Source organism: Mesoplodon densirostris, chromosome 11, assembly GCF_025265405.1.
Source record: "Mesoplodon densirostris isolate mMesDen1 chromosome 11, mMesDen1 primary haplotype, whole genome shotgun sequence".
NCBI classification, from domain to species: domain Eukaryota; kingdom Metazoa; phylum Chordata; class Mammalia; order Artiodactyla; family Ziphiidae; genus Mesoplodon; species Mesoplodon densirostris.
In genome coordinates, this window is record NC_082671.1 from 79,525,580 (window position 1) to 79,669,758 (window position 144,179).

Here is a 144,179-nt window from a genome sequence, read left to right on the forward strand (position 1 = left end):
AAACTATATATGGGAATAATCAGAGTACAGGGCTGGAAGCCAGGACACTCGGGTTCAAATCCTGTCTCAGCCACAGTACTCATTCTACTTCTTAGTTTGCAAGTCACAGAGCTAACTTAAGTTAATAGGGGAACTTATCCTAGAGACATTGGTGTCTCATGGGTCCCAAATGCAGATCCAGGCCTCTGGAAAGACTATTCTTTCTCTATTATTCTTCTCTACCTTGCTAGACACATCTGTTCACCTTTCTTTGCTTTGCCAGAGTAGCTTTTTCTGCTGCTCTTTTTTTTTTTTTTTTTTTTTTTGCGGTACGCGGGCCTCTCACTGTGGTGGCCTCTCCCATTGTGGAGCACAGGCTCCGGACGCGCCGGCTCAGCGGCCATGGCTCACGGGCCCAGCCGCTCCGTGGCATGTGGGATCCTCCCGAACCGGGGCACGAACCCGTGTCCCCTGCATCGGCAGGCGGACTCTCAACCACTGCGCCACCAGGGAAGCCCATCTGCTGCCCTTTTACAGGAAGGAACATAGGTGCCCCTCTGCTCCCAGCAATAGCCAACAGTTAATGTTCACTTACTTGGATCAGACACTGTTCTAAGTTCTTTATAAGTATTATTTTATTTAATCATTACCACAATTCTTTATAGTAAGGAGGCCATGATTACTCCCTTTATACAGATGAAGCAATTGAGACACAGAGAAGTCAAGTAACTTTCTCAAGGACACACAGCTAGTTCAGTTATGGACTCCGGCAGCCTGAACTCAGAGCCAATCTATTCATGTCCTGCCTCGTGTTCTTTCATGTCACATATCAAGGTTTAATGGCTATCTCTCTGTCTCATTTCAGATTTCTGAGTAGAACCAGATTGTCCCAGTATGGCAGGGGGTCCAGGTCACACAGTACCATCACAAATGAGAGGGTTGTGCCCACCAACGTGAAGGCCTGGGGAATTCCCTGTGCCTCTCACAAAAGCGTCCTCCTTGGCTGCTAATCCAAACAAGAGATTTTCTACAAATCCCTACCCATCTTTGGGTTTTAAGATCTTCTACCATAAAATGAAGGTGCTGATTCTGGTCAGTGTTTCCCAGAACATTACATGAGGTGCCGTGCACATAAAAAGTTCTGTGGTCCAATGGGAAATGCTGTTTATTCTCCTCTGGGACACTCACAATGAAAATGGCTCTGAAAAGTCCACTGGTGAAGATAATTGCTTAACCTTCAGAGCATTTCTCCAATACATTTGACTACAGAAACTCTCCCCCATCCTTTGTACAGACCCTGAACTCCCTGCTTTATGGTAACTATAAAAGAGTTCAAACAGGAAGGCTATCAATTTCCTCCACAATGCCTCAAGTCACCTACACCTATGGCCGTCCTCCTACTCCTCTCTGGTTACAATAGCTGAGGTGCCCCTTCTCCTTTCTGAGGCTCATGGATCTGGGTTTCATTCCCTCTTGCCTTTTCAGTAACCTTACACTATCCATTTCTAATTTCTTTCTCTCTCTACCTCTACCTCGATCTCTCCTGTATTTCCAAACCTCTGCTCCCTGCCCCCCATAAACCAGTTAAACACAGTAAAGTGTCTTTCATCACAGAGGAAGACTCTCCCTGGTCCTCATTTCCCTCTCCAGCTATCCTCTCCTCCCTCTGTAGCCAAATTTGCCCAGGAAGAGCTACTCTGTCCCATGTCTTCTTCCGTATGCTCTTTAGGACTCTCCAACTTGACTTCTGACCCCAGTACAAACCACTTCCAAAATGGTTCTTGCTGGGACCACCAATGGCCTCCATATCACTAAATCCAAAGGACAATATCTGGGTCCTCATCTTCCATGTTCTCTCGACAGCACACGCCACTCCTGATCAAGCCCTCCCACTCAGTGGGCTAAGGAACAGGGCCCTCGCCTGGAATCCCTCCTACCCTGACTCACGGATTTCTATCCCACCTGTAAGTGTCAGAGACCCTCAAGGTGAGTTCTCATCACACCCATGACTCCAATTATTATCTCCACCCCACTATTCTCCTCTGAACACTATACTTGTACCTCTTTCTGCCGACTTGACATTTCAACTTGGATAACTCACACAGGCCTCCAACTCAACACATTGGAGCCTGATCTTCCCTCTACAGTCTGATCCATCTCCAGTGGTCCCCACCTCCCGAGAGGTAATGTCTTCCATAGAAGTGAACAAACCAGAAACCTATGAGTCATCCTAGTATCATCCTTTCCTCACCTCCATATCTACTCCAGCACCAGGTTCTATCTTGGTGTAGCTCCTAAATAAATCTCACATACATCCATTTCTTTCTGTTTCTACCCACACCACCCTAGCTGAAACGGCCATCGTTTATCACCTGTTCTACTGAAATAAGTGGTCTCACTGGTTTTCCTCTTAGGCTTCTCCTTTTCTTTCGGCAGATCCCAGCTGGAATTAACCTCTACTGAAAGCCCTGTTGTAGCTTCCTGGCGCTTTTAGGGTAAACATTGAAATCCTTAACATGTCCTACAAGATCCTACCTCAACTAGTCCCTGCCCTCCTCCCAGCCTCACCTCCCACACTGCCTCTTGCTCTTGACACTGTGTGGGTAGAGATGAGGAATGCTGATAAACATCCTACAACATGCAGGACAGCGCCCACAATGAAGAGTTAGCCCCAGATGTCAATGGAGCCAATGTTGAAAAACCCGGTGTAAGCTCATCATTTCAGCCCCCTTCCTCATGATTCGTTTAAAATTCCTGCAGCACATGGTGTCCTCCTGGCCACTATTATAGGTTCAGGAGTGAGTACCTACATCCTGAATTGGCTCAATCTGACTTCAGAGGTGGACTTTTCTTTCCAGGGCTGGAGGAGAGTGTTTCTCCCGCTTCCTGTTTCTCCCTTACCCCCTCCCTCACTGTTGGTTGGCAACAAGAAAGCATGGTGCCCCACATGCCACTGACAATGCCTATGACCACATGAAGAAAGCAGTCCAAGAACACAACTCATACACCAATGGTGGTAGAGCAGAGAGAGAGAGAATGAACCTGAACTTTATGACTGAGCTACTGGATCGACCAAACCTGAAACACATCTTACTGCTAAACTTACTACATGAGATAAATAAATGCCCTAGTTCTATGTTAGTTTGAATTGTGTTTTCTGTTACTTGAGACTTGAGACTTTCAAATTCATCTCTCTGGTCCCTTTCCGTCCTTTATGATTCTAGATGTGACTAAGATCCTTCTAGCCCTGGACATACTTAGAGGAAAGGTAAATAATTCTAAGGAGTGCTGGTAGGAGATGGTGGGGAAGAGTACCTTTTCACCACTTTAAAGAATACTTCTTTTCTTGTTTTCCACTTGGGCCTCTCCACAAATTCTATTCCCCTCAGACTTATCTCAGATATATTCAGGACATCATGAAAGGCAGACAATTTATTTTACTAAGATGATAGGTGTGTTTGTGACCCCATCAACCTTGCCTTCTGTCTGTTCCTATGGCTCCAATTCCAAACAGCTGCTTCTTCCCCCACTTCTGATGTGCTAGACATTCAGGAACCATCTGTCCCCCATCAGCACTATCATCATCATCATCATCATCATCATCATCATCACTATCATTGTCCATCACAGCCCCAGCTGCTGCAGTCACTTGCCATGACCATTAGGTACTTTCTTTAGGACGAACTAGCCTAGATTGCTGATAGAATTTGAACAATACCAGTGATAGCCGAGATGACTGAGTGCTTGTGATACTCAGGGCTTAGCACTTTACACACCTTCTAGCACCAAACCCATTATAGCCACTCTGCGATGCAGGCACTATTATTAACCCTATTTTCCAGATGAAGTAATGGGCCACAGAAAGGCTCAGTAAATTGCCCAAGTCAACACAGCTGGTAATTGAAACCCTTTTTCCTGGATCATAGAAAATCAAGGTAGGGTGGGCAAAACCCCTATAGTTTAGTTTGTTTTAATTCAATTATTCTTTTCTAAAATTTTTGGTTTAAAAGAAAAAAGGTAGGTACATAAGATAACATAACCAGGCAGTGTGGAGAATGATAAAATGAAAGGCCGAAGTCTCCCTCGCCTGGTTGTCCCTTTCTAGATGTCTGTCCAGCTCTGCAAGGCTAACAACTGCTAAAAGTTTCTGGAAATTTTTCTGCAGAAATTCCCTTTGCAACAGGAATGAAGACGCAGACGTGGAGAGTGGACTTTAGGACACGGGGGCGGGGGAAGGGTAAGCTGGGACGAAGTGAGAGAGTGGCATGGACATATATACACTACCAAATGTAAAATAGATAGCTAGTGGGAAGCAGCTGCATAGCACAGGGAAATCAGCTTGGTGCTTTGTGACCACCTAGAGGAGTGGAATAGGGAGGGTGGGAGGGAGCCGCAAGAGGGAGGAGATATGGGGATACATGTATACATATAGCTGATTCACTTTGTTATACAGCAGAAACTAACACACCATTGTAAAGCAATTATACTCCAATAAAGATGTTTAAAAAAAGAGAAAAGAACTAAAAAAAAAAAATTCCCTTTGCATATGCAAAGAAGCAGTTCTTCCCTTAAATCATCTTTTCCTACTTCCCCCCCTTTCAGGGCAGCACTCTCTTGACACAAACCATCCTGTGCCTTTTTCTGTGTCTTTCCCACCTCCCCCATCCCCCAGGCTTCTTTGCCCCTTCCCTGAGGGCAAGGAGTGCCCCTTGCCAACTTCAACACAGTCAAGTCATCTCAGGCACAGTCACGAATGAGGGGATGAGAGCTCGGAGAGAAGCACCTTGTGATGAGAGGAAGAAAAAAAGAAAGATCAAAAAAGAAAAATCCTAAAAAGCAGAAGTTTCCTGAAGAGTCTCCCTGCAGCCCTGTTGGGCATCTTTCTCTTTCTCCTGTCTGAGTGGTCACCCTAAATCCACACACTCTGCCTCCTTGCTGAAATGTCAGGGTGAACCTTCAGCTGAACAGTTAAATAAACACATGAGGTTACTGGTAAAGAAAGACACTGCCAAGGATCTAAGCTCTCCTGAAGATCGCTGGTGAAGGCAGTCCCAATTTGGGGGACTACTCTTTCTGCTTTCACACTGAGCTGTTTATATTTTTGTTGTTGTTGAAATTCAAGTGCAGCTCTCTCAGAAAAGCTCTAGGAAGTAACCTTTCCAACACGGCCCTCCAAATGCACTCACTTCCAAATGCTTGCTCTGGCTGGAAATGGCACATAACCCCACCCACTGCTAATCCCAGCTCACTCTCCATCTCTCCACAGCATTTCTCAGTAGCATCAGCCTAAGTGATCATACGTAACAGATATTTACTCCTTAGAAAATCAAATGGAACTTGGGCAGTGGATCTCTCTAGGGCCCAATCAATGATGCTCACGTTTGTGAAAAACGTGCAGCCATGGCTCAGATAAGTAGAGGAGAAGCTCCGAGCCCACACCTGGAACATTCCATGACTTTGGTGACTAGACAGTGACTAGGTGCTCTAGTCCATAAGGAAGAGACTCGACCAGCTGGTGCAACACAAATTAAGCTGCCTCATGATCATCTACATGCCCTGAGCCCAGAATCCACCCTTTCATTTTGGATTCAGTAACTAAAGCAGCTCCTTCAAAGACAAGGTATAAAATATTAAGATCTAATCTTGTTTTAGACACAGAAACTCTATGTCTCTTTCAGTGTCCATCACCCCCATCTTGGTACCATCTACTTCCTTAGTCATACTCAACCCCCAGGCACCCCCAGTACCACCAGACAAGGCATATTGTACTCTGCATTTATATCACACCTGGGCTGATATCCCAAGTTCCATCTTGTGTGTTTCTAATCTCTGGAACCCTTCCATTGATTGACAGTTCCTGACTGGTTGGTCTTGAACAGATTCAAGAGAAAGCACTGATGTCTCTGTCATGGGTACATAACTGGGGAGTTGGAGAGTTGGATTGTGTGGACTTGCACCACTGGCAAATCCTTCTTCTGCTATCAATTAACCTGATATTTAGCACCTCTCAGGAACTGTATTAGATTCATTCATTCATTCCACACATATTTGTTGAGCACACACTATGTGCTTGACACTATTATTGGCATCTGAGCTATTTTAGTGAATGATACAAAGACCTTTGCCTTATGCAGCTGACATTCTACTGGGGAGGGAAGAGGGGGCAAGAGTGAAGGTGGAGACAGAGAGTAAACAGTAAACATGGTAAATAAGTTAAATTACAGAGTATGAGAAGTTCTTCGTAAAAAGTGAAAAAAAGAATAAATCAGAATAAAGGAAATCAGAAGTGATGTCAGATTGCTATTAAAATAAAGTGTTTAGGGCTTCCCTGGTGGCGCAGTGGTTGAGAGTCCGCCTGCCGATGCAGGGGACACGGGTTCATTCCCCGGTCCGGGAAGATCCCACACGCCGCGGAGCGGCTGGGCCCGTGAGCCATGGCCACTGAGCCTGCGCGTCCGGAGCCTGTGCTCCGCAGCGGGAGAGGCCACAACAGTGAGAGGCCCGCGTACCGCAACAAAACAAAACAAAACAAAACAAATAAATTAAATAAAATAAAGTGTTTAGATTGCTAACCTAGGACCAGGCTGGCAGGCTTACCTCTGAGCCGAGGCTGCGCTGCAGCAGAACCCAGCCATGGGGCTGACAGCGTCTTGGTGCTCCGGCAGGGTGGCAGGTCTGTGCCTTTGAGGTGGGAGAGCTGAGTTCAGGATACTGGTCCACCAGAGACCTCACGGCTCCATGTAATATCAAACAGTAAAGCTCTCTCAGAGATCTCCATCTCAATGCTAAGATCCAGCTCCACTCAACGACCAGAAAGTTCCAGTGCTGGACACCCTAGGCCAAACAACTAGCAAGACAGGAACACAACCCCACCCATTAGCAGAGAGGCTGCCTAAAATCAAAATAAGGTCACAAACACCCTAAAACACACCACCGGACACGGTCCTGCCCACCAGAAAGACAAGATCCAGCCTCATCCACCAGAACACAGGCACGAGTCCCCTCCACCAGGAAGCCTACAAAACCCACTGAACCAACCTAACCAACTGGAGGAAGACACCAAAAACAACAGGAACTACGAACCTGCAGCCTGAGAAACAGAGACCCCAAACACAGTAAGTTAAGCAAAATGAGAAGACAGAAAAACACACAGCAGATGAAGGAGCAAGGTAAAAACTCACCAGACCAAACAAATGAAGAGGAAATAGGCAGTCTACCTGAAAAAGAATTCAGAGTAATGATAGTAAAGATGATCCAAAATCTTGGATATAGAATGAAGAAAATACAAGAAACACTTAATAAGGGCCTAGAAGAACTAAAAAGCAAACAAACAATGATGTGCAACACAATAAATGAAATTAAAAATACTCTAGAAGGAATCAGTAGCAGAATAACTGAAGCAGAAGAACAGATATGTGACCTGGAAGATAAAATAGTGGAAATAACTACTGCAGAGCAGAATAAAGAAAAAAGAATGAAAAGAATTGAGGACAGTCTCAGAGACCTCTTGGACAACATTAAATGCACCAACTTTCGAATTATAGGGGTCCCAGGAGAAGAAGAGAAAAAGAAATGGACTGAGAAAATATTTGAAGAGATTATAGTTGAAAACTTCCCTAATATGGGAAAGGAAATAATCAAGTCCAGGAAGCGCAGAGTCCCATACAGAATAAATCCAAGGAGAAACATGCCAAGACACATATTAATCAAACTATCAAAAATTAAATACAAAGAAAACATATTAAAAGCAGCAATGGAAAAGCAATAAATAACATACAAGGGAATCCGCATAAGGTTAACAGCTGATCTTTCAGCAGAAACTCTGCTAGCCAGAAGAGAGTAGCCGGACATATTTAAAGTCATGAAAGGGAAAAACCTACAACAGAGATTACTCTACCCAGCAAGGATCTCATTCAGATTTGACAGATAAATTAAAACATTTACAGACAAGCAAAAGCTAAGAGAATTCAGCACCACCAAACCAGCTTCACCACAAATGCTAAAGGAACTTCTGTAGGCAAGAAACACAAGAGAAGGAAAAGACCTACAAAAACAAACCCAAAACAATTAAGAAAGTGGTAATAGGAACATGCATATTGATAATTACCTTAACTGTAAATGGATTAAATGCTCCAACCAAAATACATAGACTGGCTGAATGGGTACAAAAACAAGACGAGTATATATGCTGTCTACAAGAGACCCACTTTAGACCTAGGGACACATACAGACTGAAAGTGAATGGATGCAAAAAGATATTCCATGCAAATGGAAATCAAAAGAAAGCTGGAGTAGCAATTCTCATATCAGACAAAACAGACTTTAAAATAAAGACTATTACAAGAGACAAAGAAGGACACTACATAATGATCAAGGGATCAATCCAAGAAGAAGATATAACAATTGTAAATATTTATGCACCCAACACAGGAGCACCTCAATACATAAGGCGAATGCTAACAGCCATAAAAGGGGAAATCAACAGTAACACAATCATAGTGGGGGACTTTAACACCTCACTTTCACCAATGGACAGATCATCCAAAATGAAAACAAATAAGGAAACACAAGCTTTAAATGATACATTAAGCAAGATGGACTTAATTGATATGTAAAGGTCATTCTATCCAAAAAGAGCAGATTACACTTTCTTCTCAAGTGCTCATGGAACATTCTCCAGGATAGATCATATCTTGGGTCACAAATCAAGCCTTGGTAAATTTAAGAAAATTGAAATCATATCAAGTATTTTTCTGATACAATGATTTGAGACTAGATATCAATCACAGGAAAAAGTCTAAAAAATACAAGCACGGGCTTCCCTGGTGGCGCAGTGGTTGAGAGTCCACCTGCCGATGCAGGGGACACGGGTTCGTGCCCCAGTCCGGGAGGATCCCACATGCTGCGGAGCGGCTGGGCCCGTGAGCCATGGCCGCTGAGCCTGCGTGTCCGGAGCCTGTGCTACACAACGGGAGAGGCCCATGTACCACAAAAAAAAAAAAAAAAAAAAAAAAAAATCAAATAGGCCTTGAGTCTGGGTCCCTCTGACTTTTGTAGCTCAGATCCCTAATAACTGACCTCTGCGTCCCCCTCTTATGTCTGAGTCCTTTTTGGCTCTGAAGGTGCCAGGGACTTCGCCTCTTTCTTCTAAACCTCAGTTTCTTTGTGCCTGCATGTAGTAGACAGAATTGTTAGCCTCAATTCTTCACTCCTCCTGCATTCACAGCCCTGCCATGGTTTCTTCATGGGTGTAATGTACTTCTCTATCTTTTGACCTTCAGTTTGGCCCTATGACTTTCATTGGCCAATGGCATGTGGGCAGAAATAACAGTGTGCTAGTTCCAAGCTTAGGCCTTTTACACTCTCGTGGCTTTGTTATAATCAGAAGTTATCCTACTGGTCCCCAGAGAAGGGTGAAAGACTTGTGACAGCCTCCCATCTGCAATAGCCCAAAGCTGAGCTAACCCAACCTAACCACAGACCTTCATTTAGAGACGGAGCTGCTCACCCAAGTCCAGCCTAGAAGCATAAATCAGAGCCAACCTGCAGAAGCATTAGCAATTATAAATGATTATTTTAAGCCACATAATTTTGGAGTGATTTGTTATGCAGCAATTGCTAACTGATACACTGACTTCCTTATACTGACTGACAATATCACCTTCCTGGCCCATATTCTTGGACATTCCCTGACTACCTGCACCTCCTAAACATCCTGGGCATCCTTGAATAAGATATTTAGACTCCATATCTCAGAAGACCTCTCTTTTCGTCTCTGAAAAGGTGTAGGATAAAATACAGGATGCCTAGTTTAATTTGCATTTCAAATTAAAAAAATTTTTAAGCTTAAGTATATTCCAAGCAATATTTTCAAATATTTATCCAAATTCAAATTTAAGTGGGCATTGTGCATTTTTATTTGCTGAATCTAGCAACCCTTCTCCTCTACTACTTACTCTGGTGGGCTTTGACAAAAGAAAAAGATGACCCCACCCCCAACACATACACACACTTAAGGCTTAAGATCACTTATTCCATCACTTCATGGAAGAATTACCTGCAATGAAAGTTTACAGCCAAGATTTTTTGGTATCTGTTTGAACTGATTGCCCTGTGAATATTCTCTCCAAATTCCAAGGTGCAGAGGTGAGGGAAGAAAGGAGTTGTTTATACTCCACAGGCAGTTAACCCAATCAGTGAAAGGACCCCATTTGTCTCTTACAGGAAACTCTCTAGTGAAAATGTGTCCATTCTCAACCCATCGGAGGTGAAACACAGAGTTAAATACCAGCAGCCATGTACTGAGATCGCAAATGACTGCTTATCATTCCTTGTTTCATAGAAGGACCCTATCTTTAATGTCAATTTGATTAAAGGCTTCAGCTTCAAAATAAAATTTGTGTCCAAAGGGCTTTCATTTTCCCTTTGATAAATGGGCAGAATTCACTTTTCTTTAATGTTATTCCAAGGAGCGTTGTGTTACAATGGGGTTTTTGTGATGCCCCAAAAACATTTTTGAAACTCTTCTTATCTTTCCGGGCTCCTGCGAACAGCCACCACAATACTCTCTTGGGTATAAGTGTACCTACTCTAACAGACGCTCAAGAAATAAGTTTATAGCCTCTGGAAGTTGGATCTCCTGGGTGGGAGGGAGAAAAGGTTGCATGTAAATTCTTTTCCATAAAAGGCTTTTTCAAATGACGGAAATACAGCATACTAGGTAACTAGTTCCAGATTCATTTTCCATCAGCATTTTGGGAGCACCAGCTAGGTACCAGGTGGTTCACAGACCAGTGGTTCTTCATCTTGACTGCTCGCTAGAATCACCTAGGGAGCCTTTTTAAAAAGACTGCTCCCTGGGGCCCACCCTTGGAGAGTGTAGCTCAGTTGGTTTGGGATGGAGGCTGAGCATTAGTATTTTTAAAAGCTCCCTAAGGACACTAAGGTTGAAGCAGCAGTAAGCAACACTGTGACATCCAATGGTGTGTGTTCTTCCCAGCAGTCTGACCAGGGCAGCAGGAGTATCCTGCACAACACGAGGGGATTGCTCACTAGAAAGCAGCCGCCATCACTGCCTCCTCAAGCTTGGGCCGGTTTCATGCTCAATTTCACACCGTGACAGCTCAGGATACCAGGGGGCTGCAGAGGATTTGTTTTTGTTTTTGTTTTTGTTTGTTTGAGTTCTCTAAAATGTGTATAATGCTCAGAGCATCTCAGAAAATTAAACTCAACATCCCCAAATATGATAGATATATTTTAAACTTTGTATTAAGTATTTACGGTTCATAAAAGGAAAGGAACAGTACAATGAGCCCCCATTACCCATCACTCAACTTCAACAATTACATTCATTTCCTCAGTCCTGTTTCCTCTCTGTCTTCCAGGGTTTCTCTTTGTTTTGTTTGACTAGATTGTTTCAAAGCAAATCCCAGTCATCATATTATTCACCTGTAACTACTCCTGCATTTGTCCCTAACACCCGAGGACTTATTTTGTTGTAGTAAAACAAAAATAACTTAACACTGTCTATTTTAACCTTTCTTAAGTGTATAGTTCAGTGGCATTAAGTACATTCACATTGTTTTGCAACCATCACCACCATCCATTCTAGAACTTTTTTCATCGTCCTCAGTTGAAACTCTGTACCCATTAAACAATAACTCCTCAACTGCTCTTCCCCCAGCTTGTGGCAACCTCCATTCTACTTTCTGTCTCCAGGAATTTGACTATACTAGGTACCTAGAATAAGCAGAGTCATACAATATTTGTCCTTTTATGTGTCTGACTTCTTTCACTTAGCAGAATGTCTTCAAAGTTCATCCATGTTGCAGCATGGAATGCCTGAGTACTTTTTCCTGTAGCAAAATCCGATACTATTTTCATCCTTAACAAAATTAATACGATATTAATATGGTAAGTTTCCTTTCATCTAACAGTGCCGTTTCACCCAAAACCTAGCACTTTTTTTGCCTTTTACATTTCATCGTCCTGAACTTAGCAAGGGAGGCTGGGAAAAGTTGTGTTTTTACTGGGCAGCTAAAAGACCTAGCACTTTTTTTGTGCCATTCATTAGTGAGCTAAAGAAACCAGGTCATTTGTCCTGTAGAACTGCCCACATTCAATTTGACTGGTTGTATACTTGTTCCCTGGGGAGTATGTAACATGCTCCTCCATTCCATTATGAAAATGGGTAAGTAGATGGAGAAGTTTAACCAGACCAGTGTCCAGTTTTTTAGCAAGATGGCTTCATGGGGAGTATAACACACATCCCATTGTGCCATTCATGAGGCCAGTAATGTCTGACTGCTCTTCTATTGGTGATGTTAAGGTCGCTCAGCTGATGTCACCCGACCCTTCCATCCAACTGCGGTGTGATAGGATTTCAACACTGAATGAAGCCACTCTGAGTTTATGACCCCTATCCAGCTTTTCTCATCTGTTCAAAGGAAGAAACAGGACCAAGGAAGTTTAATGATTTGTTCAACATCATTTGTTTGTCAACAAATATTTATCAAGCTCCCACTCCTGGGAGAATCCAAGTCTCTTTGCATGTAAAATTTCGTCCCTCGTCCCCATGTTTCCACATGCCTCAGTTTTTCAAGAACTTGGTAGTTATGAAAGTTACCTAGAGCAGACCACAAGCCTCAGGAGGGCAGGGATCTCCTCTATTTTTTCTCCACTGAACTCCCTGGACAGAGCATAGTTCCTGGCACAGAACAGGCAGCTGATAAATATTTGTTATAGGAAAGAAAGAATGAGTGAATGAAATGAATGCTTAATTAGTCTAATCAAAAGATGCATGTACTTTTTGGGCACTTTTCCACACATATGTTTCTCCATCTCCTTTCCATATATACATCTTCATAAAAGAATGCCCAAATAGTTCTTTTTAGATTCTGTGCATGATTCCATCCCAATATGAATCTTAGATATTTGTAAAGAGCAGTGATATTTTGCCAAGTGCCTCTTCTGGGATATCTCACAAGGAGCTGAGGAATGGCTTTGATTTCCCCAAAAAGCTTTGAAGTCTCTTACCTGGATGCTCTGTTGCCTCTCTATAATTTCCAGACAGCAGCCAGGGTGAAATTTTTCAAGTGAAATTCTGATCATGCCATTCCACCACCAAAAACCCTCCAATGTTCTTCCATTGTGCTTAAAATACAGCCCAAACTCCTAGCAGGAACCCTCAAGTTCCTGCCCATCCCACCTCATGGCCGTCTTTCCAGCCTCATCTCTTAGCTTCTCTCCTTCCACGCTGGCCTCCTTTCATCCCACTGACCCCAGAACCTGCAGCCCAGTCCCACCCAAGGCCCTTGCACCTGCTTCTTCTTCTGCCTGGCCTGCTCCTTCACAGCTCTTCCTAAGGGTGGCATATCTTCACCCTTCAGCTCTCTGATCAACTGCCCTGGGACAACCCTATTTAAAAATGGGCCTCCTCTGGTTACAGTCCATTCCATCAACCTGGGTATTTGCTTCACATCACTGTCACCATCTGTAATTATCTTTTTTGTTTACTTGTTCCCTCATTTATTATCCCTGTTCTCCATTAGAGTAGAAGCTCCACGCAGACAAATACTTTACTTATCTTATTCAACAACTAGCACAGTGCTTGGAACAGAAAGTGAGCTCAATAACTATTTATTGGGTGAATGAATTAAGGTAAACCATTAAAAGCTTGTGAATGCAGAATGCCTGAATCCTTGATATGCCTTGCCTGCTCTGCTACCCTGGTCATCACAGCTAAGCCTTTTGACACGCTATAGCTCAACTTGGCCCCAGACTCTAGGAAAGGTTGAAAGAGCCCTGATTCACTTAGATCTCACATCAAATTCCTGTAATGTTAGGCCTGCCTCTGCCTTGGGCCCAAGGTCTAACTCCCAAGGTTGTGGTTTATTCTTGGACCTAAATATTCATATTATTTCTCAGGTCATACATAGACTCTGCCTTGTTCTCCTTGCTTCTCAGCCTGCCTTATTCTTTTTTTTTTTTTTTTTTTTTTTTTTGCGGTACACGGGCCTCTCACTGTTATGGCCTCTCCCGTTGCAGAGCACAGGCTCCAGACGCGCAGGCTCAGCGGCCATGGCTCACGGGCCCAGCCACTCCGCGGCATGTGGGATCCTCCCGGACCGGGGCATGAACCCGTGTCCCCTGCATTGGCAGGCGGACTCTCAACCACTGCGCCACCAGGGAAGCCCGGTCTGCCTTATTCTTACCCACTCTCCTGCCACCTTAGGAGTTAGGGTCCTGGTCCTCATCCCAGGCCCTATGCTGCAGCCGTGCTGCTGCTGCTGAGCTGGTGAGCAGGATCACTTCTGGATCTATCACAGTGTCTCCCATCAAAGCCTTTCCCAACCCTCTCCCCATGAACCTTGTCCAAAGCAGCCAACACTCAGATGACGGGTTGTGTTAAAGGTTGCTACAACAAGAGCAAAAGCAGAATGGGTCTGCCCCTCCTCCATGGAAGCAGGGCAGGGTATCCCCAAGACCTTGAAAAGGAAGGGAAGGTGGGTCTGTTGTTCACATAAACACTCCAGATGGAAAGAAATGTCAGCATTTTAGATCTGAACTATTAAGTTGAACCACATGAAATCGCCAGTTTGCTACCTACCAAAAATAGGTTTATGTCACTCAGCCACACACCTCCTGGCTTGCTTCTTCCATCCAGACATGACACACAAAGCTATTGTCAGCTGTCTTGAAGTAATCTGGAGTGAAGAAAATATGGACCATAATGAAAGGGTGAAGTCTGGGACCAAACTGTACGGAAGAGAAAGCCTTCCCTGTCCCTTTGCTATTGCTTAGGACACTTGAAACCAAAGATAAGAAGGAAATAATGGTCATTTGCTCACTCCCTCAGCACAAATGCATTCTACTCCTACTGTACACTTAGTTTTCTCATTGATAAAATGGGTCTAAAAAAACACCCACACCATACTTTCAGGATGAAATAATTTGATCCACAGGGCAAGTGCATTCACTATGGGCAAGTTCCCTTCAGTCCTGCTTTTCTCATAAATGCTTTGTTTATTGTCAAGTTTCCTCAGAGCAGCTATGGCCTCTGGTTTAAATTGGTTTGTTCAGGTTGGAGCAGACACATATTAAGTGGGATAAAAGTCTGGGGTAAGGTTCATAGACACCAGGTTAAGAATTCCTGATGTATGTTTAGATGCTTCAATACTCAGTGGATGACTCTGACCCCAAATGATCAATGTCTCTGTTTGCTTTCTTGTTCTATTTTCGGATGCTGTGTAAACACACCAATATCAAAGAGCAATGTCAGAGTTCTGCTGTCACACTGGACTTCGCCACTGCCCAAAGCCCTTGGCCAGTGTTATCACTGATCATCACTAATTGTTGGCAAAGCTGCAAGGAGTCCCTCTCATATCCTGCCTGGGGAAGTATAAATTGAGAAAACCTTTTGGAAGACAATTTGACAGTCCCATGAAAAACCCAGAAATGTATATAACTTGTATATTAGAAATTCATCATTAAGAATATCTGGTGAGAAAGTAATTCATTAGATGTTTGTTGATAAAAACTTGAGGGGGGACCCTCAATATCCAATCATAGTTTTAATGAAATCAAGTATGACTAAGAATGCAACTGGGACATCAGAAATCTCATGATAAAGTGAGAAAGCGTAATCCATTGCTAAGTGAATAAAGCTGATTATAAAACAACTCGGTACAGCGTTTATCTTTTTTTTACCAAATACACCAGAAGTTTAACAGTGGTTACGTCTATATGGAAGGATTATTGGTGATTTTTGTCATTCTCTGTGCTTTTCTATATTTTCCAAATTTCCTGCAATCTATGTAAGGTACTTACAATACTTTCAAAATTAGAGGGGTGTGGGAGGAATGCATCTTTTTGTTTCTAAGCAGTTAATTCAAACAAAAACTCTTTAAATAGCACTTTACCACAAGGGAACAGAGCAGAGGGCAGGGACTTCTGAGAATGATGGAGACACAAATGGCCATTGTTACATCGTGGTTATGAAAAATTTAAGAACCAGCCTTGGTGCGGTTTCCATGTTCTGTATTAGTACATGCGTAAAGGATGTTGTACTGAGTTTTCCAGGCTACACGAAAAAACTTGCCTTGACCAGTTGCATTCAACTCAGTACAATGGAATATCAGGGCAGAAAGCAATCTTAGAAATCAATTTGTTTTACTTCATTTCCTAGATGAGGCATCCAAGCTCAGAGGAGCCCAGTGACTTGCTTAGGCTGCAGAGCTAGTCATGTCCTTATATACGGCCCTGTGTAGCAAGTAGATTGGGGTTCATATGATGAAAGGGGAAAGATTATCACAGATTAGAAAGACCCTCCACAAAAGTATCCATTTGGAATAAGGTGGGGTATGAAAGACGGTAACAAGACAAGATGAAAACTGTGCTCGCCAGCGTTCCACTCACACAGTGTTTGTTTCAAGGAATGTTATGAAAAGCTTACTTGGACTAGAATCTGAGGCTTTGGGGCCATGAAATTGTTGGTGCCAAGTCTTCAGGAAGGGAGGCAGAACCCCTCTGCACAAAAAGAGAGAATTGTATTTGTTCCTTAGAAAGGGAAGGATGGGGAAAGAGACGAGAAATGTTGGTCATGAAATGGTGAGTAGATGGTTTTGTGAGGTCCGTGAAACAGCTGAGTTCTGTACCCAAGTTGGGGCAACCAGTAGGCTGACTTGTCCCAACTCATCCTAGTTTGCTTGAGGCTTTCTCAGTTTTAGCAGTGATGGTCCATTTTTCCAGGAACCCCTCAGTCTTGGGCAAACCAGGGTAGTTAATCACCTTAGGGCAACATGTGCAATTATGGGAGTTGGAGACCTCATCTGACTTCAGGTTACAAAATACATTTTTACAAATCCAAGAGACTGTCGAATTTTGTAAAACATTGTCAAGTTTTGTAACAGGGTAAATGAGCAAAATGGGAAAGAAAACATCTCTTCCCACACCCAAAGAATCTATAATTTTTCAAAAGCCACTTGCTAGGCTGTAACAGTGCTTTAAATTATTTATGAACATGAGAACCTTCATTAGAAAGCTTCTCTCTTGCCTGAAGACCAAGGATTAAATTCCTGCCCTGCCAATTGTGCAACTCACCAAACCTCTGTGATATATGTAGAAATCACATCTCTTGTAAATAAAACCCAACTTCCATATGTAAAAATGGAGATATGTTTGTTGTAATACTTCAAAGTACTGAAGTTTAAATGAGCACTTCTTTTCCATTTTTGGACCCTCTGCAAATGCGCTAATATTGAAGACAGAAGAAAGGTGAAGGTAAAGGCTCAACATCATAGTTTTGGGCTAGAAGCTGTCCCTAGCCCCATGGAAGCTGCCAAGGTCTCCCCCAAGTTTTCCCTTTTCCTGACCAGACTAAGACAAGTGTTTTATTTTTAGCAGGTACCTATACATTTAACTACTTCCTCAGGTAATTCTAATGTATAGCCAGGGTCAAGAACCTTGAGTATAGAATATGTGTGGTGCAATGGGTCCCAGACTGTGTGGTTCTGAGGCAAGTGGAATGCAGCCTGCACTTTGGGAAAAGTTGCTGTCATGGTTAAGAGCACAGGTCTGAAGCCAGGAGGACCTGCACTGGGATTCCAGCTCTGCCTGTATGTAATCATACAGATTCCTTAACCTGAGTTCTCACTGTCCTTGGGCATAAATTGGGAATGAAAATAGACCCTTCCTGTCAGATGAGAGGAGAGAATGTAACATGTTTAGAAGCATGGAACATGTTATACAGTGAATAGTAAAAGATGGTCATTACTTCTAATTAGTCACTTAATCCTCTGTGAGCCTCAGCATCCTCATCCATAGAATGGAGTGTGCCCAAGATCATCTCTAAGGTGCCTCTCAGTTCCAACTCTCTATGATTGAGTACGATGTAAAGCAGGCATTGGCAAACTTTTTCTCTAATGGACCAAAGAGTGAATATATTAGTCTTTACAGGCCATATGGTCTCTGTTGCATTAGACTCTTCCTTTATAATGTGAAAGCAGCCATAGTTAATACCTAAATGGATGAGTGTGGCTGTGGCCCAATAAAACTTTATCAACAAAAACAGGCGGTGGGCCAGATCGACCTTGGGCTGTAGTTTGCAGCATCCTGACGTAAGAGATAAAAGGAGCAGGTAAGTTCCTTGCACTCTGTGCTAGTCAGAACTGTAGTATTGTGTCTTCTCCAGGTACTACACTTTTAGAAAATACTAAGGCACAGAGCAGTTACAGAATACGCCTTAGGTAGGTTATATTTTTCAAATTGGCCATAACAGTGTCTCCCATTATACTCGCCCTTTGTACAATGAGACTTTGACACTCTTCTCATCAAGAGGTGGGGGCCACGTCTCCTAACTTTAACCCTGGGCAAAAGTTTGACTATGGCACAGTGACACTATGTGATTTTTGAGAAAAAAAAATTAATAAAATGATACAGCTTCCACCTGCTTCTCTTGGGACACTTGTCTTTGTAACCTAGACACTATGCTGTGAGGAAGTCCAAGTCACCCTGTGGAGAGGCCCACGTGGAGAGAAACTGGCAGTCAGCACTGAATTGCAAGTTGTGTGAATAAGCCATCCTGGAAGTGAATCATCAATACTAGATGAGCCACCCCAACTGGGAAGAGTAGAGATGAAACATTCCTGCTGAGCACTGACCAGGCTGAAGATTCATGAATCAAATAAATGATTGGTTTTACTTTAAGACATAAGTTTGTGATGGTATGTTATGGATCAATAGATCAAGAAAGTTTGGTACTGAGAATGGAAAAAAAATGTGTGCATGTGTATATATATATATATATATATATATATATATATATATATATACATATATATACATACACACACACATATATATATGTACATATATATATATACGTATATATAAAGTCAGTGCCCTATGTATATATGGCACTGATTTTAGGATTGGACAGTGGGCAGAAACCTAGAGGGTCTTGAAGGGAGTGTTAGTGAAAGCCTAAAGCGTCTCAGGAGGCATCAGAAAGAAAAGTGAATTAAATGTACTGAAGCTGGAGGAAAGAGTTTCCATGTTATGTAGTGGCAGAAAATCTGACAAGTCAGTCACCTGGGTTAGCATGGCCCATAGGAAATGTACCTAGTGAATCTGATGATTCAGCTAAGGAGATTTCCAGAAAGAATATTGGAAGAGTCCCCTTGCTTCTTCTCACTACCTATGATAAAATGTGGGAGGAGAGAGACAAGCCAAAGAATAAACTGTTGCATATAAGTGAGCCAGGGTTGGCAGAGTTTGAAAAATAAAACCATTTCTCACTCCTGGCCTTTCCAAGATTTTTAAATCTATAAATGGTTTCAAGGCAAAGATAGCTGAATAAAGGGTGTGACTATAAACCCCTTTGTCTTCAGAAATATTTAAGGTGGTACCTCAGAGACACTTTCAGATAAAAGAACTACCAAGGATATGAGCGGCGTATATCACAGATCCTCCCATTAAATGATAGGGCTTCCAAGAATCTTAAGGGCAATGTACTTCAGAAGACTTACAGGGGGCCAAAGATTAAGAGCCTGTCTAAAATAGGTCTGTAGGTATAACTTTTGTCTAATGGGTAAACATCAATATGATTCATGGAAAACCCACAATGTATTTATGATCTTTTTTTTCTGGCGGAAGTACTGCTGATTTGGGCTAAAAGGGACAGCAACTATACAAACTTAAAAGAGACCTTTGGACTGGGATATGAACTAAGAAAATTACTCAGTTACAAACACGGGCTACAGTTTATGGAAGATAAAGGATAATTTGGAAGATAGAACCAAGAGTCAGATGGTAGAACCAAGTGCTGTGGAAAACCATTCCAGGGAGTGTGAACCATAATCAAGGCACTAAGAATATGTGTCTGGCCGGATTCCAGAATTATTATGGCCCCAAACACTTTTGTGTTTCTTGTTTTTCTCTCTCTTTGAATAGAAATGTCTATGAGGTTATTCAATGCCTGTCCCAAATTATATATTGGGTATGAGGAGAGCAAATAACTTGCTTTGGTCATAGATCTTCTTGAGTACCATTCTATGGTACTCAAATGGCTATACCCAAATGCCATAATGGGATAAAACTAGGATTCTCGGAAAGGAGTAAGAGTATATTTTGCTTAAAAGATGAATATGAATCGTTGTGCCCAAAGCGTAGATTATGGAAGATTGTATTTTCTAAAAATAGCCATAAGAATAGCTCCAATCTCACATGCTTTTTTTTTTTACAATGTAGCACTGACATGCTCTATCAAAATGTGATGAGCTGTGACTTCTGAGGCTAGGTCATAAAGGTGATACAGCTTCTGCCTAGTTATCTTGAAATGCTTATCCTTGGAATCCAGGCACCATGCTGTAAGGAAGTCCAAGCTCACTGGTGGAGAGGTCATTGCTGAAATTGTCAGTCACGTAAGTGAGCCATCTTGGAAGTGGATCTTCCAACCTTAGATGAGGCATCCCAGCCAACGCCATATAGAACAGAAATGAGCTGTCCCCACTGAACCTTACTCACATTGCAGATTTGTGCTATAAACAAATGATTGTTGCTTTTGAAGCCATTAAGTTTGGGGTTGTTTGTCACATAGCAATAGATAATTGGAACACTTAGCAAATGGTGGAGCTCACATTTGAACACAAATATGGATTTGCAGTTGGTACAGAGTGCTGCACTGCCCAGATCCCCCTTCAGGACTAATAGGCATATTCACTCTAATGCTGGGAGTGTTTCCCACCAACAGCTCTCAGCTCTCAGGCTTCTACAGTAATTGGCCTTGGCTGAAAATAGCCATCTTCCCCAAGGTCATGACTCCATCCAGGGGCAGCCTGCATCCAACATCTTGTTGGTACAGGGATATAAAACCTCAGCCTCCTCACCCCAACTTGGGCCAACTCCAAAAACCCACCCCAGCTTCAGAACTCTCTATGGGGTCATCTAAGGCCCTGTTGCTGCTGCACCACAGCCCAACTTCTCTCTTTTCCCCATCCACTTCTTTCACTTCCTCCACAGGTGCTGATCCCGAGATACCTCCCCCAAAACTTCTTACACAAAAATCTCCATTTCAGAATCTTCTTGGGGAGCCCAACCTGCAACACTATTCTTAACTATCATTAAAATAGTAAGAGTAGAATGAGATGTCTGCAGAGGTGGTAAGCTCGAAGCATTTAAGTATAGGCAATTGAAGGGAATAGGGTAGAAGAAATTAGTCTATGTAAACAACTTTTACTGAATGCCTACTGCATGGAAGTATAAATTTAAGGGACTGTCTTTATCTAGAAACGTTTACCATCTAATAAAGGATATAGATAAGGAAATATGAAATTACAGTACAGTGTAATAATTACTATAATAGAGAAGAATTCTAACAGGGTCATGGGAACCCAAAGGGCTGGGAAAGGTGTCTTTGAGCTTGAAAATATAGAACAAGAGCAGCATATAAATATCCACAGGCACTGCCAAAAATACAAACAGATGAGAAACGATGGGTGATATAGCTAGAAAAGCTGGTAAGACCTGGACCATGAAAGACTAAGTACCCTGGTTAGTGGAATGCATTTTACCTTATAGGAAACACAGAAGGGTTTCAAGAAATGCATCATCAAGGTTATATCCACATTCTAGAAAGATCACTATGGTCACATCTTGGTAGATGGTATTAAAAGTTGCAAGACTGGAGACATGGAGAACATTTAGGATTTGCTGTTGCAATGATCCTGATAAGAAATTATGATCTTTCCTAGTATTATTCAATGGCACCAACTAAGAGAAATGGGAATTCTGTACCTCTCCCCCAACTGCCTGCCAAAGATTAAACCATCTAATCTGGGCAGTCTGTACTGATTACATTGAGCAATTAGATGATTAATCCTCTTCTCCATGGAGAAGCTGAGAAAGCAGAAGAAACATCAGCAGTTCACCAGTTTCATAAGGGCAAATTAGTTCCTCTATCCCCCAGCACTCCAGAAAAAGCACCAGTTCCTCAAAATGAAGATCTATGTTAATTATACATCTCTGTGACATGCCACTACCCAGCCAAATGTTGAGACATTCTGGGTGCCCCTACAGAGTGGCTTCCCTGCCCAAGAGTGTCATGACCACTTGAAAGACTTTCCCCAAGAATGACAACATTTCTGCTGGCAATGTATTATCAAGAACATCTAGTCTGGTTTGTGCCAGAACTTACTTTTTGTTTGTGTTTGTCTTAAAAAACATTCATCAGCCACCATTTCTTTGGTTCACAGGAAAGCAGAGACCTGTGGAAAATGCAACAGAAAAAGAAGCCTGGAGTAGTTCACTTTCCTGATTGTCTTGGAATGGAATCATCCCAACACTAGGGCATCTAAGAGTCCCAGAAAACTGCTGGACTCCTTTTAGATTCAATTCCCTTGGGATTAGAAGGTGGGAATGGAGGTAGGAGAAGAAGTTTCTATTCTGTTTTATTAACTATATCTACACTCACATACAAACACAACTACAATTCACTTAAATTTTAATTTCTTAAAATACATTCTACATGAACATATTTAAAAATTAGACAGTACAACAGATTATGGTAGAAAAAAAATGTATGTTTCCCTTTCACCTTGTCTGCCTTTTCTCTTATTCCCAATTTCCATGCCAGAGGAATCACTGGTTCCAATTTCTTCTGTATCCTCCCAGTGATACTCTATGCACATGTAACTATATATACTACATGGACGCACATCTCAAACTACTTGCCCTCAAATCTTTGTCTCGGGGTGACTTCTGAGGAAACTCAGTTGAAAGGTACCCTCCACAAAAGTTGGGATAATTGGCACTTCCACCAACAGTTCTGTTCTCTGTCCCCACCTCAATTCCATCTCCACCCCAACTCACCACCAGTTTTATGGTTTATTCATTCATTTACTCACCTGTTCATTCATTCAGTAGATACTTGTTGAGCATTTTCTATGTCAGGCCTGCCCTTAGATAAGAGATAGAGCCCTGGAGAGCAGACATACCGTCTCCATCACCTGCACACCTTCTCCTTTAAATTGACACCTAAACATCTTTTTTTTTTTTTAATGTAGGTCCAATATTCTTCCACAATTGGAGCAAAAGCATTTAAAATGCATAATCTTGACTAAAGCAACACATGAAATGAGAGCTTCCAACAAACTGTACTGGGCAACAGGAAGAGTGATGATCAAGTCCTTTCCAGGTTTGCTAGGGGATGGGGTTGAAGAGAACAGGAGATGTCAGACCCTTGAATTAGGTCAAGGGGACCTAGGACAGAAGATATTTTTCAGAGATTTCACATGTTGATCTAGACGAGGGTCTGGTCCAGGACAAAAAGAAGCTATGTACAGAGCAATTTTGTCATAAGGCTACAAATGTTCTGCTTTCATGATTTATGGACATGTTTTTGTTTTTCAGACTGCCTGTTTTCATAGTAAAGAGCTTTATTCCCAGAGCACAAATTAATGGAGGTATTATTGTTTTTAAAAGAACAACGAGGAAAGTCACCCCTATCCTGGATGAATGCCACAGTCTGCCTTGTCTGCTCCTAAACCAGGGCTGCCAAGCTTTGCTGGGAATTCCCTCTATTCTATAATCATGGACTCCAACTACAGCTGGGCCCTTGATGCTCTGAATAAAACTTGTACTTATCCATGGTCAACTTTTTCCCATTCTTCTCAGCAGCTCTTTCAAACTTTCTCCTTTCTTTTTAAAACCCCTGTTCTTCTACTTTTCCCCTTGCTTTAAGCACATTAACCTCTTTTCTAATTTAAGGGGAAAAGCAGGCAATCCAGGAGGCTCCTGCCTCCCCAAACCTCTCCACATCTGCTTCCATCTCCTTTTCTCAGTTACTGGCCTCTCCACCCGAGGACCTCAACTCTTTTCTCTGGTCCCCTCCAACTCATTGCTCTAGGGCTTAACTGCCTGTATCTTCAGCTTCTCCAGGCTTCATTACAACCTTTCGTCTTCAGCAAATAAACATGCCCAAATGTCTCCCATCTTTAAATAAAAAGGCTTCCCCTGTCACTCCCTCTAGCTGGCTCCTTCTCTCATTTCTTTGATAATTTAATGCCTTGAAAATATTATCTACCTCACTGCCTCCACTTCTCCCAATCATTTCTAATTCCCTGCATCTTCTTGTGCCCACCATAACACAGACACAGACACTGTTCTCCTTCCCCCCTTCAAATCTTGCCTTATTCAAAACCTCTATAGCAGTGTTTCTCAAAGGTGGTCTCTAGACCAGCCAAAAAAAAAAATTACCTGGAAACTTGTTAAAGACTTAAACTCTTGAGCTCCACCCAAACTTACTGAATTGAAACTCTGGGTTGGGGTTCAGCCATCTGTGCTTTAGCAAGCCCTCCAGGTGACTCTCGTGTACATGCTGAGGTTTGAGCTCAATACTGCTAACCTCTCCTCTTCCTTTTCAAAATTCTTTCTTTATTTGGTTTCTGTGAACTTGATATTGCTAGTTCTGCTTTTACATTTTAAGCTGTTTCTTTTTAGTCTCCTTCTCCTGGTCATCCATAAATATGGTATTCTCAGTGCTCTATTCTCACACTATCTCTTCTGTCCATGTGATGTCATCTATTTACAACACTTCAGTTACAACATGTATTCATCAGGACTTTTGGTTATAAATGGCAGAAAATGCAATTCAACTTAGGTGAAGTTGAACAAAATTAAACAAAAGATAGAATTTATTGGCTCAATGTTACATGCTTGTCTTGATCCAGGATCTTAAATAATGTCATCAGGATTTGGTCTCATTCTTTTTGTCTCTCAGCACTGCATTGAGACTGGAAACAAAACCTCTGAGCTGCTTTTGTTTCCAGTCCAGCTTCTTCTGTGAAGCCCCTTGAAGCTCCAAAAGTACATGCTCACAGTTCTAGGGCCATGGCGGTTTATGTGCCCATTCTAAACCAATCGTTGTCACCAATAAAGTAGAATATGATGGTTTTATTAAGCTTTAGTCACATCACCACCCCTAAAGAGAGAAGTCAGGCTAACCTTAACCAAATTGACACTGATTTGTTTAACATACATTGAACACCTACTACTTGCCAAGTGCTGTTCTTGGTTCTCGGAATGCAACAGTGAACAACAGAGTCAAAGTGCCTAGGCTCATGGAGTTTATATTCCAGAGGCGGATATAGGCAGTAAGCAAATAAAACAAACCAATAAACAAAGATAAGCATAGGAAGATAAAAGACATGAAGAGTGATGAGGCTGCTGGGGCAGGACAGGGGTAACTTCTCAGAGAATATCAGAATGTTGTTAACAGAAGGATTAACATATTCTAGGCAGGCAAAAACAATAGATACAATGCCTAGGTCTACATCTTTAACTGTTATATCCAATTGCCTGTTGACCCTGTCACTCAATAGGGAAATTGAAATGTCCCAAACTGAAATTAGCCTATTCCCTATTTTTAACTTCCTACTCAGTTTTATTTTAATTGATTTTTCTTTTTAAATAAATAATTTTTAAACTAATAGAGTTCAATATCTTCTCTCCATCCCCTTGTATTGGAGATAATAAATAGTAAAGGGTAGTAGGCTAGAAGCCACAAAAATAGGAGTAGAGAGAAGCTACAAAGACAATTTTTGAGAAATCTGAGGTAGGAAGCTTGTGGAAAGACAGTTAAGGTAGAAAGGTATGAATGACCTTCTTAAGAAGTCCCCTCCAATACCCCAATGAAGCATCTGAGTAAAATTCTTAAATTTAAAATGACTTCATTTGTCCATTGTTTCTAGCTTCTACCCAGTGGTTCATGATATAGGCAAAGCTGGTTATCCAATTGCCCAAGCTCAGTTTCACTCCCCAAATCATGCCAATTCTGCCTCCTAAATGTTTCTGGAGAGCATCCTCTGACCTACATGCCTGTGACCACTTCCTTAGCCCACAAGTCAATCATCTCTTTTCTGAATCTCTCATCCAAATTCTACCCAGTCTTCTTGCTTGTAGTCTTGTCCCATCCCCCAATATTCTCCACATTATTTCTGGAAATGTCATGGATTTCCAGGCAGCTCTGAAGGTTGACTTTATGTTTGTGGTCAAAAATCTAAGTGAGCCCTCTCACCTGATTATGTGTTTTCTTCAGCCACATTCAGCTGTCCAGGTGCAGGCATGGAGGTGACAGAGGTTCAGAGTTGGGGTTTGTCTGACAAGTACGATGGGAGGATAGATGAATGAGGTATATGAACACAAGAAGATGGATTAACGTGGTGCGTCATGGAATCTAAGTTGAGTAAAGAGGGAAGCAAAGGCATGAGGAGACAATAGACAGGAAAATATGGTAGAATCAAAGGACTGGAGATCCCAATGGGGCAAAGAATGGTTAGAGTAAAAGTACCAAAATAAGTGAGCTGGAAAGATAGAAGATGGTTTGCAGGGAGTGGGGTATGTGGAATGAAGATTTTGGAGATAATTCTTTTTTTTCTTCCCTGAGAAGATATTTATCTAGCGTATTCTGAAATCAGTGGAAAATGAACTGAACTTGGTTTAAGGTGTAAGCACACTTAGGCGCTGGGCTTTTCGTGTGATAATATTTAGTAACCTAAGTAAGTAAGGGGCAAAAACCACAAATGACTGCCAAACCAGGACTTGAACCCTGGATCCTCAGATTGAAAGTCTAATGTGCTATGGAGTGAGCTATCCAGGATAGAAGACATTCAGTTAACAGTGACTAAGGTATGAATGTGGGGAGTGATAGCTGGAGTGGAGGAACAGATGACTGGATGTAAGGAAGTCAAGGAGTTCAGAGGTCACGTTGTCAAATAGCCTGTCCGTATGGATGCTGACCTCAAGAATGGTGTGAGAACAATGGTGGAAAGAAAGTCAATAATATAGACAATAAACCTTCAGCAAATGAAAGGGAATGATCAGGAAGACAATGGGTAACAGCAAGAAGGTGGGAAAGAAGGTGGCATATTCTGATAGCTTGTACTTCAAAGGAGCTGGAAGTGCAGTAGCTTAGGGAAGAGAGAGCAAAAATAATAAAGTAGTCATAGGGACACCCATCCATCAACTCCAGACCCAGTTGTGCATGAAATACAAGAAGAAAAAAGAAAAAAGTCACAAGAGAAGGCTGGGAAAAATCACTGTTCTGGAGAGGTAGATGAGTTTCTGTTAGAGCAAAAAGGGGAAGCAAGGGCCTCCCTGGTGGCGCAAGTGGTTGAGAGTCCGCCTGCCGATGCAGGGGATACGGGTTCGTGCCCCGGTCTGGGAGGATCCCATATGCCGCGGAGCGGCTGGGCCCGTGAGCCATGGCCGCTGAGCCTGCGCGTCCGGAGCCTGCGCGTCCGGAGCCTGTGCTCCGCAACGGGGGAGGCCACAACAGTGAGAGGCCCGCATACCGCAGAAGAAAAAAAAAAAAAAAAAAAAGGGGAAGCAAAGAAGATGAAGAAATGGGGGATTTTGCTGATGACATGTCATGAGTTCCAGAGGACACAGCAGAAAAGTTTGCAGAAGGGGTACAGAGAGTAAGTCACATTGAGGGATGTGCAGAGCAGTATAAAGAGTCCCCATGGGGCTTCCCTGGTGGTGCAGTGGTTGAGAGTCCGCCTGCCGATGCAGGGGACACGGGTTCGTGCCCCGGTCTGGGAAGATCCCACATGCCGTGGAGCGGCTGGGCCCGTGAGCCATGGCTGCTGAGCCTGCACGTCCAGAGCCTGTGCTCCGCAATGGGAGAGGCCACAACAGTGAGAGGCCCACGTACCACAAAAAAAAAAAAAAAAAAAAAAGTCCCCATGGTGACATGTGACCTGTAAAGAGGGATCAAAAGCATAAAGAAGTTAGTCCATGTGGTCTTTTAGAAGAAAGTTAGGGACTTCCCTGGTGGCGCACTGGTTAAGAATCCGCTTGCCAATGCAGGGGACATGGGTTCGAGCCATGGTCCAGGAAGATCCCACATGCCTCGGAGCAACTAAGCCCGTGCACCACAGCTACCGAGCCTGCGCTCTAGAGCCCTCGAGCCACAACTACTGAGCCCGCATGCCACAACTACTGAAGCCCACGTGCCTAGAGCCCGTGCTCTGCAACAAGAGAAGCCACTGCAATGAGAAGCACATGCAGCGCAACAAAGAGTAGCCCCCGCTCACCACAACTAAAGAAAAGCCTGTGCACAGCAAGGAAGACCCAAGGCAGCCAAAAATAAATAAATAAATAAATATATATATATTTTTTTTAAAGAAGAAAGTTAGTAACCAGCCCTGACTGTAGCCTCTTTTCTAAGACTTGTCTCTGAAGCAGTTTTCAGGGATGACTTAGGAAGTGTTGGGAAGCAACATGTCCTTGATAAAAAGTATGAGAACCCCCGTTAGTCTTATATGGACCCCCAAAGCAATTCCTATTAAGCTCTGGGTAAACCGGAACCTCTCCAGGGGCTGTTTGTATCTTTAAGGGAAGCTGTTTTCCAGTCTAGCAGATGGAGAACAGGGGTTTTGAGCCCCTACACCTTGCCTCCTCTGACCCACCTCTATGTATGCTCCCCATTCACCTCAGCTAATTGTCTAGAGAGTTCATATGGCAGAACAAAGATTATAGCTGCACCTTTCCCATCATTAATCACTAAAATCAGATAAATACTAATATTTGATGTCATGTCTCTCGAAATCACAGCAGGTAAATATGTCAGGAAGATCAATGTGACCACTTGTAGTTTGAATAAAATTTTAAAATCAGAAATTCTTCTGGGTTGAACCTTTAGATTTGGTTTCCACTATGGATTGATGACAGGGGTGATAAATTTCATAGTAGGTGAAACTTCCTAAGGGTTTTGCAATCATTCATGTTAGTTGAATTATTTCTCAAGGCTTAAATAAATTTAGGACTACCTAAAATCAGTTTGAAAAAAGTCACCTTAATTTTGACCCAACTTTTCTACTAAGGAGAGGCCATCAGACAACTCTGTATGCAGATAACACACAATAGGTTCCAAATTGAAGAACTTTATAGGCCAGACGTTTATACTAAATATATACAAACATCCTTGTACTAATAACGTCTACTCTATTAGCACTTTCTGTGTGCTCAATCTGTGAGGTAGGTATTAATATCCCAATTTTATAGGTAAGTAGTTTCCTAGAGAATGAATAATTTGTCCAATGTCACACACAGTCAGTGATGCTGCTGGGATTTCCATTCCAGTCTGTCACATTCTAGGATTGTAGATAGAGACATTCAGGGAGAATGAGTAACTTGCCCAAGGTCATAGAACTATTTGGTGATACTCCTGGGATTTAAACTCAGGTCTTGTCTCAATTTCTGTGACACTTTGGGGACAGTTATTTACTCTTTCTCACATGATGCTTCTATTTCCCCATCTGGACCATCTTGAAGCTTGGCCTATCCATCCAAAAATCTGTTTCTAAACTTCCTTTCTGTTAGTGTTGCCCCTCTTTTCTGAGGCACACAAATCTAGAAGAAATGCTTTTCCCAAGCAGGTGCCCATCTATGTGTCCAAGAAGCCATTCTGTTTACCATTTGCCTTTTCTACAAAGTGCCACATTGGAGAACATATGTAGCAAAAATACACAGTTTTTCCTTCTTGTTCTCTTGCCCAGTTGGGATCACTGTACCCATTATTCTGTATACTATCCCTCATCAGATCTCCCATTCTCCATTTCAATAAGATATCAAATGAATAGGCAGTTGGACCTGAGATGGCCTCTAACGTCCCTTCCAATTCTAAAGTTCCATGAGTCTATCAATACTGTACTTCTGATTCTTGTCTTGAAACATGGTACTTTAAGCACTAGTAGAAGATACGTATTTTTGTTGGCACTCCCCTATCTCCCCCAGCAAAAATACGCACAGTGATTATTTTAAATGTTGGATTTGCATTTCTGTAGCTTCTTCTATGATGTCAAGTAACAAGGTTTGATCGTGAAGAGGGAAGATCATCATGGTTTTCTGTATTTGCCATCCAAAATTCCAGTACCCAGAATGGGAGAAGGGCCAGAATATTTATGTGCTGATGAGAACGATGCAGGAGAGAGAGAGCTGAGCATACAGGAGGGAGGAAGAATTTCTGGAGTGAGGTCCTTGATAGGCGAGAGGGGACGTAAGTGGTGGTTGGCCTCAACTAGGAGCATGGACCTTTATGTCTACTAATAGGAAAGAAAACAGTATGTGACAAAAAAAAAAATGAGTCAGTAGGTGAGTATTATGGGAAGATCTTGCAGAAAGTCTCTTATGGTTGTTTCTATCTCATTGATAAAACAAGAAGTAAGGCCTTCAACTAAGAGTGAGGATGGTGGTAAAGGTGGTAGAGAATTGGGGCAAGAAGAGAAGATCTGAAAGAGTTATCTACAAAAGGAGGTGAGTGAACAGACAAGGGAAATGGAGTATGATTGTCAGGCAAGGTCAAGGGCCCATTCTCTGCTCTCTGCCCACCATAGCAATACACATGTAACAATAATCATATAATTTGGAAATTGATCATGTGTTTAACACTTCATGACTATATCATCTTTGATTGTGTGTGTGTGTGTGTTTAGTGTCTCTAAAGCAAGATAGCGAATTTCTCAAGGTCACAGATCATGTCTTGTATTTCTCTGTGTCCTTATAGCGACTCCCAAGGGAGCTGGACACATAGCAGAGGTTCCGTGAATACTCACTGCATTCAGTTAGAACCGGATCTGCTACCTGTCTAGAATCAGAAACTGACATGGTGTAGTAGAGCTTACAAGTCTGATGCCAACACAGAAAGTGAATGAGCTTCAGGACTGTTGATTTGGAGCTCCTTGACTTTTTAACTTGGAGATTTTGACTTGGGGCGAGGGGGGTGGGCAGGGGGCGTGGGTCATAGGCTAGGAGGGCACCAACTGAGATACAAATATCCACACTGGAGAGTCGTCTGCTCTGTGTAGACTTAAGACCACAGAGGTCGCTTTGGAAGACTTGCTTGTGTTTATTATAATGTTGCCAGGCAGGCATGGTGAAACCTTATCTGGCCCAAGGCAACTATAGTAAAATCTTTATCTGTAGCATTTAGATGAGTTAACTGAGATTTATTCTTACTCCATTTGCTTCCTCATTTTTCAAGAACATTTGGATATTTGTTTCCTACCTCTGTGCTTTCAATTTATGGAAACTACAATTTCAATGTGGAGAAGATTTGATTCGGCTTATAACACTAAGCTTATTCTGCCAGCTAAGAGGTTTGAAGCAACTTGAGATTTTAGTTTTTATTATTGCTTCTTTAAACCATGATTGCTATCTCAGGTAATTTTTACATGCTCAATTTTTTTTAAAGAATGACCTCTAGATTCTTATATTTCTAGTCTTATTTCAACATTAAACTGACTACCATCTCTCAAGTCAACTTGCATTAAAAAAAATTACTTAGGGCTCATGTTATTTAGTTAAAGCCCACAGTTAGTACCCACAACACTCTTACCCTTTGTGTTTCTAGGAGGCCTTTTTTCAAAGTGGGTCAAGGCCACAATTAATTAATCCAGGTACTGGGTAGAAGAACACAGGTAGAAGAACATAGGTTGTATTTCTAGTTCTTAGCATGTTGCCTATTATGCTCAGCAGCTATTTTATGAATGAAGGAATAAATATATGAATAAAAATCTACATATGTACATAAGTGCCTACAAGAAGAGAAGGCACACGGGCCTCCCTGGTGGCGCAAGTGGTTGAGAGTCCGCCTGCCGATGCAGGGGATACGGGTTCGTGCCCCGGTCTGGGAGGATCCCATATGCCGCGGAGCGGCTGGGCCCGTGAGCCATGGCCGCTGAGCCTGCGCGTCCGGAGCCTGCGCGTCCGGAGCCTGTGCTCCGCAACGGGGGAGGCCACAACAGTGAGAGGCCCGCATACAGAAAAAAAAAAAAAAAAAAAAAAAAGAAGGCACGAACAAAGTGATATGTGAGTTGACAGGGATGACTCATCACTTCTAGCTGGTGCAGGAATGGAGGGGTGAAGAGAGAGCAGGAGGGCTGAGGAAGCGCAGGTGGAAAATGTGCTGAAATTTTCAACCCAAAGAGCTGGGGTTGAGGTGGGGAGCGAATATACTTCATCAGGAACTAAAGGGTCAAACGGGGCAAAGCATGTCGAGAGTGTAGTAAGTAGTCCCAATTTGGCCAGAGGAGCAGATTAAGTTATGCGACAAGGTACATTTGTTTGAAAAGATCAGTTCAAGCTGAATTATAAAGGGCTTGGGAATTGCACTGATTCCACAATAACTTCAACCAAAAAGTTGGTGTGATACAGTACACTACCCTCCAGGATAAAGAACACTGTGAAGCAGAAAGCTACAGTCTAAAAGTCTATAAACAGTTTTGTTTTTTTTTTTTTTTTTTGGCGGTACGTGGGCCTCTCACTGTTGTGGCCTCTCCCGTTGCAGAGCACAGGCTCCGGACACGCAGGCTCAGCGGCCATGGCTCACGGGCCCAGCTGCTCCACGGCATGTGGGATCTTCCCGGACCGGGGCACGAACCTGTGTCCCCTGCATCGGCAGGCGGACTCTCAACCACTGCGCCACCAGGGAAGCCCTAAACAGTTTTTAAGAGGGCTCAGTAGAGGTTGCTTGGAACTAATTCCTTTTGGAGGAGATATTGAAATGTAAGCAACTCAACAAATAAAAGCATCTTTTTCTGATTGTGCAGGACGTTGAACGGTCTGATTTTACAAAGGTCAGTTACTCAGTGATCCATTCGAGCTGATATACAGCTGCATTTACTGTCTGTGCCCCTAGACCTTTCCGGCAAAGGTTGTTTGACAGTAGAAATGAGCATAGCGCTGTGAGGTTTAAACAAGGGAAGAAAGACCTCAGAGGGGAAGGTCCTATAGTATTGCCTTGACTTTTGCTCTTTTTCTTTTTCTCTTTCTTTCTTTCTACTCGTTTTTACATGTTTGTTTTGTTTTGCACAATACACTTACCTAACTGGAACTGTAGGATTTAGCATTATAATTCCAAGTGTTTCAGATTTCAAGTGTGTCTCTGTCTCAATTACTAAAATCAGGCTTCCTGGGCAAGGAGAAAGCCTCCACTTTGCTCCCAGAGAATGATTGGGACATAATGAACATCTGGAATGTATACTCGGCTTCTTTACATGATTACTGATAGACCCAATCCCATCGCATTCTTCCAGGACTATAAAAACGTGTTAACATGGTTACATCACACACTTCAGCTGGTTTGTATAAGGCATGATTTTGCCACATGATATTTACTTAAGAAAATAAATAATAGTCCCATTCAAAGTGATGCTGTAGCTCAGGGCACCCATGTCAGCCCAGCCTTGGCATTTCCTGCCCATTTTCTGGACTTAACCAAATTGCTTGACACTGAGCTGTGTAAACTTACTCTCCAGTCAGCATAGTTTAGTAGTTCCAAGAGAATGATGTTTTTTCTAGTTCGGGGTGACCCCAGCTTTAGTGTGGGTACTTGGACTGCCCCAACTGATGAGTTGCATCTTTTGGTCATGTGTTTCGGAAATGGTTTCCCTCCACAAAGAAAACCCCTCTTGTGTAGGATAACACAGCCCTGGGTTTGGCATGCTCAGGACATGGTTGCTGCTGAAATTTTTCAAAAGGGCTCAATGAAGATCCTGTGGAATTGTTATTTATAAACCGTAAAAATGCAGATTTATCACCACTGATGCTAACTGCTGATGATTGCTATTGTCTGGTTATTCCTGACTGCACTTATTGTCTGTTCTTGGTTCTTCTCTCTCACTGAAAAGACTCCTTTCATTCCCCAGGGTTTCGGGGTTTATGTTTTGTCTCTTTTGTGTCTGGGTCCTGAGAGTTGGTTGGGTTTGGATCACAAGAGTCCCCTGTCCCATTGAGGCTGTCCATAGGGGCAACACCTGGTTAATTGTCTGTAGTTTGAAAACCTTTGCTTTATCTGCAAAATCCACGAAAGTTACTGGGTCAGAAAAGTCCAGATATTGGAAGACTTGACCTAGATAGCCCCTTGGGAAAAACAGATGTCCTTACTTAGCAGTCCCAAACTCTCTCCAAACTTCACAAATGCTACAACTACCTCTGGGTGTCTCTTGCTCTCCAAAGCAGTGGAGTGAGTTTAACAAACCTGCAGAGAAGCTAGCCAGTCCAGGATGTGGGATTGCTACCTTGATGGGAACCCAAGCTAGGAAGGAGCCTGCCAGTTGGATTGACAGTGCTCTAGCCCCAGCAAGATCCAAATTTTAAGTCACTGTTTTCCTTGTGAAGAATCAGGGATGTAAAGCCACAGAGCAGTTGATTAAAAGGAAATAGTTCAGCTAAGATTCAATAGCCAGGGAAAGAAGTGGGTACACACACACACACACACACACACACACACACACACACACACAAAGAATAACTGGGAGCAAAAGGCTAAAATACTAGTCAGTGTTAATACAATCTGGTCAAGCCATCCTATCTTGAATTGCAGGAAAGTCAGTAAGATTTTAGGAACTGTCCCTAATCCATCATAAGCTCCATTTGGGAATTGCCAGACAGGAAAAGCAATAGCTTTCTGACAACCCCCAAGTCGCACCAATTCTAAGGCAGGTTGAGAGGGATTTGCTATATGTCGTCTATTCCACAACAATCTGTAGACTCTTCCCTAATCTAAGGAAGTATAGACACCAAAGACTGAGTTTGCACTAGCCTCTAGGACGCTAAGAAGTACAGCATAAATTGTCATTGAGTGGGAAATGTTAAGGCCTTTATGTCTCAACAGAACAAAGTTTATTTATTTATTTTTAAAATTTTTTATTGGAATATAGTTGACTTAAAATGTTGTGTTAATTTCTGCTGTACAGCAAAGTGAATGAGCTATATATATACATATATCCACTCTTTTTAAAATCCTTTTCCCATATAGGTCATTACAGAGTACTGAGAAGAGTTCCCTGTGCTATACAGTAGGTCCTTATTAGTTATCTATTTTATATATAGTAGTGTGTATATGTCAATCCCAATCTCCCAATTTATCCTTCTCTTCCCCCCTGGTAACCATAAGTTTGTTTGCTACACCTATGATTCTATTTCTGTTTTGTAAATAAGTTAATTTGTACCATTTTTTTTGATTCCACATATAAGCGATATCATATGATATTGGTCTTTCTCTGTCTGACTTGCTTCACTCAGTATGATAATCTCTACGTCCATTCATTTTACTGCAAATGACATTATTTCATTCTTTTTTATGGCTGAGTAATATTCCATTGTATATATGTGCCACATCTTCTTTACCCATTCATCTGTCAATGGACACTTAGGTTGCTTCCATGTCTTGGCTATTGTAAATAGTGCTGCAATGAACATTGGGGTGCATGTATCTTTTTGAATTATGGTTTCCTCTGGATACATGCCCAGGAGTGGAACTGCAGGATCATATGGTAGTGCTATTTTTAGTTTTTTAAGGAACCTCCATACTGTTCTCCATAATGGATTCAGTTGACAAATGTTTGCCAGTGTGAGTTGCTTTACTGCAGTTGCCCACATGGAAAGCTCCAGGAGGACTACACCCCAGAAAATCTATCCTCTGTTCTTACTGTAATTAGAAGAGTATAAGTGGCTTTCAGTATGAAGCAGGCTTTGCCTGAGCTTCTGGCTTGTACATCTTGTTTCTGGAGAGTAATTGTCTCTGCCACTTTGGTTGCTTGTTTTGTTTTATTAGAAGCAACATGATATAGAGAAAAATCTGCAGGGACTTGATTTCCTCTCTGTGTATTCTGAGGCAGTAGCTAAGGCTAGAAGTGGTGGGAATGAGGACCAGTAAACATAATCTCTCATTGTTAGTTTCCCCTAAAATGCTGCAAACATGGCTGTAACCAGACTCCATCCTAAGTGTTCATCTCTGAACTTTTCAGCCTGGCTATTTTGGAAATGGCTATTAACAATTATTCTAAACTCATGTTTAGAATTAATTATCCCTTTACTGAGTACCAGTAAAAGTCCAACATTGTACTGTGGGGAATGCAGGGGTAGTACAACAAAATATTGCAAGAGATCATCCATCTACCAAAGATGCGTAAACCATGTAGTGGTATGTATTAGACCAACCTGAATTTGAATCCTGGCTCTGTAAGTTACTAGCCATCGGACATCATTTAACTTTTCCTAGCTCGATTTTCTCTTCATTCATCTAAAAAATATTTTTGAGAATCTGGTATGTTCCCAAAACAGCACCAGGCACTCTGAAACAAAAGTGGAAGTAAAGTATCTATTTCATTAAGGTATGTGAGAATTAAGTGAGATAATTAAAATAATATGAAATAAAGAATTGAATATAATATATACTCAATAATGTTAGTGGTTATTATCATTATTAATTAACAAATATTTATTGAGAACCTATTAAAAACCAAGCACTAGGCTGGGGCCAGGGATGGACAGGTGAACAGTAACAGGCTATGAAGAAGCCATGATGGACATTAGTAAGAGAGAAGACTGCTGAAGAAGGGAGTGTTTTGAATGACAGGAGAGGACTTAGATGTGACCAAGGAACTCTCAGGAGGTGTAACATGAACATGGCGTTTGAAGAAGATGATTCCAGCTACCAGAGTTGGCTAGATTGCCATGAGGGAAAACTGGTTAGAAGCCCATCCAATAATCCAGGAATTCATCAATCCAATCTAGAACAACACTGAGCAAATTGAGAGGAAGAGACTGAACTTCAAAGACCTGATAAAGGAAGGAGGTGATAATGAGGGTGAGGTTTGATGAGTGAGTGCATATAAATGTCACATAAACAAGCCAAGACTGAGACAGGAAGCATACAGGCTCAAGCTTTGAAGAATAAAAATACATATATGTATAAGCTACATTTTCAGTCAATACTGAGTACAGATAACAGTATTAAATGATGTTTTTTTTTGTTGTTGTTGTTGTTTTTTGCGGTATGCGGGCCTCTCACTGTTGTGGCCTCTCCCGTTGCAGAGCACAGGCTCCGGACGCGCAGGCTCAGCGGCCATGGCTCACGGGCCCAGCCGCTCCGCGGCACGTGGGATCTTCCCAGACCGGGACATGAACCCGTGTCCCCTGCATCAGCAGGCAGACTCTCAACCACTGCGCCACCAGGGAAGCCCTCAATGATGTTTTTAACAACTGTTAACTATAAAAGTAATACCTGCTAAAAGTAAATAATAATATCTAGAAAATGCAGAACAGTATTGAGAAGTAAGTTAAAATCACTTGTCATCCTGCTGCCCAAAGGGTCATAGGACCCCCATTAATCCAGGCATAGAGTCAGTCTCTGGGGACAGAAGCATATGGGAAATCTCTCTCTCCATTTTGCCAAAGGGCAGGACATCACCCTACCCCAAACACTACCTTATGCCTGAAACTTCTTCCCATTGATCAAAACTGCAATTTTTAAAATAAGGGAATGAACACACTTATTATCTGGAGAAATTAAGCACAGATGTTTACATGTGTGATTGTGTGCATGCATTTGAGTGATATGAGTGTGGCTGTGTGTGTGTGTGTCATATGTGCACTTGTTCTCCTTAGTGGAAGGGGAAAAAATGAAGCACTGTTTACCTGCTTGTCACCAATGAACAGAATTTTCATAAAATATTAATGATATTGTCAAGGCAAGTGCTGTGACTTCCTTTTGGCAACGACCAAGGAACAGTAAGTTCAGGAGCCAAAGTTTAATGTATGAGAGGAAAACTTAGAATTGGGAAACGTAATCCATTAACTTGAGTTTCTTTTCGGGAGGGAGGACCAGTGAGTGCACCTTTTGAGAACCACTAATGTGGTTATATGTGTCAACTTGGCTACGTCACAGTACCCAGATATGTGGTCAAACTTTCTAGATGTTTCTGAGAAGGTATTTTTTAGATGAGATTAACATTTAAATCAGTAGACTTTGAGTAAAGCAGATCTCTCTCCATAAAGAAGGTGGGCCTCATCCAGTCAGTCGAGTCACTTAATAGGAAAAGACTGGTCTCCCTGGAAGAAGAGGGAATTCTGCCAACATAGCATCTTTGGACTCAAATTGCAGTTCTTTCCTGAGTCTCCAGCCTACTGGCCTACTCCGCAGATTTTGGACTTGCTAAACCTCCACAAGTACATGAGCCAACTACTTAAAGTATATTGATCAAGAGAGGGATTAACATATACCCACTACTATATATAAAACAGATAATCAACAAGGACCTACTGCATAGCACAGGGAACTCTAATCAGTATTCTGCAGTAACCTATATGGGAAAAGAATCTGAAAAAGAATGGATATATGTATATGTATAACTGAATCACTTTGCTGTACACCTGAAACTAACACAACATTGTAAATCAACTATGCTCCAATATAAATTTTAAAAATTTATTTAATTTTTAAATAAAAATCAAATTCTAAAAAAAGAGAGAGAGGAGACAGATAGGCAATAGATCCTGTTTGTCCCATTGCTCTGGAGAACTCTGACTAATACAACTGAGTTTAAATATTTATTCTGAGCTCTGAAAAAAGCTGAGGCCTTTACCAAGGTGTTGTACAAAGGAGCAGAGTGTGTGTTTCCATGGTACACCTTCATTCCACCCTCAAGGGACTATGCTGGGCATAGGATGAGGTACAGTCTCCAAGGATATATGCTTCCCAAATGGATCATTCCCAAGGGTTCCCCTAGATTCTGTTTCTCCTCCTCAGTTGATTACTCAAACTTCTGTTTATGCAGGGAACCCTCACAGGAAGCAGTCTGAAATGTTTCTTAGCAGCCACCTTCAAGTAAAGAATCGAGGCTGGAGGCTATGTGCCCTGCTCTCAAAGAGCACAATAAAACTGCCTCAGTTGACCCACAGGAAGCATGGGACATTCTGATGAACCAGTTTTTCCAGAAAGTTCAGGGCTCACCAGAAATAAGACCTTTTTGCTTCAACCCTTATTGTGAAAATCTTTATCAAGTGTAATCATTTCGTTTTTCCATTAAAATTTACTTAACGAAGAATAAACACTACAATTAAATCTTTCAAAATGGAATCTCTGGCAAGATCATTGTGTGATCAATCTCCACCTTCGTTCTTACCCAGCACTACTCAGATTGGCCTAGGTTATAATGTAACCCAGGTCTGCTGCTGCATATTTACCTTGAGGCACTATGCCATTCCCAGAATTAATCACAGATTCAGTTACATACAAATCTTTGTTTACAAGAGAATCGTGAGGGAATTAGACTGTTCTCCAGTCTTACAGCTCTGTGAAGGCTACTGATGGGGAAAGGAGAGACTAAAGGGCCTCCACAGTGCAGGAGTCTGAGAGCATGGCTGCAGCATTATCTCCCACACCACAACACTGGGAACCTCTTCATTTCCATATAATTTTGTCCATGCTGCTCCCTCTGCCTGGAATAGCCTTTACTGGCTTTAAATAGAATTAAAAATGGAACCCCTTCCACTCTTACATGATTCTTTAATGCCATGTCTTTGACCATCAGTGTTAAAGCCCACATTTTGAACACTGATGTGGAAGAAAGAGTGTAGAACGGACAGGGGGACTGAATTTGAGCTTGGTTTGCAAGCACCTCAATTTGTTACATTAAAACAAGTCACTTTTCTATCCACCACTCCCCCACCCCTCATTTTTCTTATTTATAAAATGAAGAAGTTGGTCATCTCACTCTCAGAGAGTTTATTATCTTTTTTATGTGAAATAGTTTACCTTTATCATCATTTATTTTCCAGACTTTGATTCAACCAACAAAATGTTTGGAGCCCATACCAAGGTAAGCCCTGGGGATAGAGCCGTGGAGACGCCATCCCTGCTCTCGTAAAGTTTATCATCTTCCTTTCTCCCCTTAGTACTCTTCCTTTTTTTAAAACTAGAGTGAATTAAATACCTAGCTTATTTGTTTCAAAAGATAAGTGCAATTTAAAGTATATTTGAATCCCGAGCTTTGCAAAACTCCCCACGCCTCCCAAATTCCGCACATCAACGGTGAAGATTGCGGTGGCAGTTTCCCCGAAGCCCACTAGAGGGCGCGCACATTTTTCGATTCCGAAAGAAAGCGTTCTTTGGGTACTTGTCCCTGAAATTTGGAATTGGTGTCTCCTTTCCTCACTTTCTTTTCAAGTTGGGGCAATTGTGGTGAGCCCTTAGGCTCTCTCACTCCACCAAGCCATCCTCGCCCCATGCAGTGACTCCTCATCTGCCATTACGAAGAATTCTTTTGCTACCCAAACCACAAAAGTTTTGCTTCTGACTGTTCTCAGCATTTGCCCTTTTGACATTTTAGAAGAAATAAGATCCGAGTTTGATGTTGAAAAGAAAGCATTGATTTCTTTAGTGGGAGGATTTCTTCTCCCTATTACTGTTTTCCCTAGCTGTGGGGAAAAAGCGCCTCTAAGGATTTAAAGCAGTTCCTTTGAGCTAAAGATCTTTCTGAGGGCTAACAGAGCTGCTTCTGAGCAGATCTTTTGGAGCTGACATTGGTCCCCTTGTTAAGCAGCCTGTTGTATTTTTGAGGCCCAGCCTTTTCCTCTGAGTTTTACATTCTGAATTGACCAGATCTTGATCTCAGACATTGGAGAATACTCTCCCAGACCAACCCTCCTCACAGACTGCGAGCCAAGAGACAGGCCCAGTACTTTACCCCAAGTTCTTTGCCTCGTGGGTGGCCCCAAAGCCTTAAACCTCACCCGTTATTTGGTTCCAAAGTCCTCTTACCCCCAGATATCCATCCTAAGCTTTTCGTAGGAGTCAGCACTGACATTAATGAAATAAATTGTAAGTCTGCCCCACTGCACATGGATGGATATGAGATGACCTTTTGAATGAGCAACTCTGCCGTTGATATGGGGAGGATTGGGAACGTGGCTCGAGCAAAAAGAGTGGGGGGCAGGGTCTTGCCCACCCCTTTCTGTGAATCTCAATCAGCCTGCTCTTTAAGGAGATGAACGACTTTTTTTTTTTTTTTAAGAAAGGTGTCAGAAGTCTTCTGTGACTGCAGCTTTATGCAAATACGCTACTCAAGAAGAAGGCTTTAGGGGAGAGTTATTTATATCCCTCAGGCATTACACATGCAAAAGGTGAAACTGTGAATCTCTGCATTTCCAGGAGTGGATGTTCTCATGATGAGCACATCCTTGCTATTTTGGTGGCACACAATTCCCATATCTAACTGTCAGGTTGTTCCAGGCAGGAGACTACATAATCATTCAGTAATTTTAGAATGACCCTGTATGTTTCTCTCAAATGGGGCTTCTTGATCTGAACTTTTCCTAGGGATTAGATTTACTACCACCTTGGACCCTCTAGTAATAGGTGCATCCATCTCTTTTTCTCCTAAACAGGTGCAGGATTCAGTCATTAAAAAGTCATCATGTGGCACATTTATTGCCCTTTGGCTTTCATGTTGACTCCTGGAATTAGCCAAGAAAATGGCCATTTCCCTAGGAATTATTGCTCTGTTGCTGGCTCACCCTACCCAGAAATCTAGACCATTCTCCACATTGAAGTATACAATAATCACTTCAGGAAATTGCTTTCCCTGTTGGAAACTGAGAGCTCACATCGGAATGTTTCCACAGCACAGCTGATGATAATTACGACTCACTGAAATTTCAGTTTTCTTTGATTGTGACATAAAAACTGGGACATAAATTAAAACCCAATTATCCTTTAAGGGTAATTGGGGTTATAAAACCAAGAGACTGTGAATCAGTGTGTCGATAGTGCAGGAGCCCACTGTCGGATGGAACGGTATGCATTCTGTCTCCCGAAGCAGCCTTTTACATGAAATGGTTGGGGAGAAGGTGATCCGTTCACACAGCATGCCAAAAGAGCCCATCAAACTGGGGTACAGCCTTGGAGAGGGCAGTGAGCTCCTAGGACATCTTGGAACGATTAAAACAAAGGAAAACTGCAATGGAAAAGTCACGGCCTTTACCTGTGAAGGTGCCCAGCAGTGGACCCAGGCACCCAGCGCCGAGACTCAGCGGGTACCTGACTGTGCACACGTGGAAATGGCAGATCTTTCTACGTGTGAGACAATCTACATTATCAAAGTCCATGAGAGGAAGTTGGACTTTTTTTTTTTTTTTTTTTTTCCACGAAGGATGTGATCTGCCAAAGCTGCGGGGGAAAAAAAAACAGATCTTTTGTAAATCAGGTCCTAAGTTAAATGTGTGAAGGGGAGATAATTAAAGGAAGTCTTGGATTATTCTCGAAGTATAGGAATTACCCACACACCTACAGATGCCTCCCCGGCCACCTCTTGATGATGCATATTTGTAGACTCTTTAGGTCAAATCGCATCCCCTGAAACTTCCCAACTTTGCACCCCAAAGCCTTTCATGACACACCCCTCCTCCCCCATCCTGGATTCTCAACAGGGTTTCACTTCCCTGTCTTTCCAGAGAAAGTGTGCGCTTTTCGTATTTTTAAAAGAGCACATACCCTCCACATGACAGCAGTTTTCCTCTCTGTCTCTGCCACTTAGCTGAAAGCCCCTGTGGGGCCTTGACTGTGATGCATGTAATGCATAGTAGGCACTCACTAACTGATGCTGAATATACTGCACCATTAAAATGGCATCACTCCGAACGTCTAACTTGTCTTTCTCAAAGGTAAACACTGCCACAAGTTATGAATCACAGAGAAGCCCTGAGCAAACTCAACCCCCTTTCAAAACCAATCGGCTTTTCCTTCGAGGGCACTCACCTCTGCACACAACTTCCTGGCCACAGGACAACATAAGGACCCAGACAAGGGTTTCCAGCAGACCTCTGTTTTGAGTCAATGTGTCAATATCACTGGGTCTCCTGAGAATCACGAGAGAGAAAGGCAAGGTCCAGACTATTTCCACCGTCCCTGGGAAACCATGCCCCGAGAGACCTCTAGGGAAAGTGGGATGTCTGACCTGGGCTTTTGCAACCTTATTTCATAATCTACTTTCTTATCTCCTACTTCGCAAAACCAAAGAGAAATTGGTGCAAACTATATCGACAAAAGATCAGAACTTGATTCTCAATGGCAAAGGCAAGTATACATTATAAATAGCAAAACAGCTGGCTTGGACCATGTTGCCGGCCACTCATCCAGTTGAGAGATTTGAATGACATCATAACCCTTGAGAGGGTATTGCTAGCCAGCTGGTGTTATTTAGAATACACAAAAACTGGAGAAATAAAATGCACTCACGTGCGCACGCGCGCGCACACACACACGCACATGCACACACTCAGGTTCAAGTTATGCAGAAAAATACGAACGACAGGAAAATCATTTTCCCCTCAGGTGCCCTTCCCCTGGGGTGAGGGTGGGGGTGGTAAGCAGCAGAGTAGAGGAAGGAAGAAAAAGATTTTGTTTTATTATTTCAGTTGGCTTTACAGCTCAGCAAAATCTTTGCCCTGTCGTGGGCAGAAAGCATTAGACAGTGTCCTAAAGGGAGCCAACTGCAAAGCTGCCCGCCCCTTTCCAGGTTCTAGGAAATGAGATCATTCCCCTCACTTGGCAACCAGGACGAGGGGTCATCCCAGCGCTGTCTTCCAATCTAGTTTACCCCAGTCATTTGAGGGTTAAAATTGTAGGGTATGTTTGAGATGGTCTTTTTTTCATTTCTTTTTTTTTTTAATTTTGCGTTGGTTCTGGAATATAAAATTGCTTGCCCATCCTCCAAGTATATTCCTTTCATACTGGTAAGGTGTATCAGCAGATGTGTGTGTCTTCCTGCCCAGTAGAAAGTTAATCAGAGGACAGCATTGGTATTTTAATGTCTGCTCACCCTGTCACTAACACGCATTCTTTTAAGGGAAAAAATGCTTCTGTGCTCTAGTTTTAAAATGCAAAGGTATGATGTTATTTGTCACCATGCCCAAAAAAGTCCTTACTCGATAACTTTGCCAGAAGAGGGAGAGAGAGAGAAGGCAAGCGTTCCCCCAGCTGTTTCCTGTCTACAGTGTCTGTGTTTTGTAGATAAATGTGAGGATTTTCTCTAAATCCCTCTTCTGTTTGCTAAATCTCACTGTCACTGCTAAATTCAGAGCAGATAGAGCCTGCGCAATGGAATAAAGTCCTCAAAATTGAAATGTGACATTGCTCTCAACATCTCCCATCTCCCTGGATTTCTTTTTGCCTCATTTATTCCTGCTAACCAATTCATTTCCAGACTTTGCACTTCAGAAGCAATGGGAAAAATCAGCAGTCTTCCAACCCAATTATTTAAGTGCTGCTTTTGTGATTTCTTGAAGGTAAATATTTCTTACTCTTTGAAGTCATTGGGGAATTTTCTTTAAACTGTGTACTGTTTGCTTCTGCTTAGAGATGTTCTTCACTTTAGAATTTTCATTGTTTCGGCACTGGGAGTTATTTATAAATTGCTGAATATGCAATTCTGTGGGATCTGAAAAAATAGCTCCGGGAGATAAATGCCTTTGCACAGATATCTGTATGAGTAAAAACTATTGCAAGGTACTTATGCTAAATCCTCCACTTCTGCAGGGCTTGAGTGGTGTCATTATAGAAGATTCCTTTAAATCCTGTCTATGGTTAAGGGCTATCGAGCATGGATATGAACTTTTGGATTTTTTTTTGCAGGTGCAGATGTTTTATTTTTAAGATCATGTTCGTGTGTATGTAGGACTGTGTGTGTATGTATCTGTGTGTGTGTAACTTGTCAGGACTTTTATTACCAGGCATGCCACATATAAAGAGTTACATTTGAAATGATATTAAAGCTTTTAAATGTGATCTTTGGAGCGAAGGTCCCGGAACTCTCTGCACTTACGCCCAGAGAGTCAAAGTTAGAGTGAAGTTTACTTTGCTCTTCTGAAAAAGAACTCTTGCTGACCTTGCACATTCGTATAATTTAAACAAATGCATACTGTATATGGAAAGCGGAAACTTTCTAGCAACTGCTATTCCAAGTTTTTTCTTTTGAAGAGGATTCTCAGGGGCGAAGTTTGGACTAGGGGCTTTGTGTTGTAAAACTCTGATTTTGTACTCGGTGTTGTAAAGTCTCTTTAGGTAAATTTGGCTGGCGCTGTCAATGCACTGACTTCTCGTTTCCAATACTGGCCCTAGTTCAAGTTTCCATTCTCAGCAAAATTATATCTCTCAAGACTTGTGTTTTTCCAATTTGCAAGCGCTTTTAAGCCGCTGTCACTGGCTCCCCGATGCAATTGCCTGAGGGCTCAATTCATAAAACGTCCCTACCACTTAGTACGGTAATCATTTGCTGCTTTCAAATACTCCACCACTAGGACTTTTCTTAGTCAAGTAAGTGGCTTAGGAGTTAAGGATACATCCTTGTCAGGCACCTGATTCTGCTGCACTTGAGATGCCAAGATGCATGCCGGCTACCTTGCTTTTAAAAGAAATGAAGTCAATATACACATATGCTATGTGGTCTGATAGCTGGGGGCTTTGTCTCCCTGCTTAGATGATCTTAAAAGAAGCTGTGGAGTGTTATCTCTGTATTAATTACAAGTTTGGAAAACTCCAAATGAACTTTCCATGTTGTGTATGCTGAACTATTCAGAAGTAGAGCTAGCCGTAAGTTGTTGCTTTTTCCTGTACTTGGAGCAGGAAGTGGTTTGAGGGAGCTACGTGGTCTTTCAAACGTAATTCAATGAGTAAAGGTGTCTGCCAGGCAGAACTAGCAAGCTGATTGTATTCTGAGTCTCAAGATATTTCCAAGTGTTTGAATCAGAAGGAAGAGGGTACAGGAGAGGACTGAAGCTTGGGTCACTGTCCAGGGCGGCTACTATAGGCACACAGTGGAAATTGGTGGCTTGATCTGGAGGAAAAGATTGACTCGAGTCCCAGCCGTGCAATTTGTTCATTGTCGGAATGGACAAAAGGCAGTTTACCCAGGCTCATAGCATACCTGCCTGGGTGTCCAAATGTAACTAGATGCTTTCACAAACCCCACCCACAAAGCAGCACATGCTTTTAAGTCCTCAGTTTATTCACATCAGTCTCATAATACCCACCCTGACCTGCTGTAAAAGATCTGGAACAAACAAAAATGGTTACACCTACAGTGAGTATTTTCTTATGACTATTGCCCTCAAATTTTGCTGGGCATTTCTGTCGTAGCCCAAACATCTGGAATCAATTGATATTCCATTTATTTAAGATAAAAAGAAAGGTCTTAAAGTTTGGATTTGTGAATGATTTTTGAGAAAGACTGCTCTGCAATTTTTTTCTTTTTTCTCTTCTCTTTCTTGTTCTTCCTTCCTTTCTCTCTCTCAGATCTTTCCTTTCTCTCTCTTCATTTCTTTTGTGTTTGGAAAAATAAAAGGCCCAGGAAATGATGAACATATGGGGCCACTTGTTTCAAACTTTTAACTCCTAAGCAAGTTCCTTATTGTTTTCTTTCCGGGGAACATAATGTGATATATTCTCTGGTTCTCTGTGGGTGTACTGGACTGTTCTCTGAACTAAAGGTGAATGCACTAGAGGTTCTATCTTGTCCTAGAACTATAAGTGCTGATATTTATCTTAGAACATAACTCAGCAAAGAAAAAAAAAAGAAAGAAAGAAAAAGAAAGGAAAAATCTGTAAAAAAATAAATCTTAAATTCTTAAATGCTAGAGATTTATATGTATTGCTGGGTTTAAATGTGTCATATAAAATAAATAACTACTAAAATATAATTTTGACCTCTAATGAAGTTCTCAATTCACTAAGGCTCTAAGCTGAGTACCTTTTCCCCTGGATTTCACGAGAACTGAAGAACTTGAAGGCATCTACAGTTGCAGGTGCTTGGCCTTAAGCATCACTATTAAATCAACAGAGAAGGAGGGGTGGAGAAATAGGATTGGCAAAATAACATACATTCTAGAACTGGCCCATTGCCAGAGTGTGGGGTATGTTCAGTAAGATCAATTGAGTTTTCTCTTTTGAAAAGGACAAGGAAGTCCAGTTGGGTTGGACTGGCTGAGATTTCCACTGGAAATATTGAAAGGGAAAACTCCCACCAATTATTATTTTATAACTAAGGAAGATGAGGATTGGATGACTTGTTTCTAGCAGTCTCCGTGGCTTTGGCTACATAGGGGTGGAGGGTCTCTATGAACAGGTCCTATGGAGAAAATGGAAGAAATGTTCCATCAAGCTTTCACCTCCTCTTCTATTTTATGTCCATTATTTATGAGGATTTGCAAATAGAGGAGGCTTTTCATCTTCTACAGTTTTACAAGCATTAACTAAATATTTACATTGTGTTAACGAGAGTCAGGGGTTTAGGGGTTTTTTTCTCAATTGCTGAGCTGAAAGTCTGGCCACAAAAATGGAAATCTTAATTACAATGATGGAGCAAACTTTGCCACTGATGTAGAGAGCCATTAAGTTAAGAGTCCATGGAGGGCAAGGAAGGTGGTTGGAAAATAAATGACTGAGTCTGTTTCTCCAAAAGTGATGGGGTTAAATGGACCTGCCACCACTGGGAGGTCCAGAAAAGCCTCTTTTCATAATGATAGCTTCCAGCTTAACTACATGACCTTTTGATAGGGTCCCTCCCTTAACATTCTGTCACTGACTCTGCTGATGCTGCTGAGAGCGAATGCATCTGAGGGGGGTGAAGCTACTCACCTTGGGAGGCTTCCTAGAAGAAACCACATCTTGGTGCCACAAGTAGCAATATGGAAAAACTTAATGATCACCTTTGCATTGTTTCTACTGCTGAGAGTGAGGATGGAGACTTGAGCCACAGGAATCCTGCTTCTGGCAGGGCTGCCATTTGGATGTCATCATTTGCTAAGTCAAGCCAACCAGGGGTTCCTGCTATAAAATGGTTACAGTGACACATAAGTCCCTCCAAGAGATGAAGTCAGAATTCCTGTGACTTAAAAAAAAAAAAAAAAAAGGCTTTTGCAGGTTTTGAGCCCAGTGCCCTGTTCATGGAAGGCACAGTCCACATGTGTGTTGATCTGATACTGAGCTTACACGAGGGGCTTTAGAATGAAGAAGGCGTGGGGTCTACTTAGCATAAGCCAATTTCCTTCCTAAATCCTCACATTTTTCCCATTCCTGATTTTTAACTTCTACTTGTAGTTATTAACTGCTGATCTTCCCCAGGTAAGAAATCTCAGTCTCTCTTTCTCTGCCTGTGTTTCTCTCTGTCTCTGTCTTTCTCTCAAGTGAAAAAAAAAAAAACTGTAATGATATATAGTATTTTCACAAGTTCTTTTTCAGCTGCAGTAAATTCTCTTTAATCAGTAGCTGGGGAATGATGTTCTGGTTAATTTAATATTCTGGTCGATAATGAATGCACATGCTATCTGTGGATGGCCAATCTTGAGAGAACTTAAATTAATAAAACATATTTGGCTCCAAATCTGGACTGAGCACAATTTAACCTTTGATGATTCCAAAGGTTTACCAGGATCTCTGAGCGGTGTGGGATCCCACTGCAATAATAGCATCTTGCACGTTCACATAGTAAATGTTTCTAGGTATTTTATCTCACTGAATTGTAATAGGAACCCATAAAGAAGGGGTTCAGGAAGGACTTCCCCAAGGTTCCACAGTAGCAAGAGGATTAAACCCAGGTTGCTTGATGCCAAGACCTGCTCAGCCCTCGCTGCCCTGCGGTCACGCACACACCTTGTTGCACTTCGGAGCGGGTAGTTTTGATTAATGACAGGAATGGAGAGCTGAGGGTAAAGGCACCCCTGCCTCACCCCCGTCTCCTGGCAAGGACCCAGGAGGAAGCATGACCCTCCTTCTGCTTCTTCGGCAGGTAAAGATGCACATCACGTCCTCCTCGCATCTCTTCTACTTGGCCCTGTTCTTGCTCACCTTCACCAGCTCTGCCACGGCTGGACCCGAGACCCTCTGTGGGGCTGAGTTGGTGGACGCCCTTCAGTTCGTGTGCGGAGACAGGGGCTTTTATTTCAGTAAGTAGCCTCCTTCTCACTGCTCTGTGGATTTACAACCGCAGGGAGTGTGTGAAGAACTGAATGACTGCCCACGGCTGGCAGCCGTCCTCAGCCTCCGAGATTCCTCACCTTAAAGCGAGCCTAGTGTTTCAGTGGGGCTGTGGCACGTTTTGCAGATTTCAGATGGAATTTTCCTCCTTAGCAGTTTGTCTTTTAACGACTTCCCACTGAGCTTTCCTGCAACTATGCTGCTCTACCCTCACTCTTCCATTCCTTCCAGTGAAAAGGTGTGACAAAATGGCCCTGGAGGATTAAGGTTTCAGTTTTTGAGACCTGTGAGTGCACGTGGCAACAGACGTGAACATGTAGGGCTGTTTTAAGTGCTAGGTTATTTGGAGGAAACTAGGAAGTTGGACTTGGGCAAAGAATGGAGGGGCCCTTCCCAGACGTCTCCATGTGATATGAAATCACAAGGAACACACAGAAGGTGAACCTTGCTGAAAGGCACGTTTGCAAATACACAGGCTCTCACTCAGTGCAAACTGAAATGCTGAATTAATTTGCCCTCCATTCAAACTGACCTTGAGTCTTTGTTATTGCCTTCCTTTGACATCGCTCTTCTCTGGGGCTCTCCAGTGATGTCTCCATCTGGAAAAGGGTTTCTGACAAGTGCAAGGTCACTTATCCCATAAGTAGGTCTCAGGTGATTAAAAAGTCAACAGTCAATAAAAAGTAGACAGCCAAGTCCACACTTGCAAATAAATAATAAACACAAACAAGAGTCCATGCTACCTGAGGGAACAGATCATTTAAAGAACCTACCTCAGAGGCATCTGTCTCATTGTATACTACAGGACACTGATGGGAAGCCAGATGCTCATTCTGTATAATTCTTTGGAAGTTTAGAGAGTTTCAGGAAACTGACTCTCAGGTCCTCAGGACCATGAATCATTCTTAGAGGTTCATATCGCTTAAGTGTAGACAGCTTACCTCAGTTACCCACTAGGCTTTGAATAGCTCCTGTGATGACTCACAAACTTCAAGTCTCTCTCATCTCTTTCCCAGGAAGGGGTGTGTGCGTGTGTGTGTGTGTGTGTGTGTGTGAGAGAGAGACTGGAAGGAGGGGTCTGTGTGTAGCAGTCCGGGATGAGTACGGAGCATGGGAAGGAAGAGGCTGATAGGCGTGTTGATGGTCTGTACTCATTGTAGATCTGGTGACAAATAGCTTTTCAACAACTAGTGACAGAAAGTGAGAAGTGCTTTCTACTCTTTGAATGGGCAAATTCGCACTTTCTGTTTCCAGCCAATGCTTTGAGTGAATTCATTTATTTTTCTGGCAATAAAGCAATTCTATCCCATTCCCTGTTGCTATGCAGATGAAAGCCTTCATTGGGTGAGTGCTTTTCAAATAGCAGGCTTGTTTTACCTTCAGAATATCCTGAGGAAGGCAAATGTGTCACATCAACATCACCCAACGATGGGTTGTCACTATTCTTTACTTTGCTACTACTGATCCACATTTTAAAAGATGGATAAGTGTTTCTCACTTATTATGCCCAAGAGGACTTTTTTGTCTTGATAATCCATGTGTGCCATTTCCTTTTACCCAGTTCACTAAGTGATTGCCAAGCCCCCAAGTGTCTTGTGTTATGTGCCAGGTTGAATTGTGATGTTCAGTGTGACATGCTCCAGGATTTCCATGCACAGTGCATGGAAACTGGATCTTTCTATGACTGTGATGCTTGCATTACATGATTGAAAATGAGAATGGAAAGAAATAATTTGGTCCCAAGTAACCATATGATACTTATATATGTTCACACAGATAGTTAAGAGTATTGGACAACTGTGGTGGAAACTGATTTCAACACACTGAAAGGCATTCTGTTACTCCAAGGATCAAAGTTTAGCAAATGGGTTTTAATTCCATTTTAGTAACTTGAAAGGGGAAGGTTCTACATGGCAACTCTTAATGTTTAGAGTATGACTTTGGATAGAAAGTGGTTTCATAAATTGTGTTTTATTATTATTGAGAGTCTAGGTTTCATAAGTTCTGCCTTATAGAACTCCATGACTTAATGTAAATTATTTGTCTGACATAAACCCTCATGCACCAAAGTATTCTTATTAACTCTCTGGTCAACTGGACTAGCCTTTTTGCCCAAGAGAAGTTAACCCCTTTAAATTTTTTAATTCAAAACATTGATGGAGCATCTGCTATGTGTAAGACACAGTACGAGGCATGAGTGAGATACCTAGAAATGAATGAGAGATTAACTTTGCCTTCAAGGAACTCACAGTCTAGTTGGGAGATTAAAAAAAAAAAGTATCAATATTATCAAGTGTCACAGAGAAAACTAATCATGGAAGAATAGATTATAGTCCTTTATGCTTTTCCTGAATACTTTTTCCCAGTTTTTGAAATCACCTAACCCGGATCAGCCCTCTCAATGGGCTCCTTGATACCAAAGGCCATATTTATTTACCATTGAATCCCAGTATCTAGCTCAATGCCTGGCTGATATAGCTGCAGCTCTAATTTGATTGTTGAACTGGCAGGACTGAATTGAACGGAATCCAGCTGAATGGAATGGCATGACTTGTTTGGGATCTTAGTCTTCAGAATCATCAAGAATTAGGTTTGTCAGGTACTTTGGACAATTCTCACCTCATATTTACCCACCTATTTGATAAAACTTTTCTCAGCTGAATACAGTGTATACTAACAATGACTTAGAGGCGGCATTTTGGTCCTCCCCAAGCTACGCTGATGGTCTGTTTTGTGTCTGAGCCAATTATTCTTACAGGCATTAACTGTTGTCAACAAATTTTATTGAGTTTCCTTTTTGTCCCCTGAGATTTACTGTGTGTGGAGAAGTCAGCTCTAAGCATTTACAGCCTTTGAAATACTTTTTAGAGGAAAGCAGTCTTCCCTACCTCTATCCTCTGTCAATCGACTCTTATTATATTTTTTACCCTTATTTTCAAAGTTTTATTGCGGCTGTGTGTTTCATTTTAAGCCACTTCAAATCCATTTTGAATGTATGGATTTTTTCATAGTGGAAGGGGGTTTCTGATCTTAGTTTGAAACACAGACATCTAAAAGAAAATTGCCTCCATATCTATCTTTTTTATTGGGCTGGAACATTTAACAAGGAGAGTTTTTAACCCTATTAGAGACAGAACTGTTCTGAATAATTTTTTTTTGTAATGCTTATTTTGCATAGATTAACCCAGCGTCGTAAATGAGTTCCTATTTCTCTACAAGCCCAAGTTCCACTAGAGCACAGGGGAAGCCACCTTCTGGCTTATTTGCTTTGTGAACATCTTCCCAGCATAAGTGAAATAGTTCCTCTATAATAATGCAGGTTCCCCAGACATTTTATGCAATGAAATTTGCAAAGAAGAGCTAACTACTGATTCTTCCCTATGTATCATAGTAAGAGAGCATATCAACCAGTTTCATACTTTCATAGTCTTGGGAGAAAAATGGTGGCATAATGGAGCTGGCACACTGGGAAAGAGCTAGCTATTATCTTACCAGATTGATGGAACCCTCATAGAGAGCAGCTTGTTATAACCTCGCTGTGCATGGAACAAAGCAAGAGGAAAAGAGCTTCAAGTGAAATAGGAGAAGCTAAGCTTGCCATAGATATAATTTGTGACAGTCATGGTGATTAACCATTTTAACATGCGCTTTAGAGGCTTGTGGAATTTCTCTCCTTGAAGATACTTTAAAAATTGACGGACAACCAACCACCTTGGATGGTTTCAATTAAGAGCAACCAAAGGAAAGCAAGTTTCTGGGGTCCTTTTTAGTTTTAAGAGTCTATAAACAGTCCCTTAAATAAACTGTATATGCTTTACCTCGGCGGTCTGGGAAAAAGGAGAAGTAAATCAATTAGAAAGGAAAGTTGGATGCCCTTTTGGCTATTCCAGATTTATAGCTTTTGTAAAACATACCTCTAATGCATAGTTATTAAGAACAGGTCTGAATAAATGAATGGCATTCTTCATGTGTTAGAACATACTGTTTTATAAAGAGTTTAAGTAAAACTTTGCAATGAATTTCATTGTTATTGATTGCAACAACCTTCCTAGATCGAAGTTATTATTATTAACTCAAGCTTCTTTCATTTGAAATATAGTGCTCAGAAAACTACTCCCAGACCTGTCATTCATTAGCTGTATGACTTTGGCAGGCATTTAAACTTCCTGAGCCAAAATGTCCTTGTCTATAAAACAAGGGGATTTTGTTAAAGTAAATGACCTCTTCTAACTTTAACAGACTCGTAGTCTAGGTTGTAATTAACAAGGATTTGGTGCTATTCAAGAAAGGAGAACCTTGGATTTAAATAGTGACCGAAGAACATTTAGACTCCTTTATCTTCTCCACATAGTTTCTTTTCCTCCCCAAAGATAGGAGATCCCACCTACTTAAAGAAAGAGGAGCCAGCTTCTTTGTTTCATTTTGTTTTAAGCTGGGTTCCAACCCCTCGGGGATGAAATAGAAGCTCAGACATGACCAAATACATGCAAGTCATCTGGCCAAAGGAGCACACACCTCATGAAAACAGATTGCCATTTTTCCTTACTAGGAAGGATGAGCTGACAGTTCTCATCTTTACATTTTCTCACTCTCCTGGATGTGAGGATGGTAAATAGGTCATTTTTTAGCTGCCCTTTATTAAATTAGAGGGGGCAAATTAGAATCTATAGGCTTCTAAACCTTGACGAAAAGCCTTTTCCCAGCCGATTGAGACTGCCTTTCCATTAAAGGAGAGTGCACCACTGGGGACACCCAAAGACACACTCACCCACCATTAGCATTGCTGTCAGTGGGGCTGGATTTGAGCTGCACCATTTGCATTCCTTGGCTTGGCACCCCTTAGACAGCCAGCCGTGCATTTGTATGACAGCTGGTCAAGCTTTTCTCTTTGAAACTAACTGGAACATGTGGGATTTGACCTTGGCCCTGGCCTCATTAGCACCACTAAGCTAATAGGCCACAGATATTCTTAAAGAAAAACAATGAGTTTTTTTTATTGACCCTAAGTGCTTTGCTACTATTTAAAAATGCCCAAGGGGACCAGTCTGGGCAACCAAGGGACTGCTAAGAAAGTGACGATTTCTGGGCAAATTCAGAAAATAATTTGCATTTTCCTGACATTGTAATGCTCTTTGAGACCATGTTCTCCCTGATGGATAATTACAAGAAGCAGGAGTGGGAAGGATTCAAGACCAAGCATGGTCTCTGTTGCAAAGAATCCAGGGTTTGAATCCCAGCTCTGAAACTTACTTGGTGGGTGGCACTGAGCAAGTAACTTAACCTTTTTTTTCCTCAATTTGCTCATCTATAAAACGGGGCCTACATCATAAAACTGGTTAATATATTAGAACATATTAAATTAGAATTCTGCCTGGCACATAGTACCCATCATAAACACATTAGCAATTATATTTATTTACTCTCTTCTGGGATCATTTGCAGAGTCTATTGCAAAGGTAGAGGTATCTGGGCAGCCCAATTCATTATACACTCATTTCTCTCTACAGGGGCAGCTGATAAAACCTGTTGCTAGTAGTAGCAGTTACATAGTAGTTCAGTAACACAAAGGATGCCTTATGTTTGACTAGTATATTCACTTTTTCAAAATCCAGCTGTATCAGCTCTCTCCCTTTGTCTTTACCCCAGTCTTAGACGGCAAGAATTATTGCTTAATCAGACAAATGAGAAATGTGAGACACTGAGATTTTGTGACTTACCTCACTGGATGGATCCAGAACCAAAGTCAAGGTCTCTTGTCATCAAGAAGCATGTTCATCTGGCCATTCACATTGTTTAAAGGTCCAAAGTGTTATAGCATAGGGAGATGCTTCCAAAAATCCCAGGCTTCTCTAACAGGTCAAGAGCAGGAACCCCTCAGTTCAGTGTGAATTCTGAACACTTCTTTGAAAGGAGGCTTGAGGGAGACATCCATGTAATGTCCCTACATTTCTAGAAAAACTTAGAAAATACTAATAGAATTTCCTCAGGGTGCACAAGAAAAGCTTCTTTGATTAGAGGCTGCTGCTGTTCAAGACCCTTCACAGACTGGACTGCCCTCAGACAAAACACTGCAGCTCACCTGTGAGCAGGAGGATATGCCTTATGATCTGTGGGACCCTCTCCTCTGGCCAACTTCAAGTTTTCTTCTTTCTCTGCCGGCACACCTCAAGTGCTTTATTTCTAGCATCTATGAGTTCTGCTGGTTTTTCTCAAAGACCTACTGAAGAAAGGCTGTTTATTGGACAAAGGATCATTCTCTGGGTGCTATAAGAGAGGTGGTAAAGGAGAGGTGGTCACAAGGCACCATAGGCCTGAGAGTGAGCCAGGCAGGAAGAGTCTTCCCCAACTTGGCCATGAAAGGAGCTGTGGGAGCAGCCAGGGGTTTGGATGGGAGGCTCCCATCTGTGCAGGTGCCCCTCAACCAGTTGCTTGAAGACCAATAGTATTGGAAGTTTTCAGATCTTCAGCGGTTGGCAGGTGCATATCTCCATTTTGGATCCAAAAGATAGTGTTGGTGTTCTCCAAACCCTCTGGGCCTCCATATACCTAGTCCAGACATCATGTACCATGCCAGCATCCCTCAGGACCTCTGTAAAGAGCCGACCTCATCCCTCTAGCAGACTTTCTTCTGATTTCACAGCCCATACCAAAGAATTAGACACACTGCAAACAGGCGCGAGATCTCTCCCAAGGAGATTTCTCATTGTTCTCAATAATGGGCTACAAAGCCTTTCCTCTTTTATGCAGCCAGAGTCTTTGACAACCAGAGTAGCAAAAAAATTGTTTCTGCACTGAGCTGTTGCCCTGGCAGAGTTCCATCCTACACCTCTCCATGAAACATCAGCAAGCTCTTACATCACAAAGAATTACTTTTGGTTGCCTGGAAAGTTCAAATCCCCAGGCCTTATTAGCTGTTAGACTAAGGAGATGACAACAGAGCATTTCACTTGTCTTTATCTATATGCGAGATCATGTTTAAAACATAGCAAAGAGCTGTTATTTGACATGCGATTCCTTAACTGCAGCAAGTCGTATGCCTATTTAATGCATTGTTTAGTCTCACATTGGCTAAAGCCACTTAAAGAAGCACTTGGCAAGCTCTGGCTTTTCATTCTTGGCATAGCTGCCCCTCTTACTTTTTCACTGAACCTTAAATACCAAGAAAAACCGTTCCCTTACTTTACATCTGGCATGTTGCTTTATGCAGTTGGCCAGAACTTTTGCACGTGGCCCTCTGCATTTGTCCTAAGGTAATTAATGGCTTTGCAATATTTGATCAGCAACAGCATGGACACAAAGAGAAGTTGTGCAACCAGCAGAGACCACACGGTCTTTTAAATGAAAACCTTTTGCATTAAATGCTCAGGTGTTCTGTAGGGATAAGAGTTTCCATGCCCCCAAAACAGCAACAATAACAACAACAACAACAAAAATGGACAAGCTGAAGCCCCTGGGAAGACACCCAAGAACCTGATTCTTGATTAAGTATACATCTCTCTAATAAAACTACCTAAATGTTTAAAGGAAGTAAAATTGAAATTGTTGTAAGCTTGGAAGCCCTGGAAAAATAATCTAGTCAAACATCAACAGTGAAACTGAGAGAGAAGGGACATGTCCAAGGCCATGCTTCTAATCAGTGGCAGAAGTAGGAGATATTCTTGATCCTGTTTCCTGAGTCCATGTGGTGTTCCACCTTTAGCTTCAATGGACCATGCCTATGTCTAAGTTACCTGGTAAATTTAAATGATCAGGAGAGGCCTCCAATCAAGCTCATCCAAATGAACATAGATCTTGGTGGCGCTCTCATTCCGATAAATTCACCTGAGACTGAAGCTGACACCGTTGTTCCCCTGCTGTAGAAATTTGTACAACCTAAGGGGATTCCCTGCCCGCTTCCTATACAATGCACTAGGCCTTTCAATATGCTTTGGGCATTCCAAGTCCACTTCAGGTCATGATTTAGACTATTATTGTATATTATATTATTCTGACTCTTTGGTCACTCTCTCCAATGTCAACTTGGGTAGAACTGCTTTGGAATGACTTAGCAAAGCTGTGCTCCTGGAAAATCTGAAACAGCCTGACGAGTCATTGGATCAGCTTTTTTACTGGAGATTTCTCTGAGAGCCCTAAGCCAAAAGAAATTTACACCTGATTTTTTTGCAGATTTCCAAGCAAATACTCTGTGAATCTCCTCAGATTTTCCTCCTTCACCTGTGGTCTTTTTGAGGTAGTAGAAAGGCTGTTGGAAGGCGCTTTTAAACTTTGAGAATTTGTTAGTCATGGAGTCAATTCTGTGAGTATTTCTGGGAAGATGGTCCTACCTCTGTGCCATTTACCTTGATGAAATGGGTCTTTCATCAGAGGCAAGTGATGAAGAAAGTCTGTACTGAGCCAACCCACATGCAACCAGCTCCTGATTATCTATGAAACTGGGGAAAGGAACACCAAGGGTGGGAATTCTGGGTTCAGCTGATTTGGGGACACTGTACATTTCAGCCTCCTCATTCCTCCTTCCTCCCTGCCCTCAGCCCCAGCCCTTTTGTGAGACCAAGTGGCATGTTTTAAAATTCTACTGTATTCTCCTATTCACCCCTCATGTCCCCCAGCAGTGCCATTGGCATTGGGATTTCTCAACCTCAGCACTATTGACATTTTAGGCCAGATAATTTTTTGCTGGGGGAGAGGGACTGTCCTGTGCATTGTAAAACATTTGGCTTCTACCTTCTAGAAGCCAGTAGTCCCCTCCTCCAAGTGTGACAATCAAAAACGTCTCCAGACATTGCCAAATTCCCCTGGGGAGTGGGGTGCAAAATCACACTTCATTGAGAACTACTGGACTCCAGAAAAAAAGCAACTAGAGAGATGGGAAAGCCATGAGTGAAGGTGACACACAAACTAATTATCAGTCACTGGTTAATGAGGTCTATGGTCCATTGCCCAGAGTAAAGCAATGAGAAGAGTTACTAGGGTTTTGAAGGCTCCTCTACGAAAATAAAAAGCTCTTCCTATAGGCCATCAAAAAAGGTGTTTGTGGGTCCTCCCTTTCATCTGATAGCTATGGAATTCATTTATTTTAGTAACAGCAGTAAGGGAAGGCAGAAATGATGTAGAGCAAAGCTGTGTGCTTAGAAGTTTGATTGTGACCACCTGGAACAAATGAAAAAAAAAAACAAAAAAAGCTGCTTCTCTTTGACCTCAGTATTTGCGGCTGTTCCCTTCTTGGTCATATAATAAATAAGCTCTCAGTTCAGAGTGAAAATGCCTGGTTCAGAGGAAAGGGACACAGTTTTTCTTTTCCCTTCTTGTGTCTTTCCTATCTGAGTATCATCACAGTCATTTTATTGTCTATAAACAGTCCCACCAGAAAGTAGAAAGAGAAGATCAATGAAGTATTAGTTTGGAAATCAGAGTTCCACATTTGGGCCTAGCCCAGCTCCCTCAACAGCTCTATGACCTTGGAGAAGCCACTTAATTTCCTTGGGTCTTACATTCCTCATTTGTAAAGTAGGAATAAAAATATTATACCTCAAGGGTTTGTTAAGGCCCAACTATAGAGGAGCTTGGAAACTGAAAGGGCAACCAAATGTGTTGCTATTAGTGGACTGAATTGAATACTCACCCTGCCTTGTCCCTCTAATCACCATCCACAAATTAGTTCAGTGGTTTGACTTCAACTTTTAGTGACATTGAACCATTAGTTCAATGGTTCTGCAATAATTTTAATCTAGAAAAGCTAATTTGGCAGTGTATCTTCTGAACCTTATTAATGAAAAATAAAAGCATGCTGGTATCTTCTATTCACCTATCACTTTGCATTTAGACCACCCAAGAGTCTATTAATGGATCTTCAGAATGCTTACTCAGTATTACTGTTTATGTCCTCATTGGAGGAAGCAGAAAATAGATGGGACCTATCACTTTACCACAATGAGCTTGCTTAAAGAGTTAGTTTCCACACAGTGGTGAGATAGTCACTGAGGTTATCACACATAAGCAAAAGATTTCCATTCTCCCAAGTCAGCTATTGGTGATTTTTGCTTACCCTCAAAAAAGCAGTGTTCAGCAGAGGGAATGTACTCACTAATCAGAAGTCTCTTTGTACTCTCAGGTTGCCCATCTAAACTGCTTCCTTAATCACAGTCTGACTTAGGGGAATTGAATTTTTTTGTTTGAGCATGGCCTTGATGAAATCAAAATTGTGAGGTTTCATCACCATATGGACCCATGACCATGTGGTTCTTCTATCCCACAGGCTTCACATCCAACGGCTCCCAGAGATACACTTGACATAGAAACCACAATCAAATACCAGTTACTGCCACCATGAATTTTCATCCTCTCTCTTTTGAGCTCTTTCAGAAAAACAGAGACTAAGTTTTAAAAGTTTGTTTCTGTCCTCCACAGCATCCAGTGTTGGGCACTTAATAAAACTTATTGACTTGATGTTAAAAAAGGCATTCCAAAAGCTATTTCCTTCTACTGGTCCCCAGGGTATACCCCATGACTATCCATTTGCTACTGCCACTGTTGTGGATCTGAGATTGAAGGTATAGAAGAAAAAAGTCTATTTGAGGTGTCATCTCTTGGGACCCCTTCACTGTGGCCCCAGTGAAAACTTATCCTAGATCAACAATAAGCTAATTCTAGTCAACAGGGAGTCTTCAAGAGCCATTACAGGAGCCCACACAATAGATTCCACCTATGAACATTGTTTTCAGAACAGAACCTCCACTCAATTCCTCTCTCTTATTTCATCTGAGGCATTCACACTAAAAGGAAAAGTGGTAGGCAAGGGAAGGTACATAACAAATTGTACATCCCTGGTAAATAAGCCCCAAGGTAGGTATAACAACCAGAGCACCAGCCCTCAGAGAACACAAGTAGTTTCTATTTGCCAAAGTAAAACTGAAGAATTGGAGAGCTAGAAAGAACCATATAGAGCAATCTGGTCCAGTGTTCTCACTTCCCAGATGAGGGAAGCGAAGTCCAGAAAAAAACATGATGTGCGTGAGGTCATAAAGCATGCTGGTGGGAAAGCCAGGACCGTAATTCAGTCACCTCACCCTCTGTCTAGGGCTCTTTGCATAGCGGGACATTTTAAACTTAACCTTGATAAACTCATATGAAGGTAGCATAGCAACCACAGTCCATAAACTCAAAGTGAACATCTATGTCATATTCTTCTGGTGTCATGCATCGGAATAGTCTTTGAAGATTTAAGCCCTTAACCATTCATAAGAACTTTTTTTCCAATTTTTATCACCCATTCGTTAATTTCATCAAGTCTCTTTATCCCAAATCTGACCAACCTGACTGCAGGACTATGGATCTTCATAGACTCTAGTAGTTTGATGGTTTGGAGATTTAAAACAAAGAAGGAAAGGACTAATTCCTTTTAGAGGCCATTTTAATTTAAAGTCATGTCAGCTGGTTGACTGGCTGATGCATTTTGTATTTCTTGTTAACTCAAGAAGCTACCCAAAACAAAAGATATTGTCGATGCATTATTTCTGTCTCTAAACATTCCTGACTTACTAGTCTTCCATGAAGGCCTTCCATGAAGAAGCTTAAATTTTCCTACGTATTTTGAGTTTTATGTTTCTTTCCATTAAAGTTTCCAGCCGTTCATAGACATATTTAGTTTGGCAGAAGGTAGTGGTGACTCATGGAATGAAGAAATTTGAAAGCAAAGCTACTGAAAATGGATCTAATTTCTTTTTGGGGTAATTTGGGAGCGAGCGATTGATAATTTGTCTAATTTTTCCTGGTTTCATCAGCTGCCATACTGCCAAATATTTGTTCCATATGGATGCTTTGTTATTCCTGAAACATGTAACAAATTTCAGCTGCAACTATATCAAATTTGGTCAAAGGGTAAGACTATTGTTGGCTCATTTTCTCATTGTTTTTGGCTGGACACCCTCAATCAATGGCTATTGAGTGAAAAAGCAGGATCATATTGAAACCATTTTCAGCATGTTCCTTCCTATGGATCCAACCATTTCACTCTGAGTTTGTCAAGCACAGCAAATGTTCCTTATTAAAGGGATGATTATGTTTTCGGCATAGACGCCACTGCCAGCTAATTGCATTCACCTTATAATTCCACTCAATTTGGTATAGAGGAGATGTTTTTGGCTCTCCAAAGATTCCCTCTTCTCTGATCCTTGCCTCTCACTATGGAACAGATATTTGGGGATAGATTCTGAGAAGTTCAATGACATACACCTACAGGAGGCACTGTTTCAGGTTTACTTTAAGATAGACAGCCTGTGGGCCCCGAGACATAAGAATCGTAAGACTTGTAAAAGGTATTAATGCCACAAATCTGGCTGGCATTTCTGTAGATTACTAAGTGCTTTGCATGCAATTATGGAGAGCTCCCTTACCAGAGAAATCAGACGGGGATTCAGTAACATTGCACAAAAACACCATCATATGTAAGTTATAGACACCAAAGGACTTACTTCTGGCTGGTTCTGAAGTAGACACTGATCATTTAGCTTCAAGGTCATTCAGTGGGTAATTGGTTTCAATCAATAAAAGTGATTTCAATGTTCGCCCTATAAAAAAAAATAGCAATGATAAAGAACAGAGAAGTCTATCTCTTAGAAGAAGCCAGATTTTACTGAAGGCCAGGAAAGTGTTTTGTGGCAAGAAATAATCTCTTATTAATAATGGGAAAATTGGATTTGATTAACAAACGTTACAAGGGGCACCCATCAATGTCACATAGTAAAAATCCAGGTTAGTGTAGATGGATCTAGAGCCCTGCTACTCAAAGCCAGCTGAGAGCTTGTTAGAAATGCAGAATCAGGGGCCCTACTCTCAACTAATTAAAAGAAAACCTGCATTTTAACAGATACCCAGGGGATTTGTATGCACATGAGGGTTTGAGGAGCCCTGGTCTAGGGAATCGCAGGAGATAGCAGGTACCTGCTGCTCGGTGTCTCTCATCTGTTAACAGAGAGAACGCAAAACAGTCAGAGCTGAACTTTCACTAAAGATTTGAAAAATGGTGTTGGGGCCAAACCCGCGTGTGGTCATTAACAATATATATGCTGATTCGACAGTATCAAATCCTGATTCTCTCAAGTTGGTGGAGTTTTTCCTCAGAGGAAGTATAGAACTGCTCCAAGCATAACCCCATGGCCTGACCTTCTGTGAACTGGAAATTGGAACTCCTAATTGCTGTGGCTGCAGTTTCCAAACCCATCACTGGGGCCAGGAACTGAGATCCAGGCCTTAAGATCTTGCCAGTTTCTTTTTCAATAGTTACATTTTTCGAGAACAGTCAAGCAAGAGTCCTTAAAAAAAATATTTCTAATTGCATTGAGTGGAGAAATGCGCATTTTACTCATATCAAATTGCTTCCTTTGTCATCCTCAGCCAGGTTCTAGTATTATTTCTTATAACTCTGAGTTGATTAGTTCCATTAGGACTCCTATTGGGATTTAAGAGAAATGGTTTTAAACTAAGAAAAAGTGGGTTTCTGTCACCTACTGGAATGTGAAGGGTAAACTTTAAATCTGCTTTTCAGAGACATCTGGTTCCCCAGTTGATAGACTTCACTAGACCCCATGCTGGAACTGGGTGATTTCCCCAGGCTGAACCCATTAAAGAAGGTCTGGTCATCTGAAAGACATGGCTTCCTCAGAAAGACATTATCCCATAGCAGGGTAGGTAGAAGTGAGAGAAGGCCAGTTTGTAACTTCTCTTCTTTGAATGACACTAGAAAAAAAGGGAGGATTTGAACTGGGGAGTTAGGGAATCTCAGATTTACTCAGAGCTCTTCCACTAAATAACCTGGTAAACTGGGTGATTACTCTCATGGGTCTCCAAACCTGTTTCCATTGGAACAATGACATTAAGATGAACTAAGATGTTCCACTTCCGAAATGGGATTATTGGGGTCTGTTTTCACAATTTTCCAGGGGTGGGGGAGGGGAATAAGCCATAGACAGAGTTTTCATATTTTTTTCACATACATTTTTCTTAAACTTTAAGTACTTGCCACCTCTTAATTGTATTCAACTCAAAGATAAGGTGGTATTGGACTTAGCTCACAACTATATATTGAATTTGTTTAGACTTAATCCACTGCATTTTAATACAATATCCCTGACTCTTTGGCACTCTACCTATTGAGAGAATGTTGATAAGATAATTTCTAAGACCTTTCCAGAACTAACATTTATTGTTGTTTCATGGAAATCTCTAAAATCCTTTAAGAAATCTTAACTGGATGTGGAGCTTAATGTATGTTTCTTTTCTTTACTAGCATTTTTCTTTCATTACTTTTGTTCAATGCTTTAGTAAAATATATGGAAGTAAAATTATAGCACTAACTAACCAATTTAATTGTAACATCATCAGCTAGTCATGTACTCTGTGCTAAGCAATACCCAAGGGAGGATGTAGCCACGCCTTTAAAGAGGTTTCATAATAGCAATTAAGGACCCATTAAATATCAATCAGACAACCCCAAGCTTGACTCAGATAGGAATAATTCTGCTCCATTTTATTCCAGTCCACACCATGAATTGAGTGCCTTCTGGTTAGCAGTACACAAATGATGAAAGGAATGAGTAAAGCACAGCCCCTACCCTCATGGAGTTAATACTCTAGAGCAGATGTCACAAAATGGTGCCAGACCCTATTCCCACCCCACCTGAATCTAGCCAACAAACATGTTTTGTTTGACTCACTCAATGAGTTTTTTTAATTTTGAAATTTTAAAAATCAAGAGGTTTTTAAATCAAGACAAAGATTAACAGCTTCTCTTGAAAAATTGGGTGATCTAACATTGCTGGCTGGCATTCCTGAATGGCAGCTATTGCCTAAAGCCTTTTATGTGCCCCTCCAGCTCACCACAGTGACTTACAGGCTTCCTTTATTCATTTATGTACCCATACGGCCTCAGCATACATTGATCTATGACACTCATGTCCCAGATATGCAAGATCTCTTTGGATATTAATCATACACCCTCCTCTTTTATTCAATTCAACACTCATTTATTGCCTTTGTACTATCACCCAGGCACTAGGCCAGCCACTGCCAATGCACATGAGTAAGACACAAATCTTATCTTTAAGGAACTCTACAGCTCTCCTCAAACACAGCAAGAGTACAGTTCAGGTAGAATTTAAAAGGCAACCAAGTCCTCCTGGTAAAGGAAAAGCCCAAATCTGAAAAACTGAATTGAATTCAATAATTTAGAGATTTTCAAAGAGACATTTCTTCAAGAGCAAGTGAAGTTTTTGGTCACTGACCTTGTAAAGCAGGAAAGGCCAGGTTCCCAGCCAGAGCAATGGACAAGTTATGCAATCACTCTGAGTGTTTAGGACAGTGGAGACCATCAAACCCAACTCTTCAGACAAAGCAAGTTGTAGCATTGTAGTTTGTTTTGCACCAAGATCCAGAACAGCTGTTACCAATTCGCTGGAAGATTACACATGTGTCCCTCCTTCCATTCCCATCATTATTTAGGTCCTCCTCATCACTCACCAAAACTATTGCAACAGCTTCCTCAATGATGGCTCTGTGTCCAATATTGCTTGACACCAGCTATCCCACCCATGAGATTAATCTTCCTAAAGCACAGTCCTAATCACTTTATCCCTCTTCTAAACAATTTCCAGTGACCATCCGTGGCTAAGTAAATTGAATCCAAACTCCCCAATTTGACAGTAAAGCATTTTATACAAGGCCTCTATCTAACTTTCCAATTGTATTTTTGTTTGTAATGTTTTGTTTCCAATGTCTAACTAATGTTTCCCTACAGCGGTGCTCACAAACTGGCAGTCTGTAAGTGATAGCCAATCTTCAGAAGTATTTTGTTTGGTGAATACAATGTTTTCATGAAACTCTGAATTATTTGTCAATATTTACTAGATGACTCTTCCCTCTAGATTGGCACATGCTTTCTGCTTTACCAAAATCCTCACCACTCTCTATTACCTTACTCTGGCCCACTTTACTCCTTTATATGACTTGCTTGGCTCTGACAGGCATCCGAGTTTTCATATGCCCCCTACATATTCTAATATCTGATCTAGATGTCTTACTACCACATGCTTTATTTTCCTGGCCTTTCCTTCTGCTTTTCTCTCAAATGTCGCCTCCTCTGTAAAATCTTCTACCAGATGTTAACTCTCTCTCCTCTGAGTAGCAATAATATTCCTCTAACCACACTTATCATCTAACCTATATTGTGTTTTTTTATTCAGTGTTCTTGCTTTATACCATCTGGCTGACTAGAAGCTCCTCAAAGGTGAGGGCTGTAAGGTCCCACACACTCGCTTGCACACAGATGGTACAGTCTGTTTGTATGAAACTAATTAAGTTATCCATTTTCCTTTGGCCTTCCAGGCCTAGATTAGTTGTGTGTACCCATAAGAAGGCAGTAACTCATCTGAAATGCAGACATGGCTGAGTCAGAAGGCTCCCGTGGACTTTCAGGCATTTTCAAGTAGGGAGTGAGAAATGCTGGATCTAAAGGAAACTACTGAGGGAATTTAGGTAAACAGAACATGATCCTTTTTGTTGGAAGCTGGCTGTGATCTTCAGATTAAATCATTATCGCACATCTCACAAGAAGCATCAGCAAACCCTTTAGTATGCTCACCTTGTGTCAGAATTACAGGAGTCAATCCATTCCTGGGGGCCCAGCTGAAATACTGAATTGAGCCAGCACCAGGCAGAGCACAAATACCCCAGAAAAAAATGAAACAGAAAGAGCTCTGCACACTGCTTTCAGAAATGTCTATTTCTAAAGTTACCGAATGCCCAGAAAGGAGCTCTCATTCTTGCTTGCCCTGGCAGAAGAGCTGTCAACAAGTTACAAGGTTATGAAGCCAAGACTCAGTGACTTCAGAAATGGATCCAACTTATTAGATTTTGATCGAAATGACCAGTTGTAAACTATGGTCTAAAAAGAAGAAAGCCACTCTTCTTAAATGTAATTTAATTCAGCAATGTCTTATGGACAACTGTGTACCCGGGATAGTGCTAGAAATCAGGAGTTAGAAATAGTGCTAGAAATCAAGAGAAAACTGAAATAAGAAAGCCAGTGGAGACAGCTAATATTAATGGGCACCTACCACATTCTCAAAGTGTGATATCAAACCTGCCTTAAGGTTGCCTTCAATCTGGTTAAGAATGCAACACTTACGCATGTGTAGGAATTGTCATCAAAGCAATCTGACAGCAACAAAATAGACAATAATAGATAAATATGGCATTCTTTTTTTCTATTCCTCTGGGACATGGCAGATCTCAAAACATGTTTACAAATGAAAACCAGGGATTTTCATTTTCCTCTCCTTATCTACTATATTGTGAGGTTTTCCACTGATGTTTAAAAGTAAGGTGGAATTTGTCACCTTCATGTACCTTCTGTCTGCCTGGGTCCTTGACTAGGTAGAGGTATGGATGGGTTCTGTTGCCAGAGAGAGGCCAGAAATACTGTATGAACAAGATACTTTGAGTTGATGGAAAGCTCATGAAAGAATCCTTCCTTTTGTGAAGTTGCCAGGCCAATCTTTCCCACGGAAGTTCAATGACAATCCAATGACAATTCCAGTTCAAGTTCAATGTAAATCCTACCTGGAATTACGTGGCTCCCCTCCCGCCTGATCCTCTGTATCTCCCAGTCCAGACAGGATCTGACGCAAAGAACATGGGCATCACTGGTTTCTTTTCTTTCAGCACAAGAAATCCTCAAAACAGAGATTTTTCTGAATTAAATGGAAATCCAACTATGAGTGCCTGGGGATATTTGAAAAATATTTATTTGGTTACCAAAGAGATGTCAGGTATCTGAATGAGCTCTGAATATGAGGTGAGGAGACCTAACACCCTGAGGAGACTTGGCTTTGTTGATTATAAGCTGGGTACCTTCGGGCAGTTCTCTTGCTTGTAAAATGGGTACAATCAGCCCTGCCCTGCTTCCCAAAAGGATTTTTTGTAAGTATCAGGTGAGATAATACCCAGGGAGTCATCACAAAATTCTCAGGGAATCAAGGCCAGCTACAGACTTCTAGAGATCATTTGAATGAGGCATTGTTTGAATTGAGGGAGTGCTAGGGCGGGGTACATTCTGAACTTGCAAGTGGGTTAGCCAAGATGGTACTCAATTCCTGCATCTTCCTTGAGATCTTCCTCCAGAGCCATTCCTTTTTGGGTCATGTATGCTTTCTGTGGACTGGAATTACAAGGGCAAAAGCAGAAGTAGCTGTATTATTGGTCAGTGCTTCCCATAACCCACCGTCCCGTGAGTAAGGATAAGAGGTTAATTAAATACATCTCTTGGGCAACAGAAATGATCAAGGCTGTCCCTGGAACACAGTTGCTTCAAAAAGTAGGCTTTTGTTTCAGGGAAAGTCTCCCGCAGAGAAACATGGAACACGAAAGATAACTATAAATAGGACTATCATTTATGTCAATTATAAATAGATTTGTTCCCTTTTGATTAGAAGATTAATGCTACCTGAAAGCCAGTAGTTGAACAGAAACAAAGGAAAAACTCCTGACAAAATATTATGACATGCTAACAGTTAAATTTGATATCTCTTCCTCCCTGTGGTATTTTCTCTGATTTTCCCTAAATGAAGACTCTCTTCTCATCTGAGTTTAGCATTTAGTTGTTAGTCTTTGAAGTACATTTGTTCATACTTACCAGCTCCTCAAGATCTCTCCTTACCCTCCAGATTAGAACACACACACACACCTTTTTAAAATGGAAAAATTGACTATCAGTGTTAGGAATTCAAAAAGGGCAAAACTTTCCCCTCAGATGCTCCCAAGATGGTCACCATGACCTATTACAAAAGCTCTCCTTTTCATGAAGGTGATTCTTTACCAAATTACTATGTACATGTAGATCCTTAGCAATTAACATATTAGCAGTGAACGTAATGACCAAAGGGATAAAGTAAAAGATCAGTAAACGAAGGGCCACATCCCACAGGCTGCGGTTACTGAGCACGTGGTCAGATATGCAGTCTTTTCCCTTTCATTCTGGAGGGAACATTATCCAGGGGGATCCCAGCTCTGTAGGCCTGGTTAGCCAACTCCTTGTCCTCTGCTCATGTTCATGACTCATCTCTTCCCAGGGCCAGGGAGAGAAATGGCAGCTTCCCATCCAAGCTGTCTGCTAGGTTCATCCTGGAACGAGGGTTTGCGGATGGAGCAGCAGGGTGCCTCAGTCCTGTACCAGGCGCGATGGAATGCAATAGAATGCGTGTCTCATGCCTGCTAGGATGTGGTGATGGCAAATCTCACCTAAGTCCACCCACCTTGCCTCATGCAAGGTCTTGATTCCAGCCACCCCAGACTCAGCATTAAGGAAGAGGCTGTAGGTAGAGGTAACTGGGAGGAAAGAGCAGATGCAATCAGTAGGGACCGGCCTGGGAAATTCCTCCCCTACTTTAAATGCCCAATTCTGGTTTCACTGTGGGATATTTTTAAATGAACTTAGTTTGTCAACTGGAAATTCACTGCCTGACCCAAGATTCAGGGGGAGATTTCTGGAAAAACACTAATCAGGGATTTTGAAAGCTTGGTTCCCAACACGTAAAGAGATATATTGAATATTTTTAAAGATATACAATTCTTAGAACCGTTGGACAGGTTTCTGCGTGTGACCGCCCTCTTCCAAGTGGCGTTGCTCAACAGCCCAGATCCCATCAGAAGGCTGACATCATGCTGTTGTGCAACTCCCAGCCATCGCAATGTTACTTTGCTCACGGCGCTTGCTGTGCGTTCACTACTGAGAAGCCAAGCGGCTTTAGGTTTTAAGTCAGAAGTTCTGAGCAGGATCATTCCCGTGAAACCTGAGCCCTCGGTTCTTCTAAAAAGTCAAAATACATTTGGATCTGCAAATCAAGAATGTCAGAGCCAATCATTTCTTCTTTAATCAAAACTCAGGAATGGCACGGTGGGTGGCTGGGGCCATGTTCTCCCTTCCTCTCGTTCCCTTCCCCCACCCACTCAGCCAAGATTCTTCAGGCTTGAGAGAACTAAATAGGGAAGAATCTCTCAGTCCTGAACCTCTCTGCTGAGCACTGCACCGTGCTGGACTCTGACACAGTGGGATGTGGAAACATGAGCCTGAACATCAATTTGTTCCCAGACTGATAGGTAAACAGAAAACAGAAAGGGCTTCTTCCCATGTATCCTTGCATTCCCAATCAAATATTTGGGGTTCTGTCCAACAGCCCAATTCTATAGCTAATGTTGACCTCTGACTCAGTTGACCCCTTGATGGGGACTCTTTTAACCAGTTGGATTATTTCTTGGATTCAACCTATGGAACAATTTTCAAAATTGAGGAGGTGAGACTCTTTTCTATTCTAAAATAGGCTGGCCCAGAATGTTCTTGGGAGCTTCATGAAGACCTCTGGGTCCTGGCTTATTCATAAAGGTGGCAATGGCCTTCAGATTGGGTTAAGTGAAACCCTTGCACATGCAGGTGGCCAGCTTTATCTTGTTCCTTCTGTGAGGCTGTCGCCTTTCAGGGAAACCTAGGAATAGTAGAAGAATGAACCTGTCCTTCCCCCTGGTGCATGCATTCCCTCTAGGGAGAAGGGAGGGAAAACCCTGACATTCCCTAGACCCCATGAATCACTCCAGAGGGTCAGTAGTAGCCTTGGTTAATGGCAAGTTTCAGAAAGGGAGCTTCCAAAAATTGGCCACAATGCCTGTAAAGTGTAATGAGGCTACTCCCATCTGTCTGGAAGTCATATCTAGTGTTTAACATAGACCTTGAATAGATGGGATTTTGATAGATGGAGAAATTCCAGGAAGAGAAACCAACTCAGTGGAAAAGTACATAGACAGCAGAATGTAGAGTATGTTTGCAGGAGCAGACACCATCCAGCCAGTTGCTGGGGGTCACAGGCTAGTGGAGAGTCATGCAAGATAAGCCCCAAAAGATATGTTAGAGCAACATTTATATTGAAGAGTGATAAGAGCTAGCACTTTCTAATTACATGCACAGTCCTGTTCTAAGCATCGATATGTTTTAACTATTTTAGTCCTCACAACAAACCTGTGAAGTGAGTTCTGTCATTATCCTCACTTTACAAGTGAGGCCACTGAGGCACAGAGAAGTACATAAAGTGCCTAAGGGCACATAGCTTTCGAGTAGGACAAAACCGAGGTTCTCACCCAGGCAGCCATTTCCAGTACCCATGGCCCCTGGCTGTCCTGACAGCCTCCTGCCCCCAGTATGCCTTTATTCTTTGCTTTTTTTTTCTCATTCCCTCTTCCCTAGCTGTGGAAGTACTGTCTAACCTCTGAGGACAAGTTCATATGTTCCTTCCTTAGTGAGACCTCTTCTAGCTTTGTCAGCAAGAATTTATCTTTCCCTATTCCTGGCTCCTCTATTTTACCTACAGTAAGTTTTCCAAACTTACCTATGTTAGAGTTCAGTATGTGTTCATTTGCAAACTTCTTCAGGCCAGAATTGACATCGTATTCCCTTTTATAGCCTCAGAACCTGGGACAGTGCTTTGCATGTATCAAGTGCTCAATTCACATTGCCTGAATTGAACTGAATACCGGAGTCCACTGGTTGAGGCACAGAATGTCCCCTAATCATCCCACCACACCTCTTTAAGATCATCTTTCCAAATTCAGAACAAACAAAAACAAAACAACAACAACAAAAAAACCCCAAAGAAATCTGAGAACCCACAGAGAACTCTCCCACTCCTGAAAACCTACAACCCATTAAAAAACCATTTGGAAAAGCACAACATGGACAATCTCAGGCCACAGACCAAGAACACCATTCCAGGTTCAGTCCTGCTTGGCTGCAAAAAAAAAAAAAAAAAAAAGGCTAATGGTAACAGGGCTTCTAAAGGCAAAAACACAGCCACATGTGGATGAAGTCTCTCACCAAGGGCTGGGGGTTCCAGGATTTCTGAGAAGGCTCCTTCTATCCTAATAAAGTTCTGAGCTTCTCGACCTCCAAATCCCAACTCCCTGCAGGAGACTCAAAAACACCCAATTTAATTAAAACCTCTTTTTTTTTCACATTGAAGTCACAAGTTTTCATAGGTGCAACGTGTTGCTAACCCAGCAATTCCCAGACTAGACTGTTCAGCAAGGCAGGTACTGTTTTCTTTCTAGGGCCCATGTCCTTAAATTGCTTTGCTGCTTAGATATCTCTGAGGGCCAAATTGCTCTGGCAGATTCCAGCCCAAGCTCTTCCTCCTTCACCCAACTCTTTTCTGGCCTGCAAGATTTCTTTCTCCCATAGGCAAGATTAGCCAATAGGAGGAGAATTCTCACCTCTTTTTTTGTTTTTTTTAAAGTATATTTTTAATGTTTGTCTTTAGTTACCTTGAAACTCAGATAGTCAATAACAACAGTAAGCACAGCACTCTGCCTTCTGGAAGGATGTCAAACAAGCATGTGGAATGGTCTACAATTTTCTAATTGGCAAGACCGTTACACAGATTGAGCATTATATTTCTGCAAATTCGAGTGCTAAAATAAAATGTGATCAGTCTGTGCGTATATATTTCCTGAGTACCTATTACACACCAGGCTCTGTAGCAGGTTCTGGGAATACAGTGTTGAACCAAACTGACAGGGCTTCTGTCTTACGTGCTTAGTGTTTTGCCAGAAAGCTACAGACAGCCAGTGCTAAGAGAGAACGAGGGTTGGTGAGACCCTTGTGCCCTGGACTTGTCTGGGAGGAGACTATACAGCACATTCTCCAAGTTTTCTTTCCTTCCCAACTGTGGGAATATCTTTCTAAGCAATCTCCCATCTCCTTTCCCCCTTTTCTTCTTCTTATTTCTCTCTACAGCATGAATTGTTGCATAGCCACCGTTATAGTCACTGGTTTTAGACTCCTTCTGGCAAAGAAGTCTCACTATTAGGTTCAGTGTGAGCTCTTAATCTTTCCTCTTAACCCAGCCAACCAAGGGAGGCAACTTGAATTGTGTGACTTGTTGGTTTCCATCTGGAGTCAGACTCATTGGTACTCTCTGTTTTCCTACACGTATTGAGAAATTCCAGGTACACTGGAGTCTCTTGTCCTGGGAAGGCCCACAGTTCCTGAGGTGTTAAAAAAAAAGACACCGTAAAATATTTATGGGCCTATATCTTGGTACTTTGCTCTCAAGCTCCTGGAAGCACCAGCTTCCTAGAAATTTATTACTCACTCTGTAAACAAACAAAATAGAAAATGGTAAAAAAAAAAGGGGGGGGGGCAGCTCTCCAATTACTTGCTTGAGAAATACACAAGTGCTCTGTAGAAGGGAAAGCAATGGTCTCTCTGATCCTTGAAGATCAAATCCATAAGGAAGTCACAGGTTTTGATACAACTTCGTTGATGAACTCAATCCGCTATCTAGGAGCCAGTTGGTCTACCTGGAAGTGTTCTGGGAATATACAAGCTAGACTATGTGTGGGGAACCACTGATCAAATTCCAGATATGAAACTGTGACTTGATATGGCATTAGAATGTATATTTTGACATTAGCTTATTTTCTTGCCAGTAACCTTTCTGATTTTCCAAAATCTTTTTCCTTGCTTTCCTCTGACGCTAGCAGATTAACTTTCTATAACGAGATCATCTGAAGCCTCTCTTATGGCTAAACCACTGTGATTTTGTATCCCTAGATCCCAAATCCTGCAATTAACAGGGGTTTAGGAGAAATGACTCAAGACCCTTCTCCTGAAAATCTACCCAATTTATTATTGGAGTCTTATTCGCATTGGAAAGAATGAATCAAAATTAGATCCACAGATAGAAGAATATAGTATTGACAAACAGCATGTAGATCTTGAGAAAATGAAATTTAAAATAGCAAGAGAATTTAAGGGCACCAAATGAGTTTAAAAGAAAGCAAATGTGTCCTTTATCTGTATTTGCCAACACAGAGTAATAGCCATAGTCTCCAAATTAGATGGTGCATACCCTTGGCCTTCAAATGAAGGGTGAAAATAAATTGAGAAGTCCAAAAAACTCAGTGTTTTATCAGGTCTAATTTAGTCCTAGAGCTATCAGGAGTCCATTTGTTTCCAAATGGAGCATTGCCTGGTGGCTGTATTTCCGTTCATGGCAGAAAGCTGCTAGGGCCATCAGAGCAAGGGAAACTTCACAAAGAAAGTCAGAAAGCAGGGCCAAAAGGCAAATAAGGTTCCTGTCACAGCCAAAATGGTTCACTTAGCTCTTTGTGCTCCTCTCTTACTCTTTGTAACGGAGCAATTTCTATGAGAGTTGTGTAAAAACAAGGAGATTTTTAGCTTTGAGCAGCAAATGAGAGAACTGGGCAAGGAAAGCATGAAATTTAGTGAGGGAAAGAAAGAGTGATAGGAGAATAATGTAAAATCCCTGGAAAATAGTGCTTCCTCTTTAAAGAATCTACTATGTGAAAATCCATGCCTGTAAAACAGATATACTCTGGATGGATTTTCTCAGTTCTGAAGAGTCCATCACTTTACCAAAATGCTTTTTAAGTCTTCATCTCATGACCTCACATTCAACGTGGTTGAACATTTTCTTTTGGACACCTCTCTATCTACTCAGCTGGAAGAGATGAAAAGGAGAATCCATGAAGTAGGGTCCCTTGGAGGTCTCTGTGTCTACCCATGTTTGTGCTTTGCTCTGCCAAGTACATATAATATGACAAGACTTAGAAACCCTAGGTAGTCCAGAGGGGAGAGTTTCTGTTAAGAATGGAGGCAGAAGAACCATGGACTTACAGGGTTGGAAAAGACCTTCAAACTCTTAAAATCTCTCTGCTGAGAAGGCAATCCCTTCTTCAATGTCCTGACAGAAGGCCTCTGCTGAAATGCCCCCAAACGATAAGGACATCAGTGGTAGAACAACTCCAGTGCCTCCCCTATTCTGCAAGCAGAAGAACATAGCAATGGGGTATTATACGAGTCCATGAGATAGTCATCTCTTTCATGAGTGGAGGTCACCCCTTGGTAACTCAGCAGAGTTCCTTCTCTGAACCTTCATTGTATCTGTACCTGCTAAGGCACTTGACCTCACCCTGCTTTATATTATGGTTATTTATGGGTTATCTCATCCCCCTGCTGGGTCATAAACTCCTTGAAGGCCAGAGCTTTACTTTACCCAACCATTTTCACATACTCCACAACACTTAGGACAGTGCCTTAAATATGGCAGGTAATCAATAGTTTTGTTTGCTTTTTAAAGTGATTTGTTTTTAAACTGGATTTCAGCTTTGCTCTGCAGAAGACTACTCAGATTAGAAATTATTTTGTCACTATAGATTTAAATTTCCTTAATATTTCCTTATATGTAATCCATAGAAAGTATGCCTGCCACACAGTAGCCAGTAAATATGTTTGTTGCATGAATTTATGAGTGAATACATCAATGAACAACTGCTTGCAGAGGGTGCTCTCCCTTTTTCCCTGTGAAGTTGAGGCCGTATTGGGAGAATGTTTTACTGTCTGAACATAACTCTCCTGTTTCAGTCTAGTATTGCTGATACAATGGTGTCATCATCACTGCTTATCCAATATTGATGTGACCTGAACTTTTGCTCTGTGTAATCACAGATCTGGGTGAATTTCCTAGAAGAGAACAGCCCCAGAACTAAACTGTTAAGTAGACAAAACACAAATTGGGCCTCTTCCATATTGTCAAGAGCGAGGAAGGCGCTAACTCTGTTCTGCCTCTTCCATCGCAGCCCCTAAACCCCCACAGTAGCACCTACCAAGGCCTTGCACAAAATAATAGGCCCCTTAAGCTTGCCTGCTTTATGCCTCGTCCTGCTCCATTCATGCACCCTGGGTGTTATGTTACTTCCTTCCCAGAAGCTCTGTATACGTATACCCTAATCCAATGGAACAAAGCTATAATGGGGACATTCAAGGCCCCAGTAACCATTCACTGAACTTCAATGAACTTTGTTCATTCAAGAAGTGGTTGTCATTAAGATAGTCTGCAAGTGACAGAGTTCTAGGTTTACATTGGCTTAAACAACATGGAAGTTTATTTCTCTCTCATGTAGACACCCCAAGATACATAGATCAGGGCTGCTGAACATCAGTTCTGTTCCACAAAGTCCTCAGGGATCCAGGCATCTTCTAGCTTTCTACCTCATCATCCTTATATTTTGGCCCTTATCTGTATGGCCCAAGATAGCTGCTGGAGCAATGAGGAACAACATTCCAGTCAGCAAGAAGAGTTTTAAAAAGTAAAGGATGTATGCTGGTTGTCTTTTAAGGAAGGATCCTAGAAGCTGTCATGTTACACTTGCACTTGTATTCCATTGTCTAGAATTTCAGCAAATGGTCACACATAATTATAAAGGAGGCTGAGAAATATGGTCAGCTGAAAACCAGTGTTATTATGGAAAGAAGGAAAATGGATATTGAACAATGAGTAGGAATCCCTGCCAAAAGGACCATCCCAGAATGTAAGTCATATCACTTAGGTGCTCACCTATGCACTATAAAATCAAAGGTTGATCTAGTGTCAGCCAGATCCAGATGCCAATCCTGGCAGCATTACTTGATGAGCTGTGTGATGCTATCAAAAACAGGTATAGTGCCTCCCTCTATGGTTCCTATAAAATGATGTGAGATGACCAGCAGTGCCTAACATAGTGCCTGGCACATAGTAGATGCTCAGCTAACATTTATTATTATTTTTATCATTCTGCCTGCATATGAGGCTGGCTCTGCTCCTGACTGTAGACAAACTTGGGCATAAAAACATTAACAAAATTTCCAGTGGCCATGTTTCTTGAGCAATTTCATACCCTATTCCACTAACCAGTTGCATTAGAGCAAATGAATGGCTGCCCAAAAGAATGTCTTTATCCTCAGTTGCCCTTTCCTTTCTGTCTTTGTTGGATGATGTCAAACAAAGACAAAAGCAATTAACAAACTTCTCAGCAGCTTAAGATATGACAATTAGGATCAGCAGAACTTAAAAAGGAAGCCCAAAATAATGGAGGGGGGAGTAAATTTTTCAGAATGCAAAGATCATTCATTTTCACATCGCTTTATTTATCAGGCCAAGCAAACTAACGTGAGAAGTCACTCTGGAAAAGGGTAAAGAAAAATAGATCTCTTTTGGTACTGTCTACCATGCCATATCAAGTAAACAGATTAAGAGGTACACTAGGCTTTACTTTCTATTGTTTCATACTCACTTCCTCTTTGAAGACGCTCTAAGATGCACTAAGCTCTTCCCATTGGCTTCTGTCTAGGCAGGAAGTTTCTACTCAGGTTGAGAATTACTGTGGTAGAATGATTTAGTGCTTGGGCAGACCTGAGTCTGAATCCTGGCTTGCCCACTTAATAGGTGAGTGATCTTGAGATAAATTAATTAAGTTTTCTAATGCTCAATATTTTTAATGGTAAGATGGGGATAATATTGTCCATCTCATTGTCTTAAGAATTAAATGATAAAGTGTATGTGTAAACCAGATGTCCCCAAGTTTTCCAATCCACTTGGGTCACATTTTTATCCAATATCTATAAAAAATGTCTTGTGACCCCCTTTCCACATTCCATGGGAAATCCATGTACTTTCCAAAAGCTCTGAAGATTTGGGGTGCCATGCTTCTCCCAAGTTAGTTCACTCCGTAGTCTGTTTTCCAACTATTTCCCACTCCCACTTGTCACTCTTGACTCCTGAAACTGCTCTCCTCTGTCACCTGCCTCCTTTGCTCCAGCTCACCTGAGAGATAAATAAGGGTAGGAAAAAGCTGGAAGCAGTATAGTCATGGGTGCCTGGAATTTTGCAGGAGCAGTGGGAATGAGCAGGAATAGGGAGACCTGGCAGCTATGATAAAGGAAGACTTGATACAAAATGTTGCCTGCCTGGATAAAGGGAAAAAGGAGGAGAAAGTAGTCAAAGACGATTGTAAGATTTCGAGTCTAGATAAGCAAGAGGATGATGGTGCAGACATGGGCAAGACCAGAAGAGTATTTGACTTTAGTTGACTTTAGTTAATGGCATTAGTTAATTAACTAATGACTTTAGTTAACTGACTTTGGTTTTAGAGATACTGAATAATAATAGAGCATTCAGAAGATAACCCCCATGGCTCATGAATGGTGGTGGTCCAAAGCTCTGGGAGAGGGTAGTCCAGAGCAATAGGTTTGGAAGTTTCTTTGTACAGATGACTGCTGAAGTACAACACCCTCCCAAGCTCCAACATTAAAACTTTGTTATATTTTAAAATAAAAAGAAAGAAAAGAAAATTGCCATTTTGGAGTCTCAAAAAAAACTGAGCACCATCCAATTACATCCCAAATAATCTCATTCCTTTAGCCCAGCAACTGAGTTTCTATTCACTATTATTTTTCTAACAAAAATTTAAAATCACAGAATCATAACACACTGTGGTTGTAATAAGCCTTAAAATGTTCCTGGTCCAAATGCCTCACTCACATAGGGGAAACTGACCTACTAGAGAGTACAGGTGACCTGTACATACTTAAGTTGAATGATGCTCCCAGGTATCCATAACCTGCCAGAGGAATTTCTGCTCTTCCTTGCACATCTTTTCACCTACAGTTTAGCTACTGAAGGTATGGTCTGAGACATTCTATATGCATTTAAGATGTTCCTTCCAACTAAAGTACAGACACAGGTAGCGAGGAGACACTGCGGAATATGGAGCCAGAAGGCGTAGATTTTAGTCCCAAGCAGAAAGAACCGGCTGCATGACCTGAAGACAGTCATTGAATCTTTCAAGGTCTCAGTTTCCTCATTTGAGCAGCAAGGGATTGATCTGGATTAGTTCTGAAATGCCTTGCAGCTCTGATGTTCCTTGATTCTTGGAGGTATCGACGGTCTCCAACTGGATGCACATCTTCCAATCCCACACAAGATGGAGAGCAGGCCCATCCCAGTATTTGGGGAGGCCCATCAGGACAAGAGCTGGCCTCTCTCTGTGGGGGCTGGAGAAGGGAAGCAGCTGAAGCAACACTATCAGCTTCCTTCCTATTCAGAAGAGAACAATCGAGCTCCTCCCAGGGGAAGCCTTTCGGATTTTGACAGTGTGGGGTCTGTCTTGTGACGGGAACGGAGGATTAGTGGAGAATGGGGTGCTTAGCAGCCGGGATTCTGAACACAGCATCAAAGATGGAAGGAAAGCCAAGAGGTCCTTAGGTCCAGTCCCCTGCCTCTATCTAAGCCTTCCAAGGCAGATGGTTGTCATCCTACATTTAAAGATCTCCAGGGCAGCTTCCCACAGCGCCCTGGGTCAGCATGTTTCCCCTTTACAATCAAGAAATTCTTCCTGATGCTTAAGTGGAAACACTTTCAATGTAGCACAAGTCTGTTTACCCTCGTCTAGTCCTCAGTGGAGATGAGAACGAATACTCTGTGTAATAATAACACTTATTATACCTGGCGGCGAAGATTAAGTCACCTCTTAGTCTTGTCTTTTCTGGGCTAAATCTTCACTCTATTTTCCACCCAGTTCATCATTTTTTTAGTCCTATCTGGATCCATTCCAGCTTCTCCAAATGAGTCTTAAAATAGGAGGATGAAATCTGAGTTCCCAGTCTAATTAAAACCTCAGCAATGCCAAGTTTTGTGCAAAGATTACTCTCCAGGCTTTCATTTCATAATTCTCGACATACGGCCGCATCGTATTACAATTTTGTTGTAGCCCTTTCTCACTCACTTAGGGCCCACAGCTATCTTGCTATAATACTTGTCTCTGCCAGTTGGAGCCCATTTCTGTCCATTTTAAACATCTTCCTGTTTTTAATGACCACCCCCTTCTAAACTGTTAGAGGTCACTTTAAATTCTAATCCTACCTCCTAATGCTTGAAGAGCTTTTCCTGCCTTAGTGCAATCTGAAAAACATTCTAGTCTATTACCTCAGTCCCTGAGAAAGGAATCTCAATTTATATCAATCCTATAAGAGTCTGAATACCACTCATTTCTCCCAATACCCACAAGCATGGTTTGAGCATGAAAAACAATGCAGACCACCCCTCTCCATTCATTTATTCAACAAGCATCTTTCTGAGCACTAATGATAGGCACTGGGGATACAACAGTGAACAAATCACAATTTCTCTATCCATTCAGTAGCACGCCCATACAGTGTAGACCACAAAAAGTATTCATTAAGCTCTTACCCTTTTGCAGACCTGCGGTTGGTGTTGGGGCTAGAGCAGTGAACAGGATCCCATGGATCTCAAGTTCCAATGGGGTGGGGAGGAGAGAGACAAGGTACAAGTCAAGCAATAAATAAATGGAACTGAGTCTATCTTGATAAATGTTTTCAAAGAAACATTGGAATGATAGATATCAGGGTGGTGGCTATCTTAGATGTGGAGAAAGCTCCCCAACGAGGGGTCTCTGAAGACCTTACAGCTTAGCAGGGGTCTGCTCTTCTGAACCAATCCCCTTTAGCAAACCAACCTTCTTTATAGTCTATTCTCCCAGACCTAGACTTCACTTTTACTGGGATGTTGATGGCTGACAATGCACTGTTCCTTAGTAAATTATTGACATTTCCAAAGGACTCTTTCATGTATTTTAATCAAAAGAAGTGATAAACGGAAGGAATTTCGGGATACGGTTGCCTTAGTTCCTTAGGAAGTTAATAGACATTCCTGGGCAACAGGAGTCCAGTGGCCCATTAAATATGGGGAGAGTGGATTTCAGTACCATCAGATAGATTTCTTCACTATAGAACTTCTCACAAACTTGAATAAGCTGGTGAACTTTTGGACTCTCTAAAATGGGATAACATGTACAGCTGTTTCCTAAGTTTTTTTCATGGAACCTCTTGAGAAACACTCTTTGGTGAACACTGGGCTGAGGAGGTGTCTTGGATCCTTTGGTGTCTTTTGACATTGGATGTGGCATTTGGGATATGATGTACAGGCCAGCTGGATGTTTGTGGAAGGTAAAATAGGAACGTAACTGGCTTCTCTGCAAGCCTGGGCCTGGACTTCTCTACTTTCCTCAGATCGTGGAACATTTTGGGAATCTTTTGAGTGTCTGATCCACAAACACACATAATTACACACCACACAGAGGATTCACAGGCCTCTTACCAAAACTCATCTATGGACTACAGGATTTCTAAGGACCTGTTCAGGGCTAAAGTTCTACTAAGTTTCTGCTCTCAGGTTATGTTGATCTCTTGGTCCGTGTTTTTTATTAACTTATGGGTTTCTTGGGACCAGACCAAGTGTTTTACCTCTTCCCAAGCTCCTTCAGCCTTGGTGAAGTGCTCAGTACACAAAGGATGCTAATAAGTAACAGCCAGGGAGGGTGGAGAGACCCCTCAACACAGAAGTACCAGCCAACCCTGGGGATACCCAATTGGCTTCCCAATTAGTGAATGAGGTCATTTTCCCTCTGATGTTTTCCAGAAATAGATCTGTGAAGAAGGCGTGCACTGAAATGACCTAGTGGGGCAACGGGAAGGAAGTGACTAGAAAGGGAATCATTAAAAATCCAACTTCTTCTTTAAAGGGAAATGGAAACAGGGACCTGGAGGACGGTTATAATTGCCAAGCCAGCAGTGGCCCCTGCTTTCCTCCCCCTGCTCCCAATATGGATTTCCTGCCTGCGGGGCACCATTTGATTTAAAGCTATGGGAGCCTCACAGACATTCTCATGGGAAGGGCTCGGCAAAGAAATAGAACAGCGTTTGCCCTCCTCCTGCCACTTCTGCATGGAAGCCGTTGGATTAATTAACCCTGTTTCCTCAGCAGGACTGATCCCGACACTTGCTCAAGAAACTTTGATGCTTATGTGTGGCCTGACTGACAAATAACAAATTATGATTTTCCTGTTTGCAAAATTGAATGTCCTCTAGTTTATATAACCACCTGGTTCTATAAGCAATCATCAGTGGCATATTTCCCTTTAACTCTCCTTTGCCATGAGTTTTGAATGCTCTGTGAAAAGATGTTTTGATGATGTGGTCCTGAGGGTGTGCCCAAAACCCACCCCACCTGTTTGGCTTCTCTGCATTAGCCTGGGAGGTTATAAAGGGTGAGGGCATAGAAAAGATAGATTTGGGTCCTCGGGAAGTCGGTCTTATAGAACTAAGTTTTACAACTGAGCAGATTGGCTTGAATACCCACCTGACAATTTTGAAAGCCTAAAAATAAATTGTACCTGGTACTTAGAAAAGGCAGCTTTCAATATCAGAGGACATCCTTGTGTTTCTAGTGTTCCATTTGGCTGGGGAATTTGTTAAGGCTCTAATTTCCCTCCCTGTGACCTGGCTTGTTGTCTTCAGGTGCTAGCTGCAAGCCAGAACGACACAGACTGTGCAAATAAAAAAGGCAGGGAAGGGAAAAAGGTCAACATGTGTTTTTCGTTTCAGTGTAGTTTCTTACTTTGGAGGGTTATGTTTTTTTTCCTTTTTGCAATAAAACTGGTTCTGCTACTAGACTGACATACAGTTACCTTTATTAGGCAATTATCAAAAGAGACAGGAAGTCTTTCTGGAGTTTTTAAAGTGTAAGGGGTCCTTCCCAGTATGCCTGTCCTCATTGGCCCTTTCCTCCTGGCCAGTGCTCCACCACTTAGCCATATATTATATCCAAATGTTGGATGTCTATAACACACAGAGGCCAGAGACATGGGCATCATCTGAGAACTTGGAATTGCAAGTTATCAGGCACCATCTCAGGCTTACGAATACAGAAACTGAGGGCGGGACCCAATGTTGTTTTAACCAGCCCTCTGGGTGGCACTGATACAGGCTCAGGTTTGAGAAGCACTGATACTTATCATTGTGTAACCACCCACTGCATGACGTGTGAGTCACCTTGGGCACTGGCTGCTTCAGGAGCTCCCACAGGTTTATGAACCTGAAGTTTGTCTTTTCATGGGGGTTAGGAGGCAGGTATGTGGGTGGAGAAGTTTTACCATTTGAAATCAAAGGAGCTTCCAGATTTGTGAATCACTTAAGCTCTCAGTTTTCTCATCTATAAAATGAGGGTAATTCCATCTGTCTCACAGGGTTGTTGAAATGGCTGAAGGAGAGAATGTGTGTGAAAGTGATGTGGAAATGGCCAGGCGCCGTCTGCAGTGAGTTCTGGAGTTAGCTCTATGGATCAATAACACCAACACGCATTGTGAACTGCAGTCTCCTGGCTGGGGAAGGGACTGCATGTCCTCTGTCCTCACCTGTATTCTGAACCCCGAGTCCAGGTACACAGTGGCCATTCACTGACTCTTTGCTGAAATCTTGGAACTAAGTATTCACTCGTGCCGTCGTCACATGTACCCTGTGAGGTGGATACTATTCACACCCCCCCTTTTGGATGAGACCCGAGAGGTTAAGCAACTTACCCACAGGCACAAAATTAGAAATGGAGCCAGCGTCTGAACTCAGGCAAATCGGCTCCGGAGACTTTGTTTTCACTAGTTCACTGTACAGCCTCACAATTAATTCATTAATGGTGATGCTGAGGACGGTGATGTGAGGTGACATTTCATGAATGCTTGTTCTATGTCACTCACTGTCCCAATCTCTCTATGTGCCTTAACTCACCACAACCCCACAGAGGGAACTGTTAGGTAACCGTTGCTAGCATCATTGCGCTTTAACAAGAAAGGAAACAGAGACACAGACATGGGCCCTGATTTGGGGTTTCTTCTTTCCAATGTAAAAATTTCTTCATACTGTGCCTCTCTGTGTACTGTTGGTGCACTTGACATCAACCCACTAATCAGTGATCATTTATAAACTGCCTGATAAATGCCCAGTGCTGTGCTTCTAGACACAGAAATATGAGACACCATTTCCACCCTTAAAATGCTTCAAATCGGGCTTCCCTGGTGGCACAGTGGTTTGGAGTCCGCCTGCCGATGCAGGGGACACGAGTTCGTGCCCTGGTCCAGGAAGATCCCACATGCTGCGGAGAGGCTGGGCCTGTGAGCCATGGCAGCTGAGCCTGCGCATCCGGAGCCTGTGCTCCGCAACGGGAGAGGCCACAACAGTGAGAGGCCTGTGTACCTCAAAAAAAAAAAAAAAAAAAAAAGCTTCAAATCAAGTTGGGGAAATTGATTGGTCCTCATAAAACAGAAAAAAAAAAGCCTAATATATAGATTAAGTGCTAGTTTGTGATGCACAAAATAATCATTTTGCACCTTCAGAGAGGTTAGTGGGAATGAAATCCTCAGACAAGAATTCTCACAGGGGCCTAAAGGAAACTCCCTTGCTGGACTCAGACTCCAATTGCTCTGGGCAATGGTCATTGAAACGTTGATTTCAGCATCGCCACACTACAGTTTCCTATAAGGTTGTCATAGGAACCACGGGCATGGAGGGCATGGTGACCTGTTATCCCATTTTTGTCTGTTTTGTTCACATCTTATCCTCAGTACTGAGAGCAGTATCTAGAATATAGTAGGTGCTCAATGAACATTGGTGATTGAATGATTAGAAGCAGGAAAGGAATAACGTGGTCAAAGAAGGGCAGGTGTGGCCAAATTTGGGGTTAGATGGGGAGGTAGGTTGTCAGGGATATTACTCCCTGAAAGAAGGTTGAGAGACCCCAGGCTGGGCAGGAGGCAGGTATTCCAGGGAGGTCCTGAGTCCAGAAGGAGCACGAAAGCAGAGCTTTTGTTATTTAGAACACAAACTCCCCATCTCCCTACAGGAGGTATGATGCTGTTGGCAGCCATGCTCTGGGGATCCCCTCTCCCTACCCTGGAGAAGAAAACTTGTAGGTACTTGGTGATTTTGAAAATTGAGAACTAGGGTCTCTTGTCATCAATTTCATTTTTCCTGGTTTTTCTTCTACTTAGTAAAACACCAAGCCCAATTCTTGGTTACATCCCATGTTTCCTTCAGAGGAAACTGCGCTAGTAATTGAAAACAGAAATTGGTTCTTTTCTCTAATTCATGGGATGCAGGTAAGATTCCTGTTTGTGCTCTACTTTGGCTCTCGCTTTTCTAATCCTGGGAGGAAATCTAGATATAATTCTCTGCTTTGGTCCTTATGAAAAATTGTAGGCTTTCACCAAAATAGGATTGTCTGATAATATTATTTGACTCAGTAATTCCATTCCTGGGAATTTATTCTTACAAATGATCTAGAAGTAGAAAGTTATGTGCCCAAAGACACTTATTGGTGCATTAGTTAAAATAATGATAAAGCTGGAACTAGACTAAACGTCTAATAACAGGAAAATGTTTAAAAAATAAATGGTGGCAAATCTACTCAATAAAATATTCTTCATCTTTAAAATTATAATTATAAAGATTATGGAGCAATATGGAAAATGCTCCCAATATACTGTTAAATGAAAAACCACAAAAATACTACCTGAAATTTAGGCTGTGACTGTACCTGTGTCAAAATGATGCATGCATCTGGGTGAGAACTAGAAAAAAAAATAGAAAAATGATGAGATTATGATGTGTTGGGATAGTGAGATTATGGGTTAATTTTCATTTTTCAGTTTCGGCTGAAGTTGTCATAATTTTGTGCAATACAAAGGGATTGGAAACGAGATGGTCTGGCTGCACTACAGAGCTGACTGCCCCTTTTGAAAGAGGAAAGAATCACAGTGTACTGGGTGAGATGTGAACATCCAACACCAGCCATGCCTTAAACTGCAGGATTGCCCAGACTTTTCTCTCTAGGGCAAAAGCCATGCATGACATTCCTTCTGGCAGTCTCTGGAATACCTAGGCTATAACTCTGTCTACTGCATGTGCTCAAAACCTGGGGTTGGTGGGCTGACTTAGATAACCTCCTCCATATCCTTCATGGATTTTAGCATTATGTGCCTTTAAGAATCCCAGTAATGGTATCAACTTCAGAATTTTTCCTCACCTGAGAATTCTCCCACTTTCAAGGTGTCCCCAGTTGAAGTGAACTCACTTGGCAACCTACTAGCTATATGATTTGGGTCAAGTTACTTAACCTTGCTAAACCTCAGTTTCCTCATATGTAAAATGGGTATAGTAATAATGCCTACTCCATGCAGTTGCTGTAAATGAGATGACATGAAAAGTAATATTTACTATACTAGCTTAATAGAAAGCACTCAACAAAGGGAAGCTATTGGTAATATATTACTGCAAAGGCACGCATTTGTTCTAAATGTCAAAGAAATTAGTTTAAACATAAAATGAACTGGAGAATGAAATGCCCCTTTTCAATCTCCAGAGAAACTTGTGTTTAATGGAAAAGTTTCAAACCTCATTTGATTATACCTTTAGGTCTTATTATAGTTCCTTCTTTCTCACTAGCTAATCAATATCCTCTAGGTTTGAGTCTTGTCAAATGTTCTTGAGGCATGAAGGTGTTGTCTGCACTATTGTGTTTAAATCAACGTAAGGGAGCTTAACTAAGCATCAAACCAGGTAGTACGGTCTGCATAGTAACTCTGACACTTGAAGAAATGCATCATTTCAGGCCAGATAGAAGGCTAGGAGAAAGAGCCACAGTTGGTGATGCCACAGATGACTAACCCTGATGGGGGAGGTGAGAAAGTTGGGAAGCCAAGAGCCACAGCCAAGGACAAGAGAAGAGTCTGGTTTGAAAGGAGAGTGTTAAGACATCAACAGCCTGGAAGGAGAAGTCCAGGGTGATTTGTGGCCTGTTGAGTACCAGGAAAAAAGATGTGGCCAAAGAAGGCACAGATGTTCTGAAGAATGCAAGGAATTTATGACGGGTCATAGTCTGACTGCAGGAAATGCCTGCTGAGGGCAGAGCTCAGTGGACCGTGGGAGCACTGGTTCAATGAGAAGATATGGGAAGACTAGGATGTCACAAGTACCTTTACCAGAGTATCGTCCTGCACCGGAAGCAAAGGAGGAGGAAGAGGAGGACAAGAAGTTGCTTGAGGAGAAAAATAAATAAATTAGCAAGTCGTTAGACGTAGATTAAAATATTTCTAAACCAACAGCCCCCTTTTCCCTGTCACTCTTCTTTGTAAAAGTCATTGTCAATGACTTGAACTGACAGCTCAGAAGTGAGAATGTTTGTAGCTCTCTCCACATTCTCTTATCAGAACCGCTACTACTACGAGTCAAAACGCTTCACTTCTCCTCCTATCCCTATTATACAGAAGCTGCTGCAAGACCTTGACAATCATTTCCTCTCATCAACCTAAAGGTTTATACATGCAGTTTTTATATAAATATGCATCTAATTGACATAGTGGGGATTATGGAGACCATACCCATTAAGAGATCAATGGATTTTATATTCTCCTTTTTCACAGGTGTGACAGGCTAGGTGTGGGGTTACAAGGAAGCAGGTACTTGCTGAAAGGCTGGAAAGAGAGAATGGAGGCTTCCCTGTTCAACAACTATGCATCAGAAGAGAGCATTTAGCCCCTGAACTTGGGCCCTGACTTCCTACTAGAGTTAGGACAGAGCTAATTATGCCTAAGTATTAACATCAGCAGTGCCTTCACGCAGGCTTCCCAAACCCAGATCTGAGCCAAAGAGAGCAGACAGAAGGTAAGTGTTGAGGGAAATAAAATATCCCACAAGCAGTTATCCTGGCCCACTGTCCCTGCACGAAGGAGCCTCCGCAGCTATAGGACACATCAGGCCTCACGTTGCTTGCTTCTAATGAGGCCAACTAATTCTGCAACCATGGGCAGGTTTCGTGATAAACTGGAAAATGACTTCTGGGGCAACTGTCTTCAGTTCTCAGAAAGAAAATTCACAGAAGTGAGTGATTGGCTGAAAGGCCAAGAAACCATTGCCTCAGAGTGGGGTCCCAGAGCAGAGCAACGTGGTCATTCACAGTGTGTTTGAGTATGTGACAAAAAATAAAAATAAAAATGAGTTTGATTTCTCCAGCCAACATCACAAGCTGAAAATATTTTCCTTTAGTAAAATAAATACGGGAATCAGAGATTTTTCTTGATTGATAATAATATTTGCTAAAAGCATTTAATGAGGTTTGGAGATGTAGAAATGATATCAGTCCCAGATGAAATAAAGATGAGAACAGGATTTAGCTTGGAGACAAGCTGCAACCCAGCCACACCTCTCTCTCCTTATTCATACTTAACTTGCTCAATTCAGAAAAATAATATTTGGGGGTGGGAGGAGTGGGGTGGCTAAAACTAACAGGCTCGGTGATTGCCAGATTACTAAGAGACTTCTTAGCTGACCTTGAATTTGCTCTCCGGTCCAAAGCTTTATGAAATTCTAAAATTTAATAATTTGAGGAAAGCCCTTAAAGTCTCTTGGTCATGTTTAAGCAATTAAATATTAAGCGGAAAGGGAGAAAATTATAGTAGCAAAATTCTATAGAAAAAAAGAGATAAAGGATGGTTAGACAAGTCCAGATTTTAGCTGAAATTTCCTGAGATAATATAATCTCTCGTTAAGTGAACCAATTACCCTCAGTCTGCATACCTGCTTAATATTTTGATGAATCATACTACCACTTGCTTGAGAACTCCTTGTACAGATTTAAAAATTTTAATAACCTTAACATTAGTTTATCTTACCAAAAAAAAGGTGTAGCATTTGAAAAGAAAACATGTATATAATGGTCTTCTAATTTTGTCCTCTGGGCAGATGTTGGGTCCCAATGGTAGAGATGATGACCTGTCTGGAAGCCCATTCACGTTATCAGAGATGGGATAACATGTAATTGTAGATGGAATTTTCTGGGGAAACTATGTACCAGTCCCCCAGGAAGAAACTGAATATCACACAGAGGATTCAGATACCATTGACAGACACTTAGGAAGCTAGTGAAATAAAATGTTGCCCACGTTGAATACTAGGAAATTCAGCATTCTGGTCAACAATGTTAACAACCCTCCTGGGACTGGTCACTTATCTTTTGAAGATGTGGCTTTTTGAAGAGTAATGTTAAAAGACCATGCCCCCAGAATGGCCATCATCAAAAAATCTACAAACAGTAAATGCTGGAGAGGGTGTGGAGAAAAGGGAACCCTCATACAGTGTTGGTGGGAATGTAAATTGATACAGCCACTGTGGAGAACAGTATGGAGGTTCCTTACAAAACTAAAAATAGAACTACCATATGACCCAGCAATCCCACTACTGGGCATATACCCTGAGAAAACCATAATTCAAAAAGAGTCAGGTACCACAATGTTCATTGCAGCTCTATTTACAATAGCCAGGACATGGAAGCAACCTAAGTGTCCATCAAAAGATCAATGGATAAAGATGTGGCACATATATACAATGGAATATTACTCAGCCATAAAAAGAAATGAAATTTAGTTATTTGTAGTGAGGTGGATGGAGCTAGAGTCTGTCATACAGAGTGAAGTAAGTCAGAAATAGAAAAACAAATACCGTATGCTAACACATATATATGGAATCTAAAAAAAAAAAAAACCAAAAAGTTTCTGATGAACCTAGGGGCAGGACAGGAATAAAGACACAGACGTAGAGAATGGACTTGAGGACATGGGGAGGGGGAAGGGTAAGCTGGGATGAAGTGAGAGACTGGCATGGACTTATATATACTACCAAATATAAAATAGATAGCTAGTGGGAAGCAGCCTCATAGTGCTTTGTGACCACCTAGAGGGGTGGGATAGGGAGGGTGGGAGGGAGATGCAAGAGGGAGGAGATATGGGGATATATGTATATGTATAGCTGATTCACTTTGTTTTAAAGCAGAAACTAACACATCATTGTAAAGCAATTATACTCCAATATAGATGCTAAAGAAAAAGTCACCAGGGGGGCTCACTAGTAAATTTGAACTGGAAGAAGAGGGAATCAGCAAACTTAAAGATAGAGTGATAGTGATTATGCAATCCAAATAACATAAAGAAGGATGGAGAAGAAATGAACAGAGCTGCAGAGATGTATGCGGCATTCAATTAAAATTAAAGACCATGCCCAGGAGTTTCTAGAAAGACTCTTCTCATACTCATTCTCATTTCTGGGTGCCCACACAAATGAGGCCACTTCCTCATTCTTCAAAGCCTTTAGGATCCATTTCCAAAATGAAGTTGGATTCTTTCTACTATTTCAACAGCTCCAGCAAATGACTCTCTTATCTTTCTTATCCTTCTAATTCACACCTGTATCCTGCCTTGAATTGGCTTCTGCAGTGCTCACAAATGGTCTTGTCCCCTCCCTGTACTCAAACCCACCTCCATACTGGTCATTTTCCCTATTTTCCTCCATCAAACCCAATGCTGATCCCTGCTTTTCCTAAATTCAATCTGATATATCAATCTTGTTTTCATATAAAATTAAATCTGACAAAGAGGAAAGACCTGGATCTCTCATCAAACTTCTCTTCACTGTATTTTTCTCTATTATTGGGGAAAAGCACTGATGTGCCATATATGCATTGTTGATTAGAAAGTGGGTCCCATAGCCATTTAGATAATGCTTAGAGTCGTGTTGTTAGAAGGAGTGCTTGATGTTATCCAGTACTTTGTCTATGTGAGAAAACTGAATCTCAGAGAGTTTGGGTGACTTGTGAGTTTGCACAAAGGATCTGGGCTGGAATCCAATGTTGTTTTCAGTATACCATATTGCCTTCTTTTTTACTTCCTCTCTGCATATGGCACTGTGCTAGGTGCTATAGAAACACTCCCCAGGAACTTTCAATTCAGGAACAACGCTGTTGACACACCAGCATGAAAGGTACCTCACACACAACCCAACTGGCACGGATGTGAACACTCTGCAGTTATTTATATCATGTAGCGCTCTAACCCCCTTCTCCCTCCCTCCCTCCTCTCCTGTGTTCAACCTGTCGCTGACTCTGGCTGTTGCTTCTCTGCACTAATGCCAACGGCTGTCTCTGCTGCTGTGGAGGCTGCCCTCCAACACCTCACTCCCTGATGCAGGCCCGGATGCCTCTCCTTATGGGGCCTACACCTCCCGACACTCTCCCTTCAGACAGGCCAGACGGCCCTGGCAGCTGTCACCCCTTCACCTGGATCCTGACCGTGTCACACCCACCCCTGGGAAAATCTCCAGATGCACCCTGAGCAAAACACAGAGGCCTGAGTGAGGAGACTGATGGGGAGCAGGGCCCCTGAGAACACAGGGCAGGTGCCAAGTTGCAAAGAAAAGAGAAATGATAGACTTTAGAGTGAAACTAAAAATAAAGAGAATGTGTTTTAATACCCCTTTGGCTGATTCATCTTTCTGTGGCACCAGAAAGAGGGGCGTTACCCCCTATTCATGAATGCCTTATGTTTTGCCTACAAGGCCTCTCTTCCCACATCTGAAAGAGTAAACTGACAGTAACAGTGTAAGTATAGGAGATAATGCTGGTGGCATGGCTACAATCTCCACATTGGAGCCGGACTCATCTTACAATTTCCGTCACAGCCTTTCTCAAAAAAATGAGATAACTCAGGTCCATATGTGCGATTCCTCAACATCCCTTCTTATTCTCTCTTGTTTTGTCTGTCTTCATCTCATTCAGGCGTGGGTCCAAGATGGAGTAGTGATTAGTGGGCCTGGTGACATTGTATACTTGGTGGCTGTTTATTTCCAAAGCATGGTTGGCAGGAAAGGGAGCCTTAGATTTCAGTCATTCCAGAGAGGGAACTAAACTCTAATTCTTAGCCTACCATGAACTCTGCATAATATGAGCTTTTGCCCTAAAGTGCATCAGTGAGCAAAAAGAATGTCAATAGCTGTCAATAACAGGAGACAAGAAGATATAGAGGAAGAAGAGAAAAGAAAGAGGAGAGAAATACATATGCTGGTGGAAAGTGATTGGGGAACCACTCTGACCATGTATTTTGCCCACACCCCTCCCATGCCTTGCAGCATTGTTTTGAAATAAGTGAATAGATACTAATGCTGAAAAGCCAATTATTTTAGCCAGTGGATTATTTGGGAGAAATCAAACGTAACAAGAGTTCAAGATAAGCCCATATCACTTGTGTGACTTGATTGGAGGATCTGTTCTCATAGAGTTCCTATTCCAGATTAAAATTATTTAGGACAGTCTATACAACATAAAGTTTGGATATTCTTTCAAAGGAACACATATTCGTTCATTTTCATAGAGAACAGTCCTCCTTTATCTAGAAAGGCCATCTTTTCAACCAAACTTTGGAAAGGATGCATTTTTAAGAGGAAGAGAGGAAGAGGAGGAGACCTGCCCAGCTAGCCTTGCCAGCCAACTAACTCCATAACAATTATGAGTTAAGATTTATTTAGAGTTTATTGCATACCAGACATTGTGCAAAACACTTTACATACATTCTCACTTAACCTTCACAACAGTCTTGGGAGATACTCTCATGTCCATTTTACATAAGAGGATCTGAGTCTTAGAAGAGTTGGTGCCTTGCCCAAGGTGATTAGTGAATAAGTGGCAGAATCCAGACCTGTCTGACTCCAAAACGTGTGCTTTTAGCCACTCCACACATTGCCTCCTTCACTGGTATGACAGATGTCACAGGCAGATCATACTCAAACCCTGCAGTATGTTCTAACTAATCGAAACTATATAACTGGAAAATGGTAGCTAACTTATATAGCAGGCTCAACTGAAATAATTCAGACATAAAAATGACCTCCTGGCATTTGATTATCTTTTACCTTAGACGTTGATAAACCAAACCATTCCCTCAGGACAACATTTCTGTCCAGCAAAGCATTTCTCTTGCCAAAGTGTAATTTTGTTGGCTACATCTATCTCCTCCAAGGCCTGGAATCAAACCTAAACTAGTAAATTGTGCTGACCTGGCAAGACGCTCGCCCTCCAGGGCATTGTATCAGGCTAAAGTAATACATCACGTTGCTTCCCACTCTGTCGGCCCATTTCTCCAAAGAGCCCTAAAACGGTAATGTTTCTCCTCTGAATCTCTGGTTTTCTTGCTCATAAGCCTTGCGCTTCAGCTCCCTGGCCTTTGGGACAGAGGCAGACTGAATAGCACTAGTTTCACACCTGCCTTTGAGTTGGGGCTTCCAAAAAAAAAAGGCAGATTTGAAGAAAGGGGCAGCCCCACAGAGCGCTGCTTCATTCCTTTTAGGCCCAGAGATACACAAACATTGACTTGATTGGGTAACAGGAAGACTTTGGTCTTTGGGTGATGGGGATTTAGAAGCTGAGAAAGAGTTGCCGAGTGATGGGGGTGGTGGCAGGTCAAACAGAGCTGCGATTCCTAGAAAAGATGACCTTGTTCAACTGAGAAGTAGTGGGACCAGCAGACACTGGAAATTAAAAATTAACACAGGCTGAAGTGAAACTGATGACTGAATTTGATAGGTTTTCAAGAAAAGTTTATGACATGCCATTCATAGAAGAGAGGACATTTTCTGTGTTCACTTTTATAAATGCCAAAGGCCAGTCCTACTTGGAAAGATCTTCTGCAGAAAAGCAGAAATGTGTAGAGTCCACTAGCAACATATAAGGCAGGCAATAGGTATATATTTTTGAAAAATTTCTTCACAAACAATCCTATTTTTAAAATGTTTTGACAATAGTTTTGATACTGACAGTCAAGCACTTCATTCCCCAATATGTGTTCGAGTATGTGTGTGTACATACTCTCGTTATTCTAAATGCATAGTGATGTGGATGGTCTTACAGTAGTGAAGGCATATTTCCATATCTTTACTAAGCACATGAACACATATATCTCAATATTTGTTTTAATTCAAGTTGATTTCCACAGAATTTTTTAAAGGTAAAATATCGATTCATCAAAAGGCTTTAAGTTAATGCAAATCCTATGAATTCAGGAAATATCAACCATTCAATGTATTACATTTGGGGTCTAGGTAATGGTCCTATCACAATTTTCCTTATATTAGGAACTCATGAAAGGAGTCCAGTTTTCCACATAAAGCCATAAAAAAGGAAAGTGAGAAGTGATTCTCACTAAAATGGACACAAATTTAAGATTACTCACATTTTACCCAACTTTCCTACTAGTATCCCATGCAAAATTATGTCAACTGAATGAATTTTTATTAGATAAGGTGGTCCATGGAGCACTGATGCCTAAGAAACTAATCATTCTGAGCTATTTTAAATTGTCAATAGGTCTGGAAGTTATGGATAGATAGTTGGTGTAGGAAACCTAACTGGCTTCTACAGATATTAACTATGGTATTTGATTCTGTGATCAATCTTAAGTTAATCAAAGTTAAATGCAACTTCGTTTTTTATTAGTTGATAATCCATTTGCATTTTCAACCAGACACATAATTGTGAATTTTCTAGAAATAGCCCTGGAAATACAACTAGAACTGTCTTACTTCTTTTTCCCTGCTTTCAAAACACGATCAACTTTAGAACCTCCCCCGTTAGCAATTTCTAGAGAACTTTTAGTCCTTGGAACGCAAACAGTAACAAGTGTGTATCTTCAGAACTGGATATTTCCCTATTTGGAAAATGTTTGCATTTTTTATTATTTAAATACTGATTCTTCAAGTCAATGTCTCCTATTTCCAACAACAGAGTGAAAATAATTAAAGGAAAGCTTTCTCAATAAGCAAGAGGGGAAGTTTCAAAGGAAATTAAAGTTGAGCACAATGTCCCGACTGTATTCCCAGAAATCTATAAAGAAACTCAAGCTTATGTAGCACCAATAAAGGTGGTACATGTTTACCAATGATGAATGACCAGAGCTCTTTGCTCTAGAAGTGATGACCCCAGTTAAATCTCATTATTATGCCTTCTCCTTCAGAGATGGTGGGAAGCAAGTTGCTTGCATCCATGACAAAATGTGAGACTCAGCTAATTGGCATGGTTTTGATGATGCCAAAATTCTGCCCCAAACCCTTATAACTAGCAAGTTTGCCCTGAAGATTATTGAATTACTCCACTGACCATGCATTATTTAAAGGGAAGTGCTACTATTATAGAAGCCAGCTGTTTAATCATTGGAATTCTGTCTGTTGGCCAACTTTCAAGATACAGCCGTACAACTTTCAAGATACTGTGATGACACTTTATGTCTACTCATAGAGAACTCAAGTCCTAGGTTAGGTGGCAGCCAACTTGTCTGCTAAGCAATCTTTGGTTTGCATGCTCTGGAGCAAACCTACTGAAAAACAAATATATAAATTTCCAATGTCAAGACTTTGTCAGCAAGGAAAATTCTGTGAAATTCTACACATGCCTGTTCACCCTAACAGTTGAGTGAGTATATGGACACTTCATAATTGATATGACAGAACTCTGGGACTGGGACTATACCTAGTTGTAGAAAGGACTATCCCAGTCACCTGTTTTTGTCATAGAATTGAGTACAAAAAAATGTTTTGAGAATCTTGGGGAACTCAAGTGATAAACAGAAAACAAAGTTTAACCTTCTAAGTTAGAAAATATTTGGTTTTCTTTCTTGAAGACAGTGTAAAAGTGGTTTCCAACCATAGTGAATATTTGGTTGGCCTAGGTGAGTTTTCTCCTCCGTTTCTTTACTTATTGCAGAATATTTAGAATAGAAAGGACCACAGCAGTCAGACACTGTGTTCAATACAGGAATATGCTCTTAGGATCTCTGACAGGTGTTCATATAGCCTTTACTTAACTGCTTCCAGCAATGGGAAGTTCATTACATTTAAAAGAAGTCAGTCCCATTTTTAACACTCTTAAGTTCAAATTGTTAGAAATTTTTTCTTATATTAATCCAACATTTGTTTCTTTTTCACCTACCAACTCTGATTCTGCCCACTGGAGCATAATTACCTAGTGCTTAATGAGGAGTTTTCAAAGGCAAGGATGGAACAGTTCACTCCATCTCATTTAAAAATTACTCATAATGACAATAGCTGCAATTCTGAGGCCATTAAAAATCCCTATTTTTCTCAAAATTGATACTGTAGCAAATTATTTTACTGTTTTCCTGGTAAACCACATTGCATCATGCTCCTAGTTTTAGCCCATAGTAACAAATATCTTTATTTTGGTTCTGGAAAAATAAGAAATATGAGGCATTTGAAGATAAAGGGAAAAACTTTGACCTTCAACTCTGGCCTCTCAATTGGTGAGAAATGATTTTTTTGTTGTTAAATATCTTTATGTAGAACCAGAAGTCAAGTCTATAAGACACTTCAAAGGATCAATTAAACTTTAAAAGGCAAGGTAAATACTTGTTATGTTCATATATTTTCAATGAAGTACAATCAGTCCATTGTAGACATCATGAATAGACAAAGAAAAACATCTTTCTAGGATTGTGGTGGCTAGAAATAACTGGTAGTTACATTTTTGGCAAAATCCAAGTCTGTAATATTTTGACAACATTAAAAAAAACAGATATAGACATAAGGTAAACTTTCTTTTTAGAGCATTATGGAAGAGTCCTAAATTTCTCTGTTCCTAAAGTCATTGATCTATGGACTAAAAAAGCACAGCTATTTTATAGACTGAACCATGGCAAACTCTGAGCTCATCTAAGAGGTGACAAAGCAGATGCCTGGTGTGTGCTATTATTGTTTGCTGTGCTGATGATTACTTTCTATCTCTCAAGAGGAAATAGTCCTGTGGTGAGTTTCGTGGCTGTTGACAGTCACCAAGAAGGGAATATGTATACATACAATGTTTGATGCTGTTCTGAGATGAAGGTTAGTGTCTTTCTCCAGTGGCAAGCAAGAAGCTCCAGAACCTATGGAGTCTCAGAAGGAAGATTACTTTAGACATGCTTGAAACAGAGGTGCTAAATAGGTCCTGGAATCACAGAGCCTATTCCTCTCCATCTTCAACCCATAAGGATGAAATTAGTTGTTTCTAAGTTAGCCGAGTGTGAAGGTTTCTGGAACCACTCCTGCCACATTACCTCCAAACATCAAATTACTATTCCAAATTCAACAAATGAATCACAATCATGTCCCATTAAGAAATGTATCATTTTGGCAAAGAGCAATCATTACCTGCGGTGGATGACAGGGACGCTTACCTCAAAGTAGGCTGAGTCACCTTCCCCTCTCTCCCCACCCCAAGAGAAAACCAAAGTGTATCAGCCACTCTCCACTGGCTGACCCCTTCAGCCTCTTGAAATAGCCACTTAGCAAAAAGTATGCAGAAGTCCTTTGTGGATTACAAAGAACCATGTAAGCCTATTTGTGTCTTTATTCTAATTTATAGTTCCAGGAAAAGATTATAAAAACAAGAAAAACAAAAAATATTGTTTACATTGCCCAAGGGACCAGATAAGTCCTGGCTTGCCAGGGCCCAGCTGGCGAGCAGAAGCAGAGAGTCTTCTGCACTGGTTGATCCTCCAATGGCAAGTGAAAACACCACTGAGGCTCCAACTGGGACCAGCTGCCCGGTCCCTTCCAAATCCCTCAACCATGAGGAACCCACAGGGTTCGCCCTGAATGAAAGCAGCACACCCACCCAAAGAGACCACAATTGAACCCTTGCTAAGTTTCTACCCCTAGCTGCCCTAAGAATGACAATAAACCTGCCTTACAGGGAGGAAGCATCCCCAGGTTCCTGTGCCAAGCATCAGGAAAACATTTGGATTCTTAGAGGATGCCATGAACAGCTGGCCCCTCGAGCTGCAAGGCAGCCAAACTAGTTTGGTAGCAGGCCATGACCATGGGTCTGATCTCCCCCAACTAGAGAGTTCAAAATATACATGGAGATTTTGACTTTCAAAACTTCATCCTAAAGTACAGTATCATTATTATGTGAACGTAAGACTTTTTATTTAACATATAATGCTGTCTTCTGTGTCAGGAATTTAAATTGAACATATGTCACATTGATTAATTGGATCCTTCTGGCTCAATAGTTCACAAATTTTCTTCCATGAAGCTTGGACATCAGTGGAGAAGACTCAGGCCCTCCACCTCCCAAGGGAGGTAAGGGAGACAGAGAAAGCCAAGATCCAGTCCCCTGCCCTTGCCCAAGCCACAGCAGTTTCACTTTTGTCTGTTTTATATACGGGTATATAAGCAAGATTTGGTGTAACAAAAGTTCTACTATGACCAAAAGTTTACAAAGAATTCAAGTACATTTTAAGTTCCATGTAAACTTGTTTTGCCTCCTTTTTACTTCTAGAGCCAAGAAAAGTGTGTCCAAATCAAAACAAAACAAAATAGAATCACACTAAAACCTACTTGCCAAGTGAAGAGGCCTAATTGATTTGAAAATATCAAAAGAAATTTGATTCCTGGTGTTCCCTCTGGGCAATCAGAATGAATAATGGACATTTAGTTCATTCTGTCTCAGTCTAGTGGTTATTCTATAAGAAAACAGAAATGATGGTTCTGGTCTCTCTAGGGTGATAGGAGAAGGAGCCCTATCACATTGGTATTGTCATCAGTTCCAAGTTCCAAAGCTTCTGGATGCAGTCAATAGAGAGCCTGTCTCTTCACAGACCCTATATGATCCTGGAAAGCGATGTTCTGAGGAAACAAACCAACATTTATTTAGGACCTACTAGGTGTCAGGTGATACGCTAAGTACTTTTCATACAGTATGTCATATAATCCTCAAGCAATCAGTACAAGGAAAATCTTATTAACCCCACTTTACAAATGGGTAAACTGAGGCCAAGGAAGCTTAAATGACTTGTCCGGAGTCATACAACAGGTCTCCCAGGCTCTATGAGGCACTTGGGCTTAGCCAGGAGTAGACCTGAGTTTGAATCCTGGCTCCACCACTTACTGCATGAATGACCCTGAGTAAGTCATTCCCAACTCTGAGTTTCAGTTTCCAAGTCTCGGTTTCCACATCAGTTAAGTGAGGAGAACTTTCCAGACTTAAAACCTCTTTAATTCTCAGTCTGATGTTATAACAGAAGCAGTTAAGCCAAAGAGCAAACATCTGAGCCATCCTGCAAACAAAAACCATGCAGATTTGCTAACAAGATTAAGAAAACATAAAACATGCTCTTTTAATTAATATTCCTAGCAGCCTCCCAATAAAGTCAACATATAAGGAAAGATGAGGATTGGGTCTAGACAAGATCCTTGACTACAGGTGGCTAAGAACTTGAGGAGAATTAACACAAATAAATGCACAATGAGTGAGGTATTGCCAGCGAGTGTGGCACCAACTCCAGGAGACATTCTGGAGTCCAGAAAGATCTAGGGGGTCAGGAATTGTTGGAGGAGCTTCAAGAAGAGGTTGACTCACAGAAGTGTGGGTTGACGAGGTGTGGGGAGAGGAGAGTCTTCAGGGGCTGGGTGGGACTGTGAAGATAGCCTATTATCCCACTCTAAAGCCCGGCCTCTCTGCGTTTGATTGGAACAGACAAGCCCACGGGGTATGGCTCGAGCAGTCGGAGGGCGCCTCAGACAGGAATTGTGGATGAATGCTGCTTCCGGAGCTGTGATCTGAGGAGGCTGGAGATGTACTGCGCGCCTCTCAAGCCTGCCAAGTCAGCCCGCTCTGTACGTGCCCAGCGCCACACCGACATGCCCAAGGCTCAGAAGGTAAGCCAACCTGGGGGGGGATGGGGGTTGGCCACCCCTGTGAGATCTGTATCCTGTCCATGTGGGTGAGCCAAACAGTAACTAGGTCCCGTAGTCTCCTGGCTCACAGGTCAAAAAAGCTCCCTTCTCACCTGAGAGGTCCATCCCTTACATCACTCTACTTTGTAAACTCTCCCTTCCACTGCTCTGGACCATCTGATCACCAGAAGACGGTGGAGAAGAATGATTAAACTTGGGCTTTGGTATCAGACAAAACTGACATCCTAGGTTCGCCAATCACCAGCGGAGAGCCCTTGGCGAAATAATGTAACCTCTCAAGCCCTAGTTTCATCAGTAAAGTTGGGGTAACGGTACTATCTACCTCATCAGGTCGTTTGTGTGCATGCAATGCTTTTCACATGCCTGCACAAAGTAACTGTTGGACAAGTGTTAACTTCTGTCATAACTGCATGAATAAAGTATGTGACCTTTCAAGTCCTGGTATTCTGCAAAGGTGCAAAGAAAAAAAAACAACACTCTAAAATGGGAACTAATAGAAATTCACATCCAGTGGCAAACATAAAAGAAAATAAAAACAAAATAGAAAGAATATAAAAACAAATAAAAACTTCTGTTTGGCTCTAAGAACACCGAAAAATTTCTAATGATCAAAATCTGCAGGTGTCTCTTACTAAGAGCTAGACTTTAAACAAGCCTTAGAGGTACTATCTATGCCACCAAAAGTACGTAAATCATCTGATGCACATTGATAACTTAATACATTTTTGTTGAATGAGTGAATGAACAAGTGAACAATGAATATGTGACTACATTTTAGTGATTAAGTAGAAAGGATGAGAACTAAAGAGAAGGTGAAGAAAATGAGGAAGGATGAATAAGGAAAGTAAAAAACTCTCAGGTCTCGTGGGGACTCTGTTGACAAAAAAAGAAAACAACAACTTGAGGTTTTAATCTTTGGAGTCAAAACTAGCATCGTGCAGAAGGCACAAGATGAGAGACCAAGTACATAATAACACCTTTGCTGCTTCCTGGTCCTAATTTGCAGCTGAGGCTGGAACAGGGGGCTTAGCAGAGATGTGACCCCAGGGAGCCACCTTGAGTGATGGAAAGGGACTAGGCACAACCTGGTTCACAGAGAACACAGTAGCCAGAGGATGAGTCAGGGAGCAAGCACCACAGAAATAACTTTTAGGTGAATGTGGCTGGAAGGTGTGCTTGAGGGGGTGAAGGCAGGTTAATTCTTTCTCTTTCCAGGTGACACAGTGCCTCTCAATTTCTAGTTGGGGAGGGGGTGGGTGGTGTCAGAGGTGAGTCCCAAAGTTCTGGAATATCAGGTCTAGTGACTGAGGTCCAGACACCTCTCCAGCACCAATGATGTCTTCTGCATCTATGGAGCCCAGGCATCCTGGGCTGACTCAAAGGCTCTGTCTCCCGGGACACCAAGGGAACCACCTGTTCTCAATGCAATTATTTTTGTGATGTTTACAGTATCAGCCCCCATCCACCAACAAGAAAACGAAGTCTCAGAGGAGAAGGAAAGGTGGGCCAAAGAAACATCCAGGAGGGGAACAGAAGGAGGGGACGGAAGCAAGTCAGCAAGCAGATGAAAGGCAAGAAGAAAGAGCAGAGGAGGGAGACTGGAGCTAGAAACTGAACACAGGCCAGAAAGGAAAACGGAGGAGAGCAGGACTAAGACAGAGGCAAGGAGGATGAGAGAGAAGCAGACAGCGAGAAAAAAGTGGGAGATGCTGTAGAGGAAGTGAAGAAAAGTAGGCCCGCTGGAGCTAGAGAAATCATGTGACAGAAGGAGGAGAAACGGAGAAATGTGGAGAAGCTAATAAACGTGGAGAAATGGAAAAGGAAAATGTCATGCCCAAGAAAGTCCAAAGAAAGACAGTGGCAAGAATGAAAAAAGAACAAAAATTATGCAAGAGGCAAAGAAAACAATTCCCCTCCCCACCAAAAAAACAAGTAAAATAATTAAAATAAAAATCAAGGCTTTTATATGCATTTTAAATTTTTGTGTGAATTTTACAAGAATTTCCATGTCAATATATATCCAGAGTTAAATATTAGCCCCAAATTCTCAGCAAGACTGAATTGTGTCATAAAAGTTCCCAGATTTCCTTTCCTACAGTGTCATTGGAGGCTGCATTTCTTAGTCAAGCTGGGGCCAAAGGGCACCCAGTATTTGCCTAAAGGCCCATGAGGCCTGAGAGCTTACCTATGAGAGGAGGTCACTGAACTTTTTTGTGTGCACTTTGGAATCAGACATAAAAGATGTATTAGTGTGATAGGGCTGCCATAATAAAAGTGCCACAGACATTTTCACACATTTCTGGAGGCTGGAAGTCTAAGATCAAGGTGTTGGCAGGGTCATTTCCTCCAGGGACCTGGGAGGGAAGGATCTGTTTCAAGTCTCTTTCCTTGGTTTGGAATTGGCCTTCTTTTCCCTGTGTTTGCACATCATCTTCCCTCTATACAAATCTCTGTACCCAGCTTTCCTCTTCTCATAAGGACACCAGTTATATTGGAGTAGGACCCATCATAATGACCTTATTTTCACTTAAATATCTGTGTAAAGACCCTATCTCCAAATACAATCACATTCTGAGGTACTAGGGGTTAGGACTCCAACATATGAATTTGGTGGGGGACACAATTCAGCCCCAAACCAAAGACTTATGATGTTTGACTACTGCCTTGTGATTCCATCACCTATAAAATTCTCTCCCTCCCTCCCTCCCTCTCCCTCTCTCTCTTCTGTCATGCACGCACACACACACACACACACACACACACACACACACACACAAATCTAGATTTTTAGACCTGAAGTCCTGTGAGTTTCTGCTCCATGGAAATACTAGGGCCATGTTACGTTAGAGCTGCAAATCATTTGCTGCAATCCCTTCATTTTGAAGATAAGGATGCTGAGATCCAGAAATGGGTAAAGACGGGCTTGGGTTCTAAGCCACCCTCCTCTGGCCAACAGAGAACAGCACACAATCAACAGGGACTAAGAAAGAATTCCAAAAGGAAAAGATAGGGCAGAAATGGCCACATGAAGTCTGCCACTAATTTAATATTTTCCATCAGAAGGAAGGGGGTGAAAGAGAGTAAGAGCAGTAGATTTTCCTGAGGGTAAAGAAAAGTCAAGTAGAATCACAGAATTTGAGTCTTAAGAGATTTTCTCCTTCACCTTCCTTGATTTAAACAGTAGGGTTAGGGCCTTCATAGATAAAAAAGCAAAAAGCCTCAAGATCATTCATATTGTGAATTATAAGAGGTGAGAGAGGGTGCAAGAGAGAAGTGCTCAGCCAAGCAAATGATGACACTTGGGGTAAGAGGATGACAATCAAGAAGTGAAGCATTTCATCGAAGTAGCCTACTTTGAAGATGTCATGGTATAAAGGAGCATTCATTCTACCTGTCCTTCATGCCCCAGCCATGCTTTCTACTTCAGGATCATCCTTACTCCATGGGTCACTGAAAACCCAGGATATATAATATATGGATATGCCCAAGGCTCAAGCCAGGAAGGAGGAAAAGGTCTGATCACAAGCATGTCAAAGCACCACATAGGAGCCAAGACACTGCTGTTACGGTTGCAAAGTAGGTCCTGGCTTATTAGAACAGACAAAAGCCAGGCTGCTGCCTGAGCCCATCTGGCCAGCCACCTTATTCAGGAGATGCCCAGTTCTCCTGCTGATACATACATGCTTTGGAACCAGCCTCAGGCATAAGCCAATACCTACTGTTTCTACCACCTGAGAGTAACCCTGCAAACAGCGATGGCTTTTCAAGGGACCACAGTTTGGTAGAAGAATTAACAGTTCATGTCCTATGGAAAGATTTCTTAGAAGATTATCCCTTCCCTTTTTCCTTGATGACTGAATCAATGTCAGTTATAACACAGGGCTTTGGATAAACTATAGTTATACCCAATGATGAACTTCATTCAAGAAAATGTAAGGCAAAGACTTTAAAAGAAAAAAAAGGAATAGAACTTTCTAGTTAAAGAATGCTTAACTACCAGACTATTAGTTAAAACCCACTTCTTTTTGCAGTGGGTTTTATCAACTCTAAAGCAGTCATATTGAATGCCTACATGTGATTTCTCAATAATATGAATTAAGTAAACAGGAAGAATCTATTGTCGTCTTTCCATCTTACCTCTTCTAGAATCAGTACTAAGCACCTAGTGATACATGGCATATAATGATGGATGAAAGGATGGATGGACAAGTGAGTGATATAGGGAGGGGAATAGTATTAGAGACATAGAGCATAAAAGTAAGTAGCACTGCTGAGATGAAATAATTCTTTTTGCCCTTGCATAAGACAGTGAGGCAAGTGCAGCGTAAAAAAGGGAAGGCAGAGGAATTGTGTTTGCACAAGTCTTGCACATTTGGAATTTCCTACTCTAGCCAAAATTGAAATCATTCAAGAACCTACTGCTAAAGGTGGCAACTGGTTGAGTACTTTATAGTGAATGTTATGTTCCTATTCATCCCCTCAATGCTTTCTTGAAGTGGGCAGAGTATTAATCACCATTTAAAAGTCCACTGTTTCAAATGTTTCTTTTAGGGCAAATTGATGATTGTGTGTAAAACTAACAGGAATATGTAAGGAATCATGATCCTTAAATTGTTGAAAATATTTTTATTTAGTACCTATGATGTGCAAACCTCTGTACAAGGCAGGAAGGAGAATTATAAAGATTGGAGAGACAATAAAACATAGTGGTTAAGAGTACAGAATCTAGAATCAGACTGCCTGGGTTCAAATTCTGGCTATTTCACTCAATAGCTGGATGGCCTTGGGAAAATCATGAATTTACCTGTGCCTCAGTTTCCTCATCTGCCAAATGGGAGTAATAATTGAATCTACCTCATAGAGTTGTGAGGATTTATTGAGATTGTGTGTGTGTGTGTGCGTACAAATATATATTATAGTGTTTAAAATGGTGCCTGGCACATAGTAAGCACTATTAAATTTTTAGTTGATATTATTTTACTTAGTTCTTAAAATTAGAGCCATCTGAAAAAGAAATAGGTCTCCTCAAGTAGGAGCGAGGCTCCTATTAACAAAAACTTCAAGCTCAAGCTTACCAACACTTTCTAGTGACATGGTAATGTGTTTCGAGCATATGATAGGAAAAGAGAACTCGATGACCTAAGAATCCTTCCAACCCAGAGAACCCCAGTTCTATGAATTATTCCAACTTCAGTGGAAGCTGGCTGTACCACGTGAAGAACCATTAACTTTTATTTTGAGGTCACGGAATGAACTTTCAGAAAACCACCATTTTTCTCAACCAGTTAAAATCAAATGTAATATGTGTTTTCATTTCATGGTGCCTGAGGAAAATTTAATTGTAGCATGAACTCCAGCTCTTACTAGTTTAAAGTAAAATTGCCAAAATAAATAAAAATTTGGGATATTTCCGGGCTCACACAGCTTCCGGGACATTTCAGTTTCTAGGGCTGCCGATCCCGGTGCCTCTCACAAACATTTGATCTTCTTTCAAACATCTCTTGAAAACAAACAAAACCTCATATAGCTTGTAATGTGCGTGCTGTTAGGATGCAAGCGTGGAAAAGAAATGAGCTCCCGAAGAGCCCCTCCCCTACTCTCTCCTCCATCTCCTGTCTCCCTCCTACTGATCACCAACAGGAAACAATGTTTTCTTAAGTAATAAACTTTGCAATTTCTCAAGTCCACTTGCATCCATGGGGGAGGATGAGGTCTATTATCTTTGCTTGCCTATGTGAAGGGAATAGGGCTTTTGGCAATATTTACTAGAAAACAGTGAGCTGATTTATAATCCAAGGGCAAAGTTGATAGTCTGGAGTTAAAGTGGAAGCCTTTGGTAGCAAGGAAAAGGTAAATCATTTTAGAGGAAGCAGAAGGCCGTTTATGAGGTTTGAAATATCCACTATAGAATTCCTCAGTGATTAAAAGCCCAGCTACTGAATCCTTTGAAAATCAGTGACAATATATATTGACCTAGGCAAGATAAGTTCACTTTTAAAGAAGGAACAGGCACGGTTAGCCAAGGTTCTTCAGTGGCCACTAAACTTCCAGACCTGCAAGGTCAAAATCAGCTTCTCCATCCTCAGAGGCCTAACTGAAATCTGAGTACCTTTCCCTGATACCCATCTATTTGGGACTCTTTCTTTAATGGGACTCCTTTAACAGCCTTAGTGCTACCTCATTTTTATCTAGCAACCACAAGAGATGGTTTAGAAATATATACTCACATTTAAACTCAAGTAGAGAGAAATGGAAATTGAGAACAGCAGGGAAATTATGAGAGATGTGGGACAACGGGTCTATGAGTCCATGTCTGGTACTTCTAGAGAGCAGAAACTTCTCACCGCACTAGGAACTCAGTCATAGCTCAACGGGCCATTGCTAGATAAGTAACAAGAGCTAGAAAACATTTTCCAAAATTTCCATCTATATTTTATTCACTAATGTTGTTACAGTTTTGAGACCCATTGGTCAGAAAACTAAAACTTTTGAAAAAGCAGAGGTTTGATAGAAATAAGAATGCTAAAAGTCCATCCAACTAATTTTAATTCTAAATACCCTTGGTGGTAATTTACAATCTGTAGTTAACTACAGCAAATAGTTTTGAAGGGAAGGAGATTATTTTCTCTTCTTTGCTTTTTCTCTGTGCATGCGTGTGTGTGTGTGTGTGTGTGTGTGTGTGTGCGTGCATGCTGGGATTCACGTGCCAAAATTCTGTGTAAAATATATAAACATTCACATGGAGCTTTCTGTCTGGACAGCTCCAAGAGGTCATGTAATCAAAGACTAACCAGCTCCGCCATCCATGAAAATATGATGCGCTATTTTCACAGCTGTAGGTAACAATTATGGAAAGACAAAAATTCTAAATGATTACAAGTAAGACCATGGCAGGTTGAGGGTTGGGTAAAGATTCCTAATCAGTTGACGATTGCAGACTTGGGAACATGTGATATTTATGTCATGGTATGAGTGTGGCAAGCTTAAATCATTCATGAGGCATTGGAGGACTAGAAAAAATGAAAAGTATAAAGGAACCAATAAATATATAGCATTATTTTGTCAGTATTGGTTGACCAAGGCCATGATTGGATGGCTCTGGTTTGTCTCTGTCAATAATGATATTTGTTTCCTTCTTCAAAAAACGCTTGTATGGAAGTAAAAGTACTTTTGGCACAATGGAATGATTCTGATTTTTTTAAAACTGTATACACGCATGAATTTTTCTTGCGCCATTTTCTGTCTTGGAAAAGCACTGGCTGGCATCATGCATGTTTACTCTTATATGCTGAAGGCTCCCATCAACCTCAAACAGATGCAAATCACTTTAACTTGTCATTGTGTTATTTTGTTCATCCTAAAAGTTCAGAAGAGCCTTCCAAACTTGCAAAATTTCTCTCAATTCAGTGAGGAGGAAAATTCAGAACACAGTATTTGAATGTTCTGCCCAGATTTGTCACACACACAAAGAATGAGTGGAAGAGGGCAACACCCTTTCCTACTAATCCTCTGAACTCATCACTATTGCGTTGAAATGACACTAAAAGGTAACAACCCTGAGCCTTCCATCTCCCCAGAATATTATAATATAAATTACCACATACATGAGTTTAAGTACTCCAGCATATGTTGTATGTCAGATGAAACAATGCCATTTTGGAGGCTTAAGAGAAAAAGAATAATCAAATCCAGTTTTTAGGTAAAAATGTGCTGAATCTTTAGTACATATCAGTGAAATTGCTAGAATCTGGTGTTCCACTTTTTTAAATACCACAACATTTGAACCTTTCAGCAATTCCAAAATCAACTCCCCCTGGGAAAGATACTGTGCTTAAAGTTTTTTTTCTTAATTTAAAAATGTAAAACAAACACAAACAGCTAACTAAACAGGCTGCCCATATAATCAACAGTCTAAGCAGCCCTGAAGTATTTTACAACATCCTTCAAGACTATTAAAGGCAACATAAATAACTATTGCCAGCAAGGGAAAATACCCTTCAGATTTTTTTTCCCTTTCCTTTTTTTTTTTTTGGTTTAATTTTTTTTTTCTTTTTTTTTTTTTGGCTGCATTGGGTCTTTGTTGCTGCGGGCAGGCTTTCTCTAGTTGTGGTGATAGGGAGCTACTCTTCGTTGCGGTGTGTGGGCTTCTCATTGTGGTGGCTTCTCTTGTTGCGGAGCATGGGCACTAGGTGTGTGGGCTTCTGTAGTTGTGGCATGTGGGCTCAGTAGTTGTAGTTCGCGGGTTCTAGAGTGCAGGCTCGGTAGTTGTGGTGCATGGGCTTAGTTTCTCTGTGGCATGTGGGATCTTCCCGGACCAGGGCTCAAACCCATGTCCCCTGCATTGGCAGGCAGATTCTTAACCACTGCACCACCAGGGAAGTCCCTCCCTTTCGTTTTTTTTTTTTTTTTTTTTTTTCTTTTTCAGGCTTTTAAACCATTTTGGTAGTGATTTCTTACATCATAGATAGAAATACTTGAAACAGAGTCAGGTGGTGTCCTTTGAAAAGTAAGAAAGTTGCCAAGACAGGATAATCTGTGAATAATTATGGGATAAATACAGTCCCTAAACCTGGGGATTCCTAGGGATGTACCAGTCACTAGAAAAAAGAGCTATACATCTGCTATCCCAGCACTCAAGGGAGCCCTGGGCACCCAGTAAATGACTACTCTTTCACCAGCCAGAGAAAGGGCAGCACCCAAGCATGGGGTGTGCTTTGACAACAATAACTATTTTTTAAAAGGCAATAATAAGAGCTGTTATTTATTAGGCATATGCTCTGTGGTAAGCACTATCACGAATCACCTCATTTAATCTTCAGTGTTAGCCTGTAGGGTAAATGCTATAATTACCCGCATTGCACAGATTAGAAAACTTGGGCTAAGGGCAGCTAGATGTCTTGCCAAGATCTTGCCCTAACAAGTGGTCAGACCAGAATCCAAACTCAAGACAGACTCTACTGTGTTAATCATGCATTGTGCTCTCTCTTCTGCATTTCTTCACTGATATTTACTGTACTGCAGCCCACCAGTTGTAAGTTCTGAGACCGGAGGGGGCTCTGTGCACAGCAGGAAGTAGGAAGCCATACACGGCTTGCTATGACCTGAACTCTATTCCACCACTCCTGTGGGAAATTTAAATCAATTTAACAAGCATTTCCTGGTTTGCCACTTTGCTCAAAGCAACATGCATCCAGGGAGGAGACAGAGGTGCAGGAACAATGCTACCTGACCTCAAGGAGTTTACTTTTTAGTGGGGAAGTGAACACTTACATAATTTATCCCACAGCACATCAATGCTCTAGCAAAGGTAGACCCAGAGTGTATTCTGACAGCACAGAAGTCAGAACAGACTGGTGTTGCCATCAAGCTCACAAAATAGATCTAAACCAAGGGCCCTTGAAACAGTAGGCTCTCTTACATACAACTCTGCCAGGTAAATGTGTAAAGGTGATCACATGCAATCATAACATTAGGAGGTGGGTGCTCTTACCCCACCCTTTCATTTTACAAAACAGGAAACAGAAGGAGAGAAGAATGTAGTGATTGTCAAAGGTCACACAATTCTGTGCTGGGAGCTGGCATCCAAGCTAGGTATGTAAGCCCAGGACCTCCGAGAAACATAAATGAGACTGGGTTAAAGGAGCAAGGATTTCATTAGGGGAAATGCCTGTGTGAAAAGCAATAGGAGAGGATCAGGGAAGCCTGAACAAGCCATCAGAATGCAATGCAAGTCTGACCCCAATGAAGCAGAGGAAGAGAGACAGTTGGGTGGAAGCATCCTAGACTGCTGAACAGTCTAAGCAAAGTTCAGCAAAGCCACTGAGGAGCCCTTGAGCCAAAGCTGGCCAGTAAAAGAATCTTGTGTTTCCCAGAAATTGGGTCTGCCTTGGTTTCCCCACCATACTCTTCTTGAGATATGGGAGGGGCGTGCCAGACCCATCCACTATGGCCAGAGGAGACAATCATATTGGAAAAAAATGTGCATTCCCACTATAACCACATAAAAGATAGGATGAGGTCTTTCCAGAAAAAATAAGTAAATAAGAGGCTGAGCAGACCAACACTGTGCCCAGACTATACATCTCTCACTTTGTTAAAGAGGCAGTTACTCCACCAGGAGCATACATCTCTTGAAAAGTGCACTTTGTCCTTTGGTTTTAAAAGTCACATCCCAAAGCACTGAGTTGATTGCATGACACTCACTCTGCTTGGCTCCCAGAGATGAAAGACTGACCTCACTCTCCTGGAATTTGAACTTGTAATTCCCCAAAATAACAAGACATCAAAGTTGATGTTGAGACATCTAAATCATCCTCTACAATTTCATGTGTCTCCAGGCCAAGCCAGAAAAATATCTAGAGCACATCCTTTTCAACAGGTAAAGAGCTGACATCTGGGCCATCTCTTCAATCATCCACTGCTCTTTCTTTTTTCCATTTTGCCCTGTTAAGGAGAAGGTCAATGCTCAGTTAGAATTTTATGCTGTACAATAGGCTGCTAACATTCCATGATGGACGGTATTTGCCCAGCATTTTTTATAGGGTGCCAATCTTTTCTTAGAGTTTATGTCATACAATACTTAACTTGTTTGCAGTGGGTGGAGATGGAAACAGAGTCTATTGAAAACATCACTGCTCCCTCCCTAAAATGTAAAGGGCCTATTATCATCCTTCTTTTAGATTCTGTCTCTTGGGCAAAATCTCATAAAGATAGGCAGGGAGAAAATAAGGGCTTATAACATCCACAGGGTTAGCTTTTGTTAAATGAATGCTGTGCTACTAGACCTCTATCACTAACCATAAAAACAGCACTCAGCTCACACTGTGATAAAGGAGGCCACCCCCCTAGAGTCTTGCCTTAGCCTCCAAACCAGCATCTACCACCATTTGGGATCATGGGCAGCTCGTGACATTATCAGTTATTGTTACTGGAAAGAGATTTGGATTTTGAGGCACCAGATATTGTCTTAACTCTTAGAGAGGCAGTATGGCAGAGTGGCTAACTGGTGAGCTCCAGAATCAGAAGGGACTGATACAAATTCCAACCGTGGTCATATCTTCACTGTAAGAAATTAGGAAAGTTGTTTAGCTTTTATAAGCTTCATATTCCATAAAGGTAAAATGGGCAAGGCACTAGTACCCATCTCCAAGAGAACTGTGAAAATTAAATAAGAGAATGTACACAATTAGCACCTTATAATACAGTGTCCAGAACATACAAATGTTCAAGTGATAGAATTGTTATTCTTTTATTAAAATAATAAATTATTTTACTATTAGTTCTAGGTCTCTCGATTTGTTCCTATGTGACCTCAAGCAAGTCACTAAATCTTAGGGAGCCTCAGATTGTGAATGAGACAGATGCAAACAACATCATCTCACAAGGTTGTTGGGAGGGTTCACTGAGACTACTGTGTAAACTGTAAAGTGTGTGCAAATTTTAATCAGGATTACTAGTATTGCCATTGTCATTAGCTCTCAGCAATCTTAATCCAAAAGTTTGTGGATAGCTTTCCTTTGGAAAAAACCAAGAGCTAGGATGTGCTAAGAGATAACAGGGGAATATGAATGACCCCTGCAGGGCATTTTCCAGCTTCCTAAATACCTGTGTACGGTACAAACTGTGTAATAAAGTATATCACAAATTAACCCCTATCAAACCTATTTCCTCGTGAGTTGGTTAACCCTTCCTTCAGAGGGTAAATTTCCTCAACCAACCCCAGTGAGCTAAAGGACCAGCATTTTTCTTGTAAATAATCTTACCTTCCCTGGTGTCAATAGGAAACAGTATTTACTCACTACTGTTTTCCTTTCAAAAATCTGTCTAGTTACATACTAGAAACAGTTTCAGCTGGTTTGTTTGTCTTGGACAAGCTGTTGAAGTGAAAAGTTTTTGCTTGGCTGAATGTGGGACAGTTTCATAACCCCTTCAAGAAGTGCATTGAAGGTGGGTGCCAGCTCCGACGGCTGCTTCTAACATGCCTCCACTTGCCACCCATTGTCAGGTGGCCCGCGTCATTAAATTAAGACAATGAGCAAAGCAACAGATGCAATTGAGACTAAATCCCTGAGTGCTTTTGTTTTGTCACTGTTATTGTCTGCAACAAAGAAGTCACATGTGAGAGCCCGGGAAGAGAGCCAAATGCAAACCAGACGACATCCCAGCTGGTTTTGAATGGCCTCCACCGTACGCCTGTGTGCATGGGAACCATGCTGCTTGGAGCAGTGTCAGCTTTATCAAGTGAGTTTCTGCCCGTGACTTTGCTGCGATGCCGAGACAGACCCAGAAGAAATAGGCCAGAAGATCCCTCCACTCAGACTTTGCACTTTAAACTTCTGCTTTGGGGCCTCCCTGGTGGCGCAGTGGTTGAGAGTCCGCCTGCCGATGCAGGGGACACGGGTTCGTGCCCCGATCCCGGAGGATCCCACATGCCGCGGAGCGGCTGGGCCCGCGAGCCATGGCCGCGGAGCCTGTGTGTCCGGAGCCTGTGCTCCGCAACGGGAGAGGCCACAGCAGTGAGAGGCCCGCGTACAGCAAAAAAAAATAAATAAATAAATAAAAATAAACTTCTGCTTTGAGGGAAAAAGAATCTCTCTGTTGGGGAAAAGAATAAGATCTATATGGTTGGCCAAGCTAACTCCAATCCTTTTTGCTACAGCCCTCATGAATTTGAAGAGGGAAGCATAGAAGATACCTGATTTTTTTCTTCTGAAAATCTGAGATTAATTTGGCTTGAGAGGAAGACTGAAGATTAACTACCTCATGTGCTTTCTTTTTACTTGTTACCATCTCATTCTGGAGCATTTTCCTAGTTGGGACTTTATCCAGATTCTTAAAAATCTTCTTTTTCTAAGCTGGCATGCCTCTTAAACAGAAAAAGAGGTAAAACCCAAGTTAGGGTATTTTTAGACCTGTTGGTTAATTTGGTTACTAGTTTGATAGACTGATAGTGTCCTTAATAATAGCGATTGTGGGGTTTTGATGAGCCATATGCAATCAGCAGGGTCTACTGAGAACTGAACAGGAATGTTTCAAGGAGTTTGGGACAATAGTGTCTCTACTCTGTAGCCCCATATGTCTTTTTTCCATTTTCTGGAGAACTCCTTTAAGGAAGTAGATTAAAAGGTAAGATTAGGAAGGAATACGAACTTTACCGTTAGCTTAACAGCACATACTTTAGTGTTAGCTTAACAGCAGAGCAACAAATGCGTGTTAAGTGAACTTTGTAGAAGTTGTACAATATTTGGGGGAAAAGTGGCAGGATTTTAAATGATAGCATTTCAAGCTATCCTATACAAATGCCCAATTTATCCCCACAAAGTTTTTTTTTCAGTGGCCACTGAGCTAGATATTTTAATAAACATTTTTACACAATTATCTTCCTTCTATTCAGTAGGTACAAGATATTTTGACCATCAACTTACAAAGTGCTAACTTGCTTTTATAAAGGTCTTGGTGATAACTCTAATGTTCCAGGTAGAGCTGAAAAACATGTGTAAGAAAAATTATCAAATCCCTATGGGTCTTAGTCAATAGGTACAACTTCCAGGGACTGGTAGTTGATACTGCCCCACCTTCTTACCCTCTCTAGTTCTCAGGGCTAAGTGATCTCCAAGGCCCCTTACAATGATCTCTAAACTTCTAACAATGATTGGGTGACTGATCATTTCCTTAGCCAGAAGGAAGAATTTGGAGATTCCAGTCACCATGGTGAGAATTCTTGGTTTGGGTCTTGATGGAAAATGTTCCCAGGAAAAAGGACACTGAATCCTTGAACCTCACTCTGTACCAATAATTATCTATTACATCCTTCTCTAAGGGCCTCCTGACTAGAAGTGAAATCAAGAGAAGCAGCACCTGATGTTTATGCATGCAAATGTTATCTCCTCCCAGATTTTATTTTACATCTTATTTGTCTAAATTAATGTTGCTATTTAAGTATATTCAAGGATAAAATAATAATTACAGAAGAAGTATAATGACTTGATTCTTCACATTATCAGAGGGTCCATTATATTCATTCATTCATTCAATTCATTCTATAGCTATTTATTGAGCACCTGAAATGTTCTGGGCACTGCTCTAGACATGGGGCTGTAACAGTGAACAGAGACAAGTCCCTACTATCATAGGGCTTCTAAGCAAAACTCAATATTCCTTGGATAACAGAATTGCTTGTTGATAGGTGAATGGTAGCACCAAAGCAAGGAATCCAGAATTTTTAATCCAAGAATGGTTACCTTCCAGTAAAGATGAAATAATAAGAGTAAATAACAATTGGTAATACTTACATAGTGCTTACCATGTGCCAGGCCTATTATAAGTGCTTTTATGTTCTAATTATTTAATCCTTAATCCTACAATGTAGAAACTATTATTATCCTAGTTTATGGATGAAATTGAGACACACGAGATTGTCACTTGCACAAGTTCACATAGCTAGAAAATGGAAGAGCTGGATTTGAGCACAGCTTAGAATGTCTGTGATTTTATAGATTCTAAATCAACTACAAAAATTCCCAATCTTCTACTTCTAAAGCTCTGCCTCTCTCCAAAGGAGATAAAGAAAAAATGAAAAAGAACTAGCTCCTTTTTACAAAAACTAAAACAGAACAAAATGAAATAAAACAACAGAGGATGGTCCCAAAATGTGGTCTTTTTCCTCACTAGGAAAAGATGTTACAGTCCAGAAGACTGAATTTTAAAGGATCTCCTTCCTGTCAAGGAATCTGTGATAGTAGCTGATGAATAAAAACACATTTTTTTGTGTAATTATAAAGCAATCTGTGGTTCCCATGCCATCAAGGATGAATAGAAGCCTGAGTGAGGTTTGGCTAAACTAAAAACTACAGGCCCATCTACTTATATGTCTTTCTCAGAAAAACTTGGCCCAAGCTGTCTGTTAAATTGAGTGGTGAGGCATAGATATGAAAGGTTGAGACCCAATGTTAGAAATAGATAGGTAGGATACAAAAAACTTCATCAAAGTAATGTCACTTTTTCTCCCTTATTTTTAGGAAGTACATTTGAAGAACACAAGTAGAGGGAGTGCAGGAAACAAGAACTACAGAATGTAGGAAGACCTTCCTGAAGAGTGAAGAATGACATGCCACTGGCAGGATCCTTTGCTCTGCACGAGTTACCTGTTAAACACCAGAAGACCTACCAAAAAAATAAGTTTGATAACATTTCAAAAGATGGGCATTCCCCCCCAATGAAATACGCAAGTAAACATTCCAACAATGTCTTTAGGAGTGATTGTTAAAAGCTTTGCACCTTGCAAAAATGGTCCTGGAGTTGGTAGATTGCTGTTGATCCTTTATCAATAATGTTCTATAGAGAAAATATATATATAGATCTTAGTCCCTGCCTCTCAAGAGCCACAAATGCATGGGTGTTATATAGATCCAGTTGCACTACATTTGTCTCTGAATCTTGGCTGCTAGAGACATTCATTCAGCAGCCTTATCTAAGTGGTTTATTAATTTTTTTATTTGCACTTCTTTCTACGCAACACAGGCTGTTTGTTTTACAGTGTCTGGTAATCTTGTTCGTCTATCCCCCTCCCCCCTTCATCACCTTTTTATTTGCCAAATTTGGCCTCCTCAATAGCAGCAGCAAGCAGCCAAATAGCACACCAATTTTTAACCCACAAGATTCCATCTGTGGCATTTGTACCAAATATAAGTTGGATGCATTTATTTTAGACACAAAGCTTTATTATTTCCACATCTTGCTAAAAAAATTGCAAGTAGTTGCAACTTTGAGGCCAATCATTTTAGGCATATGTTTTAAGCATAGAAAGTCTCAAACTCTGAATGGTTCCTTCAAATGATGAGTTAGTGTGCGACCTAATCAGTACTTCTCTCTTTTTATTTTTTCCATATAAAGCACTATGTAAATTTAGCATGTCAATAATACAGGATGTATCAAACAGTATGTAAAACTCTGTTTTTTAGTACAATGGTGCTATTTTGTAGTTTGTTATATGAAAGAGTCTGGCCAAAACGGTAAAAGGTGAAAGCAAAATAAAAGAGGAAGCCTGGAGCCAAAGGTGACACAGAGGGGAAGGGTACTCAAAATTTAACCATTTGGGAAAGAAAAGTTCCCCAATTATGCCTTCCAAAAGAAATAAGACACAAAGTCCACTGATGCAAATCTGATTGGCGAGTCCAGAGAGGAGTAGAAGAAGCAGAAGGCTAGGAATTTTAAGTCCTGGTTTCTTATTCTCGCTGAAGAAACAAACATCTGCCGACTCTGTCACGGACTCACCACTCTGTGACCTTGGGCAAGTCACTTCACCTCTCTGTGCCTCAGTTTCCTCATCTGCAAAATGGGGGCAATATGTCATCTACCTACCTCACAGGGGTGGTATGAGGATTAAAAAGATAAAGCTCCAGATTTTTATCCTGAGTTGCTATGAGGGCGTCAAGATCAGAGCCCTTGAGTTGCTGGGATGCAAGGAATTCTATGAACAACTCATTCACAGCATAGCTAGAAAATTGATAAGCTGAATGCTCCTGACATGCCAGTTCTTGTCAGTGAAGCTATCCAACTAACTATCCAACTAACTACTTGTTAAAAGCTAACAGCTCAATCTCTTTTAAAACACTTTTCAAAATAACCTAGAAACATTTGATCTGCAATTTGATTTTGAATTCTGCATTTGGATTTATGAATACAAAGTGAAAAGAGAGGAAAAGAAAAAAGGAGAGAAACAAAGATTTCTACCAGCGAAAGGATGATTATTCCATTTGCTAGCACTTACTGACTCTGCCAGGAAGTTACTAATAACCTAATAATACTTCTTTTAATATTATAAATGATACTCTATTCATTTTGAAAAACAGTTCTTTCCGCTTTTCAAGTAATCTAAAAAAGTCCCAAGATTTCAAATATTGAAATAATAACTAATAAAATGTTACAAATTTACTTTCTTTAATGAATTTTGTTCTTATCCTTGGAGATACTGATATATACATATATTTTTGGTTAATGCTTGATTAGAGTTGCTAGTTGAAAGACAAACATTTCCTTCACAGCTAGAAATTTTCCCTCATGTCTGCTTAGAAGAGTGGCCTCTAGTCCTCTGTGGATGTGTCTTATCCATTCAATTGGAAACTGGTATCAAGGAAATCCAATGATGAGGACAGGTCCATGCTGACCTAGAAAATATTTCCTGTCTACATATCAAGATTTTCTTATTAAAACAATGAATCATCCATCATTCAGATCTTTTTATCTGCCTTAGAACTTTCTGGTGAAAAGCAACCAGGCTTGATTATTTCATGAAAACTATATCCCTTTTATTCTTGGAGAGTGTACATGCAAAACAAAAATAACATCTTTAGTCTACATCCCACTGGTTCACCTCAAGGTTCAGAGGCCAGAAAAAAACAAGATTTCCTGGATCTCCGAACATATGCAAAAAGAAGGCCTATTTAATGGACACCTCTGGTCAGCCAACTAGTATTTTAACCTTAGTCCACAGTGTTATTTGAATTTAGCACCCTTGGCATGCAGAGCTATGTTCTGATCACTGTGGACAGATGTAAAAGAAACCATAGGTAATTTTGCCCTTTATCTGTCTTCTAGACATATGGGTTCTATGGAATGAGATGCTGGACCCATTTTCCCAAAATGGCACTCTGATTTTTATTTCTTATTCCTAGTGTGTACCTTTTAAAATTACTAACTATGAACAACACTTTACATGCAACCTTCTGCAGACTTGTAAGTTTCCAGACATAGTTGAATACAGTAATTCTAAGAGTGTCTATGACTTATTTGATTCACTTAATAATTCTGTTCACAGCAAAAAATACCCCAGTGAGGAAAGCTTAAATATGCGAAGTCATATTACCCTTCTTAACTTTTTCTAATACAGTCCTCTCCAACTGTATCATAAGTTAGCTAATTAAAAATTAACTAATTATACTAACCCACTATCTTATTTTCAAATGATTTAAAACTAGAAGACAAATTGCTGTCAACTCCAGAAGTCAGCTGATCACTATATACTACAGCAGAATGACCTGGTGCTGACAGAAGGAAGCACATAAAATCTTACAGCTCAAAACTTTATAAGCTTTGCTTTAGAATTTTGAGATGAGGTGATATCAAGACGTTTATGAAAGAGCTATAAATACTGGTAAGAATGAGCTTTTAATTTATGGGTTGATTTCCAGTTTAATTGACAACACTGAATACCTAGGTCAAATTTCCATTCCCACTTACCCAAATAGTATAATTGTATTATTCGAACATCTTAAGATGAGGAAGCTCCACTGAAAAAGTTAAAGCATCTTTCCATCAGAATCCACTCTTCTAGAGATAAAGAAAAACTCTCCCAATACCCACCCTACACACACACACACACACACACACACAGACACGTGCACACACACACTCATCTTAAGAGTCCAATGGAATACTGAGAAGAAATCACTTCCTTGAAAAATCTTTAAAAAAAAAAAGAAAAAAAAAAAAAAAGCCTGGCCTCCCTTGAGAATCCTTCCCCTCCTTGGAATGTCAGTGTTTGTGTAGATGAAACCATCTCATGCACTATGACTTCAGGGTTTCTGTTATTAGTTTATGTACTTGGGAGAATGCTTAAAATGGAAGATGTAGCACATTTTGCTTTCCCATTTATTGTTTGGCCAGCTATGCCAATGTGGTGCTATTGTTTCTTTAAGAAAGTACTTGACTAAAAAAAAAAAAAGAAAAAAAGAAAAAAAAAGAAAGCATAGACATATTTTTTTAAAGTATGAAAAAAACAATTCTTTAGATAGATGGCTTAAGAAAATAGCATTAGGTCTAGTCACCACCACCTTTCAACTTTCTATCACTCACAAGTAGTGTACTGTTCACCAAATTGTGAGTTTGGGGGTGCAAGGGCAGAAGATGGAAATTTTTTTAAGTTAGAAGGCTCCATTATTTTGTTGGCTCACAAACTCAATAAAATTAGCAATATATTATCCAATATGAATACCTTGATTCAAGAGCATGGAGTATAAATGGGAAAGAAAAAAAAAAAGACCTTATAGGCAAATGGCAGAACTGAAAAGATGATTAAGTTACTCATTGATTGTGTGTGCACATGTGTGCACGTGTGTGTGCATGTGTGTGCGCGCGCTCTCTGCTCTAAAACAGATATTCAGCAAGTGGCGAAAATAAAAACAAAAAGAAAAATGCATAGATTCACCTTCTAAAAATAGCTTCTGCCACATCCCCCTTGAGTAATTCTTTGGAGTTTACTGGTTTATAGAAGATATTCTCCCTTCACCTAAACATCTCAAAGAGCAGTAGCTCTCATAAAAAGCAATCACTGATCTCATTGGGAAGTGTTGGCAAGTATTTCCTTCTGAGATGGGGGTTATCTACTGATAAGGAAAGAGAAGAATTTATGAGAAACCGTTGAAAGAGATGGCTAACAATCTGTGAAGATTTTTTTGTTTTTGTTTTGTTTTGTTTTTTACTTTATACAGTCTTTATGAATATCTTAATGTTCAAAAATGACTTGTTTTTTTTCTTCTTTTTTTATATTGGAATGAGGGATGATAAGTTAAACCCACATAGACTCTTTAAAACTATAGGCTAGATAGAAATGTATGTTTGACTTGTTGAAGCTATAATCAGACTATTTAAAACGTTTTTGCTATTTTTAATCTTAAAAGATTGTACTAATTTATTAGAGGCAGATCCTATTTGGTTCTCTTCATAAGAAAGAGCATTCCCACTCAAATCACCTGGGCTTTCCCGTCAATGTTTTCGAAAGATAAATCTGATTTATGCATCATTATGGCATCATTTATTTTGAAATTTTAAAATAAAATAAGCGCGATTCTTTATGCCCCTCTCCTGCAATGCTCATAAAGTCCAGAATCTGAAGGGGCAAAAACAAGAGGAAAATTTTGTTGATTCTTTGTTTTTGGTTTGTTTGTTTGTTTTCAATGCTAGTGTTTAATCCTATAGTACATATTTGCTTATTGCTATGTTAATATTCTAAAAGACTTTCCTGTTAGGTATTAGAAACTGATACATAGATATCTTTTTTGTGTGATTTCTATTTAAAAAAAAAAAAGGAGATGAGAAGACTGTCTGAGCTTTAAGTGCGTATGGTACAGGATAAAGATACAAATTTAAATAACCAAATCCTATCTGGAACAACACTTTTTGTAGGAAACCTCTCACAGATGAGACAGAGGCCCAGGGAGTTCTTGAAACCGTCTTTTTTCCTCTTAGTCCTTATTCATTTAGTATCTGCCTCAAAATTTTGTAGAGGGCTGACCAAGCTGAAACCCTAGAATTAAAGGGGCCTCTTTTAAAGCATACGTTTCACATGTTCCTTCTTAATTTATGATGCCACATTGATCTTAAACACGGTCACCGTTTCTCCCCATTCTTCAGCTGTCATTGATAAGGTCTTTCAAGAAAAAACAACTTAAAAAGAGAACACAAAAGTTCAAATGTTACTGCCCAATTGAAATGTAAGTTAAGATAGAGATAGTTTCTCCTATTTAACCCCTGCTGAATCACCTGTCACCTTCGAAATGACCTTCACAATCCTTAGAATATTCCTTTTTTAATTGTCCAGCCCTACTGTATCTAAAAATTAAACATTACTCATTTTCTTTTGCCCAAAATGCACTGATGTAAAAGTAGGAAAAATGAAAAAAGAACTCGAAAATCCCTTCCAAACCACCCACTGGCCCCACTCACCCACCCATAGCAAAGTCACTACTGTTAATCCCTTAATCTGATTTTGTTTGGATATTTATCTTGTACCTGCTGCTAAACACACTGCAGGAGGGACTCTGAAACCTCAAGCCACCTACTCACATCTCTTATCTGTGTCTGTGTATTATTAAAATGTCTATTCAAATATCAAAAACTTTCAAACATCATGTAGCTTGTATTCAGTTTATACAAAGGCCCCAAATACTATGTCAGATCTCTTTTTTGCTGAGAGAGCTAATGAAGTGTGAAAACTGGGATTACATCATGTGTTTTGCTTCATTTGTTTTTATCACATTTAGGCCAAGTGTGATAAATAAACTTACAGACACTGAATTAATCTTCCCTGCTACTTTGAAACCAGAAAATAATCATTGGTCATTGATTTTATCTGTCTTAGTTCAAAAGCATATTTTTTATTAAATTAACTCTGATTGTATTTGAAATTATTATTCAATTCATTTATGGCAGAGGAATATCAATCCTAACGACTTCTAAAAATGTAACTAACTGAATCATTATCTGACATTTACTGTTTAATAAGCATATTTTGAAAATGTATGGCTAGAGCGTCATAATAAAATGATATATCTTTCTTTAGTAATTACATTAAAATTAATCATGTTTGATTAATTAGTTCTTTTGGACAATGTTGGTGTAATGTGTCATTCCTTAAGAATTCTATTGTCATGTAGCATTTTTATTAATTAAGGTCATTGCAACAAATAAACAAGAAAACTTACCCAGAAAATAAAACTAATCATACACCAGAATGGAGATATCTTATAGAATTTACAGATTATATTTAAAAATAAATGCTTCAAAGAACTTGGACAAACTATGTAAGAGATGTATGAATTGTACAGTAGATGCATTAACAATAAAGCAGGTTTAAGTAACCCATCCCCACGTACCATAACCCAACAGTGAGTTATAATCCATGACAAAGCATTTGGGAAAAGGTTTTTTATCACGTAGGGTACATAATATACAAGTAGCATTTAATACACTCCCAATATCGGGAAATGTTATAAGAATGTGATCTCTCAACACTGAATTTCTGTTTCAATAAATCTTTCTAATTCTTTACTGAATAGATACTGTGAATATCAAACTCACAGTAGCATTTGTGGAAGCACAAAGTGGAAAGATTAGTGATTTCCCTCTTGTTGTTTGAAAGCATCTCATTCTGTTTCCCTTTTCTTAAACCGTCCATGAGTTATTTGGAAAGCTACCTAAATGTAAAAAAGGCTCATGAGCTTTGTACTTGATTTTAAGGAACTAATAATATTACTAAAGTTTCCTGTATCATTTTCCCACGTGGGGCTCACCATCACGCCCAACTTCACTCACTCAAAGTCTCCATGGTTCTCCCTAGGCCCAACAAGAGGACTAACTTCCTCGTTCTGTTTGTGCTCTGCATCAGACCTCCAGGGGCCAAAAGCTTCTAACAGCAGGGCGTGCACGCGCGTGAGCATGCACACGGCTAGCCTGGGGACAGCCTTTTCACTAAAGGTTTTGTGGATGTTGAAGTGAGAGGGCAGAAAGATCTCAATCATCACTTTCATCTTAGTAAGATTCCCTTCCTCTCTTCTGCAAACTCTCCCAGGAATTACTTCCTATCCAACCCTTCATCCTCTCCCTTAGAAAGAACTCGCAAGAAAATTCTGCTACTTCCTCCATCACAGCTTTGCCAGTAGTGGGGATGGGGGCAGGCCCGCTCACCTTTTATCATTGCATATGCCCAAAAGTTGTTTTTCCTAAACAGAAGAGCAATTCTGTCCCTAAGGAATTCTGTCTTCCTTTAAGATCATCTAGGCCAAATTACAGCCTGTTTTTGAAAATGGTATTTTTCCTTCCTGTAAGATCTGTGTGAGTGATAATTACCACCACCCCAACAATGGTTAATATTTGCTGAGAACTTACCATGGGTCAGTCACTATACCAAATGGTTCACCTATGTTATCTCATTAGTCCTTACGAAAACCCTATGTGTCAGGCACTGCTATGAACCCTATTATACAGATGAAGAAATGGAGGCTCAAAGACATTATTTAATGTACTGAAGGTCACAGCCAGGCAGGGTAGACTTGAATCTGGGTTTGAAGACATCCAACCTGTGTTTTCACTACTTCACCATTCATGCCTCAATCCAGACACAGGGACAATTCCAGGTACTGACAGTCACCTTCTTGTTCAAATTTGGTTGTACATGCTAGAGGCAGAAATATAGCTAACTTTGAGTGATAATGTGTTTTTGAATATGGTATTATTAAGATAAATTAGAATTTCTGCTCAATAATCAATATATCTAACTGGGCTTTTAACCTTACCTACTGCCATTCCTCTACTGTTCACATCGCAATGTCGTTTCGTGATAGTCCTTCGTATCACATATGTAATACCCAATGGTAAATCAATCTCAGTGAGAAAGGGTATGTCTTGAGCCCTTATACAGTCCAGAAATAAACCATTTCTGCACAAGTAAAACTAGAAGTTGATCATAAAGAATCTTGCCAAGAGCTCTGGCAACACTACCCCTATTGTTCTCCTGACAGTTTGTCAAAGTCACTGTGGTCTCAAAGAATGTGGTTGAAGCAAGGCTTCCACGGACAAAAATATGGACTCACAGAGTCCATGTTCCTACATCCCTGTCCCTCAGAAATGCCTTAGTTATCCTACTCTAGGGATTCCCAATGGGTACAGTTCTAACCCTAGATGGCATTTTGGAAACATGCAGGGACATTTGCAGTTGTCAATCACAATGACTGAGGGGGGGGGCATTATAAGGTATTTCTTGGGCACAGGTTAGAGCTCCAGACACTTCATGTAGATGATAAACCTATTTATAATTACCTAAGCCTAGAATATAACTCCAATTTGTTTATAAACTCAAAGCATTTTTGAATGATTTTTACATAAGCTGAATTTTCCAGGAATGCTACCACTGTCAGTCAGTGGTAGTACTGACTACCACTGTAGTCGGTATATATACCACAGTATAAAGGTGGTACTTTACTTCATTTGGAACTTTACCAAGCATTGTCCACTGTTCTAGAAAAAACATCACTTATAGCAATGCTAATTGTACTATTTGAATCTGTCTACTCGCCACCTGTATCAGTAGCTGTCACATTCATAATTCTCCACATAGGGGTAAATTATCTGCCCACTTCCCTATGTTTTCCAATAGAGTTGGGCCTTAGCATTTCTATCTTGTAAGGCATGTTATTTTACTATGAACTGTTTTCATTATACTTTATATTACAGTTCAGGCATCATTTTGATTTTTGTTGAAATTGTGTATTATCTATGAATTTCACTTTGGGATATTAAAGGGTATATCATAAAATGTTTGCTATAAAAAGGGGAGCTTTGGGTCTGATAGGGCTGAACACAACAATTATGATCCTGCCTGAGTAATAATGCCAGATGGATGGCAGAGCCTTTGCCCTCTTCCCAGTGAGGCATTTAAAGTGTAAAGCTGAGCCGAAAGCTTGTATCTTCCTCACCTGTTTATGGATAGAGATTAAACCTCTTTGGGATCCAATAAAGGATAATGGTTACGGTTAATACAACATCTGGTTTCTAAATGTTCTTTCCTTCACCCTGTGATGGGATGAGATGATTTTGAAAAGAATAAAGCAATCACTAAAAACAGAAACAGATGTAAATTGGATTTGAGACAATACCATCAGTACATCAAAAGTAAAATTTGACCTTGGATTTCAAGCAAGGTTGGAAATGTGGCCTAGAAGGGAGGTTTCTCATTTTAATGGTTACTACCAGGAAAGTTAAAGATTAAGTAACTGTCCCATAACTTCCTAACTATACTTTGTTTATTGAAATCAGTGGCTCCACCTTAGCCTCCAACCTACTCCACAGGGAACAATGGGAGAGTCTCTCCAAATGGAAATTTGGGGGGTTCATAGTCTCTAATCATGGCAACTTCTCTATATAAGTGCTGTGGTTGAATCCATCAGTTCACCCCACAAACAGGGAACTCTCTTTCCCAACCCCAAATGTCTAAAAGATGTGATAGAGAGACAGACAGAGATGGAGAAAGTGCTCCCCTAGAGAGAGAAGGACACAGCAGTAATAGAGGCAGAAATGATACCTAGTGTTGTACTCTCTACCTTATTGGGCCCAGACCTTCTAATTCAGCCACCACTCTAGAACCTAAAATATTCAAAGATAGGATTACTCCAAGACCAATATTCTCTCCCTATTTTTTCTGTCTCTCTCTTCTTCAAAGGGCTTTGGGAATGGAAACATTTCCATTCCCCTCCTATAGCCAAGTAAATTCTCTTAGACAGTTAATATTGAAAAGTCTCTTCTGGTATCTCTAGCCCTCACAGCAGTAGTAAAAGATACAGTGAAATAATTTAATACACATTTATGCTAGAATGTACTGGATGTTTGTCTGTTTGCTCTCATATCCATTTCCCAACATTCTACATTTTCCAGCCACCCCCCCCTTTTTTTTTCTGATTTCCAGGTAGGCTTGGCTGTAGGAGACACTAACAAAAATGGAGGGCAGGAAGAAAGTAGAAGCCAGGGTATTCCTGCCTTTTCTCTCTGCTTCAAGCAGCATCTTCAGCAGTAATTGCTGTTCCTGCCCCCCAACTTGAAGCGGCACCCTGTTCACCCCGTGGACCTAGATCCATCCAGATGGTTCTTCTCAGATGGGAACACTACTTCCTCTCTGTGTCTCTCAAGTTCTAGGGATAGTAGTGACTTCCTGATGTTGTTAATCTCTGGGTTGACTCCCATCTCTTATTTGGCTACTCATCTCTTCCATCACCTGTACTAAATCCCCTCTGTTTAAAGTACCTAGAATAGTTTCTGCTGCCCTCTCTGGACCTTAACTATTACCCACAGGAATGACATAGTGGTAAGAAGCATGAGTGCTGAAATCAAGCAGATGTTGGTGTGTGTTGTGGCTCTGAGACTTCTGGCTGTGTTCTTTAGACAAATTAAAACAACTTCTGTGAGGCACAGCTTCCTCTTTTGTAAAATGATATTAATGACAATAACAACAACCACAACAACAATAATATCTACCTCATATTGGTATTTGAGGATTAAACATTTTCATGTAATAGTTCCTAAATTTCTAGATTTCTCAAAATTGTAAAATTTCTAAAAATAAAAGTAGAATTTTCAAGAAATTGAGATAGGGTGGCAAAATCTTTATTGGGCTAAAATAAGGACATTTAAAAAAACCTATCATAACATCATGTCATTAAAAGGGAATTCATTTTAATAACATGGCATGGATATAATCTCAGAATAAAGGGCAGTTTCTTAAATTTAATAAATTAAGCTTTATGAAAAACTCATCACATTGTCTTAATTTATCCCTTTCATCTTTTTAGTTTCTCTGTGGCTAGATGAAAACACGGGCACAGTCCAGCACTGGTCTGCTTCTCAGCTCTTGTTTATGTGGCTTTGTCACACTCTTTTCTATGTACACTCTTTTCTCTTTTCTACATACACTCTGATTCATGGCCCCAACTCTTCTGAGCAAGTGACCGCCTCTTCCCTTAATATGACTCTGACTTAGCAAAATCAGGGGAAAAGTACTGTTTGAGCCTTAAAAATCCTTATACCACAAAAGCAAACGTAAAAGTTCAAGTCCAGCATTTTCTTGCTATGTCACTATAATCGTTCCTCTTTCTTCACCTCAGCCCAGCCCAGCCAGCAGAGCTACAAATTTTCCATATAATGATTTCTAACTGTTTATATGATATTTTCAGGCCCTCCCTATATACTACCGAAATAATTATTCTAATAAATTCAAGGAAACAATGCAAATAAGTCAGTTGCTTGTCATTATGCACAACCTGAACACCAATAATTTTTCAACCAGTTTTACTGGCTTCCTCAGCACATAACTTCAGTTATTCCGCCTTTTACTCTTAGTCATATTTGTTCCACACCATTTTCTTCTAAGTCATCACTGTTATTCTTAGCAATTGCTATTAAATGATATTTGATGGTCTGGTCTCTTACTCCTCAGCCTTTTAAATTTTCCATAATGTCAAATAATAGAAATATCCCTGATGAGGCAAACATGTCCCTGAAAGAAAAGTGAACCTATTTTCAAGTCCTTCTTAAGCTGTGAGGATTTATTTTTAATCTTTCAATGTGTGCATTACATTATTCCAAATTCTCTTTGGGCTTGCTCCTGCAGGACCCAGGGGTGTATTGGTCACTGGAAGAGCAATTTGAGAACCTCTAGGACTGATTTTTGAAAACGCAGTATCCACAGAAACACTCTTCAGACGCTATCCCAGCAAATGCTGGCAATTCTATGCTTGTGTGGAAGGTGGCTTCTGTGGGTTTGTCCAAGTGCTGTTCTATGGAGACCATCACTCTTTTAAACACAGCACATTCTATGCTGTATCCTTGCGTGACCATCACAAGAATTCTGAACGTAGACTTGTATTTCCCAGAAAGAGTATGCCTCAAGCTAAAAGCAGCTGGATGAGATAAGGAAAATCAGTCAGTGAAAGGTTTGCTTAGAGTCTTTGGGGCATGTTCATCCTCTCCAGGGTTTATGTGTACAATATTAATAAGCCAATTCTAAAAGTCAAACAGATAATACTCCAAAACTTGTACGTAGACTCTTGCACCGAAGAACCACATACTCCTGGATCAGCACAGTGTTTTTTACCTAAGAAGTAAATGAATGTGGGAAACAGATGTAGGTGGCCATCAACAGGACAGTCCCATGTGCATTTGGTCAGGATATTATCTCTGAAAATGTGATCTCTGTCCCATGAACTGAGGGGGGAAGGAAGACAAACTTCTTGAAGAAACAACCCAGAAAAACCCACTTGAAGCCATTCTTCCAGTAGTTTTAATGGATTGCACACAACCACTCACACTTTCTCGCCAGGCCCCCTTGGGACCAACGCTACATAGTTTAGAGACAAGCAGACAGGATTAAGGGTGAAGTCTGTGAACCACGGAACACAATTTTCCTCTCCATGAAACTAACTGGCCCTTCTGGGGATCAAACCCATGACCCTGGGCTCATTAGCACTCTACTCCAACCATGCCCAAAACAAATACAGGTTTGAAGCCAGAGGAGCTTCAAACCACACATAAGAATGTAATCAACAGAGCCACAGGGAAACACATAAAGTAAACACTTTCTATATAGGCAAAAAGAACAGACGATTTGGAAAGAGCCTACATTCTCTGAATCCCTTAGTCATCTGAAGGCTTACTGGAAATTTCCACTTGGATATCTTCCATCATTTTGACTTCAACCATTTTCCTCTCTCAGCCCCCACCCCTGAAAGGAATTTACCATTTGGAACTTTCAGTTTATGGCACCATCACTCAGTCAACCAAGTTCAGAACCTTGGAGTTGTCCTTAGCAACACGTTTGACAATCCAATGCACATTTAGTCCAAAAACAAAATTCATTGAGGACTTTACTCAGACATCTCTCATATCTCTCCTCCTGCCTATCCCCAAAAGCATCACCACAGTCCAAACCTCATCACCTTCTGGATATTATGATAACTGCCTACCAACTTTCGCCTCTCCGATCCATTTTGTATACCATTCTTAAAATTCTGCTTTGCACATCTTCTCAAAAACTTCAGTGGCTACTGTTCCAACTTGATATCTTACATTTTCCCAGAATCTATTACAACTAAACTGTTCATATTCATCCCCACCTTTGCAAAAGCTCTTTTTTTCTAGATGACCAAAGACTAGCCACCATTTAAGACACAGCCCATATTTCAATTCTGTTTTTCTAGGCTACTTCAAACCCTTTGAATCTTCCTCTTTTGAACTCCTGGACTCCACATTAGCAATACTAGGAATCTGATTCTCTAATAATCTATCACTACTTTATTTTTTGCTCTATGTAACACTTTATCAATCATATTGTAAATTCTCTGAAGGCAGAGATTTGGCTTTTATCCCACGGGTATTTTTGAGCCCTAATGTGTGAGCGATACTATTCTGGGAATATAATAATGAATGAAACAGACTTACATTGTAGTAAGAGGGAGATGGACAGTAGACAAATACATAAACAAGGTACTTGCAAATAGTAGAGAAAACAAAAGGGCAACATAAAAAAACATGAATTGAATCACTATTATTAATTCATCTCTTTTCTGGGGCCAGGCAGTCCAATGGGGAAGTCAAACCCTTATAAAATGAATTATTACCCCATTCTGCCTTGGGTTCGCTCTTCCTCTAGCATTCTCTCTCTTACAAATTCCATCCTTTCATCTGGTTTTCTCCTCCATGAAGATGATGCCAAACTGATCCCTCTCTTCTGAAATTCGGTCATTATAATCCACCACCTAACAATCGCCTCCACCTAGAATTATACTGTCCAATACAGCAGCCACTGGACAGCTGGTCGAAATTGGGATATGCTGTAGGTGTAAAATATGTACTGGATTTCAAAGACTTAGCATGAAGAAAAAGAATATAACATAATTGATATTTTTATATTGACCACATGTTGGCATGATAATATTTTGGCATTAAGTAAAATATATAATTAAAATTAGTTTCATCTCTTCCGCTTTACTTTTTTAAATGTGACTGCTAGAAAAATTTTAAATTACACATGGTTTACATTTGTGGCTCTCATTATATTTCTATCAGACAGTGCTGACCCAGAAGTTTTGAGCACTTACTGTATACCAGGCATGATTCTACTTGATGCCCAACTTCTAGGACTGCTATTACTTCAATTCAAACTGAAGGTGTCTTTTCTCTTCCCAAGGCTACTCTATATTTTGGCTTTCCTACCTTTGTCAATGATTCTGTTCCAACTTTCCAGAGTTACGAAATCAGACATCTTTATCTTTTTTTCAGTGTTCATCATTTGCCAAGTCTTGTAGAGTTTCCTCTGTAGCATGATCTCTATTTCCTTCCTCCCTTCTGTTCTCATACCACTGTCCTTGACATCTCTCAAAGAACAATTTAGTAAGATCTCTGCTTTCGTATCTCCCCATTCCAGTCTAATCTGAATGCTACTGCTATATCAGTCTTCCTAATCCAACACAACAATACCAGAATCAAAAAATGGTACAATTGAAGGAATATTGGGTAGCCTTGTGGAATCTTTTCAAAATAATGAAATGAATAGATAAGATTTACAGAGGGGGTGCTGCCTGTTTGCCACTTACTCTTAAGTATCTCACATATATAATCACATTTAATCATCCCAACAACCTTACGAGGAAGATATTATTAATATACCCATTTTGCAGATAGGAATCCCAAGGTCCAGCGATATTAAGTAACATGCCCCAAAGGCACAACACCAGTAGTCAGCCCAGGTCTATCTGACCCCAGAGGCCTTACTCTTAGCTTCTATGCTATATTATCAGAGTGAATGGGAAAAGTCTTCATAATCCTGTCCCCCAAGACTTGCTATTCTATCCAGATCAGTAAATGATATCACTATTCACCCAGGGGCTCAAGTAAAAAACCTGAGTCATTCTTGATGTCTTTCTCCACATTCCAATCAAATCCATCAGCAAACCCCATTAACTCTCTATTAAAAATATATCCCAAGTTTGCCTTCCCACTATCTGCATACATGTATCCTCATCATAAGCCCTGTCATTGCTCACTTAAAAATTCTAATTTGGTTCCTTACTGCTGTAGTGGATTGAATTGTGTCCCTTAAAAATATGTTTGATTCCTAACCCACCCACCCCCAGTAGCTATGAATGTTGGTACTCTATTTAGAAATACTCTTTGCAGATGCGATTAGTTAAGGATCCACAATGAAATCATTCTGGATCTAGGGTGCGCCCTAAATCCAATGACTGATGTCTTTCTAAGAGAAAGGAGAGGGCAATTTGGACACAGAGACACAGATTAGAAAAGGCCATGTGAAGATGGAGGCAGAGACTGGAGTTATGGTGCCACAAACTAAGAAATGCCAGGAGCCACCAAAGCTAGAAGAAACAAGGAAAGATTCTTCCCTAGAACCATGAGAGGGAGCATGGCCCTGTCAGTACACTGATTTGGGACTTCTGGCCTCCAGAACTGTGGAAGAATAAAATTTCTGTTGTTTTAAGCCACCTAATTTGTGGCAATTTGCTATTGCAGCCTTAATATACTGCCCTTTCATCTTCTTTAGTCTATTCTTAACATAGAGACCAGAGTTGTTCATTTGACTGAAAATCAGATCAAGGCCCTCCCTGCTCACAATCCTCCCTTCTGTGGTTTTTCATCACACTCAGAATAATATCCAAAGTCCTGCCCATGGCCTTCCATGTCGGATATGAACTTGTCTCTAGCCACTCATAGACCTACTCCTGGTAAGTCCACTCACTCTGCGCCAGTCTCTCTGGACTCTCACTGTTTCTCAAAGGCAAAAGTATATTCCCACATCATTACCTCTGCACTTGTTGTTTTCTGTCTGGAAGGCTCTTCCCCCAGCTCTTCTCATGGATTTCCCTTGCTTCATACAGGTTTCTGCTAAAAAGAAAGAAAGGCCATCCCTGGCCAACCTACCTAAAATAGCATACCCTGTCCTAGCCTTTTGATCCCCTTACCCTGCCTCAAAGCACTTCCCACTGAATCAATGTTATATATGTACTTTTGCATTGGTTTGCTTACTGTCTATCAGCCTCACTGATGCATCCCCAGCACCTACCATGGTCTATGATACATAAAGGCTCTCAGTAAAGATTCATGTAATGCATGAATAAATGAATGAACACTTGAGTTGGAGCCTAAGGAAAATTTAGTATGATTGACTTATGGGCCAAGTATTTTAAGTCAGGGTAATAAAAATATAATCAATAGCAGCAGTAACCATTTCTTGAGGGATTTCTATGTGCCAGGCACTGCATGAAGGGTGTTAAATATCTTATCCCAATTAATCCTCAAAACAATTCTATTAGGTAATCATAATTATCTACTGAGTAAACTGAGCTTAGAAAGGTTAAATAGCTTTATATATAATTCTTACAATTCAATATAAAAATACAAATAACCCAATAGAAAAATGGGCAAAGATATGAACAGAGAACTCGTGGAAATTAACATATGAATGGCTGATAGTCATTTGAAAAAAGTGCTCAATTCCATTTATAATCAGAAAAATAAAAAATTAAGCAGAAACAGAATTTTTACTCATAATATTGGCAAAATTTTAAATTTGGTAATACCAAGTATTGACTAGTCTGTGGGAAAACAGGTATTCTCATATCCTGCTTATGGATGTATACCCTGATTCATTGGAGGGCAAGTGGGAAATAATAATTAAAATTTTAAATGCCTGTATCCTGTGATCCATCAATTTTGCTTCTGCCCTAGAAAAGTCCTCACACATATGTACATGAAAGAAAGAACAAGGATATTCATTGCAGTATTGTCTGTTAGAGCAGAAACCTGTAAATAACATCAGTGTCCACAGTAGGGGGAACAGTTACATAACAGTGAATGTATTCATGGTAATGAACACTATGAAACAGTTAATAATGGGGTAGATCTCTATGAACTATATGATCAGATTTATAATGTTAAACAAAAAAAGCAAGATTTAGAATGATATGTGTAATAATGTCATGTATGCAATAGCGAAACAATACATTTTCTATGGAAATGATTGATAGATGATAGATAGATAGACATATAGATAGACAGATAGATATCTGAGTTCATTTGAGCTGCTATAAGAAAATACCATAGACTGAGTGGCTTCCAAAATAACAGAAATTTGTTTCTCATGGTTATGGAGGCTGGAAGTCTGAGATCAGAGTGCCAGCAAGGTCAGGTGAGGGATCTCTTCTAGGTTGCAAACTTCTCATTGTGTCCTCACGTGGCAGAAGGGAGTAGGGAGTTCTGTGGAGTCCCTTTTATAAGAGCACTAATCCCATCCATGAGGGCTTCATGACCTAAGCACCTACTAAAGTCCCCACCTCCCAATACCATCACATTGGGCATTAAGATTTCATCATATGAATTTTGGGCAGACACAAACATTTAGACCATAGCAATAGCTAAAGATAGATGATTGATAACTCGGTAGATAGATAGATAGATAGATAGATAGATAGATAGATAGATAATAGATAGATAGGAAGAAGTGATGGAAGAAGGGAGAGAGGGAAAAAGGAAGATAATTTAGAGCAAGGAAATGGATGATATCATGTAAGGGGAGAGTGTGGAAAGAAAAGAGTGGAGGGCCCAGGTCTAAACCTGAAAGAACTCTATTACTCAGAGTTTGGGTAAAAGAAGGGGATTCTGAGATACTGCAGTCACAAAGGCAAGAACACTGTGGTGCCACTGAATCAGAATGACAAAGTGTTAAAAGGAGATGTTTTACTATATTGAAAGGTGATAAAATGTTTAGTAAAATTACTTTTGTGGCATAGCATGTATTAGTGGTTTTTCTTGAGTAGTTTTGGCTGATTAGAGAGAGCAGACACCACACTGAGGCTGAAGTAAAGAATGAATAAGAGGTGAGGAAGTGAAGAAAAAGGTATAGAAAACTTTTGACCAAGAAAATGTCAAAGACACAGGGGAATGTGGGCCCAAGAGTTATTTTTAATGAAATATACTGGAGAAGGTATGTATGCTAATAGAAATGACCCAGTAAAAAGGTAAAGATTAAAAATGAAACAGAGAAGGGGACTTCCCTGGTGGCTCAGTGGTTAAGAACCCGCCTGCCAACGCAGGGGACATGGGTTTGAGCCCTGGCCCGGGAAGATCCCACATGCCGCGGAGCAACTAAGCCCGTGTGCCACAACTACTGAGCCTGCGCTCTAGAGCCTGCAAGCCACAACCACTGAGCCCACGTGCCACAACTACTGAAGCCGGTGTGCCTGAGCTCGTGCTCCACAACAAGAGAAGCCACTGCGATGAGAAGCCTGCGCACCACAACGAAGAGTAGCCCCTGCTCGCCGCAACTAGAGAAAGCCCGCCCACAGCAACAAAGACCCAAAGCAGCCATAAATAAATAAATAAATAAATTTATTTATTTATTTATTTATTAAAAGAGAAAAGGGAAAACTTTAAGAACAAAGTCCCTGAGAAGATGAGAAGATCCAGACCCCAACAGGAAAAAAAAAAAAAAAGGTTTTTGACTAGAGAAAGGGTACTTGCCCAAAAATGGAGGGAAAAAGAAAAATAGAAGTGCAGCTGCAGTAGGTTTGCAAACTTGGTAGCCAAAAAAAAAAAAAGGAGGGTGTGCCTATTTGAGGATGTTTACATACCCCATGAAGTAGGATTCAAGGTCATCATTAAAACTGAGGGCAGAGTGGGATGCGGAGAGAGGGACAGAGTAGGTGGAAGTTTGAGAGGGTAATAAAAGGTATAAAATATATTCATTGTGGTTGGTAATTGGGGCATATCTATTTGTTCCAGGGGGTAGAAGGACATACAGTAGAGAAATGTATTAGCAGAGAATGTCTATTTGAGGTTGAGGGTTATAAATACATAGCGATGCCAGTATGACCGCTTGTCTCTGTGGCTATAGGTTGCATGTACTAGAGAAAAAGGTCAAGGTCTTTGTTAAATACAGCATTATATTTTACTTTCTTTCAACCACCAGTAAACTCCTTACAGTCAGTCAAAAAGTGTGCATTCTATCTGGTATTTTTTTAAGATCAAAGAATTATTTGGGGAATATTGTCTAGTGTTGCTTCATTAAAGCAGTTCTGGGGACTTCCCTGGTGGCGCAGTGGTTAAGAATCAGCCTGCCAATGCAGGGGACATGGGTTCAAGCCCTGGTGCAGAAAGATCCCACATGCCGCAGAGCAACTAAGCCCATGAGCCACAACTACTAAGCCCGCGGGCCACAACTACTGAAGCCCACACGCCTAGAGCCCGTGCTCCGCAACAAGAGAAGCCACCGCCCACGCACCGCAACAAAGAGTAGCCCCCGCTCACCGCAACTAGAGAAAGCCCGCGCTCGACAACGAAGACCCAATGCAGCCAAAAATTAATTAAAAAAAACAGTTCTGGAAGCTTCCCCATCACTTAAATGAGCAGTATTCTTTTTGTTTTTATAAAAGAACTGAGAACAATATATATAAAGGTGTTATCTTTGACTCTGCTCTCTCCTTCATTCCTTTTGCCACCTGTAGCTGTCAAGCCCTCCCATTCTGCCTTCCAGGTCTGTCCTTCGTCAATGTGTCCTCTTGCTCCATAACCACTGCTATCGCTCTAGTCTTCACAGTAGTGTGGCCAAAGCCAGCTACACATGAGAATTCTCAGAGCTCTACCTAAACTGGTTCAGAACTTCTGGAAATTAGGACCCTAAAATCTCCATTTTCAACAAGTTCTTTATGAGGTACCTTTTCAGTCCACCTCAGCCCACATTTGGAACACACTCTCCCATAAGCAAGGTGCATTTTGGTGTTTCCTCACTTTGGAAAGAAGAACCCGCCACCACGTAACTACTCAGAAATAAATCTGAGGAAGTGAAATGGAATTTCCATTTCTGAACCAATAAATTATCCTCAGAGATGACTGCTTGAGTGTAAAGTACACGAGGCCATATTGTGTGTAAGAATTAATGTTTGTGGAAGGAATAAATGACTGGATAACAATTGAACCCAAGGTGGGAGTGAGGCAATGTTGCATTTCGTAGTAGTCTACAAGACTGGACAAGAACTTTGCACATTCTGTTTTGAAGAGCTGCCAGGGAGAAGAAATGCCAGGCCAAGGAAAAGTTGTGTAAGAGGAAAACTTAAAGAGGAGTATCGAAGCTTGGAAGGAGCCACATATGAAATAAAATGTCATTTATTCTTTTCTAATCACAACTCAGTTTAATGAGGGGATTTGGCAGGGAGGGGACCCTGGTTGGAATAAAGATACTCTATTAACCAAAGAAGCCAGTAGAGGCTACACAGCCAAATAAACTGTACCGGCCTTCCTTAATTTACCAGCTGTTTCCTTTCTGTTGAATGGAAATAGAAAAATTAAACCTTCTAAACTCAATATGAAAATGATTCCTTCAGACTCTAGAGAGCATGATCAGGTTCTTACAAGAGAAACTATTTAGCGGTGACTTAATAATATGTCTCCAGAATACAAATTCAAGGGACCAGACATGGAATGTTCATCAGCCTTTCTAATGACATTCACAGAGTTATTTTTATGCTTAATCAAATGAGTCTCAGACAGCTTTTGAATATGGAAAGGATGATACACAAATGTTTGTGCCAATTTCTGGTTATGCACTTTGCTTAAAAATTGACTTGGACTAGCTAAAATTTTGGCTGAAGGCTTTTCTTGGTAAGAATGCAGTAAAATATGTGGGCATTTCATCCGAGTTGGGAGGGTATCACTTCACTGTGGGTCTCAGCGTTGTAAGAGGTCAGTTAGGTGACAAAGTGACAAATTCTCTTTACACTACTTAACGAGATTTTATAGATTACACATTGAAGTAGGCAATTTCCATTACCATTTCCAGGATGGGGATTACATTGATATCTTCTCTTAAAAGGATAAGAAATGACTTAAAACGTAAAAATTAAAACATGTACTCTTTATTTGTTTTTGCCTTAGAAATACAAATTCATAATACAATATAATTTGGAACTAATATAGATATAAGAGAGAATCTAACTCAAAACATTTGTTTCAAAAATGAAGAGAAGCTGTCAGATTTAGTTCAAAATTAGAGCACCTAAGAGTTGATTGGATTTATGATAGTACTGCCAACTTAGAACTCAGTACGACCGAGAACCCTGCTTCTATATTCCACATGTGTACTAGAAATAAAACCATGGCTCCCTAGGGCTTCCCTGGTGGCGGAGTGGTTGAGAATCTGCCTGCTAATGCAGGCGACATGGGTTTGAGCCCTGGTCTGGGAGGATCCCACATGCCGCGGAGCAACTAGGCCCATGAGCCACAATTACTGAGCCTGTGCGTCTGGAGCCTGTGCTCCGCAACAAGAGAGGCCGTGATAGTGAGAGGCCCGTGCACCGCGATGAAGAGTGGCTCCCGCTTGCCACAACTAGAGAAAGCCCTCGCACAGAAACAAAGACCCAACACAGCAAAAATAAATAAATTAATTAATAAACTCATACCCCCAACATCTTCTTTAAAAAAAACAAACCAGGGCTCCCCAAATTATTTCCCATGAATGGATGGTGGTCATTTCCCTCAAAATCCTTGTCTTTGTAGCTTTCTCACAATGTGTTGGTTTCTAGGAACTACCTGATGGAATAAAGCAAAAAGGGGAAGGGAGACCCCAGTAAAATCTTACCAAAACTACTAATCCATGCAAAGAGAAAAAAGTCATTTTTCCTTGGCTAAAGTAATTTGGTTTGGCTTTCCACATGATCCAAATTCACCAGATAATTACCAGTTCTCTGTTTCTCTTTGTGCCGTTTTGGTCTGGTCTTTGAATCTGAGTGTACTCACAGTCTAAGGGATTAACTGAAAATTTCCCCTGACATTATTAAACCCATATACCATGCATTTTATGGCCTGTTGCAGGACCCCAGATTGCCAGCACTAGGAAATGCACTCAGGAGATTGGCCCTGGCCCCCAGATCAGTTGAAGGGAAAGGGGTTATTGAAAGAGAACAGCTGGGGTGGCAAACTACAGGAGGACGGGGATATGTCTGTTTGATATGTCATTTTATCCCCAGTACGTTGCATAGTGCCTGATGGGCATATAGAAGGGGCTCAATATATATTTCTTGGAAAGCATATTCAAGTGAATGAATAGAAAAATCAAGTGAACAACCCCAGAAAGCTGAGAGAGTGAAGATGTAACTTCTCTCTTGGTTATCGTAAAAAACTGTCAGAGCTTCTCAGCTCTATAACACACACACACACTAAGCTAAACACGGACAGTAAGAACAACCATAAGTGACAATTATTGAACTCTGCTATGTATCGGGCATTGTTCTAACCAAGTCTTCCATGTGTGTTAATTCATTTACTCACTGAAAACCTACGTGGCAGATACTGTGATTATGCCCTCTGGCAGAGAAAGCCAAGAGTTTCATAAACTTCTTCAGTTTCCCAGCTAATCAAGGGATAGAACCAGGATATAAAGCAGGCAGCCTGACTCAAGAGTCCACAATCCTAATAACTATGCTCTATTAATTCCTCAAAATTGAAATTAAACCTAAGTAACAAAAATGGTTCGGTATGAGTGCTAGGGTCTTTCCCTCTACTTTTCCATCCATCTTCTGGGGACTGTGCCCTTTTTTTAATGGCATTTACTAGTGTCCTTGGCCATTAAAAAGAGAAATATCCAAATAGGTAGCTCATATGGAGTTTAGCAAAATCTTGGGACATTGTGGGGTATCACTTCTGATGACAATCCATGGATAACATGCAGGCAGCTGTTTACAGAAGGTCCTCAAAAGAAAAGGCTGAAAGAAGCAGCCAACATGGCCCTCCCCTAAATAGCAGTGCATAGTCTGCAGGGCACCCCATCCCTCTATGCTCATCAGCTCCCTTTCACCTGGTCCCCTCAGGCCTGGCCTGCTCATCCCAACCCTCAGCCTCCCACTTCACCTCTCCCTCTTCTAATGAGATGACCACCACCTGCTAGCCCAGAAAGGGGGCTCAGTAACCTGGTTCTTTTCCTATTCTCTTTTTTTTTTAATTTGTTAATTTTATTTATTTATTTTTGGCTGCATTGGGTCTTCGTTGCTGCATGCGGGCTTTCTCTAGTTGCCACGAGTGGGGGCTACTCTTTGTTGTGGTGCACGGGTTTCTCATTGTGGTGGCTTCTCTTGTTGTGGAGCATGGGCTCTAGGCGCACGGGCTTCAGTAGTTGTGGCACACGGGCTTCAGCAGTTGTGGCTCATGGGCTCTAGAGCACAGGCTCAGTAGTTGTGGCTCACAGGCTTAGTTGCTCCGCGGCATATGGGATCTTCCCGGACCAGGGCTCGAACCCATGTCCCCTGCATTGGCAGGCGGATTCTTAACCACTGAGCCACCAGGGGAGCCCTCCCTATTCTCTTTGTCACCTAATTTTATGTCATAGATTCTGTAGCCTGCTTCCTTAAGAACTTTCCTTTTGGATTTTCAAGAGCCCTCTCCTCTCTCAAAACCTGGCTCTTCCAAATCAAAAGTTCTGGCATTGGAATCCATGATTCTATTGTGGGCTGCAAGAACCTATTTTATTGGTTCCTTCCTTTTTGCTTTCCTGATCTAACAATCCTAACTCTCCTCAAATCAATACAGATGCCTCTGGCTGAACAGGGAAGAAATGCTGAAACATAAAGAGAGATTAGTATTTCAAAACCAAAACCAAAAACCTCTCTTTCAAGCCAGTCAACTACAGGCCACTAAGTTGAAGAAATCACCAAAGCTTGGGACTTCCCTGGCGGTGCAGTGGTTAAGAATCTGACTGCCCATGCAGGGGACATGGGTTCGAGCCCTGGTCCAGGAAGATCCCACATGCCGCAGAGCAACTAAGCCTGTGTGCCACAACTACTGAGCCTGCACTCTAGAGCCCGCGAGCCACAACTACTGAACCCACGCACCTAGAGCCTGTGCTCTGCAACAAGAGAAGCCACTGCAATGAGAAGCCCGTGCACCACAACGAAGAGTGGCTCCCACTCGCTGCAACTAGAGAGAGCCTGTGCGCAGAACGAAGACCCAGTGGAGCAAAAAATAAATAAAAATAAATAAATTTATTAAAAAAATAGAAATCACCAAAGCTTAAGAGTTCACCTCATACAAGTGTTGTATTTCATTTCATTTTGTTCTTTTGTTTTGTTTTGTCTCCTCCCCAAACCTGCAGAAGCAATTCTTGGACATGGCTCCCTTTGCTCCAGAGTGGAAAAGAGCTCTGGGCCTTAGTTTTTGTCCTGAGTCTGTCATTAATTTACTGCAAAACTTGGGCTGGCCACCTCTCTGCACTCGGTGAATGTCTCAGTTGCACCAACTACATAACAATCATTTCACCCACTGTTTATGAGGCAATTATTATGGACAAGACCTCTCTGGGAAGGTGTCCATGCATTGCCTCTTTTGACTTCACAAGAATCCTGGGAGCAAGGAAGGTATTTTTATCCCCATTTCACAGATAAGGCAGCTGAGGCTTATCATCCAGGTATAGTGATAAATCCAGGAATCAAACCCAGGTTTTCAGGACTCTGAAACCCTTTTCACTCTACAACTATTGTATTTTATTTTATTTTATTTTATTAACATCTTTATTGGAGTATAATTGCTCTACAGTGGTGTGTTAGTTTCTGCTTTATAACAAAGTAAATCAGCCATACATAGACATATATCCCCATATCTCCTCCCTCTTGCATCTCCCTCCCACCCTCCCTATCCCACCCCTCTAGGTGGTCACAAAGCACGGAGCTGATCCCTGTGCTATGTGGCTGCTTCCCACTAGCTATCTATTTTACATTTGGTAGTGTATATATGTCCGTGTCACTCTCTCACTTTGTCCCAGCTTACCCTTCCCCCACTCCATGTCCTCAAGTCCATTCTCTACGTCTGCATCTTTATTCCTGTCCTGCCCCTAGGTTCTTCAGAACCTTTTTGTTCTTTTTTTAGATTCCATATATATGTGTTAGCATACAGTATTTGTTTTTCTCTTTCTGAATTACTTCACTCTGTAGGACAGACTCTGAGTCCATCCACCTCACTACAGATAACTCAATTTCATTTCTTTTTATGGCTGAGTAATATTCCATTGTATGTATGTGCACATCTTCTTTATCCATTCATCTGTCGATGGACACTTAGGTGGCTTCCATGTCCTGGCTATTGTTAATAGAGCTACAGTGAACATTGTGGCACATGACTCTTTTTGAATTATGGTTTTCTCAGGGTATATGCCCAGTAGTAGGATTGCTGGGTCATATGGGAGTTCTATTTTTAGTTTAGATTAGGGGTGTTCGTGTGTGTGTGTGTGTGTGTGTGTGTGTGTGTTACTACAGAGCTGCTAAGTCTATCGTAGAGGAAATATTAGTCTGAAAGTCTGAAATACATTTATGCATAATACTGGAAAGGGAATACCAATAGTTGGTTACCCAAGTCAAGTGGCAGAGCCAAGGGGATATCCTGGTCCAAGAAGATACAGGCATCAAATGTGAATGAACAAGCAAATTCCCTTTGGTTGACCAATCTAGGTTGATTATGTTGTTGGGACAGTTTCTCACCCTGCTAAGGCAAGACCAGAGTTGCAAAATCTTAAAAAAGGGCAAGGCAAAGACCACAGGCATTCTGACAAAATTCTGGTTTGCCGTGGCCTCTCATGCTGACTTATTTCTGCTGAAATGATAAGGATCCCCGGCAGGCTCTCTGGGCAGGAAACTCCAGTGCTTAGGGAGGGAGCCTAATTGGGAAAAGGACAATGAACCATATGCAGACTCTTGTATCCCTGACACAGCAAAACACTGTCTTTGCTCTGGATGGCAAAGTTGTTTTCCCACTGTGTGCGTGGGAGAGAGATGACGCATTCTGTGACAGTAACTGTGAACAGGTTGGGGGGAAAAACAAGGGTCACTTCCAAGAGGTCTGTTAAAACTTTCCCTTTTCAAAGTCTGAGGAAATAATAATGTGGCTGCCCAAGTGAAAATCTATCTGTTGCTATGCATTCAGTGTACACCTTGCTTATCCACTCAAAAGTCTCAATTAAAATCGCAGCTGTTATTTGTGTGTTGGGTTCAGACATTCTCCCATGGCTATGGCAAAGGAACAAAGGAAAATACCCGTGTTGGTCGTTACACCTGCAACTGGGAGGAATGGGGTTGATGTCAGCTGCATTCATATTGTATCTGGAATAATAATAATGCCTTTCATTTCCAGAAAGCTTTACAGTTCATGAAGCCTTTATGTGCATTTCATGCATTCGTAAAATTAAACATGGTGACTCCCTTATAGAAAACAATACAAAAAGATACTTTTTTTGAAAACTCACCCTCTGCAAAACGTAGATGACCAAATGTTGAGTGTCTAAATATATTTTTTATGTAGTCATAGCACCCCAAGATTTCCCACTAAACAAATTTCTTCTCCATTGTAACAACAGTAACACACACACACACACACACACACACACACACAAAGCATATTTCCTGTTCTTAATTGAGTGTATATCTTTTTTGCTTAATGATTTATAGGAGTCCCTTATACATTCCTGATATGAGTTCTTTGTCACATATAAGATTGTTACTCTCTTCCAATTGCTTATTGAGTCTGTGATTAGCACACTATTTGTTGAACTTTACAGTTAGAAAAATTGCTTTAGTCCAACTTCTTCATCCACAAACAAGGAAGACTGTCCCAGAGTGAAGTTTTCACATAGTTACTTAGTGGCAAAAAATAAGATTAGAACCAAAGTCTTTTCACCTTTTCTCCTGGGCTGTAGCTAATATTCTGTGTTGGTGAATTCTTTTTTTTTTAATTTTATTTATTTTTTTATACAGCAGGCTCTTATTAGTTATCATTTTATACATATTACTGTATACATGTCAATCCCAGTCTCCCAATTCATCCCACCATCCCCACCCCTGCCCCATGGTGTCCAAACATCTGTTCTCTACATGTGTGTCTATATTTCTGCCCTGGAAACCAGTTCATCTGTACCATTTTTCTAGGTTCCACATATACGCACTAATATATAATATTTGTTTTTCTCTTTCTGACTTACTTCACTCTGTATGACAGTCTCTAGATCGATCCACGTCTCTACAAATAACCCAATTTCATTCCTTTTTATGGCTGAGTAATATTCCATTGTATATATGTACCACCTTTTCTTTATCCATTCATCTGTCGATGGGCATCTAGGTTGCTTCCGTGACCTGGTTTTTGTAAATAGTGGTGCAAAGAACACTGTGGTACATGACTCTTTCTGAATTATGGTTTTCTATGGGTATATGCCCATTAGTGGGATTGCTGGGTCATATGGTAATTCTATTTTTAGTTTTTTAGGGAACCACCATACTGTTCTCCATAGTGGCTATATCAATTTACATTCCCATCAACAGTACAAGAGGGTTCCCTTTTCTCCACACCTCTCCAGCATTCATTGTTTGTAGATTTTCAGATGATGCCCATTCTAACCGGTGTGAGGTGACACTTCATTGTAGTTTTGATTTGCATTTCTCTAATAATTAGTGATGTTGAGCAGTTTTTCATGTGCTTCTTGGCCATCTGTATGTCTTCTTTGGAGAAATGTCTATTTAAGTCTTCTGCCCATTTTTGGATTGGGTTGATTGTTTTTTTAATATTGAGCTGCAAGAACTGTTTATATATTTTGGAGATTAAACTTTTGTCCATTGATTCGTTTGCAAATATTTTCTCCCATTCTGAGGGTTGTCTTTTCATCTTGTTTATGGTTTCCTTTGCTGTGCAAAAGCTTTGAAGTTTCATTAGGACCCATTTGTTTATTTTTGTGTTTATTTCCATTACTCCAGGAGGTGGATCAAAAATGATCTTGCTGTGATTTATGTCAAAGAGTGTTCTTCCTATGTTTTCCTGTAAGAGTTGTACAGTGTCCGGTATTACATTTAGGTCTCTAATCCAGTTTGAGTTTATTTTTGTGTATGATGTTAGGGAGTGTTCTAATTTCATTCTTTTACATGTAGCTGTCCAGTTTTCCCAGCACCACTTATTGAAGAGACTGTCTTTTCTCCATTGTATATCCTTGCCTCCTTTGTAACAGATTAGTTGACTATAGGTGCGTGGCTTTATCTCTGGGCTTTCTATCTTATTTCATTGATCTATCTTTCTGTTTTTGTGCCAGTACCATACTGTCTTGATTACTGTAGCTTTGTAGTATAGTCTCAAGTCAGGGAGTTTGATTCCTCCAGCTCCGTTTTTTTCCCTCAAGACTGCTTAGGCTATTCGGGGTCTTTTGTGTCTCTATAAAAATTTTAAGATTTTGTGTTCTAGTTCTGTAAAAAATGCCATTGGTAATTTGATAGAGATTGCATTGAACCTGTAGATTGCTTTGGGTAGTACAGCCATTTATACAATATTGATTCTTTCAATCCAAGAACACGGTATATCTCTCCATCTGTTTGTATCATCTTTAATTTCTTTCAACAGTGTCTTATACAGGTCTGCATACAGGTCTTTTGTCTCCCTAGGTAAGTTTATTCCTATGTTTTTTATTCTTTTTGTTGCAGTGGTAAATGGGCATGTTTCCTTAATTTCTCTTTCAGATTTTTCATCATTAGTGTATAGGAATGCAAGAGATTTCTGTGCATTAATTTTGTAACCTGCAATTTTACCAAATTCATTAATTAGCTCTAGTAGTTTTCTGGTGGCATCTTTAGGATTCTCTATGTATAGTATCATGTTATTTGCAAACAGTGACAGCTTTATTTCTTCTTTTCCAGTTTGTATTCTTCTTCTTCTTTTTTTTTTTGCGGTGCGTGGGCCTCTCACTGTTGTGGCCTCTCCCGTTGTGGAGCACAGGTTCCGGACGCGCAGGCTCAGCGAACATGGCTCACGGGCCTAGCCACTGCGCGGCATGTGGGATCTTCCTGAACTGGGGCACGATCCCGTGTCCCCTGCACCGTCAGGCGGACTCTCAACCACTGCGCCACCAGGGAAGCCCCTGTATTCTTCTTATTTCTTTTTCTTCTCTAATTGCTGTGGCTAGGACTTCCAAAACTATGTTGAATTACAGTGGTGAGAGTGGACATCCTTGTCTTCTTCCTGATCTTTGAGGAGATGCTTTCAGTTTTTCACCATTGACAATGATGTTTGCTGTGGGTTTGTCATATATGGCCTTTATTATGTTGAGGTAGGTTCCCTCTATGCCCACTTTCTGGAGAGTTTTTATCATAAATGGTGTTGAATTTTGTCAAAAGCTTTTTCTGCATCTATTGAGATGATCATATGGGTTTTTTCTACAGTTTAATATGGGGTATCACATTGATTGATTTGCATATATTGAAGAATCCTTGCATCCCTGGGATAAATCCCACTTGATCATGGTGTATGATCCTTTAATGTGTTGTTGGATTCTGTTTGCTAATATTTTGTTGAGGATTTCTACATCTATATTCATCAGTGATATTGGTAATTTTCTTTTTTTGTAGTATCTTTGTCTGGTTTTGGTATCAGGGTGATGGTGGCCTCATAGAATGAGTTTGGGAGTGTTCCTTCCTCTGCAATTTTTTGGAAGAGTTTGAGAAGGATGGGTGTTAGCTCTTCTCTAAATGTTTCATAGAATTCACCTGTGAAGCCATCTGGTCCTGGACTTTTGTTTGTTGGAAGATTTTTTTTTTTTTTTTTTGCGGTATGTGGGCCTCTCACTGTTGTGGCCTCTCCCGTTGCGGAGCACAGGCTCCGGATGCGCAGGCCCAGCGGCCATGGCTCACGGGCCCAGCCGCTCCGCGGCATATGGGATCCTCCCAGACCGGGGCACGAACCCGTATCCCCTGCATCGGCAGGCGGACTCTTAACCACTGCGCCACCAGGGAGGCCCTGTTGGAAGATTTTTAATCACAGTTTCCATTTCATTACTTGTGATTAGTCTCTTCAAATTTTCTATTTCTTCCTGGTTCAGTCTTAGAGGGTTATACCTTTCCAAGAATTTGTCCATTTCTTCCAGGTTGTCCATTTTATTGGCATAGAGTTGCTTATAGTAGTCTCTTAGGATGCTTTGTATTTCTGCGTTGTCTGTTGCAACTTCTCCTTTTTCATTTCTAATTTTATTGATTTGAATCCTCTCCCTCTTTTTCTTGATGAGGCTGGCTAGTGGTTTATCAATTTTGTTTATCTTCTCAAAGACCAGCTTTTAGTTTATTGATCTTTGCTATTTTTTTTGTTTCTATTTCATTTATTTCTGATCTGATCTTTATGACTTCTCTACTTCTACTAACTTTGGGTTTTGTTTGTTCTTCTTTCTCTAGTTCCTTTAGGTGTAAGGTTAGATTGTTTATTTGAGATTTTTCTTGTTTCTTGAGGTAGGCTTCTATTGATATAAACTTCCCTCTTAGAACTGCTTTTGCTGCATCCCATAGGTTTTGGATCACTGTGTTTTCATTGTAATTTGTCTCTAGATAATTTTTGATTTCCTGTTTGATTTCTTCAGTGATCTCGTTATCTCAGTTATTTAGTAACGTATTGTTTAGCCTCCATGTGTTTGTGTTTTTTACGTTTTTTTCTCTGTAATTCATTTCTAATCTCATAGTGTTGTGGTCAGAAAAGATGCTTGATATAATTTTAGTTTTCTTAACTTTACTGAGGCTTGATTTGTGACCCAAGATGTGATCTATCCTGGAGAATGTTCCATACGCACATGAGAAGAAAGTGTAATCTGCTGTTTTTGGATGGAATGTCCTATAAATATCAATGAAATCTATCTGGTCTATTGTGTCATTTACAGCTTGT

The 144,179-nt window shown here is 41.0% G+C and overlaps 1 protein-coding gene across 4 annotated transcripts; it reads left to right on the top strand.

The window, feature by feature from the left end:
- Positions 1-43,760: 43,760 nt before the first annotated feature.
- Positions 43,761-115,015, top strand: IGF1 (insulin like growth factor 1). 4 transcript variants are annotated; one of them, XM_060111844.1, is made up of 4 exons: positions 43,761-44,106; positions 48,603-48,759; positions 97,918-98,099; positions 113,156-115,015. In XM_060111844.1, the coding sequence occupies exons 1-4, from the start codon at positions 44,044-44,046 to the stop codon at positions 113,213-113,215; spliced, it is 462 nt and encodes a 153-aa protein (XP_059967827.1). In that variant the 5' UTR covers positions 43,761-44,043; the 3' UTR covers positions 113,216-115,015. The 4 variants fall into 4 exon arrangements, with proteins under 4 accessions (XP_059967827.1, XP_059967825.1, XP_059967828.1 ...); XM_060111842.1 differs by lacking the exon at positions 113,156-115,015 and adding an exon at positions 99,588-100,061; XM_060111845.1 differs by lacking the exon at positions 43,761-44,106 and adding an exon at positions 45,855-45,899.
- The last annotated feature ends 29,164 nt before the right edge of the window (positions 115,016-144,179 follow it).

Bases quoted from the DNA above. Each gene is read 5' to 3' on its own strand.
- IGF1 (XM_060111842.1), top strand. From the start codon at position 44,044: ATGGGAAAAATCAGCAGTCTTCCAACCCAATTATTTAAGTGCTGCTTT. The intron at 44,107-48,602 runs GTAAATATTTCT...CTTCTTCGGCAG, and splicing joins GCTTTTGTGATTTCTTGAAG to GTAAAGATGCACATCACGTC. The intron at 48,760-97,917 runs GTAAGTAGCCTC...TGATTGGAACAG, and splicing joins AGACAGGGGCTTTTATTTCA to ACAAGCCCACGGGGTATGGC.